At 42.6% G+C, this 121896-nt stretch overlaps 1 protein-coding gene across 2 annotated transcripts; it reads left to right on the forward strand.

The window, feature by feature from the left end:
• Positions 1-68638: 68638 nt before the first annotated feature.
• Positions 68639-121606, forward strand: rasa4 (RAS p21 protein activator 4). 2 transcript variants are annotated; one of them, XM_047021394.1, is made up of 21 exons: positions 68639-68928; positions 87418-87474; positions 88545-88658; positions 88759-88820; positions 92324-92456; positions 94734-94815; positions 95121-95255; positions 95364-95455; positions 100425-100542; positions 100716-100869; positions 101051-101115; positions 101513-101625; positions 101816-102008; positions 102286-102423; positions 102659-102803; positions 104934-105106; positions 105466-105603; positions 120364-120499; positions 120663-120783; positions 120885-120943; positions 121195-121606. In XM_047021394.1, exons 1-21 carry the CDS (start codon positions 68864-68866, stop codon positions 121320-121322), a joined length of 2421 nt encoding a protein of 806 aa, XP_046877350.1. In that variant the 5' UTR covers positions 68639-68863; the 3' UTR covers positions 121323-121606. The 2 variants fall into 2 exon arrangements, with proteins under 2 accessions (XP_046877350.1, XP_046877351.1); XM_047021395.1 differs by having other exon boundaries at positions 94734-94782; positions 105463-105603.
• Positions 121607-121896: the final 290 nt, after the last annotated feature.

A 121896-nucleotide genomic window follows, 5' to 3' on the forward strand; every position in this document is an offset into this window, starting at 1 on the left:
TGTCATTGGAGTCCAAGGCAGCCCCTTGAACCGTATGGTAAAAAGTTGTGAAATTTGGCACACTCATTAAGCACAATCCCTTCTTTATATTCACCAAGTTTCATGTCTTCCATTGGAGCACTCTAGCGCCACCAACTGGTCAAAGTTGGACTTGTGTTTACATACGTAACTTTTGAACCGTATGACCGATTTTCAAAAATGAGGTACCGTTGGATTCCCTGGATCGAGCCGAGTTCAACGCACACCATGGCGTCAATTTCCGGTTATATAGATTTTCTGCCATTTTGAATTTTGTGGAAAAACGTTTTTTTGCTTCTCCTCCCTCAATTTTTGTCAAATCTTCCCCAGAATCGGCACACATCATCATCAGACCAACCCTCACATACGTTATCAAAGGATATTTGATTTTCAAAACCGTTTGTCCGGTACAGCCAATCAAAGTTGGCAACAAAGCAACCAAACAGGAAGTTGGATCATATCTCAGCTATTCTTTAAGAAATCAACCCCAAACCTGGTGTGATGACTCGGAACCCTCTTCTGAGGCTGTCCAATGAATTTGGTGTCATGTCATTACTGGGCGTGGCCGCAGGAAGCAAAAATGTGTTTTGGCCAATAACTGTTGATTTGTTTGCCTTTATTAAGTGATTCCTTTGTTTCATGATATCTTGGGACGTCCCGTGTGTGACCCATCATCATTTGTGATAATAGCCGAATTGATGCGGCCGCCATTTTGAATTCATTGAAAAATGTTTTTTCTCTACTCCTCCTACACATGTTGTCCAATCTTCACCAAATTTCGCAGAGATTATCTTCAGACCAAGCCTCACAAAGGCCATCACATGATTGTTTGATTTTCACAACCGTTTGCCCGGTACAGGCAATCAAAATGTGCAATTAAGCCATCAAACAGGAAGTTGGGTTGTATCTCAGCAAATCTTTGATGGATTCACACCAAACTTGCTGCATGCACTCGGAACCCTGTTCTGAGGATTTCTAAAGTGTTTTATGGGTCATTTGACTGCTTGGCCACCACATTGCTGCTTGCAGTTATATTTATTATTATTATTATTACACTTCTTCTGTCATTGGAGTCTAAGGCAGCCCCTAGAACCGTATGGTAAAAAGTTGTGAAATTTGGCACACTCATTAAGCACAATCCCTTCTTTATATTCACCAAGTTTCATGTCTTCCATTGGAGCACTCTAGCGCCACCAACTGGTCAAAGTTGGACTTGTGTTTACATACGTAACTTTTGAACCGTATGACCGATTTTCAAAAATGAGGTACCGTTGGATTCCCTGGATCGAGCTGAGTTCAACGCACACCATGGCGTCAATTTCCGGTTATATAGATTTTCTGCCATTTTGAATTTTGTGGAAAAACGTTTTTTTGCTTCTCCTCCCTCAATTTTTGTCAAATCTTCCCCAGAATCGGCACACATCATCATCAGACCAACCCTCACATACGTTATCAAAGGATATTTGATTTTCAAAACCGTTTGTCCGGTACAGCCAATCAAAGTTGGCAACAAAGCAACCAAACAGGAAGTTGGATCATATCTCAGCTATTCTTTAAGAAATCAACCCCAAACCTGGTGTGATGACTCGGAACCCTCTTCTGAGGCTGTCCAATGAATTTGGTGTCATGTCATTACTGGGCGTGGCCGCAGGAAGCAAAAATGTGTTTTGGCCAATAACTGTTGATTTGTTTGCCTTTATTAAGTGATTCCTTTGTTTCATGATATCTTGGGACGTCCCGTGTGTGACCCATCATCATTTGTGATAATAGCCGAATTGATGCGGCCGCCATTTTGAATTCATTGAAAAATGTTTTTTCTCTACTCCTCCTACACATGTTGTCCAATCTTCACCAAATTTCGCAGAGATTATCTTCAGACCAAGCCTCACAAAGGCCATCACATGATTGTTTGATTTTCACAACCGTTTGCCCGGTACAGGCAATCAAAATGTGCAATTAAGCCATCAAACAGGAAGTTGGGTTGTATCTCAGCAAATCTTTGATGGATTCACACCAAACTTGCTGCATGCACTCGGAACCCTGTTCTGAGGATTTCTAAAGTGTTTTATGGGTCATTTGACTGCTTGGCCACCACATTGCTGCTTGCAGTTATATTTATTATTATTATTATTACACTTCTTCTGTCATTGGAGTCTAAGGCAGCCCCTAGAACCGTATGGTAAAAAGTTGTGAAATTTGGCACACTCATTAAGCACAATCCCTTCTTTATATTCACCAAGTTTCATGTCTTCCATTGGAGCACTCTAGCGCCACCAACTGGTCAAAGTTGGACTTGTGTTTACATACGTAACTTTTGAACCGTATGACCGATTTTCAAAAATGAGGTACCGTTGGATTCCCTGGATCGAGCCGAGTTCAACGCACACCATGGCGTCAATTTCCGGTTATATAGATTTTCTGCCATTTTGAATTTTGTGGAAAAACGTTTTTTTGCTTCTCCTCCCTCAATTTTTGTCAAATCTTCCCCAGAATCGGCACACATCATCATCAGACCAACCCTCACATACGTTATCAAAGGATATTTGATTTTCAAAACCGTTTGTCCGGTACAGCCAATCAAAGTTGGCAACAAAGCAACCAAACAGGAAGTTGGATCATATCTCAGCTATTCTTTAAGAAATCAACCCCAAACCTGGTGTGATGACTCGGAACCCTCTTCTGAGGCTGTCCAATGAATTTGGTGTCATGTCATTACTGGGCGTGGCCGCAGGAAGCAAAAATGTGTTTTGGCCAATAACTGTTGATTTGTTTGCCTTTATTAAGTGATTCCTTTGTTTCATGATATCTTGGGACGTCCCGTGTGTGACCCATCATCATTTGTGATAATAGCCGAATTGATGCGGCCGCCATTTTGAATTCATTGAAAAATGTTTTTTCTCTACTCCTCCTACACATGTTGTCCAATCTTCACCAAATTTCGCAGAGATTATCTTCAGACCAAGCCTCACAAAGGCCATCACATGATTGTTTGATTTTCACAACCGTTTGCCCGGTACAGGCAATCAAAATGTGCAATTAAGCCATCAAACAGGAAGTTGGGTTGTATCTCAGCAAATCTTTGATGGATTCACACCAAACTTGCTGCATGCACTCGGAACCCTGTTCTGAGGATTTCTAAAGTGTTTTATGGGTCATTTGACTGCTTGGCCACCACATTGCTGCTTGCAGTTATATTTATTATTATTATTATTACACTTCTTCTGTCATTGGAGTCTAAGGCAGCCCCTAGAACCGTATGGTAAAAAGTTGTGAAATTTGGCACACTCATTAAGCACAATCCCTTCTTTATATTCACCAAGTTTCATGTCTTCCATTGGAGCACTCTAGCGCCACCAACTGGTCAAAGTTGGACTTGTGTTTACATACGTAACTTTTGAACCGTATGACCGATTTTCAAAAATGAGGTACCGTTGGATTCCCTGGATCGAGCCGAGTTCAACGCACACCATGGCGTCAATTTCCGGTTATATAGATTTTCTGCCATTTTGAATTTTGTGGAAAAACGTTTTTTTGCTTCTCCTCCCTCAATTTTTGTCAAATCTTCCCCAGAATCGGCACACATCATCATCAGACCAACCCTCACATACGTTATCAAAGGATATTTGATTTTCAAAACCGTTTGTCCGGTACAGCCAATCAAAGTTGGCAACAAAGCAACCAAACAGGAAGTTGGATCATATCTCAGCTATTCTTTAAGAAATCAACCCCAAACCTGGTGTGATGACTCGGAACCCTCTTCTGAGGCTGTCCAATGAATTTGGTGTCATGTCATTACTGGGCGTGGCCGCAGGAAGCAAAAATGTGTTTTGGCCAATAACTGTTGATTTGTTTGCCTTTATTAAGTGATTCCTTTGTTTCATGATATCTTGGGACGTCCCGTGTGTGACCCATCATCATTTGTGATAATAGCCGAATTGATGCGGCCGCCATTTTGAATTCATTGAAAAATGTTTTTTCTCTACTCCTCCTACACATGTTGTCCAATCTTCACCAAATTTCGCAGAGATTATCTTCAGACCAAGCCTCACAAAGGCCATCACATGATTGTTTGATTTTCACAACCGTTTGCCCGGTACAGGCAATCAAAATGTGCAATTAAGCCATCAAACAGGAAGTTGGGTCGTATCTCAGCAAATCTTTGATGGATTCACACCAAACTTGCTGCATGCACTCGGAACCCTGTTCTGAGGATTTCTAAAGTGTTTTATGGGTCATTTGACTGCTTGGCCACCACATCGCTGCTTGCAGCTATATTTGGTGGCCAAGCCGCGAAGCGTCGAAGCCACATAAGTGATTCTACCTTTTCTTCTTATTATTATTATTATTATTACACTTCTTCTGTCATTGGAGTCTATGGCAGCCCCTAGAACCGTATGGTAAAAAGCTGTGAAATTTGGCACACTCATTAAGCACAATCCCTTCTTTATATTCACCAAGTTTCATGTCTCCCATTGGAGCACTCTAGCGCCACCAACTGGTCAAAGTTGGACTTGTGTTTACATACGTAACTTTTGAACTGTATGACCGATTTTCAAAAATGAGGTACCGTTGGATTCCCTGGATTGAGACGAGTTCAACGCACACCATGGCGTCAATTTCCGGTTATATAGATTTTCTGCCATTTTGAATTTTGTGGAAAAACGTTTTTTTGCTTCTCCTCCCTCAATTTTTGTCAAATCTTCCCCAGAATCGGCACTCATCATTATCAGACCAACCCTCACAGAAGTTATCAAAGGCTATTTGATTTTCAAAACCGTTTGTCCGGTACAGCCAATCAAATTCTGCAGAAAAGCCGCCAAACAGGAAGTGAAGCCATATCTCAGCAGTTCTTTGAAGCAGTGACACCAAAGTTGGTACGCCTACTCGGAACCTTATTCTAAGGATGTCCTCCAAAAATGGTGTCATATGACTAAAAGGGGGCGTGGCCGGAAGCATAAACGTGTTTTGGCTAATAACCGTTGAAGTGTTTAACTTAATAAAGTAATTTCTTTGTCTGTTGATGTCTTGTGAGATATCAAGCCTGGCCATTGATAACTTTTCATAATAACCGAATTGATGCGGCCGCCATTTTGGATTTCATGGAAAAGTGTAAAAACCTTTTACACGCCCCAAATGTTGTCCAATGTTTACAAAATTTGGCACAGATGATCTTCAGACCAAGCTTCACAAAGGTGTCGGGATGGATTTTACATTTTCAAAACCGTTTGTTCGGTAGAGACGATCAAAGGCGGCGGCGAAGCCGCAAAAGACACGTGAGAGCGTAACTCAGCAACCATTTGTGCGATTGTCACCAAACTTGGGTTCCATTGTTCCCACGAGGAGCAGAGGAGGCCTGCGGTGTTATACCAGAAAAAAACACTGTAAAAAATCACTACTTTGGAACGCAAACAGATATTTCAACCAAACTTGGCGTGTTGCATGAGTGCAACAGGTTGTTGTTTAATTGTTGCGCAAGTGCTATGGAGGCCTTGTCCTGCTCTGGACTGCTTGGCCCCTCCATTGCTGCTTGCAGCTATATTTAGGGGCCAAGCAGCGAAGCTGCGAGGCACCTATTGTAATTGGTAGTATTATTATTATTATTATTATTATTCTTAAACACTTCAACGGTTATTAGCCAAAACACGTTTATGCTTCCGGCCACGCCCCCTTTTAGTCACATGACACCATTTTTGGAGGACATCCTTAGAATAAGGTTCCGAGTAGGCGTACCAGCTTTGGTGTCACTGCTTCAAAGAACTGCTGAGATATGGCTTCACTTCCTGTTTGGCGGCTTTTCTGCAGAATTTGATTGGCTGTACCGGACAAACGGTTTTGAAAATCAAATATCCTTCGATAACTTTTGTGAGGCTTGGTCTGAAGATCATATCTGGTAATTGTGAAGAACATTTGACAAAATTTGTAGGAGGAGTAGGCTTTTAAAGGTTTTCGATAAAACCGGAAATAGCGGAAAATCTATATAACCGGAAATTGACGCCATGGTGTGCATTGCACTCGGCTTGATCCAGGGAGTCCAATGGTACCTCACTTTTGAAAATGGGACATACGGTTCAAAAGTTGCGTGTGTAAACACAACTCCAACTTTGACCCGTTGGTGGCGCTAGAGTGCCAAAGTATGGGACATGAAACTTTGTGACTTGAACCAGGGGACTGTCCCTAATGAGTGTACCAAATTTCACAAATTTCGACCAAGCGCTTCTAGGGGCTGCCTTAGACACCCAGTCTTAAGAATAATAATAATAATAATACTACCAATTACAATAGGTGCCTCGCAGCTTCGCTGCTTGGCCCCTAAATATAGCTGCAAGCAGCAATGGAGGGGCCAAGCAGTCCAGAGCAGGACAAGGCCTCCATAGCACTTGCGCAACAATTAAGTCACAACAACCTGTTGCACTCATGCCACACGCCAAGTTTGGTTGAAATATCTGTTTGCGTTCCAAAGTAGTGATTTTTTACAGTGTTTTTTTCTGGTATAACACCGCAGGCCTCCTCTGCTCCTCGTGGGAACAATGGAACCCAAGTTTGGTGACAATCGCACAAATGGTTGCTGAGTTACGCTCTCACGTGTCTTTTGCGGCTTCGCCGCCGCCTTTGATCGTCTCTACCGAACAAACGGTTTTGAAAATGTAAAATCCATCCCGACACCTTTGTGAAGCTTGGTCTGAAGATCATCTGTGCCAAATTTTGTAAACATTGGACAACATTTGGGGCGTGTAAAAGGTTTTTACACTTTTCCATGAAATCCAAAATGGCGGCCGCATCAATTCGGTTATTATGAAAAGTTATCAATGGCCAGGCTTGATATCTCACAAGACATCAACAGACAAAGAAATTACTTTATTAAGTTAAACACTTCAACGGTTATTAGCCAAAACACGTTTATGCTTCCGGCCACGCCCCCTTTTAGTCACATGACACAATTTTTGGAGGACATCCTTAGAATAAGGTTCCGAGTAGGCGTACCAACTTTGGTGTCACTGCTTCAAAGAACTGCTGAGATATGGCTTCACTTCCTGTTTGGCGGCTTTTCTGCAGAATTTGATTGGCTGTACCGGACAAACGGTTTTGAAAATCAAATATCCTTCGATAACTTTTGTGAGGCTTGGTCTGAAGATCATATCTGGTAATTGTGAAGAACATTTGACAAAATTTGTAGGAGGAGTAGGCTTTTAAAGGTTTTTGATAAAACCGGAAATAGCGGAAAATCTATATAACCGGAAATTGACGCCATGGTGTGCATTGCACTCGGCTTGATCCAGGGAGTCCAATGGTACCTCACTTTTGAAAATGGGACATATGGTTCAAAAGTTGCGTGTGTAAACACAACTCCAACTTTGACCCGTTGGTGGCGCTAGAGTGCCAAAGTATGGGACATGAAACTTTGTGACTTGAACCAGGGGACTGTCCCTAATGAGTGTACCAAATTTCACAAATTTCGACCAAGCGCTTCTAGGGGCTGCCTTAGACACCCAGTCTTAAGAATAATAATAATAATAATACTACCAATTACAATAGGTGCCTCGCAGCTTCGCTGCTTGGCCCCTAAATATAGCTGCAAGCAGCAATGGAGGGGCCAAGCAGTCCAAAGCAGGACAAGGTCTCCATAGCACTTGCGCAACAATTAAGTCACAACAACCTGTTGCACTCATGCAACACGCCAAGTTTGGTTGAAATATCTGTTTGCGTTCCAAAGTAGTGATTGTTTACAGTGTTTTTTTCTGGTATAACACCGCAGGCCTCCTCTGCTCCTCGTGGGAACAATGGAACCCAAGTTTGGTGACAATCGCACAAATGGTTGCTGAGTTACGCTCTCACGTGTCTTTTGCGGCTTCGCCGCCGCCTTTGATCGTCTCTACCGAACAAACGGTTTTGAAAATGTAAAATCCATCCCGACACCTTTGTGAAGCTTGGTCTGAAGATCATCTGTGCCAAATTTTGTAAACATTGGACAACATTTGGGGCGTGTAAAAGGTTTTTACACTTTTCCATGAAATCCAAAATGGCGGCCGCATCAATTCGGTTATTATGAAAAGTTATCAATGGCCAGGCTTGATATCTCACAAGACATCAACAGACAAAGAAATTACTTTATTAAGTTAAACACTTCAACGGTTATTAGCCAAAACACGTTTATGCTTCCGGCCACGCCCCCTTTTAGTCACATGACACCATTTTTGGAGGACATCCTTAGAGTAAGGTTCCGAGTAGGCGTACCAACTTTGGTGTCACTGCTTCAAAGAACTGCTGAGATATGGCTTCACTTCCTGTTTGGCGGCTTTTCTGCAGAATTTGATTGGCTGTACCGGACAAACGGTTTTGAAAATCAAATATCCTTCGATAACTTTTGTGAGGCTTGGTCTGAAGATCATATCTGGTAATTGTGAAGAACATTTGACAAAATTTGTAGGAGGAGTAGGCTTTTAAAGGTTTTTGATAAAACCGGAAATAGCGGAAAATCTATATAACCGGAAATTGACGCCATGGTGTGCATTGCACTCGGCTTGATCCAGGGAGTCCAATGGTACCTCACTTTTGAAAATGGGACATACGGTTCAAAAGTTGCGTGTGTAAACACAACTCCAACTTTGACCCGTTGGTGGCGCTAGAGTGCCAAAGTATGGGACATGAAACTTTGTGACTTGAACCAGGGGACTGTCCCTAATGAGTGTACCAAATTTCACAAATTTCGACCAAGCGCTTCTAGGGGCTGCCTTAGACACCCAGTCTTAAGAATAATAATAATAATACTACCAATTACAATAGGTGCCTCGCAGCTTCGCTGCTTGGCCCCTAAATATAGCTGCAAGCAGCAATGGAGGGGCCAAGCAGTCCAGAGCAGGACAAGGCCTCCATAGCACTTGCGCAACAATTAAGTCACAACAACCTGTTGCACTCATGCAACACGCCAAGTTTGGTTGAAATATCTGTTTGCGTTCCAAAGTAGTGATTTTTTACAGTGTTTTTTCTGGTATAACACCGCAGGCCTCCTCTGCTCCTCGTGGGAACAATGGAACCCAAGTTTGGTGACAATCGCACAAATGGTTGCTGAGTTACGCTCTCACGTGTCTTTTGCGGCTTCGCCGCCGCCTTTGATCGTCTCTACCGAACAAACGGTTTTGAAAATGTAAAATCCATCCCGACACCTTTGTGAAGCTTGGTCTGAAGATCATCTGTGCCAAATTTTGTAAACATTGGACAACATTTGGGGCGTGTAAAAGGTTTTTACACTTTTCCATGAAATCCAAAATGGCGGCCGCATCAATTCGGTTATTATGAAAAGTTATCAATGGCCAGGCTTGATATCTCACAAGACATCAACAGACAAAGAAATTACTTTATTAAGTTAAACACTTCAACGGTTATTAGCCAAAACACGTTTATGCTTCCGGCCACGCCCCCTTTTAGTCACATGACACCATTTTTGGAGGACATCCTTAGAGTAAGGTTCCGAGTAGGCGTACCAACTTTGGTGTCACTGCTTCAAAGAACTGCTGAGATATGGCTTCACTTCCTGTTTGGCGGCTTTTCTGCAGAATTTGATTGGCTGTACCGGACAAACGGTTTTGAAAATCAAATATCCTTCGATAACTTTTGTGAGGCTTGGTCTGAAGATCATATCTGGTAATTGTGAAGAACATTTGACAAAATTTGTAGGAGGAGTAGGCTTTTAAAGGTTTTTGATAAAACCGGAAATAGCGGAAAATCTATATAACCGGAAATTGACGCCATGGTGTGCATTGCACTCGGCTTGATCCAGGGAGTCCAATGGTACCTCACTTTTGAAAATGGGACATACGGTTCAAAAGTTGCGTGTGTAAACACAACTCCAACTTTGACCCGTTGGTGGCGCTAGAGTGCCAAAGTATGGGACATGAAACTTTGTGACTTGAACCAGGGGACTGTCCCTAATGAGTGTACCAAATTTCACAAATTTCGACCAAGCGCTTCTAGGGGCTGCCTTAGACACCCAGTCTTAACATTAACAAGCCGAGTGACTTTGAGAGCAGCTGTGAAGTGTGCATGTGAAGAGACATTCCTGTCATTAACCTATGTGGTACTGTGCCTTTCTATCCAGACTTGCATGGGACAAAGTGAGTACCAATTTTAATATAAGCAATTTGTTATGATATTTTTACCCTGTTGATGTCAAAAGCATTTATTCCGAATGCTTAAGAATATCTGTGAGAAGGAGAAAGCAGCTTTGTTTATTGCATTCCTGCAATGTTCATATGGGACTATTTAAAACAACACTCTCATCACAGTGTTTATGTAAAGGCAACTGAAGTAATTTATTTATAATAAATGTAGGCAATTACAAATAAAAATAAATCATATTTTTACATTTGTTTTTCTGTTTAGTATGTTTCACAATATTTCTCTTACAAATCCTTTTTGTATGAATTGATGCAGTACAAAATATATGACAAAATTATAGTAATAATATATTTTTTTTAAATAGTTACAGAACTGCTGTGATCAATTCTGAGGGAAGGGTTTGAACTTGAAAATTACGCACTTGGCTTCACCAGAGACACGCCCAAATAAACGGTACAAATGATGATAAAGAATCTCACTGGTTGAGCCAGAATTAAAATTGGCCTGTTATTCAACCCAACAGGTACACTAAGTTCCAGAAAGGAATTATGTGAACACAATTGAATTAATAGATGGATAATAGGGTTGAACATGAAAGGGATTAACAAGGTGGGGTTGGATTTGAGAAATAGAGACCAAACTGGATGTAGTTAGTAGACTGAAACGATTAAAAAATGAATGGAGTCATAAAAACTTGTCACAGTTTTTTTTTTACTTTATGTACTTAACTATGTATTTGTGGAATAATTACTGGTATATTTGACCAAGATCTACTGTGTTTCCTGGAAACATTTCTAATTTGTTCCTCTGCAGTTGAATTGGTGGACTATACTCCTAGCAGCTTAACACCTTATGGCCTTTCTGGGAAATTGACCACCAACACAGCCACACTGACACAACCAAGCTGTTACTTTGACAACTTAACCAGTTTGCTCTGCAATTCTGTTCAGTGTGAAATATGGTTGGTGCCAGCAATAAATGAAGGTATTTCTTGAAAATCTTTTTTTCCAGGGATCAATTCAGAACAGGATTGAGATTAAATTGCAATGTTGCACTAATGGACAACCCATAAATTATTTAAATATCAATTTGGAGTTAAATACCTTTAGAACAAGATTAAAGAATTTCAATTTTGTAATGTACACTTACAATGCATAATTAATTCACATTCAACACATTTCTACCATAGGAGTAAACAATTTCGATGCCGACAAGACAACTCCAGACATTGTCAGCCTGTTTCCATATTCAACAGCTTTTTCTTCCAACTCTTCCAAAAACGATTTCCTTACCTTGGTTGGTGTTAAGATGGACTTCCCTGCCCCCCCACCTCTGCAACAGGCTACTTTAAAGTTGGAGCTGAGGGAAGCTGCTCCACCACCAACTACAATGGAGAGTTACCTGTTGGTTCAGCCAGGTAACATCCCCCTTTTATCCTAGTGACTCCACCTTGGAGGGAAGTATAACCTGAAAGTATAAACTGTCACTATAAATGACAGCCTTGCAGGAAGGTGGGCATCCATGATAGTCATAATTTCAATCCTGTGTGTGGCTGTGGCCTTGCTGCTGCTATTACTTCTAGCTATGCTGATTTACGCCTGGTGAGTGTTATAGATGGACCTTTTACACTGAGTTTGTTGACTAGATTTCTGTAACGTGACCGAACGTACTACAACTGACTTGTCCTCTGTCCATACTCTTATGTCACGACAGTTGCTGTCGGCAAGAGAAGCAGACAATCCAAAATTCGGACTCCCTGAGCATCCGCAAATATGAATTCCGCCACTTTAGGGACCAGGTCAATCCAGCCTATCAGGGCGAGATGGAGGGATTCTCTCGTTTCAAGGCTGAGACTCCCACCAGTAGCCAGAACCCAGTAAACCTCACTAAGCTCAAAAGTGGCTTTTACAATGATCTAACAAAAGCTAAACCTGCCACAGAATTATAATGATATAGGGATAGTCATGTTGGGTCTGTTTCCAATGTAAGGTTGTGTCATTGAATGCGTGGGAGACAGTTTTGGTCAATGTTTATGGAATAAATACAGTACAAATGTTTCTTATGAATAAAGGCGTAGGAATCACTTCAACCATTGGGGGGTGAGGTGGGGTGAGTGGGGGCACTATACGCAAGAATTGGCATGCATGCCATAATTGGGCGGGGGGTGAGAGGGGAGGTCAATTCAAGGTAATCTCAACAATTGGGGGGAGGGGTGTCTCCCTGTCTCCCCCTGAGTATACAACTACATATGGATACTAATAATACTCATTTATACTATATCCTGTTGTGTATTTCTTTGCATATGTCATCATAGCCTTACTAAATGTTCATGGAAGGTACTGATGTAGGGCCAGTAAAAATATGTTGCTTTTCCAGGAATGCACTAAAAATATACTTGCAACTATCAGCTATGACCTAGCCTGGTCCTGACCATACCCTCGTACATTTCATTTGTACAGAGGGTCTGGGATCGCTCCATTGACAAACGTTAATTTTCTTGAAGGCAGGTCTTCTGTTGAAGTTTAAAACTATTGGATCTGCCCAGAGCCACTCTGATTTGCCATAACCAATCGCAAGCGTTCTCCTTAGCCAACTCCTTCACCACTACTGTAACGGAGCTAGCTGCCGTAACTGGAAAATCAAACTTTTCCCGAACCCCGTGGGGAGGAGGGCCACAACATCATGGCCACCAACAAAACTCAGCAAGGAATGTTCTTGCTCCGGCTTTAACCTATGGATATTCGGCAGCGTTGCCACAACCGTAGAATAGCTTCGCTCGCATCTTTCTCCGCCGTCGTTACTAAACTACTCAAACTAGTACACAACATCAACGTCATCGTTCTCAGCCACTCCCTCTGTTCGCTGATTGGACCTACAAAAAAATTGTTTCTGAAAACCGACTTCAAAGTCAAACTCCCAGACCTAGTACAGAAGCAAAATCCAAATTGAGCGGAAGTACGTAGGAGGGCAGAGCCAGGCTAGCTATGACCAGCCCTGGCAACAAACCTGAAAGGTAGGGGGAGACTGGGTATTTGCTTTAGCACCTATTCACAAAATTTTTGAGCTACAGTTCTCAAACTTTAATACAAAGTACCCACATTTGTTTACTTCAAATGGAACCAATTCAAACATCGGCAACAACATCACCCCTTGAGTTGATATCAAATACATGATATTCCTTTGATACAACCTACCCCACCTATCAGGTTGGCACTACACATGCTGGGGTATGTTTTAACAATTAGAGGAGATACAAGAACCAAAAACAGAGGACACACCATCAGTTATGCTTCAAGAAGTTTCTTGATATAAACTTGAGGCCAGGATGAGGCTGGTTGGCTCTGGACTCTTCACTGACAGGCAGATTTTATAAAGAAGGTGAACCAGTCATCTTCGTCTCATCCCATGTTTGTGGATATATTATGTCATATATTACTGCTAGTTGACTTGCAAGCTTTCTGACTTAAAACAAAGTGAGTACATACTGTAGACACAAACTTTTTTTTTTCTTCTGACAAGCATGCTAGTTGTCATTTTACACTGGTCTCCAGTGGCTAACCTGTAATAGGGTTACCTCATGTGGAGTCAGTCTGCAACACAGGTCTGCTGCCTGAGTCAAATTGTCAGCCAACACTTCCTCCTGCACCTCAGAGAAAACTTTTTCGCTGACCCTATACTGGGAAGATTACTGGAACCTCAGCTTCTGCAGTGATTTACAGTATCAGATCCCATGTGCCTTCACAACAGATCTGACTGACTCATTGTTCAGCTAGTAGTTATGTTTGAAATTATCAAGGGAAAATGCATCACATATTGTCAGAAAAAGTCTTATGATTTTATCTTCAATTGTATGATTACTAAATCGAATATAATCTTGTTATAGTTTGTGTTAGACCCGTTGTTCCCTACAAGTACAGGGTTGTAAAAATTTGTATTCCTTTTTTTGGGACATATTATAGGGGTGTTACATGATGACACTGTCATATTTGCTGGGGGCGTCTGTTTTGTGTTGTTTACCACCATGTAGAAACTTTGAAAAACTTCAGTGAGTCAGCCAGTTTGTCACCAAAGTAACCTACAGCTATGGGTCTGTGCATACAGTTCAACTTATTATTGGGTGTGCTTTGCCTTCGGCAAGGGCACAACCTTTGTTCTCTCACATATATCTTATTGGGTGTGGTTTGCCTTCGGCAAGGGCACAATCTTTGTTCTCTCACATATCTTATTATTATTTTCCCACCCCTAAGGATCAGACAATATTTGGACTACATAGACAACGGCGGTGTTAAAATGTTTGTCTTGGTCACAATTGCGTTGCTTCTATTGGGATTTACGTTCCGTTGCAAGGTTTAAGTTTGAGTTAAGTTTTTGTGGCGAAAGTGAAGCTAACGGTGGCTAACTTGCTAGCCACAGTCACTAACGTCACGAAAACACGCATGACTACCTAAACAAACGTGACTACCTGTAGTGGAACATTAGTTTAGCAGCTCGTTAACTTCTGGGAGATTTAGCTAGGCTTTACCTAAAACGGCAGACAGCTGCAGAAACACCACGAGCAAAGAAGCTAGGCTGATAACCATTTGTATTTGTGATGTGAAATGTAATGTACAATATGAGCTGATATAATTAAGTACATCTGTCGCGCCTAGCAGCATTCTCAAGTACCAGATCCTCCCAGGTCACAGACAATACGCAGAAACAGTACTTTTATGCAAAAGTGCATTTTACAATTTTAATAGGGAGCCAGATGGCTGAGCGGTGAGGGAGTCGGACTAGTATTCAAAAGGTTGCCGGATCGATTTCCCGCTGTGCCAAATGACGTTGTGTCCTTGGGTAAGGCACTTCATCCTACTTGCCTCGGGGGGAATGTCCCTGTACTTACTGTAAGTCGCTCTGGATAAGTGTCTGCTATGACTAAATGTACAAAAAGGCAGGACTGTGGCACAGAACAGCTGTATCTGGGACCCCACTAAATGCTAGGCATAGACCCCCCCCCCCCCTTTTGGCCAGCTATGCCCTAACCGGAGAGTCCCCCCCCCCCTCCCACACAGAACAATATCACCCCACAGCAAGGTAGTAAGGACCCACAGCAGAGTCACAGCAAAGTCACCACAAAGTCACAGCAAGGTCACCATAAAAAGAGGAGAGTAGTCTTGGGCAATAGCCGACCAAGGTGATCCCTGCTCCCACACCTAGCAGTCCCTTGCCCTCCTCAACAGCCTGAAGCACTAACAATTACAACTTGGTACTGGTCGGTCTGTCCTCACCGACCGGTATTAAACAATAAACCAGGCAGTCCATACAGTCAACCCCGCGCTGAATACCGTAGGCGAGGAGTGCATTCATGGGTTTCAGTCTCGTGACTTTTTTGTTGTGGCCGCCATCTTGGGGACCAATTCGAAGCCTCTCCTCGGGTCTCCTCACTGAGAATGGATGATGTCGCACACGAAAATAGCACACCTTACCACTGACGAAAAGCAACAATATTTTCATACTTTAGGTTTTGATCCTTATGTACTGACAAGTGAACTGCTTACTCCACTAAAATATAGTAAAAACCTGCCAAATTTGACGTTTGCTGACATCTATATTCACCTCGTCCACAATCCCTCTCCATGCACCGGGGAAGCCCTTAAGGCATTTAAAAGCACCGAAGCCTACTGCTACTTCTCATCAGGATGGGTTAATGATCCCAAAATGTATCATTTTGGAGATTAAGAAAATGTTCCTGATCATAGAAAGGGTCAGTGGTAGTCTTTTAATCAAGCGATATTAACATTATACAAATAGCGTTTATATCACTGAACTCAATTGCCATCAGATTCTGTTGTAATATCAGTCGGTATATATCAGTTGACATGAAATAAGAAATGCAATACAAAATGGCTGAAAGAAGTGTATTTATGTAAATGTCCAAATTGCCTCAATATTTTTTTTTGTTAATAAATCAAATATAATTCTGACTGATTGTTTTTCAAACCTAATATGGTTCAAGACATCAATCTCTAGTACCATAAACAATTTCACCTTGGTATGTCAATATATGATTGAATTCAATTGAATTGCTCCACAGTGCGCGCGCTCCAAATTCTCACAGACTGCCCTTTGACACTATGGTGACCACCTGTCCCGCTTTGCGTTGTGTCGCACAGCATTTTTACCCCTTGTTCCACACGTCGCATATTGAAAATGCTGTGCTATACAGCGCAAAGAGGAACAGGTGGTCAACCTACTGACACGCGCGAGCTTGGCGAGACGCACACACATCCTTTCTGGAAATGGTGTGCTGACCAAGCCCCACCCTCACCCTCATTTAGCATCCGATCGCAGCTCGCCGTTACGAATATAAATTCTTTTTCGGCGGCCATTGTTGTTTTCAACTGGAATTGCCTTATAGCCGTGCTGGAGGCAGCCATGTTCGGTAAGTCCTATTTTTACACATTTTAATCTAGAATCAATGATTGGGTTCGTGAAAGTACACTACTCTTGAATTATGGTGAAGGTTTGAGCACTTTAGATCGTGAGTTTGAAGTGACGGAAAACCGAACTCGAAAAGTAGCTAGCTTTTCTCTCTGTGTAATTAGTGAATCATGTAGCATCTCGGCGAATTCCTCAAAAAGGAAGAGGAGGGCAGCTTTTAGGAGAACAAGCGATTCCCCACAGACCTGTCGGCTCAGAATTTTGATTTGGGTCTAGAAAGTCTTTGTAATAAGCCTATGCGCCAGGGAGTCCGCATAGGCTCAGGCGGCAGCCATGTTTTGGTTGCGTCATGTTCACCATTTCACAGTTCGGTCGACACCAAAAATGTGTTTGTTACCAAACCTCGAGGAGGGAAGCCAGGAGATGTAGGAATTGTGCTTGCCGATTATTTTTGTGATTTGTGGAAATCTTGCAAGTGGAGTGAGACTGCGTCCCGGGGGTACATTGTTTTGACAAAGCCTCAGTGACAGACTCGGCTCGCTCACTCACTGGCAGTGTGTGAACGATATCGTAATTCACTAAATTCTAGTCCTAAAACGTCAGGGAGGGCTGCTTTTTGTAGACAGGAGTCTACTGAAGATAGCCAGTATATATGATCTATCAAAACAAGCCTATTTCATTTGTCATTTTCCTGAGAAAGCGACCTACGTTAGCCAGGCTAGTTTCACTCGGTCAGCGTATTTAAAGGTCTCTGACAGTAAGAATCACTGTTTACAGGCAAAGGGCGAGTTGGTCTTTGGTCAGATGTGTATATTGACCAGTTTACAGCTAAATACTCTTGCCAGAGCCTGGAATCGAGCCAAATGTTTGGAGTGACTTTGCATTACATTACATTACATTTACATTTATTCATTTAGCAGACGCTTTTATCCAAAGCGACTTCCAAGAGAGAGCTTTACAAAGTGCATAGGTCACTGATAATAACAACAAGATAGCCCCAAAGCATTGCAAGTAGCCAAAAACAGAAGTACACATTGTGAACAACCAAAAATAAGTGCTAAAGGGAAGAAACCATAAGAGCATGTAGTTAAGCAAATGACAATACACAACATGAATCTCTAAGTGCAAGTGTACCTGTAGGAAAGCAATAAAAATAGGATTAAATATAATACAACAGTTTAAATCAGCTACCACTAACCAACAAGAGCAACAGTCTAAGCAAGAGTCATTGTGATCCTTGAGGAAACTAGCGTTGGGTTCAACAAACCATTCCTAAGTACCGTTGTACTCCCGGAACACGTGCGTCTTGAGCCTTCTCTTGAAGGTGGAGAGACAGTCTGTGTCTCTGATGGAGGTGGGGAGTTGATTCCACCACTGGGGGGCCAGGCAGGAGAAGAGCTTGTGTTGGGACCGGGCGGTCTTGAGCGGTGGGACCACCAGGCGGTTGTCTGAAGAGGACCGTAGGTGGCGGGTGGGGGTGTAAGGCTGCAGGAGAGACTTGATGTAGTCGGGTGCAGTCCCGTTCACTGCTCGGAAGGTCAGTACCAGGGTCTTGAATCTGATGCGGGCCGTTATGGGTAGCCAGTGGAGGGAGATGAGGAGCGGGGTAACTTGGGAGCATCTGGGTAGATTGTAGACCAGGTGGCCCGCTGCATTCTGAATCCTCTGAAGAGGGCGGGTTGCGCATGCTGGGAGACCGGCGAGCAGCGAGTTGCAGTAGTCCAACTTGGAGAGGACCATTGCTTGGAAAAGCAGCTGGGTGGAGTGCTCAGACAGGTATCTCCTGATCTTCCGAATGTTGTAGAGGGCGAATCTACACGACCGGGAGACCGCAGCAATGTGGGCCGTGAGGGAGAGCTCGTCATCCATGGTAACCCCAAGGTTCCTGGCAGAGGATGAGGGGGTCACCGTCGCAGATCCCAGGGTGATTGAGAGGTCGTGGGAGATGGAGGGTTTGGCCGGGATGATGAGAGGTTCCGTTTTGGCAAGGTTCAGCTGGAGGTGGTGCTCGGTCATCCAGGCGGAGATGTCTGCGAGGCAGGCCTCAATCCTAGCTGAGATCCCCGGATCGGTCGGGGGGAACAACAGGTACTGCTGCGTGTCGTCAGCGTAGCAGTGGTAGGAGAAGCCATGGGAGGTGATGATTGGTCCAAGTGAGGTGGTGTACAGAGAGAAGAGGAGGGGGCCAAGGACGGAGCCCAGTTGCTGTTTATTCACGCCTTCACGGGATGTGATACAACTTCACGCATTTTGTGTTGGCAAACAGACATCATTCCAGAAACTTGTGAATGGCGAGTCAACCATCCAGTCCTGTGCAAATGTGTTTCTGCTCCCACATCAAGCAAGGAATGTCATAGAGGACCATGGGACCAAGGCGATGGCAGTGTTGTTTGGTGGAAAGAGTACCGATTCACTTGCCTATTTGCGCTACAACCTTTTTAGCAAGAAAATCGTTACCGCCAAATCATTTGTTGGCCCAGAACGTCTGCCTCCAACTGAGTCCGCAACCAAATACCACTGCCAAAGAGTTTACTTCCAGATCATGGTGTGGATTGTAAAGGAAGGTGACATGAACACAGTGGATTGGGGACTGGTGGACAACCTGTTCCTGCCAGTTATGACCAGTAAGACTGCTGCCCCAGAAAGCCTCCTGCAGATGATCCACTGTAATTGCACAACTGCCTGCAAAACACAACGGTGCAGTTGCAGGGCATATGGACTACCATGCATGCCTGCTTGTGGACCATGTCAAGTTGGGAATTGTGAGAATCACTATAATCAACCTCTATGGGAGGAAGAGTGTGACGACTAATGGTTAACTAAGGTTACACTCTAAGGTGTATAAATAATAAGTGTTTAAAAAATATATAAAAAACAAAAAGGCAAAAAAAAGGAAAATGCATTATAAAAATGTTTTAAAAAAATATAAAAAAATAAAAGGGGTTAGCAGTACTGAGCCTTCACGTGGCAGCCCTGTTTTGACTAATTTTACAGTACCACACAGTTCTAATGAATTTAGTCTTTTTTGGAATAAAAAAATGGTTATGAACCACAGAAACCACCAACACAAGGCAAAACAATATGAAAAAGGAGAAATATGCAATTACTTAAGGGGAATTTGACTTATTTTCCGCATATATATGCTTGTAACCAATTACTTTAATATATAATTGTACTTGCACTAATCTATCATGCAAATATGCTAATTACAATATTACATGGCCAAAACATGCATCAGGCACCAGTATTCCTGGTCTAGGAGGTAAACAAAGGAGTAATGGTAATTTTAAGGACCTGACGGCCGCCGTTTTGAAAATGGGGCCTTTCTTGGAGTCAAACTTTGGTAAACTTTTAGTATGTTTTTAAGTACATCTGATACTACTGTAAACCATTGAAACCTTTTGTTAGAATTTTTTTGGGGGTCAAGTTATATAAGCAGCTGACTATGTACATCATACACATTTTAACAACCATGTTTTTTCCCAGATATTTGTCAACAGGGGACTCATACCGGTCCATTGCTTTCCACTTCAAGGTGGGAGGTAGCACTGTGGCTGCAATAGTTAGGAGTGTGTGTAAGGCCATTTGGGACTGCCTGTCTGGGGAGTTCATGGCTTTTCCCACCGAGGCTGAGTGGAGGAAGATTGCACAGGAGTTCCAAACCATGTGAGCATTTCCTAATTGCGTGGGTGCAATGGATGGAAAGCATGTTGTTATTGAGGCACCTCCATCAAGCGGCTCCTTGTATTATAACTAAAAGAGGACATTCTCCATTGTCCTGTTGGCTGTCGTTGATGCCCATTACCGCTTCAGGGTGGTCGACATAGGTGCCTACGGCAAAAATTGCGATGGAGGAACATTAGCTGCTTCTGCCTGCGGCAGGGGACCATCAACCTCCCTGGGAATGCCCTTCTACCTGAAGCAGAGAACTTGGGACCTATTCCTCACTTTTTCCTGGCTGACGAAGCATTCCCCTTACGGAGAAATCTCCTCTGCCCCTACCCTGGGCACACTAGCGGGGAAAAGCGTGTATTTAATTACCGCCTCTCTCACGCCAGTAGAATGGTGGAGTGTACCTTCGGCATCCTAGCGGCCCAATGGAGGATATACCGGAGGGTGTTTGGTGTGTCACCACAGGTGGCCGAGTCAGTTGTAAAGGCCACCTGTGTACTTCACAACTTTCTGCGGCAGGGAGGCTCACCAGACGCACCTACTGGTCCAGCAGAACCATCTTCTGGAATGCAGAATATTGCCATGGTTGGCAGCAACAATGCCAGCAGAGAGGCCATCACTGTGAGGACCAAGTTCACTGAATACTTCTCATTTGGAGCTGGTCAAGTCCCCTGGAAGAACCGCCCCCTGCACATCCCACGTTCCCTTTAGTAAACTGTTCGAAACTGATTCAGTTGAGGTGTGGTTTTGTGAGTCATCATTTAAAGAACAAATTAATCTGGTGCAGTGTAAGTTGCAATAATGACTGCAAGTAGTAGGAAATTGTAATGAAGTAATATCACACAAGCAAGTAAAGTAAATATAATGATAGGTTTAATTTAATCAATAATAATTACAACAAATAGAATATACTACATTACTCTCCGAATTCGATGTCAAATAAGGCTTGTTGAAAGCGAAGCTTTGCCATGGCTTGCTTTCAAGGGTCAAGGCGGTCAAGTGTGGGTGCCAGACTGAGGAGGTAGTGTTAGTTTTCGGTGTATTTCTGGACCTGGGCTTGGTCTAATCGATTGAGTATTTGGGTTTGTTATGGTGTCATCTCTGGAGAGGCCTTCCTTTTCCCCTTGCCACTACAGTAGATGTAGGTCTAGGTGAAGGCTCCAGTTGAAGACTTGGTGTACCAGTCGGAGAGGGAGACGGGTTATCTGGGTTTACTTCTGACATCAGGCTACCCTCTAAATCTAGCATTAAACTTTCCTCAGTTTGATCCTGTATGAAAAATAAAATAAAACCCAACACAGCACTTATTAGAACATTAACATTTTCCAGGTTTATACATTTATTAACCCCAGCCTAATCATGTGTCCATACCGGGGCCAATTGCTGGTAAAATATGAGAGTGGCTGGTAGATTTTCGACACAAAATAATGATTTACTGTATTATTGAGTGGCTGACGAATTTATGTCTCAGTAAGTGGTTAATTCTAAAGTTAATTTCTCACCCTGGTCCATACACACACACTGATTTTCTACTGGACACATTCCTAATAGCCTACTTAATTACCTGTCCTGTCTCTGAACAAATGTTGTTTAGCATAATGGTTGCTGACTGTGACCGATCAAAATTGGAGGTGGTCTCCCTGTCATGGTTATAGGGCTCTAGGAATGCTAGTATGTCAAGGTATTTCCATTTCTTCTTGACTCCTCCCTCCGCACCACTCCTGGCCTTCTCCTGCTCTTCTCTCTTTTCCTTCCTGTATTTTTCTCTGAAACACTTCCACTTCTTACTGCATGATAGTCCTATGATAAAAATGTACCTGGCATAAGACTACTCAAAACGGAACACACGTTTCAGTTGAAATCCAAACAAGTTAGCTACCAGTCGTAATTTAGACACCCACCGCTAATGTATAAGTTGATTGTTTAAAGATTTTTCGATCTATAAAGGTTTATAACTGTATAAGTGTTTATAACTGTTTGTCACTTGTTTAATAGCTGGGGCGGAAATAGGTTGGGTTACGATATCAATGAATATTTACATTTTACATTAGCTCTATACCAGTATAGTATATAGAATTATAGAACTGTATACAGTATACAGAATATACACAGTATATGAATGAGATATTATGATGTACTTAACAGAAAAACCCAAAGACCTACCGATCTGTTGCCAGATGGACTCTTTTATTTGGATATTTGTGTATCTTTTATTACTCATGTCGTATAACTCTGAGTAGTACGAAACGGCAATTATAAGTGGTTTGACCGGTACCTTGTCCATCTTGGTCTGTTTTTGGGCCACCGGTAACTATGGTAGGAAGTTACTAGGGAAGGTACACGTGTACCCTACTCTCCTCGTCCTGATTGGGCAGCTGTAAAGGCGCTTGACGTCACCCAGCTCTTTTCTGAAAAGTTGCTTTTTTTTAAAAGGCATCTGCCTTTTTCCTTTTCCCATAGGGTTGCATGTAAAAAGGCGCTGAAGACAGTGCTTTTTTCTAAAACAAGAAGTCAAGTGTGAACACGGCCTTCAGTGCCTTTTCAGAAAAGCACTGGGTGACGTCAAGCGCCTTTCTGACGAGAATTCTGTAACCTGAACGGGAATCATACATTCTAGCGATACAGTATAATCCGTTAATTTCCATTGGTTACTTATTGACAGCTAGCTACTATGGCGATTAAAATGCAATTACTTACTTTCGCTTTGGTGTTTGAGGAGCCACAGCCTGGGAACTAAGGTATAAGGTTACTAGGGAAGGTACACACGTACCCTACTCTCCAGAGCCATAGAAAAGGAGCCTTGAGAGGCTTATACAAATGTGTGGAATGTTGGCAGTGAAACCAAATTGCGCACAATACTGAGGCAACTCAAACGCAGTGCAAGGGAAGTTCACAAAGCTCCAAGCCAGACAGCATTGCAATTGTGACCACCAACTACATACTAAGAGCTAACCAACATTGTATTTGATAGTAGCTCGCACAAACATCCTAAGACCTACTTTACTTAAGTATTAGATTCTACATGTTGTCGTAATTTCCCATCGTAGATTCAAGCAAGCAGACCTTAATTTTGGAAAACCACTGCAGACTTTGCATGCAAATTCGGCGTTAATTACGCTTGGTTTACACACGGGGGCATCTTTATACTTTCCCACTAGGCCTTCCATAGCACGAAGTTTATTTGGCAATGTCACGGCTCGGTGGCGCGTAAGCTCTCCATATATCTGGAACTGCCACCTCCCGTTGACCCATGTATTGGCCTGCACCTGTTTGAGAAGGATGAAGGGTACGGTGGTGAAAATAGTCTTCAATTAAATATTCCTTCTCAGCAGGGATATCCTAATTTGAAATCTACCATGACTTCAATTTCTTACCTATTTTTCCTCGGCTCACTAATGCTTGGAGTTCGAACAGAGAGTCTATATTTCTTGATATTGTATTGAAAACGTGTAGAAATACGAAATTACCGTAATTTTCGGACTATAAGGCGCAGCTGAATATAAGCCGCAGCAGCTAAATTGAATGATGTGCACATATATAAGCCGCAGGTGTTTCAATGTTAAATTACCATATGTAAGGGTTTGTGCATAGGGGGATTGTCGGGAAAGAGATGGCTCTTTGAGGAAGCTCCCATTTATTAACATTTCAACAAACAAGTTGCATATTTGCATTTCGTATTCAAGTGTTACCATTTAGTGCATAGTAGCTACAGAACATATACTGTGCTGTGTAAACTGTACTGTATCACATAGCGTTTCAGACACACACACTTTTGTAAAAATCCATAGATTAACCGCACTGTTATATAAGCCGCAGGGTCGAAAAATTGGGAAAAAGACGCAGCTTACAGTCCAAAAATTACGGTATGTCATATTTAAAATAGTAGCCTGGTTGACATTTTGTCTGTGATTGTAGGCCCTACAGTCTTCTTTTTCATACTTTTGATACGAAAATGTAATTAAAAACGATTAAAAACAAATCAGTTCATCAAAGAACATTCAGGGTGTCAAGGCGCTGATAACAACACAATGATGCATGTGCATAAGAGACGTAGGAGAGTCTACAACGGAGGCTTATTACTCAGAGTAAAATAATTTGTTACTATGTCATTACGTGTGTACAAGTCTGCTTTACATTATAGTCACACCATTACTCTATATGCAAGATAATGTCTAAATCGACTACTTTGTATGGTGAGCTTGTAGTGAGACGTCAAAAGTATGGTTTGGAGTCTGTTACCACCAACAGTTTAACTTGTATTTCAAAAATATAAGTTAAAAACTTTTTTATTATATAAAATATATATAATAAAAAAGTTTATAGCCTGTTCTCCTATTGTAAATGGCCTCGCGGCAGCTACACCACAGTCAACAAAAAAGCTGCAAGACACCCAATGCAACTGCCACGAGACACATGCGTACCACTATCAACAGAACAACTTCCATGTGCCAGTGGAGGCACTGTCACGTAACACTGGCATCGGTGGTACCAGAGAATGTTTAATATGGGAGAACCCTAGACATAATATGGGTAGAACCAGAGAATGTCTAAAATGGGGAGGCAAAAAAAAAAACACACTGCTGGGTGTTAATGCTAAAAAGCCTTTTAAAATGTCAATGTCGTCATACACATTGTACGACCAGAGATACTGCTTCACGGCAAGCTTCCATTTTTCTCTTGAGGCATCGACAACACAGCTGACAGGGTGTCAGGGTGTCTAGCATATGTCTCCTTGTCAAGACATATGCTAGAAGGAGTTTTGGTTTGCTAATGTTGTTGCTAATGTTGCTAATGCTCTGACACTCTGGTTCCGCTTCGGATGCCATCAAGCGGGATCTCTGGTCATAGTCAGTACTTCACTAACCAATCAGCATTCGTTAGCAGAATGCCAGCGTGTTATGGGCAACAACGACTTACCCTGTAAGAAATCGAAAGGACATAAGTATTCATTCATTCAAATTTAGACCTGTAATCCATGTTGAACATGCAAAAACTACAATCAAATCTGAGATTTCTCAAGGACAATCAGGTGAAAGAGACCAACTTAGCCGTTTAGCTCCATAGATTCCCATTCATTTTGCACTTGACCGCTATCACTCCCAGTGGAATTCTGGTGGAACTGCAAAAAAAATAGGTACAATGGGACTTAATAGTAGCCTGGTCCTAACCAGACTCTCGTACATTTCATTTGTACAGAGAGTCTGGCCTCGCTCCATTGACAAGCGTTAACTTCCTTGTAGGCGGATACTCTGTTGAATTTTAAAGCTATTGGATCTGCCCAGAGCCACTCTGATCTGCCATAACCAATTGCTAGTGTTTGCCTTAGCCAATTCCTTCACCACTACCGTAACAGAGCTGCTGCCGTAGCTGGAAAATCAAACTGTTCCCGAACCCCGTTGGGAGGAGGGCCACAACATCATGGCCACCAACAAAACTCAGCAAAACTTGTTCTTGCTCTGGCTTTAGCCGTTGGATATTCGGCAGCGTTGCCAAACGGACCGAATGGCTTTGCACGCATCTTTCTCTGCCCCCCTTTTGGAACTGCAACACAAACTAGCGCACAACATCAACGTCATCGTTCTCAGCCACTCCCTCTGTTACCTGATTGGCCGGTTAAAAATATACCTGCAAAATCTGACTTACGTACTGAATGGCCAGACAAAGTACAGAAGCAAAATCAAAATTGACCGGAAGTACGTAGGATGGCAGAGCCAGGCTAGCTTAATAGGGAGTGAACAGGCTCTCCCTAAACGGGGTCTGGGGAGAACCATCTATGGGGAGAACTGCCACTCTCGGTAAACTTCCGGGTTCTGAACTGGTTGCAGTTCCACTCTAGTTCCATATGAGGGTGCTAACGGGTGAGTGCAGAATGGAGCTATAAATCCACTTTTCTCAAGATATAATTTTTTGTCTAGTAATTTGAATGGTGAATTCGAAAGGGGAGGCAAAAAAATACACACTGCTGGGTACACACACTATTTTGTCTTAAAAGGGTCATTGATTGCAGAACCGAATTTACCTTGTCACAGTTGAATAACGACAGTTCAGTGGGTAAAATATAGTGAACCCCAAAGTCCATTGACACCTCTTTCCTATGCAAATCTTACAATTAAAATATTTTGCTGCAAAACATTTTTTGGGGGGCTCTGGTCTATACCTTTGTCTCGCCCCAAAATTTGCTGTGCGCTGCTTCCACGGAATTACAAAGAAGAGCTTTTGATATTGAAAATGGGCAACGTCATAAATGCAGTGTTCCAGCCTGTACAGGGAATGCTGACACTTTTCAGAATCTTCCAAAGGAACCAAACATTCAACGGGCTGTGATGTTGTCTATGAGAAGATCCCTGTGCAGTTCGATCAGCAATTAGGCTACACATTTGCTCAAACCATTTCACCGAGGACAGTTTTGAAAACCTGGAACAATGTAAAGCAGCATTTGCTATGAAGCTGTTGCTGAAAAGAGGTGCTGTTCTTACCTTATGTTCATCACAACCGCAAGCTGTAGAATGATGTTGTCGCTAACAGTTAAGGCCGATTTATACTACAACTCGGTTAAAGACAGACAGACAGAGTTGGACGGATTCGTTGAATTTATAGTACTCCGAAGGCTGTGGGTGCTGAAAAGAATTTACCGCCAGAAGAGTAGGTGGCGCTGCACTGCAATGCTAGCTAGGTTATCGAAAAGTCAGAGCAAATTTACAAATGAGCCGTTTCATCAATAAAATAAGCACATTTTCAGCAACTACACTGCCCATTTCTCGCATTTGAAATCAGATGATGATTTACATATACTGTTTAGCTGAAATATGAATTGTAAAACTTACAGTTGTTAGATGATTTTCTGTCGGAAGATGGGCCAAGGAAAGCACCACAATGAAAAAGAGTTGACATTGTTTATTAATCGAGCTGCTCGGATCAGATCACCACGACAGGCAAAGTGGTTGGCATCGACGGGGGACGTCCTGGATCGGTGGAAGGAATACTTCGAAGACTTCCTTAATTCCACCAACACGCTTTCCGACGTAGAGGCAGAGTCTGGGGACATCGGGGGGGGCCCTTCTATCTCTGGGGCTGAGGTTGCCGAGGTGGTTGAAAAGCTCCGCGGTGGCAGGGCCCCTGGGGTGGATGAGGTCCGCCCGGAGTTTCTTAAGGCTCTGGATGTTGTAGGGCTGTCTTGGTTGACACGACTCTGCAACATCGCATGGACATCGGGGACAGTGCCTCTGGACTGGCAGACCGGGGTGGTGGTTCCCCTCTTTAAAAAGGGGGACCGGAGGGTGTGCTCCAACTTTAGGGGGATCACACTCCTCAGCCTCCCTGGGAAAGTCTATTCAGGGGTCCTGGAGAGGAGGGTCCGTCGGATTGTCGAACCTCGGATTCAGGAGGAGCAATGTGGTTTTCGTCCTGGCCGTGGAACAGTGGACCAGCTTTATACCCTCCGCGGAGTCCTGGAGGGTACATGGGAGTTCGCCCAACCAGTCTACACATGTTTTGTGGATTTGGAAAAGGCGTTCGACCGTGTCCCTCGGGGGCTCATGTGGGGGGTGCTCCGAGAGTACGGGGTACCGGATTTCCTGATCGGGGCTGTCCGGTCCCTGTATGACTGGTGCCAGAGTTTGGTCCGCATTGCCGGTAGTAAGTCGAACTTGTTTCCGGTGAGGGTTGGACTCCGCTAGGGCTGCCCTATGTCACCGATTCTGTTCATTACCTATATGGACAGAATTTCTAGGCGCAGCCAGGGTGTTGAGGGGGTCCGGTTTGGTGACCTCAGGATCGGGTCGCTGATTTTTGCGGATGACGTGGTCCTGTTGGCTTCATCGGGCCGTGACCTTCAGCTCTCACTGGAGCGGTTCGCAACCGAATGTGAAGCGGCTGGGATGCGAATCAGCACCTCCAAATCTGAGGCCATGGTAATCGACCGGAAAAGGGTGGGGTGCCATCTCCGGGTCGGGGAGGAGATCCTGAACCAAGCGGAGGAGTTCAAGTATCTCGGGGTCTTGTTCACGAGTGAGGGAAGAATGGAGCGCAAGGTCGACAGGCGGATCGGTGCGGCGTCCGCAGTGATGAGGGCTCTGCATCGGTCCGTCGTGGTGAAGAAGGAGCTGAGTCGAAAGGCGAAGCTCTCTATTTACCAGTCGATCTACGTTCCTACCCTCACCTATGGTCACGAACCATGGGTAGTGACCGAAAGAACGAGATCGCGAATACAACTGGCCGAAATGAGCTTTCTCCGCAGGGTGTCCGGGCTCTCCCTTAGAGATAGGGTGAGAAGCTCGATCATCCGGGAGGGGCTCAGAGTAGAACCGCTGCTCCTCCGCGTCGAGAGGAGCCAGCTGAGGTGGCTCGGGCATCTGATTAGGATGCCTCCTGGACGCCTCCCTGGTGAGGTGTTCCGGGCACGTCCCACTGGGAAGAGGCCCCGGGGAAGACCCAGGACACGCTGGAGGGACTATGTCTCTCGGCTGGCCTGGGAACGCCTCGGGGTCCCCCAGGAAGAGCTGGTGGAAGTGGCCGGGGGGAGGGAAGTCTGGGCCTCCCTGCTTAGGTCGCTGCCCCCGCGACCCGATCCCCGGACAAGCGGCAGATGACGGACGGACGGACGGACATCATGTTAAACAATCCTTTGGCTTTGACAACCATGTTACTAGCTTTGGCTACGTATATGTTATTCAGCAAAATAATTGGTTGTACAGGAGTCTTTGAACTAGGTTGCTCTCCTAACAAGGGATGCTTTTGCAATACATACTGATAAGCGAGAAGGCACATGGATGGTAATCCTTCAGGACCTTGAAGTGGAACTGTCTAATAGGGAAACAATTATTCTGTTGATTGAGGTAACATGGAACATGCATAGCAAGAATCTTCGAACGCTACCCTTGAGAGCGCTGTACCATACATTAGATGCGAAAAGATGATCTTTATTGACTGGCATATCCTCATCTGTATATTTTACCTCATCATTCTCTTTAAAGGTTCCAGATAGATCATTAGGTAAAATTACTGGCCATGCAGTGGGAATTGGAACTTTCCCAAATACATTACTAGGTGGTATCCAATAAGGAGCACATCTACCTCTCCAATAAAGTGGAAGATAAGTGTAAATATTGTTATCGCAAAGCCAAATCATGAGATCAGTAGCTGGCCATGGAAAAAGTGTTCCCATGAAGATCCTCTTATCTGGACAACCCTGAGTAAAACCCACACGATGCCTGGTTTTAATACCCTCAGTAGAGGTGAGACAAGTTACAGGTGCATTCATTTGTGTAGCCTTAATAACTACTGGTTGAATATTATCATGTGCATCAAAATCTCGCTGAACCAGAAGCTTAGGAGTCAATGTTTTCCAGAGGGCATTACAGTAATCAACAGTGACTGTGCTGGGCTTGGAAAACATGAGTGTTTGAATCATTATCAACACTTCTTCATCTTCGAGTGATTTGTATTGTGCTTCAATTGATATTAAACTTTCCGTCATAGTAATAAAGTTGACCTGCTGAACATTGAATGGTTTCCTGCCTGTCGCCATCAACGGATAATATAAGCAAATCATGTCTGATTCATTTATAGGAATATGATTCTGTACTTCCACTTCAAGAATGCTAGCAGCTGTTGGAGCATTACGAAGTACACGAACATGCTGATCAGAATTAGAATTTTCAATCAGTTCTATCCCGGTCTTGGTATCATTCCATGAAACATCATTCAAATTAGTAGGGTGACCGCATAATTGACCGTGATCAACGCTAGAAGTGAGATGATGCTCCTCACGACCATGAACTTGATTCAAGTTCTCTGTGGAGTATCCCCCATCCTTTTTTTCTGGTCTCATGGTGCTCACTGCTCGGTATTATTGCCGATGTCACCACTGCTATACATCATGAAACAGAAAGAGAAAAACAACACCATATACAGACTCAAGATAATGAAATATTTATGCTGAGGCGAGAAATATTACCCATTCTTTGAGGTTCTGTCTGCTTCATTCCACAAATCCTATACTGAAACTGCTATAGGAGGTGCTTGTCGTAGTCGAGATGCATGGATCCATTGTGGTTGGCCTTTAACCTTAACAGCTGTTCTGGTCACCAAAAGAACCTGAGTCGGAGGTCCGAACCTCGGTTAATCCTGCTGAGCCAATGTTTTCAAACTGCGTACTAAAACATAATCTCCTGTCTTAAAACTATGAATACTCTGATCACCTGGAGTGGGAAGACAATCTGTGACTTGTTGATTATTTTCAGACACAAAAGACCACAAATGTTTTACATAATTTTGTTGAATCTCCTGCAACAAGGTTAAATCATTTGCCGGTGTTTTGTCCATCAGCACACCTAGAGGAAAAGGTCTAGCCATTAAAACTTCATGGGGGGCCAATGTACCTGAATTAGCCATTGCTCTGATGGATAGAAGCACCTCTGGAAGGGCGTCTATCCAAGTTGTCTGTTTAGTCTGATGTAATTTCACAAATTTTTCTTTAATGGTTCTATTTGTTCTTTCCACTTGTGCTGAGCTTTGAGGGTTATAAGGAATATGAAATGACCAATTAATCCCTAATGCAGCGGCCAATTGTTTAGTTACTCTAGATGTGAAAGGAGTGCCATTGTCAGAATCTATCCCAAAGCGAGGAATAACATGTTCCATCAAACACCTGACTACTGTTTGAGCGTTTTCTTTCCTTGTCGCAAAGGCTTCTGGCCATTTTGAAAATCGATCCACTATCACTAAAAATACGAAAATCCTCTGCACTTGGGCATGTGAGTAAAATCTATCTGTAATTGTTGGAAAGGACCTTCAGGTTTTGGCAAATGATCTCTTTTAGCTGGATTGACATGTGGATTACAACAAACACAGATTAAGCATCTCTTAACAAAATCTCAAATTTGTTGTTCTAGTCCAATTGTAATACTTATACCCTACATGAGTAACACCATGTACATAGGATATTAAGGATTCATACGCTATTTTTGGTAATGCTATTCTATCATCTATATTTTTCCATAAACCATCATTGTGCTTTACACATCGTTTCTTCTCCCAAAGTAGAACTTCAGATGGTTTTGCCTGATTCTGAAACTATATCAAATCATCAAAAGTAAACAATCTGAAATTTGGGAATTTTGGGATCAGAAATTTTAATATTCACAAAAGAATGATTCATCCATGGTGGGAAGGAAGCATTTAACGCTGCATCTTTTGCATTTTTGTCTGCTTAATTATTACCTTTAGCAATATCATAATCTGCCTTTGAATGACCCGCACATTTTACTATAGCAAGGTTAGTTGGTAGCATCATAGCATCCAATAGACCTCTTACTAAATCTGCGTGTTGTATGGGTTTTCCTGCAGTAGTTACAAAACCTCTGTTTTCCCAAATTTTACTGAAGTCATGTGCCACTGAAAATGCATATTTGGAGTCTGTATATATGGTAACTGATTTATCTTTGGCGTATAGACATGCTGTAGTCAAAGCAACTATCTCGGCAGCTTGAGCAGAAGAAACGGGTAATCTATAGGCTTTGATACAATTTCCTAAATTATCCACTATGGAATATCCTGAAAGAATAGTTTTATCATCTGGGCGCATTGCTGAACCATCACAAAATAAGACAAAATCATTATGTTCCAAAGCTGTTTGTTGCAAGTCTGTCCTTACACTGGATGTGGAGTTAATAATATCCATGCAATCATGAGGAGCTACTTCCTCTGGTTCTGTTCCATGCAATAATGTTTTTAGATGCACAGCTGGATTTGTGTGTGTGGCCGTGGAAATAGTCAAGTTTTGAGTTCCTGTCAAAATGTGTTCGTAATTACTACGTCTTTGGCTTGTCATGTATTGTGATATTTACTAAGATAATGTTTACGGTATGTGAAGTATGTAACACCATGGGATGTCCCAAAACTACAGTTTGTGCCTTCTCCACCATCAAAGCAGCGGATGCAACAGCTCTTAAACAGGGAACCATGCCCTTGACAATTAATGGCAACGTTTTACCATAATAGGCTACCGGCCTGATTTCGTTTCCATGTTCCTGTCCCAATACTGCGGATACTATTTCACCATTGTCTGCAACATAGAGATGAAAAGTTAGTTTGTAGTCAGGTAATCCCAGTGCAGGAGCAGTACACGAGATATTTGATATGACGGAAGGCATGTTTCAATTCCTCATTCTATTGAATGACTTCAGGAGAATCTTTGAGTGTGGCTTTGCGTAATTCTGTGTCATGGACGGCATACCCAGAGATCCAGTTCCTACAATAGTTCACCAGTCCTAGGAAAGACAACATCTCAGTTTTGTTCCTCGGTCGTACAATGTCCTTAATGCTGTTCACTCTTTCTTGTGACAAAAATTGACAGCCATCCTTTAAGATGTATCCCAGATAGTTAACTGATTCTTGGCAGAATTTAAGTTTAGAAAGAGAGGCCCGGTGTCCACCTGCTGCCAAGTGTTTCAGCAGAGCTATCGAATCTGAGACACATTCCATCTCATTTCTGGCCGCCACCAGAATGTCATCCACATATTGCAATAAGGTCGAGTTACAATGAAGGGATAACTGGGCCAGATGTCTATTTACCATGGCACTATAGACAGCTGTTGAGTCAACATAACCCATTGGAAGGCGTGTCCAAATATACTGTTGTTGTTGAAATGTAAATGCAAATAATGGTTGGGTATTTTTATGTATTGGAATTGAGAAATATGCCGAGGAGAGGTCCACCACTGTATACCACTTAGAGTCAGCTGGTAATGCTGTTAATTTTGAATTAATGTCAGGTACTATAGGTGAAATAGGTATGACTGCTTCATTAATCTTTCTCAAATCTTGTGTGAGGCGATACTTGTTAGTATCTGGTTTCAAAATAGGATTAGTAGGAGTGTTATTTGGGGAGTGAGCTTTACATGTAACATCTTGCTGTAATAAACTGTCAATGACAGGTTTAATCCCCTCTTCTTTTTCTTTGGATAAAGGATACTGTTTAATGTAACCTGGATATTTATGTTATAAAGATATTTATTTACTCATGTTAACCTTAGCTTCATAAAGTGGTACATCCAATAATCCCACATGGTTGGCATGTTGTGCCCATAGAATAGAAGGTACCTCACGCAAAACACATGGTGCACATAATGATATTTTAATATTGCCATCATTACAAATCTGTTGTTTCACTTCAGTTCGGAAATCTTTAATAAAGAAGTGAGTAGGTTCCACGCCATACGTCCAGATGACACAACTTTTATGAGTCTCCTCCTGATCAGGGGACTTCAATAAATATTGATTACAAGAACATAAAATGTGGTATATCCGAAAATTCTTTTCTTACTTCACACACAAAGGTCTTGATGTTACCAGAAGTAGTCTTCCTGAATAACAGAATCCCATGTGGTGAGATAAATATGTTCCATGGCACTTCCTGCAAGGTATCTGGGTCTACAAGTTTATCTGAAAAAGGAAGATCAATTTCATATTAACAATCCTAGCAGCTGCAGCGACATTACAAGAAGCTAATTTCTTAATACCGTTAATGGTAGATAGATGTTTTGATAAACTAAACTTGTTCTAAAACAGACTTAGCTATGTGGTATGTCTTAACACAACCAGAGAAAAGCTGATAAGCATTATTGAACATAAGATGGTTGCATTCAATTTACTTAATAAGTCTCTTCCCAATAATGCCATTGGAGAAGTTGCACTAACAATGAAAGAATGTTGTAATTTATAATCATCAAAATCAATCTGTAATGGAAGTGAAACAGGGTCTATCTGAAGCTTACCACTGATGCCGACGGACTGGACAGTATTTTTACTCAAAGGACAATCAATATCTGTTTTCCTTAAACAGGACATGGTGGCTCCAGTATCAACCAAAAAGGGAATTCTTTTTCCTGCAATACTCAAACTTAATTGTGGTATATGAGAGGGTTTATCTGAAATATGAAATTGTGGGGCATTAATTAAACATTTAACATTGTCCAGATCAGGCCTGGATGCAGCCTGCTTTGACTGGGGGGGCAGTGAACATTTCTGGGGGGGCATCATGATAACGGATTATATAACCATTATGTTAGCATTTTTGAGTCTGCTTAACGAGCCGAGTGTTAATCAGGCACGGAGCCATACGTTATAAACATTCGGGGCTTAACCCAAACCCATGACATATGAAACATAGTGCAAGTTCAGTCAACTGAGACCAAATGGTCGCATTCGGCATTGTTGCTGCCAATGATCGCTTCCAGCAAACTTCTCTTGAAATAGCAACGTCATGTCATGCTTGAACTCGTTATTTTGGGGGGGCTTATTACCAGTTAGCTGATGCTTATGTTAAATCACGATTTATCTGAATGCTGCCAATTGACACCTTTGTTAGAATAGCTTGTTTCTAAGGGGGTTCAGCTTGTTTCAAAGGGGGGGTTCTTAATAATTTATAGTATAGCTAAATGCATGTCAATATCACTTGAGGGAAACTCCTAAGGTGACGTAGTCATGGAGGTAGGACATATTTGCACCAGATTGCCCAATATCTTCGTTGATCTAATTCAACTGAGGATGCTAGCTATTGCATATCACCATTTCCTCTTGCAGAGGAAATGTGAAGTCAACTGTTTCATCTACCGTTCACTTTTGAATCGTTGATGAGGAACAAGTTATGCTTTTAAATCCATGCTATCTTCGTAAATACATGTATGAAAATTGAGCGGAAGTAGGTTACGTAGGAGGGCAGACCAGGCTAAGACTTTGTACCTCTATGGGGGAAATGTCACATCTTCCCTACAGTGGGGGGTGCTAACGCTTCCCTGCTCCTGCGCTTAATCACTAGGACGGTCGTGTGGTTGTGACTCCTACGGCTCGCTATCCTCCGTTTTCCCCATTCTATGCTGCTTCCATCTCTCAGCACAGGTCGCAGAGGCTTCATGCAGCGGCCGTTCGGGTAGAAGCAGCCCGATCCGCCTCCCATGTGAATGTATATCTTTAGCGCAAGCAAAACCGTACGCTTCACATTTGGCTAGGTTACTACGGATAAGACATCCCTGCGTGCTGGTCTGTTGGACGCCGATTCGCTTGTCATGCTAGTGGGGCATTGCAGACCTTGTCGTGCCGGTTGGGGAGGCAGCTCCTCTACCCGATTGTACATGGTTCTGTGTATCGCGGGTCTCTGAAATGGTGCGCGTAGGCCGTGGCTCAGAGTCACTCCACGCCATTGCTCATATGCTGCACCTTCAGGGTTTTTTGGGGGGCTTCTTAGACTGCAGACTACTAGACTACTGATTTAACTTCTTGTACTTGCTGTATTTTTATCGTTGCTTGCTTTCCTACAGGTACTCTCTTGCACTTCGAGGTTCATTTTGTTTAATTGTCTAACTTGTTTAATTAGGCCCCTACATGGTTTATGGTTCTTCCATTTGGCATTTATTTGCCTTTATCATGTATGCTTAATGTTTTGGCTACCCACATGTTTAAAGCTCTCCTTGTTCAAGATCATTGACCTTTGCTCTTTCGTAAACTCTCTTGGAACTCGCTTTGGATGACAGCGTCTGCTAAATGAACAAATGTCAAGTTAATCGGACACTACAACTAGGGGCGCTTGCACTGTCGTCATGTCGCACAGGGGTCCTTTCTGTCCTTAATGGGCTATTTTTGGAATAAGTGCTGCTAGTTCGCCGTCGCAGGTTGTAGTGTCTGTCTTGACGCAGCTGTGCGTCTTCGTCGTCAGCGTACATGTCATATCTTTCGTCCCGATGATGCTGCCGTCATCGATGCCAAAGATTGCTACGGCCTTGATGGCTCTCGATGAGCAATTTCAAATAACTGGTGGTGGTGGCAACATGTCTTGCGTAAACTGCTCCTCTGTCTGCAGGCATCGATGCCCTTGTTGCTGGCTGATCCCAGGCCTTCTGCAGCATGCCATAACATCATTCAGAGGGCATCGGTCCTCCAGCATCACAGGTTATCACATGGATACATGAGGGCGTCGGTCCTCTATAGCTATAGCTAACGCATGCTACACATCATACATTGGGGCGTTGGTCCCATGGCTATTGCACTCTCAGGACAGCGTCCTCTAGCCTAGGTTGGCTATAGCGTACATACCATTAGGCACGTGACTTCACAGGGCGTCGGTCCTCCAGCCAACAAATGCTCATATGCACTCCAGCCGGCAAAGGCTGATCACACACTCAAGGGCGTCGGCCCGCTAGCCTACATAGGCCATCTGTAAACGGGGACGTCGGTCCTCCAGCCCGCACAGGCTGTTCACATAGACTCAAGGGCGTTGGCCCTCTAGCCTACATAGGTCATGTACGCGGGGCCGTCGGTCCTCCAGCCGGCACAGGCTGTTCACGTAGACTCAAGGGCGCCGGCCCTCTAGCCGACAAAGGCTATCACCTGCATACTCGAGGGCGTCGGGCCTCAGCCGGCACAGGGTATCTCCGACAGTATGAGGGTGTCGGCCCTCGGCTCATATAGGTCATGTACGCGGGGACGTCGGTCCTCCAGCCGGCACAGGCTGTTCACATACTCAAGGGCGTCGGCCCTCTAGCTGACCAAAGCCGCCAAAGGCTTTCACCTGCATACTGAGGGCGTCGAGCCTCAGCCAGCTAAGGCAGACTCTGACATCATGAGGGGGTCGGCCCTCTAGCACATAACTCATTCATGCACTAGGGCATCGGCCCCTGGCCGGCAGGCTACAGCCTACTATCTCTTGCTTTGCTGTCCCCTGGCTTCGTTGGTATAAGACAGTTCTACGGATCTGTCCGTGCCTTGCCATCTCCTGCTGGATCCGGCCCGGGTATGTATGCCATTAGGTCATTCTGTCATACGCTCGTATTATCGTGGTCGCACCGATCGGTGCTGAGCACCCATATCGGTTTTCTAGTTGTTATGTTTGTGTTGCTTATTCCCAGCGTTTCATGGTTCCTTCTGTTGGTGAGTATGTTTTACGTTCTCTAACTTCTTACCACTCTTACTTTTGGGGATTCTTCTTCGGATGTTGGGCAGGCGCCCGTTGATCTATAATTGCCTGGGGTCTAAGCTCCAAAAATTGTAGTACATTTATCATTCTGTAATAAACATCTTTCACTCATCCCAGGTCTCTCCTAATTGAAATGAAGCATAGCGCAAATTCAGTCAGGCAAGACCGATCCCTGCACTCGGGCATACTCGATAATGTCCACTACTCACTCCTCCCGCTAAGAGCGCTCTACTTCCTCTGTTCCTATTTCGGGCTTTCATTTGGGTTCACTTCGAGTTGCGCTCCCATCTATCAATTAACGCTGTCACATGATCCCGTGCCTTTTAAATACGAGTCTCTCCCTGTGTAGTTTGTCCATGCTATCAAGTGCACGACCCTCCACCTCCCCGTTGCCAACCGGTTCCTCGTCTGCTCTTCGACTCGTTGGTCGTCGGCTGCCGCCACCGCCACCTGTGTCTGGACTCCGTGGGGGATTCTTCTTCGGATGTTGGGCAGATCTATAATTCCCCGGGGTCTAAGCTCCAAACATTGTAGTACATTATCATTCTGTAATAAACATCTTTCACTCATCCCAGGTCTCTCCTGATTGAAATCCCGGGTTTGGTGTGAGGCTGGATGTAAGATCCTCCACAGTGCGAGCGCGCGCAGCGCGCGAGCAAAATTTTTGGCGCATTCATTTGAGCGCAAAATAGTTTTTTTTAGCTCTATGTAAATTAAACCGCCGCCGTTTGTCAATGAAGGTGATGTCTTCATCATTTTGTGGCTCCAAATTCAACCACAGCAACGGTAACGTTGGTACCGAGAGACAGGGAAGTGCTTCCACTAGGACCAGCATGCTCTGCCTGCTATGGAGTAGGCTATCAGTTTAATATCCCTTGTCGCAGGGGCAGTAGTAGATGGTTTGGGGATCAGAAATCGATGCATGATAAAGGGTTTTTCTCTGTAGGTACAAACACACACGCAAAGAACAATCGAAGGCTAACGAAGGTAAAAGACTAGCTTACTGTAAACGTCTTTAACCCGTGTATCTTCTACCAAAACAAATAACGATTACAACTGAAACAGAAGTATGAAATTTCAGGGTCTAACATTAAAGGGGCGATTTACTGTTTTTTGGGGGGTATTTCACACTGTTCCTTAAGGTCTCCGAATAGGGTATGTAACATTGGTTGGGTTGAAAATGTCCCGGGTGCTGTTCTATGCCCCCTGATAGATCCTCTGAAATGTTCCCGGGAAAAAACACTGGCTTTTCTCCTTTTATGGTATGCTCATTAATATTTAGATAAGCTGCACGCTGATTGGTTGGTTTTCAACGAGTGAAGCTGGGGAGCAAAAACGCAACACGGCCAACAGCAGCACTCACTGAAATACCGAAGGTGGACACACAAAAACGCGCAAATAAATCTATTGTGTCTACACAACACTGTTTTCAACAGATTGACTACATATCATTTGAAATGATAACATTACTTGTTTCCACTTCTGTTGTCGAAGCAAACTGGATTGACTTAAGTGGGTAGAACGTTTGGCTACAGTTTAGCAACCAAACCATATCGTGATTCAACTCGGCTTCAGTTAGCTAGATATAGCTCTAGATATCTTGCTGAAAAATAACCTGACAAAGATCTGGACAAACATGCATCGTGAATTGTAGATTTACATAACACGGGTATTTATTTGATTGAAACACAGTCAGGAACATGAAACAACGTTAGCCCCATTGCCAATAAACTAGGCTAAATTATCACACATTCTACCTATGCTCTTGCGTTAGCAAGCTAAACTAGTTCAGTCTACATGCCTACAGTCTAGGTGTTAATAGTAACAGAACTACCAATGCTAACGTATCCTGTATCTAGACCTGCCTTTCTCCAGTTCTTTCAAATAGATTATCTAGACAGGCGTTAGCAACAAGCCAGACTGCTGTTCATTTTCTGGCTATTTTTTCGGAAGCTTCCCTTCTAATGCCGACTACAGCTAGTCTAGCTAGAGTCATTTGATGTGTGTAGAAACGTATTTAGCATTCTACCTATGCTATATACAGGACATGTTAGCATTGCTAATAACTGTTAGCACAACATCATACTGTCCTTACATCTTGCGGTTGCAATGAGCATACGGTCAGAACAGCACCTCTTTCCAGGTTCAGCTTCCTAGCAAATCCTGCTTGAAATTGTCCAAGGTTGTCAAAACTGTCTTGGGTGAAATGTTCAGAGCAAATGAATGATTGAGTGTCAAACTTCGGAAAACTTCAAACAGCAGCCATGCCTGTCGAATGTTTGGCTCCTTGGGAAGACTGTGAGTGTTAGCCTTCCCTGTACAGCCTGGAACACAGCATTTACGACTGTGGTCCATTTTCAATATCCTTGTTATAATTCAAAACCTTCTTCTTTATAATTCCTTATAAGTAGCCTGCACAGAGCAGCGCGCAGCTAAACTAGTATCGGAGATAGACGCTACCTCGGGCTGGTCTGAATGTAAATTTTGGCGCGTGACAAAAATACAGACCAGAGCCAAAAAGGGCGGTCCCCCGTCCTACGTCACACCGGTGGCTTTGTTGAAAAGCTAGCGTTTTACAGCCAAATTTTTCTTTTTGAGATTTGTATAGGAAAGAGGTGTCAATGGACTTTGGTATTCACTGTATGTTAATTTTACCCACCAAACTGTCGTTATTCAACTATGACAAGGTCAAATCGGTTTTGCAATCAATCGCCCCTTTAAACACCAATGCTACACTTTACTATTAGTCAAAAATCCTCCACAAAAGACCGATATACAATAACTTCCAAGAACAAGTGCGTGGCAAGAGATTAGAGGTTGATTTCACTTTTATCGGTAAACGTGGATGCGGAGCTCTAACCTACGTTACCCATTATCAACCAGACAATCACTGGGGAATCTTTTTAAAAGATTGGTAAAAAAAAAAAGAAGCATATTACTGAAAGCACTAACAGACTTTTTCATAGCTTCAACATGTAACCATATTGGCTGAAGTCAGAAGGAGCTTGGGGGGGCGTGGCAGAAATCTGGGGGTGGCGCAGCCCCCCCCTGGATCCGGCCCTGGTCCAGATCCATCAATGTACAGCGTCACTTATCCCCCATCAAGTTAGCAGGTGTATATGCTTGCTGTGTGGCCTGTGGTACCTTGATTGGCCTCTGGGGAGTAGCATTCCATGACTGGGAGGGGCCAATCCCATCTCGAGCAGGAACATCCCTATCTTCATCTTGCAGTCTTAATCTTTAAACCAATGACCTTGTCTGCGACAGTAGCGACACGTGGCTTTATTTACCTATTGAAGTTGGAACAACCTCTATTTGGGGTGGAATGTTAAAACGTACATTCCTTTGATCTTCTGAATTTTGATGGACAACTTCAACATCGTTAGTCAAGGGTAGGTCCATTTGCACTGCCTGAAATCGTGACGATTGAACAGGAAACAATCTGACTGCCTCAAGTTCCCTTATTTTCCTCATCAGTCTCACTGGACTCAATGAAAACACATCTGGTGCAGACAATTTGAGTGTATAGGCCGATCTAGGATCCAATCCATTTAATAACATACTAACAAAGAAAGTATCTTCAGTGTCGTTAATGTCTAATTAAGCGTAATCTTTCCACGTTTTTTGAAAGCGATTACCATATGCAGAAACAGTTTTGTCAGATTTACGTTTACAATTTAGTAGGCTACCTGAGTTACATCATGTTCTTGGAATGCAAGTTTCTGTAAGAATTCAGACACTTCAGCAATGTGGGCTTGTTTGTGCGCCTGCGTCAACCATGGGTGGGCACTGTCCTCATATTCAGGGCTGTAAAATTCAACAGATAAAGTTGGACACGCTTCTATTAAATCAAATCAAATCAAATTTATTTGTATAGCCCTTTTTACACGCAAGCATGTCACAGAGGGCTTCACATGCGCCCATAGAACTGCCCCTCAACCAACCTAAACCCTCAAGGAAGACAAGGAAAAACTCCCAGAAAAACTCCCACCGGGAGAAAAAATGGAAGAAACCTTGGGAGGAGCAATTCAGAGAGGGATCCCCTCCTCCAGAGACGGTTGGTAAGAGAGAGGAGCAGAACACAAGCTAAACATAGTCATACAGTGTCAATGGGTTTTGAAACACCAAAATCCATTGTTCGGCTTTATAGACGTTGGATGGGACCAGGAAACTCGCTGTTGGCCGTCATGGAGACTGGATTCCGGGTGACGACCTGGTTCAGCGTTGGCAGACCTACGACCAAGCAGGTCCTGACAGCTCAAACCCCCCACACCACAGGGAATGTGTGGGGGGGGGACAGAGAGGAGAGCAGGGATTAGAGAATGCCAGGAGCAGCTAACAGTTACAGTCAAAATAGAATGAGATCCCCACCGGTCAAGTGTGGACTAGTGCAGCAATTTAACAGAGCAAAAAGGGTATTTGATGCAGCCCCACACACCAAAACAACGACAGCCCTTCTCAGTTGGAACATGAAATCTGTTCCAGGGGAAAGAACTCTAAAGTAGGTTATACTTATACGAATAAGGATGAAAACAGCCAGTCCCCCGTTGTCTCCAACTAGTAATAAAAACTATAACAGTAACAATATACAGCAACGGAACTATAATAATAATAATACTAACAATATACAGTAACAGGTTTACTTTATTTGTAACATCTAGCTGGGCAATGTGAACATAAGCTATAATTAAAATTTAAAAGTTACATGTGATACACACATAGGCAAGCACACATCCCAGGTTTACATAGAAAGTACACACATACTTCCCTTTAACAATCATAGAATTGACTAAACAAGAACGTTTTTAATCTAGTTTTAAATGTCGAGACAGTATCAGCTTCCTTAATTGAGATGGGTAATTTGTTCCAAAGAAGAGGTGCTCTATATGAGAACGCCCTACCTCCAGCAGTTTTTTTCTTAACTTTGGGTATTACCAGATAGCCGGCATTTTGAGATCTTAGAGACCTTGCGGGGCAATAGGGGTGCAAGGAGACCGGAGAGGTACAGTGGTGCCAATCCATGCAGAGATTTGTAAGTTACATTTACATTACATTTACATTTAGTCATTTAGCAGACGCTCTTATCCAGAGCGACTTACAGTAAGTACAGGGACATTCCCCCCGAGGCAAGTAGGGTGAAGTGCCTTGCCCAAGGACACAACATCATGTGGCGCGGCGGGGAATCGATCCAGCAACCTTCTGATTACTAGCCCGACCCCCTCACCGCTCAGCCATCTGACTCTGAAGTTAGTAGTAGAACTTTGAAATCAGCTCTGGCTTGGATAGGGAGCCAGTGTAAAGAGATAAGAGTCGATGTTATATGATCAAACTTTCTAGTTTTAGATAATAGTCTAGCAGCAGCATTTTGCACCCGCTGTAAGTTTTTTAGGTAGGTAATTGGGAGGCCAGAGAACAACACATTGCAGTAGTCCAATCGGGACGTAACAAAAGCATGTATTAGTTTTTCAGCATCATCCTTTGAGAGGAATTTTCGTATTTTGGCAATATTACGTAGATGGAAAAATGCTGTTCTGGTGATTTGCTTAATATGGTACTCAAACGAAAGGTCTGGGTCCATTGTGACTCCCAGATTTTTTACCAGCTGGCTTTGAGATACTTTGACGCCGTCTAAGTCTAAGGTTAGATGGGATAAATTATTTCGGTGTTTTTTCGGACCAAAAATTTGAACCTCGGTTTTATCCGAATTAAGAAGAAGGAAATTTGCAGTCATCCAAGTTTTCAACCCGGAAACACAGGTTTCCATAGCATGTGGAAATTCTCCCGGCTTTATAGACATGTATAGCTGAGTATCATCTGCATAGCAGTGAAAATCTACCCCAAAACTTCTAATTATGTTTCCTAAAGGCAACATATAGAGTGAAAATAACAGAGGGCCTAAAACTGAACCCTGTGGTACTCCGTATTTTACAATGGAGCTCCTGGATGAGCAACCATCATAGTGGACATATTGTGATCTATCAGATAGATACGATCTGAACCACTGAAGTGAAGTACCAGAAATCCCAACATAGTTCTCCATACGTTCCAGGAGAATCTCATGATCTACAGTGTCAAAAGCTGCACTTAGGTCTAGAAGAACAAGGACAGAGCTAAAGCCCGCGTCAGAGGCTAATAATAGATCATTGACTACCTTGGCTAATGCAGTTTCAGTGCTGTGGTGAAGACGAAATCCAGACTGGAGAGGTTCATAGAGCTGATTTGAGGAGAGGTGCTCAGTGAGCTGTTTTGCCACAGCTTTTTCCAAAATTTTGGAGAGAGATGGCAAATTTGAAATGGGCCTGTAATTGCTAAGACAACCTGGATCCAGGTTTGGTTTTTTAAGAAGGGGCTTGACAATAGCTTGTTTGAAATCGTCAGGGACTTGTCCAGTTACAAGAGATTCATTAATAATACTAAGCATGGGCGGTCCAATAATATGGAGAAGTTCCCTACAAAGTTTGGCAGGGAGGGGATCGAGAAGGCAGCTAGTGGGTTTCGAGGAATCTATCAGCTTGATGAATGCTTCCATAGAAATAGGGTTAAAGTGAGTGAGAGTCTCAACATGCAGAATGCTGGGTACAGAGGGAAAATCAGTGTTGATGGCCACTCCTCCAGGACTAGTCTGTAGTTTGTCCCTTATTGCATAGATTTTTTGGTCAAAGAAATCTAAGAAATCATTGGGAGAGAGATCTGAACTAACACAGAGTGTACTTTTCTTAGTGAGTTTTGCAACAGTATCAAATAGGAACTTAGTGTTGTGTTTGTTCTTACTAATCAACTTAGAGAAATATTCTGATCTGGACCTGATGAGGACTTGCTTGTACTCTATTTGGCTGTCCTTCCAGGCCAGGCGGAAAACCTCCAATTTAGTGGTACGCCACTTACGCTCTAATTTTCTAGTGGACCTCTTGAGAGTGCGGGTTTCCTCTGAATACCATGGAGCCAGTTTCTTGTCTATTCTTTTCCTTGGTTTGAGTGGAGCAACAGAATCTAGGGATTGCTGAAGAACCAAATTCAGATCCCTTGTTTTAGCATTTAATGATTTATTCGGGACATCAAGTGCTTCTAGTGCAGCGGGTAGATTACTAGCCAGTTCCAGAGCTGTATTTGGGGTTAAGCAGCGGCTAATAGAAATAATCTGGGTGCCTCCAAGGCTCTGGCAGAGATCCATTTTAAAGGTTACCAGGCAGTGGTCTGATAATATAGGATTGTGGGTATGAACAATGACATCACTAATCTTGATTCCCCGCGTGAGAACTAAATCCAATGTATGCGAGTGAAGATGGGTAGGTTTAGAAACCACCTGAGTGAGACCTGTGGAATCCATAAGAGCAGTAAAGGCCTTACTTAGAGGATCTTTTGGGTCATCGACATGAATGTTAAAATCACCCATAATTAAGATATTGTCAGTGTATGTCACAAGATCAGCACTAAAATCAGCAAATTCCTCAAGGAAGAGGGAGTATGGGCCAGGGGGCCGGTATAGAGTAACTATACAAAACGAAGGAGGGGGGGCAACAGTAGTAGAATTAGTCCTTTTTAAAGTAGTTGGTGGTTTCATACAAATTATCTCAAATGATTTAAAGGTATTGACAGATTTTAGGCTGAGGTTGAAGCTAGCTTTATATAACATAGCAACACCACCACCTTTCTTTGAAACACGAGGGATGTGTGAATACGCAAAATCAGGAGGCGAAGCTTCATTCAGGGGGAAATATTCATCAGGTTTTAGCCAGGTTTCGGTGAGACCAATCAGGTCCAGGCTGCAGTCAGACATCAGATCATTAATCAAAACGGCCTTTGTGGATAGAGATCTGATGTTTAGGAGCCCAACATTCCAGTATGGGTTTTTGGCAGCTTTAGACGTAGATAATACTTCTGAAAAGGTGGCACTGTTATCAGGAAACTGAGTTGGAAGAGCAACGGGTGAGCAAGGCTGAATATATATTAAATTGGTATAATTCCTAATAATTGAGGGCCGGAATTTGGAAAAAGGGCGGGGGGCCGACACCGTCTCAATGGGAAAAACAACATCAGCAACCACCCTGGCTACACTACAAGCTGAGCTATCGGGGCCCCAACAGCTCACAGCATGCCTATCAACATACCTATCAGACTCTCTAAGAGACTGTAGCCCGGCTTGTTCTAGTGAGTGTCAGGTCTGCTTTAGAATAGCTTCAATATTCCTAGACAAAAGAAAAGCACCTCTCCAGCTAGGATGGAGCCCGTCACTTAATGTGTCTAACTTTACGTTTGGAATTAAGGTAGTCAAAATATAACAGGAATCTTTACCACTTGCATCAAATGCAATCAAATGCATCAAAACAGCCGTGTACCAATTTATGAATGCTTTTGAATCCGTGTACCCTTCGTTCTTCCATTTTTCCGTTTCAAAACCAAATCGGAAAAACCAAAAACAAACTTGTTTTTTGGTTTTTCTGTTTTAAAACCAGAACGGAAAAACAGGGAAAAAGAACAACAGAAATCACTAGTTCTGTAGCGGTTTTTCTGTTTCAAAACCAAAAGGGGAAACGGAAAACAGAAAATCAAGGCATTTAAATTCACTTCCAAGTTTGGTTTTCCCCATAAATGCAATGCGTGGAACTTTTTCCGCCAAAATCACCTAAGTCCTATCATATTCACGACTACATGCTGCTGAAAACGACATGTAAGCAGCTAAACTTTGGCAAATTGATATTCATTTTTTATTTTATTTTTATTGTGTCATTACATATGCATGCACTGAAGGACCGACGAATCAGCGTTAAGCATATTCCTCTTCTATTTAAAAAGGGTTTCGTAATCTAAATCCCATCCCCTACCATGCCGAATACATGGGCCATTTGAAACACATGGACCAAAATGAAAAAATGTGCATGTTTGGGGCCAGAATTGTGGCAAATGCAACCATGCCCATTAAAAATAATTTGATTATTGATGATGAGGTGTACAGGTGAGTACTATACTATGCAAAGCAAAAGTAATATTGTTTCTCTTAACAAAGGAGCAAATAGGGATGATCGACCTGATGATTCCTTACCTGTCATCACATGCTTCAGCGCTGCAGAGAATCTAACCTATTCCCCTTTCTCCTTCATGTCACTATATCTAAACTCACATTAGGCCTACCCTTTATCCACAGGGGGTGTCTGCGGACATCACTTACACACAGTACCCCTCTCCGCAATTAGTCACCCCTTTAGGCATTGGCCAGCTACCAAGCTATGCTTTTTAGCGCTCCCTATCAAGCACTGAATTAGTGAATTTGAAATGGTGTTTTGCAACTTAAATGTATCTTCAGTATGTCTGGTCTATGCATTGTACATCATTGAGTCTAATGCATTGAATGGATTTGTGTATGACTGTTGCACAAAGTGGACATGTTATATTAACATATACATTCGTTCCAGATGTGCAGTAGTCAACAATGGGATGTGGGACCAGGTGAGGGTCGACCATGGAAAGGAGTTTTACCTGTGCCTGTGAAATCCCCCGAAAAACAATGAAGCGTTCAGCCATCTTGAACTGTGCATTAAATGCGCCTGCACTTACACATTTCCACCAGAATTCCACGATCAAAATATTACAATAACGAAACAATCAAAAACTTAATTTTCCCGTTTTTCAGTTTTGGTTTTGAAACAGAAAAACCGCTACAGAACTAGTGATTTCTGTTGTTCTTTTTCCCTGTTTTTCCGTTCTGGTTTTAAAACAGAAAAACCAAAAAACAAGTTTGTTTTTCGGTTTTTCCTATTTGGTTTTGAAACGGAAAAATGAAAGAACGAAGGGTACACGGATTCTTTTGGATGTATAAACGGTTTTGGGGCGTCCTGCGCAATGCGAGAAATTTCAGATAAAGACAAAGGTCGATCTAAAATGTTATCCCCGAGGGTCAATAAAGGAGCCATAAAGGTATTGCTAAGAAGATATTCTCATACTCAGAAAATTTGCACTTGAATGACTGTAATTCATTATAATACGCCTTCAGTCCTTGGGGAACATTGCTCGAGTCTTACACATAAATAACGTGTCTTTCAACGCTTTACCAATCACGGGCGTATCTTCAACCATTAACCGAAGTTTTTATATCATTCGAACCAGCAGCGAGACTTGTTGAATGGACTTTACAGTACCGGGAGTCCTGCCCTTAAATTACCGACCTTTCTAACCAAGTATTGGAAAAAGGATTTTACGGTCCATACGTCACCATGACAACAAACAACGGCCTTTCACCGCATCATATGACCTACGCAGATACCAAATTTAACCGATTTTTTAAGCCAAGCGAATTAACCCTTGCTTACGGTCGCTGTCCTGTATCTGTCCCGTAGTTTTGCGCTTCCCAAGCAACTATTTAGGCCTTCTCATATTACAAATAATTAGCAGTCATCGAGTGAAAAAAGATAGTCTTTTAATAGCTTAATATTTTAATAGAAAATTGGAAAACTATCTCAAAGTCGTGGTTCCCGCCTTTCTCCCGTACAGAAATTACCATGTCCCCTTTAAAAATTGCCCAGGTTCGTTACTACAGTCAGCCAGTCCTCAGAGGTAAGCAGAAATTAACGCAACCATATATTAATGATAATCTGCTCACCTGTGTTCTTACCTGATGAAAATGATGTTCGCGACGCCAATTGTTAAATGATTCTCTGTCGGAGGATGGGCCAAGGAACGCACCACAATGAAATAGAGTTCACTTCGTTTATTAATCGAGCTGCTCAGATCAGGTCACTACGACAGGCAGAGTGGTTGGCATGACTGAGAAACATGTCTCTCAGATGGACATTATATGCATGAGCTGAACCATACAAGTATAGTAACCACCAAAACATGTACTTAAACGGTAGACATTCCACAACTTAAGGCACAGGAAGAACAACACAGGTTCAGTCATCACTCATCATTTATACTAATTTCTGCATGTTGCTCTTTCCAAAGGTGAAAGTGCACATTCTCCTATCTATATGTGTATTGTCCGAGACCTGCTGCGTGACCTCTTGACCACAGCAAGAGACAACCTCACACATGTATAGAAAACCCGCGTGTCAGCGGTCAAAGAGATTCTATTTGTCTTGTTGGTCACGGCAACCCCGCCCCTAACGCAGGCGGACCAATCACAGCCAAGGGTTATCCGTAAAATGACGGACTAGCAGACGGATAGTCAGTAAAATCAGGAAGTGCACGTCCACATCAGAGTCCCTGGCTGTTTATCAATCCACGTTTTTTTCCGTTCTTGTGTTCTTGCAAACTCGTTTGACGTCATGTTTCATTGCCCAAGTACGGTTCCAATCCAAAGAACACCCAAAATACCCTGACATTTTCCTGATCCGCCCCTTTTATTGAGGATGCATCGGATGGTGACTTGACCAGCGAGAACGCTTCTGATTTCCCAGAAGTCCTTGCGGACTTGTAAGACCATTCTCGCAAGGACGCTTGCAAGAACGTTCTTCAAATGAATGTACAGCGTTCTTCGGATTGACCCCTGTGTCCGTCTCCGTCAAAACGGAGTAGTATAATTCTGCCTTTATTAGCAATGCTAACGTATCCTGCCTGTATCTAGCATCGGTAGAATGTGTGATGATTTAGTCTATTGGCAATGGGGCTAACGTTATTTCATGTTCCTGACTGTGTTTCATTCAAATAAACAACTTGTGTTTTCATGTAAATCTACAATTCAAGATGCATGTTTGTCCAGATCTATTTTTCAGCAAGATAGCTAAAGCTAACTGAAGCGGAGTTGAATCACAATAGTTTGTTTGCTAAGCTGTAGTGCTAACGTTACCCACCTAAATCGATCCTGTTTGCTCTGACAACAGAAGTGGAAACAACGTGATCATTTCAATTGATATCTAGTCAATCTGTTGAAAACAGTGTTGGGTAGACACAATAGATTTATTTGTACGTTTTTATTTCAAGTCTCCCAGGGGTCTACAGTGCAAGCATTTCACTCGCATTTGCGCCTAAAAATAGGTATGTTCACAGTGCGCGAGTGACAGGCTGTTGTCAATACATGGAAGAACAACGCAATGAAGTGAAGCATACCATTGATTTCAAATGGAAAGCAAGTGACTGCACGATTTGAACATAGCATAATGACGCGCGAGCGAAGATTCGCAACCAATGGGCCAGAGCTATATAAAAAGAGAGCTACGACACTCTTTGATATCGCCGACACGTGATCACTTGGTTACACATTACGTTTAGCCATTTAGCAGACGCTCTTATCCAGAGCGAGTACAGGGACATCCTCCCCGAGGATGTCCCTGTACTGAATGATGAATTAACTCATAACACTTGGCAGCAATATTGTGAAGCTAGAAATGGCTATGCTAGCTACCATACTGTAGCTCACACCAGCTCAATTTAAGACAAGAGTTTGTTAAAGAGTTTGTTAAATAGTTGAGTTAAATAGAACAGAATATACAAGGCAACCAATTGCCTTCAATAAAACATTTTATTATGCAATATGTCCAGTGAGAGGGTCAAGTTTGTTTTTAGTGAGTGGACCTGAAATTCCTGCTGAGCGTCGACAGCTAGCTGGACGATAGGGGACCCCTTAATCTGCAATTCATTGTTGCTAGTGTGACGGTATGCAACGGACGTGGCCACGCTCCGTCACTACAAGGCGTCGTTTGCCACTCGCTGGGCTTGAACGCACAACCTCTGACTTGCCAAGCGCGACCACTACCAGCTACGCCAAAGAAAAGCTAGCTATTTGTTGACGCGGGTAGCCCATTACATACCCGAGGAGTGAGTTTCATAGGTTCCCACCCGTTACATTCACCCCTCTGAAATTCACTCCGGCGGTTAGCTAGTGCTAACCTTGTGAATACGGGTCACGGCACCAATGTGACGGTATGCAACCGACGTGGCCATGCGCCGTCACTACAAGGCGTCGTTCGCCACTCGCTGGGCTCGAACGCACGACCTCTGACTTGCTAAGCGCGACCACTACCAGCGACGCCAAAGAAAAGCTAACTATTCGTTGACGCGGGTAGCCCATTACATACCTGAAGATTGAGTTTCACAGGTTCCCAGCCGTTACACTACCTCTAATCAGATGTGTATTTAGAATCTAACAAGCTATATCTTACAATAAACTGTAAGTAAAGCTTGCTGTATAAAATTTGGATGACCAGACGTCCTCTTTTACCTGGACATGTCCTCTTTTCGAGACCTAAAAAATGCGTCCGGCAGGGATTCCAAAATTGTCTGTGATTTTGCCTTGTCGGAAATTTGTGTTTTTCTGGGTCTTTCACATACCGTCAAGGCCGATTTATACTTCTCCGACTCTGTTACGGACAGACGCACGCACGGAGTCGGACGGATTGGTTGAATTTATACTACTCCGACGGCTCTGCGTGCTGAAAGCAATTCACCGCCAGAACAGTAGATAGCCCTGTACTGCGATGCGATGCTAGTTAGGTTATCGAAAAGTCTGAGTAAATTTACAAATAAGCCGTTTCATCAATAAAATAAGCACATTTTCAGCAACATCACTGCCCATTTCTCGTCACATTTTAATTCAGATGCTGATTTACATGTAATGTTTAGCTGAAATATGAATTGTAAACAATGGCGGTCAAAGGATTCTGTTTTCTTGTTGATCACGGCAACCCCGCCCCGCCCCTGACTCAAGCAGTTCTTAATACGGACCAATCACAGCCAAGGGGTATCCGTAAAATGACGGACGGACAGTCAGGAAAATCAGGAGGTGCACGCAGAGCTCGGAGAGGGGCTCGGAGAGGGCACGGAGAGGGAGTTCCTTGACGGAGAGGGCGTTCCCTGTGTGCTTGTCCGTAAAAACGGAGAAGTAGAAGTATAAATTGGCCTTTACGCCATTTGTGTTCAGTGTTTGGAAGCAAGTTGCTGGTAAATTGATCAAATGACTGCATTACTTTAAAAATTATTTTCAAAACAGCTAACTTGATTCGTAACATTGAACATGAATGGGGTTGAACGTTGCAAAATACAATGTTTGGGACTATAGGTCGAAAATTACACGCTTACTTCTGCCTTCTTCGATTACAATGGAAGTCGATGGAAGTGTCCCAACTCTCTTTTTATATGGCTCTGGGTCTACCTAGCTTTGACTACCAAGCCTTTTAATCCGTGGCATGCCTACATAGTCCAAAATGTCCCAGTATTTTAAGAAAACTATTTATATGTTTCTTAAACTATTTGTTCTAGTTCTATCAGAGTGAAAGTTGCTTGTTGTCTAGCATTAAAGGTCACATGATATGCTGTTTTTGGATGCTTTTATATAGGCCTTAGTGGTTCCCTATTACTGTATCTGAAGTATCTTTCCCGAAATTCAGCCTTGGTGCATAATTACAGCCACTACGAGCAGTCCCTCAATGAGCTTTCCTCAAAACGCGCTGTTTTTGTGTCTGTAGCTTTCAATGCTGATGATGAGGAGAGGGCGGCAACATGCGCTAATGTTTACAACGGATGTATCGCAATGGCTCGTCGCCCCCGTTGCTGTAAGATGCCTCGAATTTATCCATTCTCATCTGATCACCCTGGTTTGCAGAGGTGCACACTCAGTCATTTCAGTGAGGAGAAAGGTGGATATCGCGACCATTACCCAACAGCAAAACGGTTATCCAAATAACAAAGAAGTGTACAACACTCGCATTAGAGCGTTTGTATTCAGACACACACTTGATGCCATCTACCTTTACATTAGCAACAGTAACTCAGCTGTTAGCTGCAGAGCTAATGTTACAGCCACATTCTAAGGGTAGCAAGCTAGGTAACCATATACAGTAAAGCAACAACATGATATAGTGTTAGTTAACTTACTTGTCCAAGGTTTGTAGCTTGACCAAGGAGATTTAGTAATGATCCAGAATTTAATTTCAGCAAGGCCAGCTTTGTATTGGCTCAAGTTGAGGAAACAGTATTGGTTGAAATATTTGGCGCAGACACACAAATTTGGGAAGTTATGTCGGCGCATTTCCAGCAAAAATAAAATTAAGATACTGGTTGTGCAGAGGCTTGGATGAAGGAACAAAAAAAATAAATGTTTTTATTTGTACATTCAATCACTGAGCAACTGTTTTGCTGCGTTCGTTTGCTAGCCATGATGTCTCTCCAGGAAAAACCGATATCGCACTTGCCTTCGCACGATCGTAGCTCACTTTTTCATGGGCGGGCCAGATTATCTGGGCGGGCAAAGCAGAGAGGGGCTCCTTGTAACGTTGCAAGGAGCAGATTTTCAAACAGAGCATTTGAACCTTCATTTTCTCAAAGGCGGAGAAGAACACCCTGGGCTTGGTAATCACCTATCAAAACTTCTGGCCACTGGGGGACCAAAGGCAGGCTAGGGGAACTCATATTAATGAGTTCATATTTAACTGTTAAGTCAGTGGCGTTGTTAGACATACAACTGTACAGGCCCCCATTCATATCCCTTCTTCCAAGCGTGTTGCGCACAATGCACTATTAGGCTATAGAAACTCCCCTTGCTTAACCCACTATATTACAGTTCAGGGACGCAAGTTTGATATCAGCTTTGGCGGGACATCTATAGTTAATGCAAGCTTTGTGTTTTCAGTTAAACTGCTTCGATTTTACAAGCGTTGAGATATTCAGTTAATTTTTTTCGGGATTATCAACCTTAATTAATGCACTGACTAATAAAGTAAATTGATAAAACTCAAACTTTAGATTTTACTGGGGCACAGCAGATTTATACTGGACACGTACCCCTGTAAAAAGGGTCCAACGACGCCCCTGTGTTAAATTATGTTTTTATAAACGAATACAATTTAAAAAAAAACACTGTGCTCCTAAATTTTTTCATTTAGGAGCACATTTACTCCTTGGTGAAAACATTAGCGTAGAGCCCTGTCTCCACCTTCAATGTTTCAGTGAGGGCTGTTGGCCGTTTCGCGTCTTTGCTCCGCAGCTTCACTCGTTGTAAACCAACCAGCTCATCTATATATTCATGAGCATACCATAAAAGGAGAAAACCTAGCGTTTCATTCTGGGGCTATTTCACTGGATGCATCAGGGCTCATAGAACAGCACCCGGGCCATTTTCAGCCCAACCAATGTTACATACCCTATTCGGAGACCTTAAGGAACAGTGTGAAATACCCAAAAAACCCTGTCAATCACCCCTTTAAAAAGCCTTTTAAAATGTCAATGACGTCATACACATCGTATGATCGACCTATAATCCATGTTGAATATGCTCACCGAAGGCGTGAGCACACCCAAATACGGAACGCAATGGAACAAAGAACATTGGGCCTCATTCTCGAACATTTTCAGAAGTTTCTTCAGAAATGTTTCTTATGGGCTTCAGAAAAACAACGTAAGAAAAATACATCCGCCAAATTCATGAACGCTTGAAAATGTGTTCCTACGCAGCAGAAGTTTTCTGAGCTGTGCTCCCCGGGAAGAGTTTTCTTAAGTTGAAAGCGCGTCTTCGTGCTCCTGAATTTGCATACATACACGCCCCGACAGCTCCTTATAAGGGCACGCAACAGCAGTGACATGTGCAGTCAGAATCGACAAAATTGGGAAAGCAACAGGAACGCACGTTATATCCAAGCGAAAAGCAATTGTGCCATATTGTATGCCTAAGGTGCACACTCGTCCCTTTAAATAGGTCGAGTGATCAGTGATAATTGGATGGCCTGGTTGAATTTATATGGTGTCCAAGTGCAAGTTAAAGGTTATATTTGTCACATACAACATCATACCAGTAAGATGAGCAGTGGAATTGTTCTCCACTGGATCTAACAGTGTGCACATTAAGCATGGTAAATTATTATAATTATTTTAATCCGAGGATGTCTGTAGAGCTGATGTGAACGCAATCACCAACGATTTCTCACAAATTCATTAACACTTCTAACACGGAGAGTTTTCTTAAATGCGATTCCCCTTGTGTTTTTTTAAGTAATCGCATTTGAGACAACTCTGGCCGATTTACGACTGCTATTTGAGTTCGGAAAGTCTTCTGAAGTTCAGAACAAATCCTAGATGAGAAAACTCATGAATCCCAATTGTTTTCCTTAATCCAATTCAGAAGAAATTCCTTCTAAATTCTTCTTAACTGCGTTCGAGAATGAGGCCCATTAACAGATTGATAGTGACTTCTGAACACTTTCTAATCCAACAATCCATTGTAACCTTTATTTGCCTTATTTGATAGGACAAACACCCCTTCGATCAAATGATAACAGAGTAAACTGGTTTTTCAAGAGTGTGTGGAAGTGCTTTGCCCCCTTCTCATGCAATGGGTAATGGAAAGTGATTTTAGCAGTAAAAACTGGTTTCCTGTTTCCAACCTGAACCATATGCACTACAATGTAAAAAATATTGATACTGAGAAACAACAATGTAATTAGTTACCTGATCATACTGTAATCTGTTTACAATCACAGGCAGTCAAGTTATTGCTGATATATTCTATTCGTGTCTCGTAGCTGCTTGAGCTTGTTATGTCCCTCTATTGTCAAAGACTGCACCTGTTTAAAAAAAAATGCTAACTTGACATTAAACTGGAACAAGAGACTTCTTCTGTTGGGCAGATACTGTTACCTGTGCTTTCTGTCAACATTAATTTCATTATTAACATTGCTAATGGAACTTAATAACTTTGTGTAAACTTCAAAACCTCTTGAAGGATCTTTTAATAGAAAATGTTTGCATAAATGTATGACCTAATCCACAAAGATGACGATGCTTATTATAAAGAAAGGATATCACTTGTGGTACATTGTGAAGCAATAGCATCAGACACAACAATGAGAAACAGATCGTTTGTTACCTATTTCTTAATTTCAAATTTGACCCAGTTTAAAGTGAAATGCCACTCAAATCCAATGTGAACTGACTGGTTACGTTTCTCTTTGATGTTTTTAAACTAGATTAAAAACGTTATTGTTTAGTCAATTCTATGACAGTTAAAAGGAAGTGTGTGTGTACTTTCTATGTAAACCTGGGGTGTGTGCTTGCCTATGTGTGTATCACATGTCACTTTTAAATTGTATTTATAGCTTATGTTCACATTGCCCATCTAGATGTTACAAATAAAGTAAACCTGTTACTGTATATTGTTACTATTATAGTTTTTATTACTAGTTGGAGACAACGGGGGACTAGTTGTTTTCATCCTTATTCATATAAGTATAACCTATTTTAGAGTTCTTTCCCCTGGAACAGATTTGATGTTCCAACCGAGGGGGGCTGTCGCTGTCTTGGTGTGTGGGGCTGCATCAAATACCCTTTTAGCTCTGTTAAATTGCTGCACTAGTCCACACTTGACCGGTGGGGATCTCATTCTATTATGACTGTAACTGTTAGCTGCTCCTGGCATTCTCTAATCCCTGCTCTCCTCTCTCTGTCCCCCCCCACACATTCCCTGTGGTGTGGGGGGTTTGAGCTGTCAGGACCTGCTTGGTCGTCGGTCTGCCAACGCTGGACCAGGTCGTCACCCGGAATCCAGTCTCCATGACGGCCAACTGCAGGTTTCCCGGTCCCATCCAACGTCTATAAAGGCGAACAATGGATTTTGGTGTTTCAAAACCCATTGACACTGTATGACTATGTTTAGCTTGTTCTGCTCCTCTCTCCTACCAACCGTCTCTGGAGGAGGGGATCCCTCTCTGAATTGCTCCTCCCAAGGTTTCTTCAATTTTTTCTCCCGTTGGGAGTTTTTATGGGAGTTTTTCGTTGTCTTCCTTGAGGGTTTAGGTTGGTTGAGGGCCAGTTCTATGGGCGCATGTGAAGCCCTCTGTGACATGCTTGCGTGTAAAAAGGGCTATACAAATATATTTGATTTGATGTTGAGAAATTATAATTCAGTGACTCAGTGTTGAAACAAAAGTGCTGTACGTCTTCAGTCACTTCTCAAGATGTAAAACAGTACTGGAACTCAGCAGGCTTGATGCAAAGTGTTTTATTGGTTCTCAGGTAACAAAGATCGCCAATAGAACGTGAGCGTGATCAGACTGAAGTTTTCTCCGGACGAATTTAACTTATATATTCTTCTCCCCATTGTATGTTAATATGGTACGATATTAGTTGGTTTCATAGACATTAGGTAATCTTACCAAGTGGGGGCCCTTGTCTCAGGGGATTCAAAACAGGTACTTTCCTACATAGACACTGCTTTAAATTAGGCTCTTTCTGACCTTGAACAGCCAGCTACATTAGGTTTCTGGGCGTAAGGCCACAAATATGTCTCATAAATTACAGCTATGCATCTTGGTCCTTTATGAAAGCATACATATGCTCCTCTCCCCCATTCATCCTTAAATTATTTAAACCTTATATTTTGGGCTTCATGTCTCCTACCATTGTTTAGGGATAACAATAATCAGCCAACAGCTTTGCATCTGGTTTCCAATAATATAGCATGTACTACAAAGGTGATCACAAGTTTCATTGAATCCATAATCATTACATCTTCATAATTACAACAGTATGGTGTTTTTTCCACAACAACAGTAGTTTTGCATTAAGATAATACTATGCTGCCATATACCATGAAATGTAATTAGCGACAGGTGACATTTCTTTCATTTATTTTGTGTAGTTGTGTCTGTGGATCCTGCCCTTTGAGGCTAGTGGCAAGGTTACAAACACGGCTACTTCAACACACTAATGCTGGGGACACACTAAACAGGTTTTTTAACCTTAAAAGATTTTTAAACTGTGAGAGACCACAAACATGAGGACAAAAAATCCTAGATTTAGCCGTTTTGCTCCTACTGTGTGTGGTGTGCCTTGATTTGACAAAGACGGCACACCCCACACAAACAGATTTCCAACCAGTGTCCCAACTGTTAACACAAGAAATCTCGCAAAATCAGTTGAGACTTAAGAAGAAGCATGGCGGACTATATGCAGGAAGAAATTGCAATGATAGCGTATGGAATTATTTTCACAGAAAATTCACGGAAAAATAAAAGGGTATGCTGTTGACAAAAATCAATTCCATTTAACTTTGTGTTGCGCCATGACTCCGTTTGTTATGCTTCTGTCAGCTTGCTTTCTGATTGGATATTGTTTCGTTTCACGTGATAAACTCTGTGTTTGTCCTCGGGGTTCCCCCCACACATCAGGATTTCTGATAGCAAATATTCAACATGTTGAATGTTTAGGATTCGCGATCGGGGCGCCTCCGACATCCTTCCGAGCAGATTCGGTCACTCTTGACACACCTCACACCAAGAGAACATCTGCTAATGTTACCTGAGCACCTGTGAAGTATGGGCTGCCATTGCCTCTTGGCCAGGTATAGTTGGTCTGTGAGTGTTTAATTTGTCATCATTTGAATAAAGTGCCCAAGGACAATATATCTTAAAATAAATTATACACTTGACATATTTTCCTTTATTATCAGGGATAAGTCACTTTGACGTAGACAAGCTGGACCCTTCACTGCAGATTCTTAAGGCCTCACCATACCCCTCAGCTTTCAAAAGGCTGTCAAGCAAAATGTACTTTGTCACCAAACTTGGGCACCCCAGTGACTTCCCCTGTGGCCCTCTGCCTGGTGTTAGGTACTTCCGAATCTGGGCAGAGGAAAACTGCAACACCACCAATTGCAATGGAATCCTGCCTCCGTCCTCCACGATCAGGTAGAATGAGTCAGACACACAGCAGTTTTCAAGAATGCACATCCTTCCTTAAAGGTTACATGACATGCTGTTCTTGGATGCTTTTATATTCTGACTGGTTGGCCACCCCTGGAGAGGAGATTCAGGCCCAAGACCGGCCCATTTTTTTTGTATACCAAACAGAGCCGGATGCAGTCTGCTTTGACTGAGGGTGCAGTGAACTTTTCTGGGGGGTATCATGATTACAGAAAGGGATCGTATCATTTTTTATATTGATACCATTTTTGAGACTGCTTAACGATCAGTGTTAATCAGGCGGAGCCAGACGTTGTAAATATTCTGGGCTTAGCACCATAGGATGTATGGGTTTGATGTGATGCAAGATAGGGACTTCCACACTTAATGCGAGCGTGCACAGAGCACAAGCAAAAAGTTTTGGCCATTATTTGAGCGCAATACAGTTTTTTGAGATAAATGTAAAATAAACAGACGTTTTTCAATTAGTAAAACCTTGTCTAGTGATGCCATCACTCCGGCCCTGCTCCCGTCCATCCTTGCTGACGCGTACCCATGCAGAGGCTGAGGTGTCAGAATGCGGAACTTGGGTAGCCTACTTTAAGAGAAGATAAGACTAACATGACAACAAACAACTGTACAACTGTATCTGCTTTTTTCTGCATGACTGCATGACAAGTGATTACTTTGTTCTTGCAAAAGTCCCTTTTGGAAATTCCTGGTCAATGTTAGCATGGAGTGAGCTGAAGTCAGGGGCGGATCTAGAGATTTTCATTCGGGGTGGCAATGGGGTGGCAGAAGGAAGTTGTTGGGTGGCCTCCTGGAGGCGAATCAAACACAAAGTAGGGGGGGGGTACGGTACTCCCTATGGTAAATGATTAGGCTAGATATTTGTAGTTTAAATTAAACTGTAACTTTAATATTATTTATTGAAATGTTCTGTAATGTACAAATAATATTTTTCCATGAGAAGATTGAGGTTCATGTTGTTTAATTGTAACTTGTTCCACTACATGCTCTTATGGTTCTTCCCTTTGGGACTGTTTTTTCACAATGTATGCTTCATGTTTTAGCTACCCGCTATGTTTGTGGATATCTTGTTGTTGTGATCAGAGACCTATGCACTTTTGTAAAGTTCTCTCTTGGAAGTTGCTTTGGATAACAGCGTCTGCTAAATGCATTTAGCATTTTGCAGCTGCCACCCCTTGCCACCACTTAGATCCGCCACTGGCTGAAGTGGCGCTGAAGATTTGAAGCCTTGAAATGCGCTAATGACGCCTGGCATAAGGCAGAATGGCCATTACGTTCAACAAAAAATATAAACTCTCACAATCTGTTAAAAACGTCCTGTGTTCATTTTCATATTTGCGTTTTGCTGAGCATTTTCCCCTGCCATTTTCAGAGTGAACTTGACACCAATTGTTAACTCAACAACAAGGTTTTCCCTCCCTCTAAGCTCAGCGTGGAGTTTTATGTTGGTCCACACCAAACACGTTTCGCTTGTCTATTTTAGATACAAAGTGAATGTATACAGACGCGATCATGCTAAAATTCACGTCAGACGTTCATTTGCTTGGGATAAAAATATTGAACTCAACATTAACATTGAACACACATGCATTAAAAAAAAACACAAACACAAAATGCGATAAGAATGTAAGAGCCGCACGAGACCAGGCAAAGAGTCGCATGCGGCCTGGGAGTGGCGGGTTGGCCATATGGAGTTAGATTAGTTTCATAATTCAAACAAACAAACGTAACACGATTCATACAAACAAACGTAACACGATTTAAACAAACGTAACACGATTCACAAATGTATTTCGTGATTCACAAATGTAACGCGATTCACAAATAAATGACCCTATTACATTCAGGTTTGCAACTTGACAAACACAATTTACAAATCCCTGCATTCATTGGTGTGAATCCCTGCATTCGTTGGTGTGGATTTTTGGAACTTTCCTGACACGCTTAGATTCACAAATGCATTTTATCTAAAAGATATCCCCTGCAGCATGACGTCTCCAATTTTAGCCAATCACCGGAGAATGTCTAATATGGGTAGACGGGCTCTGCGTTAGCCTAGGAAACACGGAAAATGACTAAACATGAATCCTGCCATTCTCAACAATAACGAATGCAGGGATTCACACCAACGAATGCAGGGATTCACACCAACGAATGCAGGGATTTGTAACTTGGTTGCAAACGAATGTAATAGGGTCATTTAATTACGTTTGTTTGTTTGAATCGTGTTACGTTTGTTTGTATGAATCGTGTTACGTTTGTTTGGATCGTGTTAAGTTTGTTTGAATCGTGTTTTGTTTGTTTGTTTGAATTATGAAACTAATCTAACTCCATATGGCCAGGCCTGATATAGGCCTTAGTGGCTCCCTATTACTGTATCTGAAGTATCTTTCCCGAAATTCAGCCTTGGTGCATAATTAACTACCAGCAGGCCCATATTGAGCTTTCCTCAAAACGCGCTGTTTCTGTGTCTGTAGCTTTAAATGCTAATGAGGAGGAGAGCGGCGGCAACATGCGCTAATGTTTACAATGGATGTATTGCAATGGCTCGTAGCCCTCGTTGCTGTAAGATGCCTCGAATTTAGCCATTCTTATCTGATCACCCTGGTTTGCAGAGATGCACACTCACAGTCATTTCAATGAGGAGAAACGCGGATATTGCGCGCGCCATAACTAATAGCAGAACGGTTATCCAAATAACAAAGAAGTGTACAACACTCGCGTTACAGCATGTGACAGCATGGCCACACACATACTTGATGCTATCTACCTTTACATTAGCAACAGTAACTCAGCTGTTAGCTGCAGAGCTAATGTTACAGCCACATTCTAAGGGTGGCAAGCTAGGTAACCCATATACAGTGAAGCAACAAAATTATATAGCGTTAGTTCACTTACTTGTCCAAGGTTTGTAGCTTGACTAAGGAGAGTTAGTTATGATCCAGAATTTAATTTCAGCAAGGCCAGCTTTGTATTATCTCAAGTTGAGGAAGTTGTTGCTGAAATGTTTGGCGCAGACATACAGAACTTTGGGAAGTTGTGTTGGCGCATTTCCAGTGAAAATAAAATTAAGATACTGTCACACCCTGATTCGTTTCACCTGTTGGTTTGTTTCCACCCCTCACCAGGTGTTCCCTATTGTCATCTGTATTTAACCTCTGTTCTCGTCTTGTGCTTCACCCATGAAGTGGGTCTACGGGCCTTGATGGAGGAGCTCCAGGCACAGAGAGAGCACCAGAGGCAGGCTACCAAGAGTCTCGCTCACCACCTGGAGAAACCCAATCGCTGTCTGGCCCGAGCCAGCCTCTCCCCCCTCCATCACCCCCCATACAAAACCAACGGGAGCCCCACTTACCTCGACCAGAACGGTCCTCAGGTGACTCCCGGTCCTGTCGTTCTTTCTTGCTCCAGTGTTCCCTTATGTTTGACCTCCAGCCATCGTCCTTTCCCACTGAACAGTCTAGAGTGGCGTATCTCATAACCCTGAGTCATTGTTTGACGCTTTCCTCTTTGGATTATCCAAGTCCATTAAGGACAGCTGGCTGCTCGAGATACACTCCCGGACTTGGTTTCGCTCATCGCACTTGCTCAGCCGCACCTGTCTCTACTGTGGCGAGGCGGGATATTTCATAGCCAGCTGTCCGTTAAAAGACCGGGCTCATCCGTAAGGACGGGGATACGGGTGAGCCAAATACAGATTCCCTTTGTCTCTACTATTCGTTTGCCTTTTCATGCTGCTCTCTTTTGGGTTCCCCCCTTGTAGCGTTGACGTGTCATCGGTGCCAACACAGTACTGGGACTTAAAGGAGGTGTTCAACAAGGCACATGCGACCTCCCTTCCACCCCATCGACCTTATGACTGCACCATCAAGCTTCATCCTGGCACAACGCCCCCCCGTGGGCGCCTTTATTCCCTGTCTGGTCCCGAGACAAAAGCCATGGAGGATTAAGTCGAGGCATCTCTCCAGGCAGAGATCATTCGTCCGTCTTCTTGTTCGGGTTGACCAACGCCCCTGCTGTCTTTCAAGCCCTCGTCAACAATGTCCTACGGGATATGTTAAACAAGTTTGTCTTTGTGTATCTGGACGACATATTGATATTCTCCCGCTCTGCCCAGGAACACGTCGGACACGTCCACCAGGTCCTCCAATGGCTGTTGGAGAATCGATTGTACGTCAAGGCAGAGAAGTGCGAGTTTCATCGTTAGACTGTGTCGTTTCTGGGCTGCGTGTTGGCTGTTGGGTGCATCCGGGTGGATCCCAGCAAGGTCGAGGCTGTCAAGGAGTGGCCCCAGCCCACCTCTCGAGTAGAGCTCCAACGGTTCCTGGGGTTTTCCAACTTTTATCGGAGGTTCATTCGAGGGTACAGCACGCTGGCGGCCCCGCTCTGCGCGCTCACTTCTATGAAGGTACCCTTTGCTTGGGATCGGGCCGCAGCCTAGGCCTTTGTTGACCTTAAATGGCACTTCACCACCGCTCCCATTCTGATCCACCCTGATCCGGCCCGTCAGTTCATCGAGGAAGTGGATGCCTCCAACAGTGGTGTGGTGGCAGTGCTGTCTCAGAGATCAGATATCGACCAGAAACTGCATCCCTGTGCAAAAACTCCAAACCAGACGCTCTCTCACAGGTTTTTGGGTCCTCTGCTAACCCCCAGGACCCCAAACCCATTCTCCCTGCTGCCTGCCTAGCCACGTCTCTCGTTTGGGGTGTCAAGAAAGAGGTCCACCATGCGCAGCTGCTGCAACCCGATCCCGGAGGCGGCCCACCTGGTCGTCTGTTTGTACCTGACCCGGCAAGAGCCAGGGTCCTGGAGTGGGGTTACTTCTCCAACCTCACCTGCCACCCTGGTACAGCTCGAAACCTGGACTTCATCCGTCTGCGTTTCTGGTGGCCCACCATGGGGGTTGATGTCCCGGCGTTTGTCTCTGCGTGTGCAGTATGTGCCCAAAACAAGACTCCACGTCACGCCCCGACAGGCCTTCTGCAACCACTTCCTGTCCCGAGGCGGCCTTGGTTTCACATCTCTCTGGACTTTGTTACTGGCCTCCCTCCATCTGACGGCAACACAGTCATATTAACTGTAGTTGATCGCTTTTCCAAGGCCGCTCATTTCATATCTCTACCCAAGTTGCCTTCTGCCAAGGAGACAGCCCAACTGATGGTTCAGCACGTCTTCCAAATCCACGGGCTTCCCAGCGATATCGTCTCGGACCGGGGACCTCAGTTCTCGTCTCAGTTCTGGAAGGCGTTCGGTTCATCAGTCAGCCTGTCCTCAGGTTACCATCCCCATTCCAACGGCCAGTCAGAGCGGGCCAACCAGGACCTGGAGACGGTGCTACGATGTCTGGTTTCGAACAACCCAACCACCTGGAGCGAGCGCCTGGTCTGGGTGGAGTATGCCCGCAACAGTCTGCCCTCCTCCTCTATGGGTCTCTCCCCTTTTGAGTGTGCCTTCGGTTATCAGCCACCGTTGTTTCCAGAGCAGGAGGAGGAAGTCGGGGTTCCATCCGCCCAGCTGTTTGTCTGGCGCTGTCGTCAGACATGGAAGGCGATATAGATATTTATATTTACATTCGATAACGATAATTAAACGATAGACCACAGATCTGTAGTAGTAGCTAGATAAGTCTCCTCCTCAACTTTTAGGCAGAGCTGTGTGAGAGAAATGGAGGGGGTCAAGTAACTTAAGCTTTTTAAAACCTTGCTTTTTATCAATAGCCTACTTAACAATACCTTGGTGCAAACTCACACTTTCTGCATGTTCTAACGAGTGATTTTGCTTCAGGTGGTTAAAAAGGTTTCATATATATATTAGTATTATAATTGGACCAAAACGCTGTTCTTATATGTCCAAAGATGTTATAAGAAATCCGCAAAACCGTTTGCGGACCTCTCGGACCTAGCAAGCGGTTGCCTTGGAGATGTTGACAACATGGCGTCTGCACCAGATTCGTCGTGTTTGATTTGGGATTTTCCTACGTGTTGTTATATTATATAAAAACACGATTATGGACTTTCGACAGATCTACCAACACCTTTGTAAGCAGAGATTTATGAAAACGTTTGTTAACCGAGACCGTAGGTTGAGGTCAACAAGAAGTCCACATTTGCAGTGTGTCGTATTACCAGACTTGGTAACCACCTGTTTGTTTACTACACCAATTTGCACCGAACATTGCTCTGCTCTTTGTCGGATTTCAAAAAGCCAAACAACTTCCAAATAACTGAACAAGACTAACCCTTTTTATCAACAATTTCTTCATTGGAAGCTGCTCCCTCGCCTTGGCTATCGCTGCCACTGTTTTCGGCAATAAGACTAATTTTCAGCGGTTAACATTAGTTACTCCTCTCGACGTGCTCAGTATATTTTAGTGAGCATAGGCTACCATTTCTCCGCAAATTCATGCTGCAACTCAGAAATAAAATGGACTGCTGTTCCTAATTATTCTCTATCGATATTATTTAAAATGAATTAATGTATGATATCTTTATCGAGGGAAGTCATTACTTCGATAGTTATTTTTATCGCCCAGCCCTAGCCAGCGGGTGTGGCTGTCCACTCGGGATCTGCCTCTCCGAGTATAGAGCTGAAACTGTCCCCCCCGCTACATTGGACCCTTTTCGGATTGCGCGGGTCATCAACCGCTCGGCTGTGTCATGGGTTCCGGCCCGGGACATCCTTGACCCTGGCCTTATTGCCGATTTCTATCGGCAGTATCCCGGTCAGCCAGGGACGCGCCCGGGTCAGCCGCCAGGTGGCGTCTTTAGGGGGGGGGGCACTGTCACACCCTGATCCGTTTCACCTGTTGGTTTGTCTTGACCCCTCACCAGGTGTTCCTATTGTCATCTGTATTTAACCTCTGTTCTGTCTGTTGCCAGATCGTCTTGTGCTTCACAGTCGTTTCCAGCATTCCAGTTTGTTTCTCGTCAGTGTTTTCTCAGTTTTGATTGCTACCTGTTTTGTCTCCCGACCACGGACCTTCCTGTCCCCAGTGTACTTCTGCCATTCGGCCCCGATACGACCTCCGACCGCTCACCGACCAACGAGCTTGCCTTTCCCCAGTGTACTTTTGCCATTCGGCCCGATACGACCTCCGACTGCCCACTGACCAACGAGCCTGCCTGCCCCAGCATACCTCTACATTGATACATTGTTGTCGACCCTTGCTTGCCCTGGACTACGAGATTGCATTGTGAATAAACCTCTTCGATCGCAAACTACCCTGCTTCCTGTCTGCATTTGGGTCCACCATCCTGCCTTGTGTCAGATACTGGTTGTGCAGAAGCTCGGATGAACGAACAAAAAAATGTGTACATCCAAACACAGAACAACTATTATGCTTAGTTCGTTTGCTAGCAATGATGTCTCCCCAGGAAAAAACGATATTGCACTTGCCTTTAAACGATCGTAGCTCAGTTTCTCATGGGCGGGCCAGATCATTTGGGTGGGCAAAGCAGAGAGAGGGGATGTAACCTTTCTCCTAGTGAAATCACAAGGAGGAGATTTTCAAACAGAGCAATTGAGCCTTCATTTTCTCAAAGGCGGAGAAGAACACCCAGGGCTTGGTTTACACCTATCAAAAATTCTAGCCACTGGGGGACCAAAGGCAGGCTAGGGGAACTCATATTAATGTTATATAACCTCCTAAAGTGAAGTTTTCGTGTCATGTGACCTCTAAAACTGCCTGTTGGTTGCAATGCAGTGTTGATTGGGTATTTTGTTGCATTCAGTGCCAGGTACATCCTCATTGATCCTGAGTCCAGTAGGGTGGTCACATAGTCCAAGTGGTCTCATCCCATCTCTCTAACATCAGGTAAGATAAATACACTTATGTATAAAGGAAAACAGTATAACTTAACATGTAGGATGCATTCACTTTTAAATTGTAGCTGATAGTTAGCATGTTTATATTACTAGAGAGCACACATGACTTGACTGTCTGAGGGCTCTTGAAATCAGACCTCAGCTTTTCAGTGCAGCAAGGAAGGACTTGGAACACAAAATGATCAGACCAAATTTTGAAATGTAGATATATTATCCTTCTAAGTTGTACAGATTTCTGTCTTGCACAGAAATATAATACATGCTGATACTACAAGTAAATGTCAAATGTTCAAACTGTCAGTCTGTGCTTGCTGCACTGAAGCTCATTCCCTGGCTACCACATTATAAAATAAGACTAACAAAGGGCAATTCATTTAGGTGCAGCTCAATCCATGTGACCACCAAGGTTTTTTTCATCTTGAAATTTTTTGGATAAAATATTAAACGTTTTTCACTCTGAGTGCATCTAATTATTGGTGGGTGCATCTAATTCCATGTAATAGTGTTCTCCTTTGAATGTGTAGTGAGGTCCTGGACCTCCATAGATAAGTGGATAGGAAAACGTTATGGGGGAATGGTGGTCATCACAGTCATCTCCTCTTGTCTACTGGCTCTCCTGCTGCTGATGTAGGGAGCTGTCATGCTGTTGGACTGGTGAGATACACACACACACACATTATTTTGAGAACCCAAGAATACATCTACACCTTTAAAGGTCACATGACATGAAAACTTTACTTTAGGAGGTTATTTTACATTAATATGAGTTCCCCTAGCCTGCTTTTAGGTGTAAACCAAGCCCTGGGTGTTCTTCTCCGCCTTTGAGAAAATGAAGGCTAAATTGCTATGTTTGAAAATCTCCTCCTTGTGACGTCGTAAGGAGCAAGGTTACCTCCCAACTCTCTGCTTTGCGCGCCCAGATCATCTGGCCCGCCCATGAGAAACTGAGCTACCACCGTGCAAGGGCGAGTGCAGTATCGTTTTTTCCTGGAGAGACATCATGGTGATCAAACAAATGAAGCATAACAGTTGCTCAGTGCTTGGATGTACAAATACAAACAAAAGTCTTTTTTTAGTTCCTTCATCCAAGCCTCTGCACAACCAGTATCTCAATTTTATTTTCGCTGGAAATGCGCCGACACAGCTTCTCAAAGTTTTGCATGTCTGCGCCAAACATTTCAGCCACCACTGTTTCCTTAGCTTGAGCCAATACAAAGTTGGCCTTGCTGACCGTCTGAAATAAAATTCTGGATCAGTACTCCTTGGTCCAGCTACAAACCTCGGACAAGTCAACTAACGCTATATCATTTTGTTGCTTACTATATGGTCACCTAGCTTGCTACCCTTAGAATCTGGCTGTAACATTAGCTCTGCAGCTAATAGCTGAGGTACTGTCGCTAATGTAAAGGTAGATGGCATCAAGTATGTGTGTGAATACACATTCTGTAACGCAGTGTTGTACGCGTCGTTGTTATGTGGATAACGTTCTGCTGGTGGTGTTATGGCGCGCGCGATATCCGCCTTTCCCCATATTGAAATTACTGAGTGTGCAGCTCTGCAAACCAGGGTTATCAGATGAGAATGGGCAAATTGGAGGCATCTTACAGCAACGGGTCTACGAGCCATTTCAATACATCCACTGTAACCGTCTCTGGAGGAGGGGATCCCTCTCTGAATTGCTCCTCCCAAGGTTTCTTACATTTTTTCTCCCGTTGGGAGTTTTTCTGGGAGTTTTTCCTTGTCTTCCTTGAGGGTTTAGGTTGGTTGAGGGGCAGTTCTATGGGCGCATGTGAAGCCCTCTGTGACATGCTTGCGTGTAAAAAGGGCTATACAAATAAATTTGATTTGATTAACATTTAAAGCTACAGACACAGAAACAGCGCATTCTGAGGAAAGCTCATTGTGGGACTACTCAAAGTGGCTATAATTCTGCACCAAGGCTGAATTTCGGGAAAGAGACTTCAGATATAGTATTAGGGGACCACTAAGGCCTATATAAAAGCATCCAACAACAGCATTTCATGTGACCTTTAAAGTGTTGGGATTTAACCCTATACCACCTGTTTTTGAGGAAGGCAATGCATGTAAATTAATCATGACCTGTCTTAATCTGGTGCACTGATATACTTGTCTCTCTGCCCTTGTCTACCGTAAGTGCTCTTTTCGAGGCAGTCATGACATCATGAGCAGTCCAGGAATATTCAAACATCTGAACCACTGAATCCATATTGTCGTCACTAGACTCATCACTTTTCTGCACACCACACATACTAGGGTAGAAACATACAGATTTTTTTGGTATTAGTCCACCATCATTTAAACACATCTACTAAACGCATATATTCTACAAAGGTCTTATATAGGACCATATGCATCTGGACATCAGTATGTATTCGTGTCTAGACTGCCATAAGTTCGATAAATCTGATTTCAAGTTTTTTTATTTTGAAGTAAGTTTAGCAAAACACACTTGTATTGTATTCAATGATAGTAGAACTAGTTAATATGAGTGTGTGAATTATTTTTTGGGGGTTGTTGTTTCACCAGCGATAATGCTAATTAATTAGTGTATTAGCCTTTGTGTCTTTCTATTAATTAATATGAGAAGAATCCTTAATTTTAAAATGTTTAAAGTTAGATTATTGCACCTCATGCTATCCCATCTGTCCCTTCATTCTTTGAATGGAGCGGATCCTTTGACTGTCCCTGTTTTCTAAGTAAGCCCTGTAATTATCAACAGAGAACTTTTGTTTTCCCATATACAAAAACGGTCATTCCTTGATTCAATCTTAAATTTATCAAATATTCAATTTATGCTCAACCCCACATACACAAATGGGCTGTCAGTGGTAGTGCACGTACTACAATTCGTGGAGGGAGGAAGAAACAAACTTCATTTCCCAAGACACCTGTTAATGAGGACGCGTCATTGGACAATCGTCCAATACGATTCTGACTGTCTGGATCAGACGGTGGTCTACCACGAAACACGCTTGCGTTTACTACAAACCTCGAACCTGGATAGAACACCGTAGACCACTGTTGGGAGATGAGTTGATGCACGGTCTACGATACAGCATTGACCAGTTCTAGTCCTGTAAAGTAACAGCTGTCAGAGGAATAATGTTGTTTCACAGCTGCTGTTAATAGAACAATCTGCGCTGATGATCAAAGAGGCTGGACAGTCATCGCCTGAACATTCGGATTTGTGACAATGGCAAAACGAAGCACTTTATTTATTCGAATTGTCGAGGGCAAAAATTTGCCTATTAAGGACATGTAAGTATTATACTCATAACTTATTCAATTCTTTCTTTTGTTCTCCATTGGCCGGTTTTCTTAAGACAGGAGTTTCCAAATTGCTAGCATCACAGCTTGAACGCACACACGCGCGCACACACGCACATAATTGGAGTAATGTACTTCCTAATTGACAAACAATTTGCCGTTGTAACTTCATTACATAACTATCTAGATTCCCTTCAGTTGAATATGGCAGGTTAAACACCCTTCATAACACATTAATTAGGGAGAAATTGTGTTTGGTCAAGGGCTTTTGACTATTTGATGTTAGAGGATTTACCCTACATCTGTTGTCATATAGATATGTGGAAATTTGAAAGATTAGATGATTACAGATTCATACAGGTTTATAAATGTGTCATTATCACAGTCACAGTCATTATTTATACTTATTTATAGCAATCAATGAAACACTATCAGAAAGAGACTGAACTAATTATGAAAAAACCCTGTCTTATTATTTTGTTTATTTAGAAAAATGTCTGGTTCAGTGGGTGTGAGTGTAGTAGTTTAGGAGTTTTTTTAGAAGTGTACAATACGTGTAATATAGGAGTGTAACAGTGCAGTTAAAAGGATACGGTGGCTGTGATTATTAGCTCTTATTCATCTCAATATTAAGCACATAAAGCTGAATTGCACCAATTCAAGCTAGACAAATTACATTACTTCAAAAATAGTAGCCTATAGTAAAGCATCCAACAACATATCCATTTAATTATGTCTAAATCAAAACAAAAAAATTGCTGTCTATAAAAATCCACCTTTTTTATTCCACTGCGTTCTATGGCATTGTTGGCACCAAAGAAGAAGAACGTGACATCTATGAGAAGTCCATTCCTCTGAGTGCCTGGATTCTACCATTCAGGGAGTTCTTTGCTTGGTTATGCGGTGACCTCCCTTGCTTTGTTGATGGAGAGACTGGCATTTCATACTAATTAATGGTGGATCTCACTGGAATTCTTTTGGAATGACACAAGACAATTTGTATGCTAACTCTGTCCTTTCGTCAATTGGAAAAAGCAAAGATTTTGCTAGGATACACAGCAACCATATCAAGTATTTACACTAAGTCTGTTTAATGCTGCACTAGCAGAATAGAAGCTGGGCAGCTTTCAACATGGTGCTGACAGCTTGTTGGTCCTTTGTCAACTAAATAGTAACAACCTGGAGTCATATTGCCACTTTCATTTGGTGTTGTAGTAATCCAATTTCTGTCAAGTGAGGTGAATTGGCCCAATTTGAATAGGCAAGAGATAGTAGGATGACAATCTGTAGAGGGGTATTACTTTTTTCCCCCCAAAAATAATTTGTTGACAGCAGCAAAAGGAGAAAATGCTTTGTTGGAGGAGACTTTATCTCATGAAAAGGGACATTGCAAAGCCTTTGGAGAAATGTCCAAAAGAGCTGCTTTGTACGGTGGCCCTGAAGTGCAAACACAACGGCAAATAGCAAAACACAACGGCAAATACGAAAACACAATGGCAAATAGTAAAACACAACGGCGAAAAGGAAAACATAACTGCAAATAGGAAAACACAACGGCAAATAGGAAAACACAACGACATTAACTTCTGACGGAAAAGGTAGGGCCTATCTAGCAGAAAACGGACCCTCCTGATTGGACAGACAGACTGTCTGTCTTTTAACAGTAAGGAGAACGCCTATTTTGAAAACATGAATCCCTCGAAGATACTTTCTCTATTTTCAAGAATGATTTTGATGCCAGGCATAGGCTACATACCACGTGATAGTTGATATGTTGTCATCTAATCACAACATCAGGATGAGTATAAGCACTTGAAGTCACGTTTGTCAAATTAGTTCTAGTTATCGGTGTTCATTGGCATACAAAGTTAGTCTTCTCTTACTAGCGTACAGTAGTTAGTGATAAGAGCTAGCAACAATGAATTGCAGATCAAGGGTTGCTATCATCTAGCTAGCTCTTAACGCTTGGCAGAAATTTCAGGTCCACGCACTAAAAACAATGACCCTCTCACTGGACATATTGTATAATAAAATGTTTTAATGAATGCAATAGGGGTTATGCGCAACATTCTTCCGGGTTCTACAAAACAGATGTAACTACTTCCGGCCGGCCGCTTTTGAGGTAAACACAGCGTAGTAAAGGCCACCTACTATAGCCGGTGTTTAAGGAGCTACCCTTAATTACAATTTCCCATGTACACAGGATTGCCAAACGGACTTCCAGAGCCCCGAGTAACCTGGGGAGTAGCCTTTTTTTGCTCGCAGACGATTAAAACAGTCAAACGAAGACTGTACCTGTAGAAGTCCAAGTGTACTCAGAGAATGCAGTGTTTGGCAATCAACTGCAACAACTACCAGTCTGAGTATTTATTTACAGGTCAATTTTGTCGGTAGCGTAATCTTATACACCTGCTAACTTTAACGTTTTTTGGCCTAGTAGTAGGCTAGTAAACGTTATTCCTTTTAGGAACGATAGGTCCTAGCTATAGAAACCAGAATAATGAAATGGATATGACACTAAATTAAAATGAGCTTCTTAAATTAATTTGCTGAATTCATATTCATTGATAACTTAGCACTAGTTGTGTAGCTATGTAGCCTACTGTAACGTTGTAGTTAATGTGTAGAGCAAGTGTTAGTGCTACCTCCTGGGAAACGGTCTAACGTTAGGCTATTATAACGTTATATGAACTCATCACTTTATTCCTGTCACACTTACCCTAATGTAGAGAGTAATACAACTTATAAAATCCTTGAACTTCCCTGTCAATATAAGTTATTTGGATCACCTAGCGCTGCAGATGTGTACAGAAGTGAGAAGCGGAAACGATTACATCTGTTTTCCGGTTCGAACCCCTATTGGTTGCCTTGCATATTCTGTTCTATTAACCAAACTCCTTTCTTGTCTTAAATTGAGCAGTTGCTGGTGTGATTGCTATCTAGATTAGATTCAACTTGCATCAAGTAGGCTACTACAAATATAAATGCTCAAGTTCAAGTCTTTTATTGTCAGGTGCACAGAACAACACAGGGTCCGACTGGGCACGGAAATTCTTAGGACAAGAAGCAAAGCAACCGGGCATAACATATAAGTACACAGAACATAACACATGTTAACGTGGTAAATTGTAAGTGGGCTAATGAATAAAACAATTTACTTCAACAGTCGAATGTTAAATGTTTAGTAGAACAATAGTCCTCAATCATTAGGCTACAGTGCGCAGCTAGCATAGCCATTTCTAGCTCTGCTTCACAATAGGGCTGCCTATTGTTATAGGTTAATCATTTAATTCATGAATGTTAATAAAGTATGAGACATATACATGATGCAACACACCAGTAATCAATTGATATTATGTGTTAGTATACCGAAAATATCAGTAAATCGAGATGGTGCTGCTGTCTGTCCCGTCGAAAACCATTCTGTTCGTGTTTTTCACCGCTTTGCACCGTCTGTCCAATCAGGAGGGTCCGTCTTCTGCTAGATAGGCCCTACCTTTTCCGTCAGAAGTTAATGTCGTTGTGTTTTCCTTTTTGCCGTTGTGTTTTTCTATTTGCCGTTGCGTTTTCCTATTTGCCGTTGCGTTTTCCTATTTGCCGTTGCGTTTTCCTATTTGCCGTTGTGTTTTCCTATTTGCCATTGTGTTTTGCTATTTGCCGTTGTGGTTTGCACTTTTGCCGTTGTGGTTTGCACTTCAGGGCCACCGTAGCTTTGCTGCCTACCTTTTGTACTGCTGTCAACTCTAAAGATTAGGCAACAGAAGGAAACAAATACAGTGTTTGTCATCCAACCTCTTACAAAAGAGTATCCTAGTTTTAAAAAAGGACATAAAACAGACACACATTCCAAAGAGGTTTCAAGGCTGTTAAAGTACGTAAAGGCAAGATATGCACTCTCCTTTTCATATAAATACAGTACAGGGAGAGAGTGATTTTACATTGCTTGTCAAATGATACATAATATTGCTCAGAGCCATGTTTCTTCTGAAGAGAAACAGACAGACTGCACAGTTATCACACACTGTTAGTGTGTTTTTGTGTGTGTACTAGGGTTGCAACAAACAATTATTTTGATAATAGACGAACATAATGATTTTTAGAATGATTAATCGACTTATCGTCAAGACATTGTCATAACTGACTGATGCAGCATTCTGCCTAATATCTCCTTTTGTATTTCATATGAATATGAAATAAAATAAAGGTGAGTGATTGAGACGTTTTATTTTGGGATATATATATTTTTTTTTAATTAATGTAATTTCCTCTCATACCTCATAGTGTTACGCTAATCAAATCAAAACAGTCCCGACGCCCATGCTAGCTTTCATCTATGCAAACCAAACTATCACTTTACTAAAATAAATAAATATTGCTGCTAGATGACTAAATGTAAATATACTCTAAAGTTGTAATTTCCGAGTGTTATTACACTAAAGTGTTATTAAATGGTCATACAGACAATAGCCTACTGTCTAACTGCTGTCTTTGGACATGTTGCTACGGTGTTAGTAGGCCTATGGGTGAAATACGAGAGGACACATACAACTAGCCTGTTTTTAGCAACTGGTGTCGCTCACAGCGGCTATCCTGGCTAGTTGTATGTGTCCTCTCATGCCAGGATGTTTCCGCTTTAAATGCTCTCATATCCACTCCCCAATGAAAGGCAAGTTCTGCCCTGCATGTATGTAACAGCATTTTTTGTTGAAAGTTTTGTTAAACTTCCCCACACTATTAGGTCGGCTTTGTTTGCACTCTGACATTTTCCTAAGCACTGTGTCGACTCCAATAGGGTCAAACTGCAGATCTCTCTCCTCAGGCCCCTCAGACTACGGTGGTACCTACCCTTTCTGTTTTGAGTTAATGTAATTTTGTTTCCCAATAAGTAGTTATACCGTTTTCGTCCGTTCTAATTAAAAATTGAATATTTCATATAATTTTCCAACTAATAATTTTCATAATTTTACAAATTTTGTTTGTTTGTTTTAATAAATACACACTACACTTACACTTCTGTTCATTTGTAAAGCACTTGGAATTTCCATTGTGTATGAATTGTGCTAGGCCTATATAAATACAATATTTTACAATTGCTGTTTCCTAGTTTCCTAAACTCTTGACACAGTTAACACAACATCCGTCTGTGTTGGCTATACAATTAACACATTTCTTGTTGCTTTGACAAAAAATGCATAGATTAAACACAAATCTTGAACTTCTTTTACATACAAGCTCAACCAAGACCAAAACAATTGATTTTTACTGCCCAATTTACCAATGCTTTCAGACTGTATGTCGGAACAGATAACATCGTGTTCAAAACCTAACTTATTGGCTAAAGCCAAAGTGAACAGCTGTTCATATTGTAAATTGAAACACAAACATATCACCTGTATTTTATTCCATTGCTACTGAGAAACAGCTGGTTATGCTGAAGTTATGCAAATACTTTAAATCACAGCTGATTCCCAACTAGGAAACACTCAGGTTTTGAGGTTCTTTCAATCACATGACCGTAAGGTATATACAGTAAGAGGACCTCTTTGGGCTAATCTTATGTGGAAAAAGAACAATACAGAGAAACACGATCAAAGAAAGAATATGTAATGCCTGAACGAGGGAGAGGAAGACAAGTACCAGGACAAGGGAGAGGATGGCAAGTATCAGGACAAGGGAGAGGAAGACAAGTACCAGGACAAGGGAGGGGAGTGGGGCAAGGGAGAGGGAGAGGAGTTAAAATGTGTGGTGGTGCTAAGAGAAGGGCCAGAGCTAGGGTAATGGCAGCTATATTGCATATTTCTTGCAGTAATGTCCTGTTGCAACTGAAGCCTTTGCTGCAGCAATTATGTTTCTGTCTTCTCTTTTTCAATACAGTAACCATACATTGTATAAAGCTACTCTGAGATGGGTCATTCTTTTTTTTCTGAATTTCTGCAACAAAATAAACTAAATGCATGCATTTACTGAACCCAACAAAACAAAAATGTAAAGAAGCTTCAAAAGAAACTGCATTGCAACACAATCTATGATCCATATACTGTGAGACCTGACACATCTACTGTATAATAGAATGCAGTTTCTGTAATTTCATCTGTTGTTTTTCAGGGTTTTTTATGACATTGTGCTATGATTGATTAAATGTTCCTGTTGAAAGCAAACGTGTTAGTGTTTTGGGAGACATGGTGTATTGTTAGTGTGTTTTTGTGTCATGAAAATTAGTGTTTGAATTTAGTTTACAATGTGTGATTTTGAGCATGAAATTAACAGTTTTGCCAATTGTGTGTGTTAGGTGTGTTGGTGCATTAAGAGTAAGAGTAACAAGTAACAAGGAAACTTGTTAGATGTATTCAAAAAATGGTCTTAGCGATTTAAAAAAACTGTTGTCAGAATATGCTAATCGTTTTTATATTAATTATTCTCATAATGTCAGTTTAACTGACAATTCCACACAAGCCTGTAAATAAAAGTACATGGAGAGAGAACTACCAGTAGCCACTATACATCATTATCTGCATCCCTTTCTGTGGCAGCAGTCATTAATGTCTCTTTGTCATCTTAATCACCATCATCCTTTGATGAAAAGCATTCTGTTGAGGGAAACTGCTACTACAAGTTGAAATAGGCACCAATTGATATTTAGACTTTGTATCATGTTGAATATGATTAAAACCATGGTGTCGTCGAGGCTACAATCACAAGCGTATAAGCAAAATATGCATTACCTGTTCGTAGTATGTTTTCATATGTAATATAACATTGAACATGCTATTTTATTAAGTCCACCACTTTTTCTCCTGTAATATTAACGGACAGTGGTGTTAAATGTTCAATATATGGACTGGCTATTGCATAAAAATAAACCCCTCAAAAAAAGTTAGGAAACGGTCGATTATTCCTCCCCTTCAATAATACCAATTGGTATTGTATTTTACATTCGTATGCAAAAGTTTAGGCACCCCTCTGAAGCTGCATGATCATTTACTGTCTTCACCAAAAAAGATCAATATAATATTGTAATATTCCTTTTCTAGTTAACACAGGGTGCTGGGGTATTTTCCAGAGAAAGATATTTGGTGTAGCAGTATTTAGTTGCGTGAAATTAAATTAAATGTGAAAAATAGGCTGTGCAAAAGTTTGGGCACCCTAATCATTTATTTGATTTGAATACCTCTGTTTACTAAATGCTGATTAACTGCAACACATAATTAGTCTGATTAACTCGTTAAGCCTTCAATTACATAGAAAGGTGCATTCAATCATAAGAAAGGGTATTTAAGTTAGCCAATTGCAAGCTGTGCTTCTCTTTGATTCTCCTCTGAACAGTGGAAAAATGGGGGCATCAAAACAGCTATTGAATGATCTAAAAACAAAGATTGCTCAGCAGTATGGTTTAGGGGAAGGCTACAAAAAGTTATCCCGGAGGTTTCAGCTATCAGTTTCAAGAAATGGAAGGCAACAGGCACAGTTCCTCTGAAGGCCAGAAGTGGCAGGCCAGGAAAAATAACAAAGAGGCAAAGGCGAAGAATGGTCAAGGACAACCCTCAGACCACCTCCAAAGACCGGCAAGGTCATCCTGCTGCAGATGGTGTCACTGTGCATTGCTTGAATATTCAGCGCACATTGCACAGAGAACAGCTGTATGGGAGAGTGATGCGGCAGAAGCCTTTTCTGCACACGCGCCACAAACAGGCTCGCTTGAGGTTTGCCAAACTACATTTGAACAAGCCAGGCTCATTTTGGAACAAAGTGCTGGGGACTGATCAAATCAAATCAAATCAAATTTATTTGTATAGCCCTTTTTACACGCAAGCATGTCACAGAGGGCTTCACATGCGCCCATAGAACTGCCCCTCAACCAACCTAAACCCTCAAGGAAGACAAGGAAAAACTCCCAGAAAAACTCCCACCGGGAGAAAAAATGGAAGAAACCTTGGGAGGAGCAATTCAGAGAGGGATCCCCTCCTCCAGAGACGGTTGGTAAGAGAGAGGAGCAGAACACAAGCTAAACATAGTCATACAGTGTCAATGGGTTTTGAAACACCAAAATCCATTGTTCGGCTTTATAGACGTTGGATGGGACCGGGAAACTCGCTGTTGGCCGTCATGGAGACTGGATTCCGGGTGACGACCTGGTTCAGCGTTGGCAGACCGACGACCAAGCAGGTCCTGACAGCTCAAACCCCCCACACCACAGGGAATGTCTGATGAGACAAAGATAGTTATTTGGTCACAACAAGAGGCGTTATGCATGGAGGCAAAAGAACACAGCATTCCTAGAAAAACACTTGCTGCCCACAGTAAAATTTGGTGGGGGGTCCATCATGCTGTGGGGCTGTGGGGCTAGTGCAGGAACTGGGAATCTAGTTAAAGTTGAGGGTCGCATGGATTCAACTCAGTACCAGCAAATTCTGGACAATAATGTTCAAGAATCTGTAACAAAGCTGCTGAAGTTACGGCAGAGTTGGGTGTTCCAGCAGGACAACGACCCGAAACATTGCTCCAAATCCACTAAGGCATTTATGCAGAGGAACAACTACAATGTTCTGGAATGGCCATCTCAGTCCCTAGACTTGAATATAATTGAAAATCTATGGGGTGACTTGAAGCGGGCTGTCCATGCTAGGCACCCATCAAACCTTACTGAACTGGAGATGTATTGTAAGGAAGAATGGTCCAAATTACCTCAATCCAGAATCCAGGCACTCATCAGAGGCTATAAGAAGCGTCTAGAGACATCCTAATCAATAGACTGAAAAAGCTTATTGGTTTCACAGATAGTGTACTGAACTGGATGAAATCATATATCATAGGAAGGAAGTTTTATGTTAGTTTAGGAGACCATAGGTCGAAGAAAAATGAGAACTGCTACAGGGTTGCTCAAGGAAGCTGCCTAGGTCCATTACTTTTTTCTCTTTATATGTTACCATTCGATGACATAATCAGAGAACATAACATGAATTTCCATAGCTATGCGGACAACACACAACTATATATATCCACTGAACCCAACGATGCAACGGCCATCAATTCCATTACCAGCTGCCTGTTGGCAATAAACAAATGGATGAATGATAACTTTCTTAAATTAAATGAAGACAAAACTGAAGTCCTACTATGTGGCCCCAAATCCAAAAGAGAGATGCTTACTAAGAATCTAGGAGGTTTAACCCCCTGTCTTAAACCAGAGGTGACAAGTCTCGGTGTAATCCTGGACTCAGATTTGAATTTCAACTCTCACATTAATCAAGTGACCAAAACTGCTTTCTTTCACCTGAGTAATATAGCGAAGGTACGACCATTCATAAACCAAAATTATGCAGAGAAGTTAATTCATGCTTTTATATCTAGCCGGCAGGACAACTGTAACGCACTTTTTGCTGGTCTTCCCAAGAAAACCACTGAAAGACTACAGCTCATTTAAAATTCTGCAGCTAGATTATTAACCAAAACTAAAAGGAGAGAACACATTAGTCCTGTCCCAGCTACTTTACACAAGCTCATTTTAATTTAGTGTCATATCCATATTATTATTCTGGTTTCTATAGCTAGGACCTATCGTTTCTAGAAGGAATTGCGTTTACTAGCCTACTACTAGGCCAAAAAAACATTAAAGTTAGCAGGTGTATAAGATTACGCTACCGACAAAATGGACCTGTAAATAAATACTGTCACACTGGTAGTTGTTGCAGTTGATGGAAGTTTATTTGGCAATCCTGTGTACATGGGAAATTGTAATTAAGGGTAGTTCCTTTAAACACCGGCTATAGTAGGTGGCCTTTACTACGCTGTGTTTACCTCAAAAGCGGCCGGCCGGAAGTAATTACATCTGTTTTGTAGAACCCGGAAGAATGTTGCGCATAACCCCTATTACGCCCCAAGAAACTATGGAACAAATTACCCATAAATATTAGGGAAGCAAATACGCTAGACATTTTTAAAAGATATCTTAAAACCTACCTTTTTACCAAAGCATTTAACATTTTTTTTTTGATCTCAGAAGGGTTTTTCGACTTTTAGTAGTTATATTATTGTTTTTATAGATTTGCTTTGGATTCCTGCAAAGATTGCGGCTTGTGTTTGACTTGCACTATCGCTAATGTGTTACATTTTATTCATTCGTGTTTATTTTGTAGTTTTTATTATTACTTTTTACTTATCTTATTATTACTTTACTTATTATTACTTATCACTTGTATTCTTTTGTTCTTATGTTTTTGCTGATTTTATGTAAAGCACCTTGAGCTGCAATTTTTGTATGAAATGTGCTATATAAATAAAGTCTAACCTTGCGTGTCCAATACAGCGGAGCGGAGCGGCGCGGAGGGTCGGCTTCCAATTAATTTTCAATGAAACCGGGCGTTGAAGCACGCGTAGGGCATGGTGGGAGCGTCAACGACCGGTTTCCTTGAAAATTAATTTGAAGCCGACGCGCCGCCCGCACCGCTGTAGTGGACACGCACGGTTACTCATCCAAACGCCCAACAATTTATAGATGAAAGTAATGGAGAGTATCAGGGGTGCCCAAACTTTTGCATACGACTGTATATGATTGGAAAGCCTGATTAGTCACCTTTACAACGAGGTACAACTTGTAAGGATTGTGCATTAGTGGAATGAGCAACACAGCTAACCGTGTGGGTAGTGGCTCAATGTTTTTGGCCAATATCCCCTGCAATATTCTTCTGTTGGTATTCACTCTCGTTTTGAGTTGCTTGGTGGATTGGATAAATGCACTCTCCCACGGGAATAAGGAAAAAACAACACATATTGGCTATTTCTACACGTTATTCATTTTACACTGTCAGGGACCTCAGTAGCGTGTGGAAGATCCATTCGCAGCCACAACAGCTTGGCACCTCCTCATGCTTGTCACCAGCCTGGTCACACACTGCTGTGGGATGGCATCCCATTCCTCAACCAGGATTTGTCACAAGTCAGCCAACATGTTTGCGTTGGTCACTTTGGCACATACAGCACGCCCAAGCTGAACCCACTTGAAGCTCAAAACGAGATAAAATACCAACAGAAGAATATTGCAGAGGATTTTGGAAAAAAATGTGGGGCAGTTACCCACATGGTTACCTGTGTTGCTCATTCCACGAATGCACGATCCTTACAAGTTGTACCTCGTTGTTAAGGTGACTAATCAGGCTTTCCGACAATATGAAATACAATACCAATTGGTATGACTGAAGGGTTGGAATAATTGGCCGAAATAACATTTCCAAACTTTTTTTGAGGAGTTTATATGCATTGACTCGGCAGCAATTGTCTCCCACGCCAATTGTATAGGCTACGCTGCTACAGCCATGTTGCATTTTTCCGGAATATGTGCTCAGATTGACCATAAACACAAAATAAACTTATATCTAAAGTGTGGTAAAGTAAGACAACGTTTTTTGTCGTCGGTTGCTATGGTGAATCCTAGTATCGGAGCTCCATAGTTGTTGGCTTTTGGTAGTATTCATGCACGCGCTAAACTCAGAGTTGCCGTACTCCAAGTTGAATTAACTAAATCATATCAGCTGTTCTGGAAACAAGTTTTCTGAAATTCCCATTTCAAAGTAGCTTAACTCAACTCCGAGTTCAGGGTTAGGATCAGAGTTTGTTGAACCCTCTACCTGGAATACCCCCCTGGTTATGGAAGGCCTAGTGGGCAAGTTTTAAGACGACCCCGTGTGTTAACTATGCGTAATTAACGCTGACTTTGCATGCACAGACGGCATTGCGCCGACTTCCATACAAAGTCGGCGTCTTTTTCGCCTCAAATATAACCGTGCCACGTGACACGTTCAAAGCACGCATCTAAAAAAACGCGTTATTTTTGAGACGTGTCTAGCAAACCACACAAAAATATATTTATTTCCTATAAAATGGGACAACAGGATGACTGGGTTGCTGCTGTAAAGAATAACTTACTCATAGTTTTTATAAAAGGTTGTTTGGAGTGCCATAACTTGTCATTGAAGGGAATTTCAAATCATGCCTAGCATCAGTGGGGATGTGTCCTGGCTTTGGTTACTGAAACGAATTTGTGCAACAGACAAGGGATCCACCTGAATAATCAATTTACTTCATTAGAGATAACCATTAGCGTTATCTCTACCATGCGTAGCCTACAAGTACATTTAGTCATTTTAGCAGACGCTCTTATCCAGAGCAACTTACAGTAAGTACAGGGATATTCCCCCCGAGGCAAGTAGGATGAAGTGCCTTGCCCAAGGACACAACGTCATTTGGCACGGGCGGGAATCGAACCAACAACCTTCTGATTAATAGCCCGACTCCCTAACGGCTCAGCCATCTGACCTCAAGTAGCTAGCTACTGTGGTGAGCCTGGCTTGTTTTTCAGTGGTTTACACAGTCTCGCTAAACAGACGATTGGAGTGTTGTGATGGGCTCAAATAAGCACGCAATGCTATGTTTTACAACCGGAGGATTTATCGGAAGACTAGAAACCGTTTTGTCAACCCTTTGCTTACCAGCACAACATCTCAGCCAATTGAGCAATTCCCAGGCATGGAATACACAAAGTTCAATCACTGGATAACATAAAAAGATGTTTCTCCAATGGCGAGCATTGTTAGATTTGGTCCAAGTTCAGACAGCTGTAATTCAGTCATATTTTGACATATCAAGGTAACACTTTGCGTGTTACTTCAGAGACATGTCACCTTAAAGCCTATTAGGTTTGAACCATCCTTCAAAAATACATTTGATTTAGTGACACAAACATATTGAGGCAATGTGGACATTTACATAAATACACCCCTTTCAGCCATTTTGTACTTGATTCAATTGCCTTAAGTAACATTTCTAAATACGTCAGTGATACATATCTGTACCAAATCTCAAGTCAATTAGACCTTTGGTTCAAGAGAAGAGGAATTTTGAAGGTTTTCCAAAATTATCACTGTACAGGAAAATCCATCATGGCGGACCTTATGGGTCTTTGAGGCCTTTTTGTTCCTCATGACAAATGAGGCATGCACACCAAGTTTCAGAAGAATTGGAGCAATGGGGTGGAAATGCCATCACTTTGAAAATTTGACTTTTGGGCGTGGCCTGTGGCGCCCCCTATGGTCCGATGTGGCCCATATTTGGTGTGGGGGTACCCACTTGGATTTAGTATCAATGTGCCAAATTAGAAAATTTATGACAAGGGACTTTTTGAGATATTGGGGCGCAAGGAGAAGAAAAATAATAAGAATACCAACAATAACAATAGGTTCCCTCCTACCGGAGGAACCTAATTAACGCCTGGTTTGGCTCAATCAGCGTCTGGTTCTCCAAAATTAAGTCTGCTTGCTTGAATCTCCGATGGGAAATTACGACTACATGTAACATCTAATATGCAAGTAAAGTAGGTCTTAGGATGCTCGTGCGAGCTACTATCAAATACAATGTTGGTTAGCTATTAGTATGAAGTTGGTGGTCACAATTGCAATGCTGTCTGGCTCGGAACTTTGTGAACGTCCCTTGCACTGCGTTTGAGTTGCCTCAGTATTGTGCGCAATTTGGTTTCACTGCCAACAGTCCACACATTTGTATAAGGCCGGCATGAGGTGTGTAGCCAACCAGTGCTTGTTTAACGCTGCTACCAACTAAGTTTGCGCATTCGCCTCTTACATTAAGGAATGTTGGCAGTGAAACCAAATTGCGCACAATACTGAGGCAACGCAATCGCAGTGCAAGGGAAGTTCACAAAGCTCCAAGCTAGACAGCATTGTGACCACCAACTTCATACTAATAGCTAACTAGCTAACCAACATTGTATTTGATAGTAGCTTGCACGAGCATCCTAAGACCTACTTTACTTACGTAGTGTATTAGATGGAACATGTTGTCTTTGCATGCAAAGTCGGCATTAATTACGCGTGGTTAACCTACGGGGGCGTCTTAATACTTGCCCACTAGGCCTTCCATACCTGGTTGTGTTGGAGCCGTAACGCGCCGCAGACGGGTCCGGTGTAAATAGGGTGTTACAGTCTTGTGCTACAGCGCCGTACTGATCAAATGACGTTATTGCAGGCCCTTAAAAGAGGTCATAGATCGAACGACTTGTCCATAACAAACATTTGTCAACCTTTTTTATTTTGTCGACAACGTCAACAAATCGTTTCAGTGTGTATATATCCCAACCTTCCCGGAAGTTACGGGTGTCTCTCGCATTTTAATAGCGGCTCCCTGACGTCCGTAAATTCTAAACAATATTCCTGAGATCATGATTTTTTTTTTTTGCGAACGAGATAGTTCAATGGTAATTTCTGGTAGACAGGCTCTGCAGAAACCGAGAGAGCGAGTGACAGACATGGTGAGAGAGTGATATAGTGTGGGTCATTGTCTCTGAATATAAGGCTAGGCTCTCGGCAAGTAAATAGTCTCTTTAGAGGATGCTGTGTGTGGGGAGAAAAAAAAGGAAACCCCTTGTCTCCTCGTCGCACTGGTGCTATCACAGTGCTGCAGGTGGTTCACACCAAATGTGTACGTGGTTAAACTGACAAACAACTGGCCTATTTGATGTAGCACCTGATCTGATCGGAGCCCCCAGTTTCTCCATCACCAAGATAACAGCACACTGAAATGAATCACCCTGCAGTTGTATTCACCACTCTGGAGCCCAGGAACTCGTTAATTGCAGTGTTATGTGTCACTAATCCTGCATCTGCCGCAGAATTCAATTCCAACCCAAACAAAACAATCTTCACTTTTAATATACCCCCCACCCCACTATCACGCAGTCTCTTTTAAGGGAGGGAACCTGTTCATTCATGGTGACTTATATAAACCATTTCCCCTCTGAAGCACTTGATAAAGTGCCCGGCTGCAGAAAAAAAAAAATGTCAATACAGTTTAGGGAACTTGATACAGTTTTGTTCATTAGTGCTGTATATCTGAGCTAGAGAAACTGTAATTGTTTGTGACAAACTCTCCATCTCATCTATGAATAGAAGACAATAGGAGAATGATCCTGTGTGCTGTGATTGTAATACACATTATCAGGATGTTTGGCCCTCTCTTGTCTCTACAGTCAATGTATCTTCAGTCTAGAACCTGACATTGTGTCCAAACTCTTGGTCCAGAGAGCCAGCTCTGCTGCTGGGGGATCAATGATTGAGGCTTGAAAGGCCAGCAGCAGACTGCTTCTCTCCTGGTCCAGTTCTGTAGCCTGCTGGTACCCAGGATAGCTCTTTTGAAGTGAGGGCCGACAAAGGCTGCAGTAGAGATACTGTTACTCATTGGGTGCCCTTTTGACATAGACCACACACACACATACACACGTCTGCTATTGAAACTGATTTAGGTACTGTATCTTATGAAAATAAGCTGATGTTTGTGCCATAGTTATAGAAAATGATTATTCTTGCCTCATGTTACATGTAGGAGGGATGCTTTGACAAACTAACCCATAAATCTTAAAGGGGCGATCGATTGCAAAACCGATTTTACCCTGTCATAGTTGAATAACGACAGTATGGTGGGTAAAATGAACATACAGTGAACCTCAAAGTCCATTGACACCTCTTTCCTATGCAAATCTCAAAATGAAAAAATGTGGCTGTAAAACGCTAGCTTTTCAACAAAGCCTCCGGAGTCCGGGGACCGCCTTTTTTGGCTCTGGTCTGTATCTTTGTCACGCCCCAAAATGTACATCCAGACCAGCCCACTCACTGGTGTTCTTGCCCGGTCCGAGGTAGTGTAGATCTCCGATGCTAGTTTAGCTGCGCGCTGCTCTGTGTTGGCTACTTCTAAGCAATTACAAAGAATAACGTTTTGAAGTATAACAAGGATATTAAAAGTGGACCACGGTCGTAAATACTGTGTTCCAGGCTGTACAGGAAAGGCTAACACTCAATCTTCCCAAGGAGCCAAACATTCGACAGGCATATCTGCTGTGAACATTTCACCCAAGACAGTTTTGACAAACTTGGACAATTTCAAGCAGGATTTGCTAAGAAGCTGAACCTGAAAAGAGGTGCTGTTCCGACCGTATGCTCATCGCAACCGCAAGCTGTACGTGCGTATGATTTTGACGCTAACAGTTATTAGCAATGCTAACATCTCCTGTATAGGTAGAATGCTAAATACATTTCTAAACACATCAACAAACTTTACTCAGCAAATGACTCTAGCTAGACTAGCTATAGGCGGCATTAGAAGGGAAGCTTCCCAAAAAATTGCCAGAAAACGAATAGCAGTCTGGCCTATTGCTAACGCCTGTCAAGATTATCTACTTGAAAGAACTGGAGAAAGGCAGGTGCTTGATACAGGATACGTTAGCATTGCTAATAACTGTTACCGACAAAATCATACTACAGCTTGCGGTTGTGATGAACATAAGGTCGGAACGCACCTCTTATCAGCAACAGCTTCATAGCAAATCCTGCCTTACATTGTCCCAGGTTTTCAAAACTGTCCTTGGTGAAATGGTTTGCACAAATGTGTTGACGGTCAAACTAAACACGGATCTTCTACGCTACGGTATAGAGAAACATCAGCCATGCCCGTCTAGTCAATGTTAGCTAGACTCTAGCTCATCTGCTTTTTATTCACGCTGATTTGCAAGGAATGCAAGAACAGCTAGATAGCGAAAAAACCTGTACTGTAGGCATGTAAACTAGTTTAGCTTGCTAACGCAAGAGCATAGGCATGTGTGATGATTTAGCCTAGTTTATTGGCAATGGGGCTAACGTTGTTTCATGTTCCTGACTGTGTTTAATTCAAACAAATAACCTGTGTTGTTATGTAAATTAACAATTCACGATGCATGTTTGTCCAGATCTTTGTCAGGTTATTTTTCCGCAAGATATCTAGAGCTAGCTAACTCAGGGCTGCCAACTTTTTCAAAAACCGTGGCGTGAGATTTGGTGCGAGGGGCGAGCTTTCACTAACCCTTACCACAAACCCCCCCCCCCCCCCCCCCCCCCCCCCCGAAGCGAGCTTTTGCTAGCTTCACTCCCCCCCACTCTCGCCATGGAGTGGGGGGAGAGGCGAGTTTACACGGCTGTTTGCGCGTCAATGTTGCTTCACTCCGTTAACTTGCGCGTCGTCCGTTACTGTTTACAACGTTAGATCGGCTACTTGTTTGGCATTGCCTTTTCAGCGTGAGATATACAAGGTGTGGCATGAGAGCGTGAGAAATGGTTGAAATGCGTGTGTCACGCGGCAAAACCGTGAGAGTTGGCAGCTCTGCTAACTGAAGCTGAGTTGAATCCCGATATAGTTTGGTTGCTAAGCTGTAACGTTCTACCCATAGACATAATAAAGAATAGACGCCGCATGGAACGCTACTGCCTACTGGCGCTGACTAGATGTGTGACCGCCATCTTGGAAAGGTCCGATCGCTCCACTCAGTGTAATCTGTTTGGTTGGGGCAATGAGCTGTCAGCGCATTTAATTAATCATACCGCACTGAATACCGAACTGATTTTCACACTTTTTTTTTTTGCAGCAAAGGTCATACATGTAGCTATGATACAGGCCACATGTTTTGGCGTATTTTAATATTCATAGTGGGCCTTTCCTTTCAACCCTTTCCTGCCGGACCATTCAAATATGGGCATTAAAATGCCCATGGTTCCCGCCTTAATATCTTTGCCGTCCAATCACCGATTTTATTTCTGAAAACGGCCAGATACTCGTGATAACTTAAGCTCAAAGTATCATTGGTTTAGGGGTTACTGGGAGGCTGCTGTGTTTACAGATTTACATCTTCGAATTGAAATCGGAGACGATATTATGAGTAAAGACAAGTTTCTTAATATGTGTTGTCAATATTGTCGATTAAAAGTCTAAACTTTTTACTTACGAAGAATTTGTTTGTGGGAGTGACGTGAGTTATTTGAGCAATGAATTATGTGTCCGGCTTGGCCGTTTTTGATAGGCAGCTTTGACAGTAGTAGCACTGTTTAGCCTTGATTTTATTATGTCTATGGTTCTACTCACCTAAGTCAATCCAGTTTGCTTCGACAACAGAAGTGGAAACAACCAATGTTATCATTTCAAATGATATCTTATCAATCTTTTGAAAAAAGTGTTGTGAACACACAATAGATTTATTTGCACGTTTTTATTTCAAGTCTCCACCTTCGGTGTTTCAGTGAGTGTTGTTGGCCGTGTTGCGTTTTTGCTCCCCACCTTCACTCGTTAAAAACCAACCAATCAGGGCGCAGCTCATCTAAATATTAATGAGCATACCATAAAAGGAGAAAAGCTAGTGTTTTATCCCCGGAAATTTTTGGGAGGATCTATCAGGGGGCATAGAACAGTACCCGGGCCATTTTCAACCCAACCAATTCGGACCCTATTCGGAGACCTAAAGGAACAGTGTGAAATACCCCAAAAACCCAGTCAATCACCCCTTTAAAAGGATTTCCGATGTAATCTGTGAAACTGGATTGAGTGTTGCATATGCTATTTGTGTCATTGAGTGTATGGTTGCAGTTTTTGTGTTCCTGATGCATTCTCTGATATCTGTAGAACTGGGAGCAGTGATCCATACTGCATCGTGAGGATTGACAATGAGGCCATCATTAGGTATGTGTGTGTCTGTGTGTGTGTTCTCACGGTCTGTTTTTGCCATTACGCTGGCTGAAGATCCCACTGCAACTCCTGCATTCTTTGAGCTAAGGCGATTATCATAAATGTAACTGATGATACATTTTAACATAATTTCCATGGAACGCCACTTATTTTCAATTAATACGCCAAATCTAAGCTGCCTTAAGCTTTATTCATATAATCATATCCATCTGGATGTGATCTAATGACAGCCAAGAGAGTCTTTATTGTATCTTAAAAGAATATTTCCTTAAAAATGAATATTTCCTTAAAAAGAAAATTGTCCAACATTAAACAATGGTCATTAGTAAAGTTCAGATTACCTGTCTGGATTTACATTTAGTCATTTAGCAGACGCTCTTATCCAGAGTGACTTACAGTAAGTACAGGGACATTCCCCCGAGGCAAGTAGGGTGAAGTGCCTTGCCCAAGGACACAACGTCATTTGGCACGGCCGGGAATCGATCCGGCAACCTTCTATTTTCTAGCCCGATTCACAGTCATTATCTCTGTCAGCATTAGTGAAATCTCTAGGCTTAGTTACTTGGTGTTCTGACAAGCTGTTGATATAGAGTGAAAAGAAAACAACGTTGCTTGTTAATGTTTAACAGTGTAACCTCTGTCTCTCTTGCTGATAGCGAGTTGGAAGTAGATGCAGGGTGTCACTAGTAAAACTGTTTTCAATATAAAATTAGTGGAAGGCTGGGTGCCGAAGCTTGAATTAGTCCAGGTAGGTTGGACCACAGCAAATAATAGTCAAACTAAAGTAATTTCTGGGAAAACAGTAGCCTTTGTTCAGGTTGTATGTTGTAAAGACATTTCTCAGAAGGTACAGGCCTTCCCCTGACTTGAGCAAGTCACAGCGTGAAGGTATTACCATTTCGTCTCTTGGCCGTTTGGGTCTTGAATCTTATGTATTGTCTCTGCCAATGTTGTTAGAGATTGATCATTCTATGTCAACAGCAAACGCTAACGCCATTCAAGAGATCCCCTTAATGATGCTATGGTGCTATGTGTCTATTGTTGCCATGACCTTTCTTTCCTAGGACGGCCACAATATGGAAGACTCTGTCTCCATTCTGGGGGGAGGAGTACAACGTCCACCTGCCCCCATCCTTCCACACTGTGTCATTCCATGTACTAGATGAAGACTCTCTCAGGTAAAAAAGAGACTACTCTTTGAATCTTTTAAAACGTAAAAAGTGTAAGAATTGGCTGTTTTATGACATTTCCAAACCCATGTCCCCTGTGTCATTCCAGTCGTGATGATGTTATTGGCAAGGTGTCGATCAGAAAAGAAGCTCTTGCTGCCAAGCCACAAGGTGAGAATGTTTCAGGTCCCCAGTGTAGTGTGAAGTCATAGATCCATGTATGTAGGAATCTAGCCAAGCCAAAAGCTTATGTACATGAAAAGGACTATGTTGACCATGATCCTGTGCTAGTTACAGCCTAAACTATGATCCTTGGCAATGTTTCAGTGGGCTTCAGCCTCACACAGAAATGTTACATTCTTTATATTTAAACCTCTACATCCATGTACCATCTGGAGGTTTGCATTGGATATTTGGATCTGAACGGTTTTGACTTCTATGGAATAGTTTTTCTAGTGACGGATTCCCTCACTCACTGGCTCACCTGCAGCGAATAGAGCAGGCCTAAACAAGATAAAAAAAAAGGTGGTTCCTCATCTGAGCTTACTCATTACCTGGTTTTTGATTCCAGGAACTGCGCAGTCCGTTGTCACAAGTGGACGTTGACACAGCTTATACTTGAGCACCCTTTTGGTGTAAACAACAAAGATATGACCGTCACATGGGTGCTTGAGGTCATTCTGGTGTTTCCCTCTTCCCTCACTCTTACTTAGAAGCTTGCTGCTACACTCCTATAGCATGCTTTAGTGCACAAGAACTACTTAACATTTTCTTTTCTTGTTTTACCGCAAAGCCAGAATTATGCATTTTGTCGTTATAGAAACATCTATTCAATCCAGGCTGCGCTTACTTGAGATTGGATGTCTGGGACGCAATATCTCATGAGCTACCTTGGTAAAGGTAGAGGAGGCTCATATGGTTAAATACGGGGGGTGGGGGGGATTGGCCACAAATGCCAGTGGTTCACGACAAGATTGGGGGGGTGGGGTGGGGGCTGAGTCACAGCACACAGTGGGGACGTCCATTATCGTGACACCGGTATGGCTGTGGGTGGTGGAATCTCACTCACAGCTGGCTCCCATGCAGGGATGGCAGTGATTTCCTGCTGTGTGCCAGTTCCCTTGCACTCACCAAGATGGGGGAGTGGGATCCCTCATTATGATCCACTCCAGCAAGGTGCCAATCATAATGGCGAGACGTGATTGTGGGTTTCTGTGCGCTGTTTGGGGTCCTCGTTTTTCATGACCGTGCTCTCTGCTTCAGAAATGCCAGACGTGATTTAGAAATGTTACAACCGCAACAACAAATATGAAAACGCTGTAAGTGGGACAAGACAAATCCTCAACACATCCACCTTTCATTGGAATAGCGGGGGCAAGGACATTACCCAGAATTGCTGAAACTAGAGAGGGTGTTCTTCAGGGAATCTATTGAATATTCATTGTTTTGATTAAGTCATGTCTTCACATGTAACCAGAGCATGGTCGTTCGCCCACTCCTCCCCATAAGCTGGCGCAAATGAGTTGCTTTGGAAAGCAAAGGCTTAGTCAAGTCAGGGACAACCTTATTCTTGAAAGCTTGGCCAAACAAAAGAGGATGAGTAGTGACCCTGCTGGACATCACAGTATTCAAAGGGAGGTGCCTTAAGAGAGGGTTTTTAGAAGATTGGTTGACCCTCCTGGGCTGTAAACCCATCATCACCCCTTTATCTGCTTCATCTCCTAAACTTCTGTTTCTGATTAAATCATTTTCATTGGGAAAGGACTTCAGAAGCTGGTCCCCATTTGGGGAGCAAGTAGCACTGCGAGGGTGTGAACGAGGGGGGTTGTGGGTTCTGCGAAAAAGAACCTTAAGAGACAATCTGTAAACTCTAATCTGAAAGGACCCTCAGAACAGGGGTGGCAGGGATAGGGAGAGAGAAAAGAGAGACATATGCACACTGAATTTCCTTTTGAAGCAGGAGAGGTCAGGGCTTAAAAGGTTAGAGACCCCTATTGTGTGTGTGTGTGTGTATACTCATGTGTAAGTGGGTGGTAGTCAGTCACTGTTTGAACATTTTTAAAGAGGAACCTTTCGCCTGTGCCCACTGGTTAATGCTGCAAATGTTTTTATTTGTATTTTTTAACACAGATGTCAACTTTATAAAGTGGCAGTATTCTCTCCTAACGCTCTATTACGCTACATCACACAGTGACATCTCGAGGTATGTTGTCTCAGAAGCATTACAAAGGCAAGCTGACTCATTGTCTCCACTCAGTTCCTTTATTCAAGAAAGACATGGTTGAGGTTGTGGTCATGGCAGGTTTGCTGTTACCTATATTCATAGTAGCATGTCCAGCTGACAAGAAAAGTAACTCAAAAAATAAATAAAGAGTACTATGAAACATGAACATCCACACACTTCTTAGATGTCTCCATCTCCTTAAGATAACATATACCTTTATTTGTCCTATGATGGGGAAATTCGGGCATTGCAGCAGCAAAGTGGACAGAAGTATACATACAATTTACAAAGTAAGTACGGATATTATAAAAAATATATAAAAAAGATAACACCAGTTGCATATGGAGACCAAATATAAATAAACAAATATAAATATACTTACAGCAACCATAAACCACCAAAGTGTAAGTTTATTTTTATTTCACCCACACAGACTGATGACCAATGCTCTTTGGGGTTTCAGATCAAATACTCATGAAAACAAATCAAATCCGACATAATTTTTTCCACCGGCTAGCCATTCAGGGTTTATTTCAGTCTCAGCCAGCAAAAAGAATGGGACTTGACCAGCCATGCCCCAGAATACCAATCAGGAAGAAAAAAAACACTCCCGCAAGTGTCTCAGAAGAGTAAACAAAGTGCTTGACAACGCTGTGGAACACTCTTGATTGTTAGTCCACAACCCTGGACGATGTACCTGAGAGTCCTAGCTGTCCTCCTTTGGCCAGCACTTGAGAGAGACATTTATATTTATATCCCCAATGTGAGTTCCCCCGATTAGGGAAAGATTACATAGAAAATGTCAATACAAGGTTGAATACCCCTTGATAACCCTTTTGCGAATTTGATCGGGTGCAGCATTCAACTCGCGTTGGATAGACTCTTTGACATGTTTTCTCTTCTCGTTTTGTCATGGCATCGAGCTGAAAATTCAATCACATTGTCAATTTGTGGATCGGGTTTAATTCAGTATTTTGGTTCAAAGGTGAAAGCTGTGACATGTTGGCATTGTGGTTCAATCCTAACCGCAGCATGTGCAATGGATGTGTTGTAGCAGCTAATACAGGGAGAGTCGGGTTAAAGCAGATTCAAGATCTACTCAAGCAGAAGCAAATGGATCGTCACAGGTATAAGATCTATTACATTAAGCCTCATAAAGCCAGAGACACAGAGAAAGGATATAACACACTAGGTTTAGGCTCTTTGTGTGTGAGAGAGATACTGGAGGGAGGGAGACATATAGAGTGTATATGTATATGTCTATAGAGTTTATGTGTTTGTGATTTATTGTGTGCATAATAACTGTCAAATTATTTTACATATTTTAAATCATTCTGAAAACACTGCACACTCAAAACGCCCTGACTTAAAAGATAAAATCAATGAATCTCCTATTGCAGTCTCCCATAGTAACATTTTCTAGCCATGTTGTATTGCTGCTGTGTTGCAGGTGTGGATGGGTGGGTGAACCTGACCGAGATCGACCCAGATGAGGAGGTACAGGGGGAGATCCACCTCCAGGTGTCAGTGCTGGGGGACGCGGACGTCCCTAGAATACTGCGTTGCCAAGTACTGGAAGCCAGGTAAGTTGTATGTGTGTGTGTGAGAGAGAGAGAGACAAAGAAAGAGACTGAGAGACGGATAGAGAGAGAGACAAAGAGACAGAGACAAATGTTAGCCCAGTCAATTGCTGGAGGCCAGGTAGGAATAACACAGATGTTATTAATACACTGTCAGGAGAGTGACTAATCGCCTGTGGGATGCATATGGATATACTTAGCAGGGAGAGTGGGCAGTCCACCTCCACCAGTATTTTACACTTAAATTAGACAAGCGTACACACTTGTGTACATGTTTGATTGTGAAAAATGTAAGCTTCTACCACACAATTTTATACTAAAGGTTACTGAAATAACATCTTTATGTATGATTAAATCAGTGAAAGGCTATTAGAGTTTTCCTCTTCATTTTGAGAACAAAGCTTATTGCTGTTTACTTGCTATTTTAATCTCATAGTAATATAGTAATATAGTTTAGTATTGGATTACCTTGCATGGATTGCCTCAAAACCCAACTTTTGTTATAAACACGTGTATATGAATGTTGTCATCAGATAGGCGTGTCATGCAAGTTCAAGGCGTAGGTGAACTGAATCATTATATCTCCATCATAAATACCTAGTGCTCCCTGGGATATGGGGGCATCCTGTGTGCAGGGTATTAGAGCCCATCTGTGGTAGCATCTGAATACACACACTCACACATATACACAGTGGGAGTGTTGATTACTTTGCCGAGCTCACCATTTAGTGCTCTCTCTTACAAGTTCAAGTCTTTTATTTGTCAGGTACACAGAACAACACAAGGTTAGACTGGGCACTGAAATTCTTAAGACAAAACAACGCAAGCACCTGGCATAACATAACATATAAGTACACGGAACACAATTTACATCAATGCTGAGCTTAAATAAGTGAAACTTCCTAAATATACAGATAGCAATAAATATCGACTATACTAACCCTAATACTAAAACTTCCTAAATTACAGATAACAATAGATAGTACACTATACTAACCCTAAATGCACAAAAAACCTGTTTCAACCCTATAACCTATTCTAACCTAAGTGGAGTACAGTGCAATAGTTTGCAGATCAGTGACTATGTCAATGACCATACAGGAGCCTGTTGGCGAGGTACAGTGAGGTACAGTAGTGCAAGTTACTGATAGAGCAACCAGTAGCTGAAAGTATAAGTGACTAGTGTGTAGAAAAACAATGTCCATATCAGTGTCCATTCAGAAGCCTGATGCCCCTTGGGTAGAAACTGTTGTCCAGTCTGCGTGTGCGCGACCGGATGCTGCGGTAACGCCTACCAGAAGGCAACGGGGTAAAAAGACTGAAGGATGGGTGGGAACAGTCTCTTAGAATCCTGCCGGCTTTCCTTAGGCAATGTGTGGGGTAGATGTCCTGTAGGTCTGGGAGCTTCCTGCCGATGATGAACTCAGCAGAAAAGACCACACTTCGTAGGGCCTTGCGGTCCCGGTCTGTGCAGCTCCCATACCACACTGTAATACAACCAGTCAGAATGCTCTCTATAGTGCATCTGTAAAAGTTAGTGAGGATGACTGAGTCCATACCAAACTTCTTCAGTCTCCTCAGGAAGAAGAGGCGCTTACGGGCCGCTTTGACCACCTTGTCCGTGTGAACAGACCAGGTGAGGTCATTGCTGATGTTCACCCCGAGGAACTTGAAGCAGCTGACCTTCTCCACTTCCGATCCATTGATGAGTAGGGGTGCATGCTCCTCCTCCTGCCGCCTCCTATAGTCCACAATCATCTCCTTGGTCTTGCTGATGTTGAAAGAGAGGTTATTGTCCTGACACCATGATGTCAAGGTGTCAACCTCCTCTTTGTAGGCTGACTCATCACTGTCAGAGATGAGGCCCACGATGGTTGTGTCGTCAGCAAACTTGACAAGGAGGTTGGAGCTGTGCGTTGCCGCACAGTCGTGGGTGAACAAGGAGAACAGGAGAGGGCTGAGCACACAGCCCTGGGGGGTGCCTGTGTTGGTGATCAGTACAGATGAGGTGCGGTCACCGATTCTCACCACCTGTGGCCTCCCCGTCAGGAAGTGGAAGATCTACTTGCAGAGGGAGGTGCTCAGTCCCAGGTCCACATGCTTGGAGACCAGTCTGGAGGGGATGATGGTACCCATGTTACATTGTGCCAAAAAAAGATTCCATCTCAACTTGAAATTAGATTTAGTTGGTGGACACACATCTGCACACTTTGAGCAGCTAGGCTAAGATCTGCGCCTTCACTGCACCTCAGTCATGTTCTCTGTGACTGTGTTCAACAGAGACCTGGCAAAGAAAGATCGGAACGGTGCCTCGGACCCCTTTGTCAGAGTACGTTACAACGGCAAAACTCATGAAAGCACAGTAAGCCTCATTCATCACTGCCCCCCTTTTTTGCCGTACAACTGCATATGCAAAACACAAGTCTGACCTTTTAAAAGAACCTTTTATATTACATGTACATGTATTCATTTAGCTGATGCTTTTATCCAAAGCGAGAGTGCATAGGTCAATGATCATAAACAACGAGATAGCCTCAAAAACATTGCGGGTAGCCAAAACATGAAGCATACATTATGAAAACAAAGTGCCAATGGGAAGAAACATAAGCATTTAGTTAAACAAGTTATTTTAAAATGACGACCCTCCCCGATTACTTGCCTGCACAGGTGATCAAGAAGTCTTGTTACCCTCGCTGGAACGAGAGTTTTGAGTTTGAGCTAGACGACACCCTTGCTGACAGCCCCCTGAGTGTGGAGGTGTGGGACTGGGACCTGGTCAGCAAGAACGACTTTCTGGGCAAGGTAAACGTATGGGACAGGCCGGTTTTCCTCTGGATTGTGTTTGGAAATTAAGGAGGCCATCAAGACCGGGCCTTGTTCCATCTTTCTGGTTCTCTTCCCCCCCGTCAGGTTCTGTTCAACATCCACAGCTTGCAGTCAGCGCAACAGGAGGAAGGCTGGTTCCGATTGGTGCCCGAAAAACCCAAACACAGCCAGCACGAGTAAGTATTCCCTTAGCTGCCAGTGGTTATGCTGCAACTCTGAGTCAATAACAACATGGGAATATGTTATCTTAAGGACAAAATCCCATCTTGATGGCGTGTGGACTGTGCATAGAGTGAGCATCCCAGATGAAACAGAAGACATCTGGTGCTGTGTTGTGGGAGGACAACGTAGAGATCGTCCGAGGAGATGGAATGTGTTTATGTTTTAAAGGGACTGATGGAGGTATGCATGTGTGAATGCGTGCTCTGTGTATGCATTGGTATTGTAGCTTACACCGTATGTGCACAAGTGTGTGTGCACGGGTGTGTGTGTTTGTGTCTACATGCATGGGTGTGTTGGAGATCCCATCATTGCCCTTTGGGCATGGTGTGTGTTTGCGTGCACACTTTGTAAGTCTGTTCCGGTGCTGACAGGAAGTACTAATCCTTTCCCAGGGCAAATCCCTGCTTTATTTCTCCCCCATACAGGATCATTTGGCCGTGTGGACTTTGGGTGGGATTAGAGAGTGAGAGAGGGAAACAGCAAGAAGGAGTGGGTCATCTGGGGCTTATGTAAAAGGGAAGAGGAGTAGTGCAGGATTTCTTTCAATATATGATACAAACAGTCTCCTCAGTATAGGACCCAGATTAGTCCCTCAAACAATGGAGGTTGGCGAAGCCTTTTAGGATACTTCATACATTTAGAAATGTAACTCTCTCGCCTTCCCTCTCAGGGCGTCGACCTTGGCCGAATCCCAATTCCCCTTACCCCTTCCCCTTACTCCTAGCCCTTAATTTACCCCTAGCCCTTGGCCCTCGAAACTGAGGGGTAGTATTGGGATTCGGCCTTAGTCCTCTGACTCACACACACAGCTAACCACCCTAAACACTCAGCTTTAGTCAGTCACACCAGCAAATATGCTAGGCCTTTGATAGTGTGGTTTGGTGCTATGATTCAAAGATTCCAACTCCAACTGTTACATTCAACTACGACACTGTTCCAGCATGTAAAATCTGATGCCGTTGGCACCCACCTCTCAATCTGTTAATCATAGTGACTGATAAAGGAGGAATGGAAAAAACTTCTGTTTGGTTGCATGCCCACCGTGAGCTCAGGTGAACCTCACTACTCTGCTTACAGTTGTATCAGCCTTATATAAAAACATCAAACCTGATCAAACCATCATTGTTCCGTCAGGGTCAGAAGTCACAGTGTTTTATTTAGAGCAAACCCTGGAAGGGAAGTCCTTGTAATTGTAAGATTAAAGGGCCGTGTCCTTTACTGCATGATCATTGTGACTTTGCCACATATCAGTGTTTACTTCCCCCCCTTGTGAGCTGCATTACTTCATCAGGCGCCTGTCAGACTTTTTATATACACACCTTCTTCCTAATTCCCTCATGTTTCCAAATGTACTAACTAGAGCTGTCAAACGATAAAAATATTTAATCGCGATTAATCGCATTAGTGTCATAGTTAACTTGCGATTAATCGCAATTAATCGCACATTTTTATCTATTCTAAATGTCCCTTGATTTCTTTTTCATCCATTTTTTTTTTCAAATTGTAATGCTCTTATCAACATGGAAAAGTGTTTCGGATTGCTTCGTGCAAATGTTTTTTTTTAATTGAAAACAACATTGCAATCGACTGGCTTTGACGAGCGGGCGGAGCATTTGCATCAGCTGTGTGCTTGGCCATCAAAATTGTATTTTACACTCCACGACGTGCTGCGATGATAGATCAGTTCACAATGACAGAACACACTGATCACTTTCGTATAGTAAATGGAACCATTTAGCAACCTTTTAAAAGTAAACTTTGCATTCAGAATCTTATTGGCATCCATTTCGGCGTCTGGCGCTGGCAATCAACTCAAAACGTAACGTTAGCCTACTACCAGAGAATGTTTAATATCCGTAAACGGGCTCTGCTCTTTAGCCGGCTCACAAGCCCAAACAAGTGTGTGGCGTGCCTGTTGTTTTGTTTCCGGTCTAGCTAGATCCGGTGCGGTATTGTAGTTTTTCTAACGTCCATGGTTGTCGCAACAGAATGTGAAAAAAACTACAAAGTTTGCTAGGTCAAAAAGAGCGTTAATCGCGCAATAAAAAAATTGACGCCGTTAATTTGGGTTTGCGTTAACGCCGTTAATAACGCGTTTAACTGACAGCACTAGTACTAACATAAGATACTGGTAAGACGCGCAAAAATGATACTGCATGTGTTATTAAAAAAATATAAAATTGTTTTACAAAATCGTTGTTTTTCCGCTTTGGTGATTGTTGTTTTAGTTGATAGTCATTATATATGGACATCTGTCTGGTGCCGCTTAGTTCCTCTCTGATTTCCATTTTTCCTAATGGAAGGAGGGTTACTTGAAATGTCAAGCACCAATCCCAAACAAAGGATTATAAAACTATCAAAAATCCCTGAAACTAACAGGATTTCCTCCATATTCACAGTCACCCATAGTTGAAATTGCATCAAATAAAATATTGTCCTGCCTGTATGACATTAGCATCCAATTATCATTTTCAGGAGGGTTTCCCTAGATGGCAATGGATTCCACCAAATGTTTTATGACTTGGTTTCAGTGGACACATTTTTATTTCTCAATTTAAGACCACATAATCCCTCTCTCCTTGCATAAGCCTCTCCTTCCTCTCTGTTTTAGCAAATTCAAGCTGTTGTTGTATTTGTTTGTGTTGTCTCCCTCATTCCCCCCCCACCCCTGCCTGCCTCCCTGCCCCAGATTGGATTTCTGACAAGCAGACAAGAAGATTTCTGCTTGTGGTGGCTAGTCATTGGGCATTTCTCCCAGGAAACAATGAGTGGAGTTGTGGTCTGATGACTCATCTTTGTGTGCCAGCCCCTCCTCAGCAGGGAGAAAGGCGTTGCAGTGTGTGCCTGTCTGTGTGGCTGATTTGAATCAGTTGTACTGAGAGCTGTTAATCTTTGGGTGGGAACGTCACCCCCACCCAAACTCCTATTTGAAGTTTTTAGTCCCCCACAGCTTATTTGTGGCTCTAACAAGATGGGGGCTGTGTGAATTTTAAAGGTTGTAAAATGCATGCTATTCACGGAAGCAACAGTTGTCAATTTAGGTCAGGGTCAGGTACAGCAACAATAAATGCAATAGATTGAAGACTGTACATTTAGTCCCAAAATTTACCAAAGTATGTAAGTTATACAGTCTTGTCTAGTCAGCCAGTCAATCAGCATATGACATGATATCATTGTTTTATCAAACTTTATTTACCCCCAAGGATGCTATCTTTACATTTTCCGAATTTAAGTTTCAAGTTTTTTATTGTCAGGTGCACAGAACAACACAAGGTCAGACTGGGCACTAAAATTCTTGGGACAAGACAACGCAAACAACATGGCATAACATAACATATAAGTAATAAGAACATAGATTACATCTATGTAATCTATGTTATTCATTCATCCCTTCGGGGATGAATAAAGTACTCTATCTATCTATCATCTATGATAAGCTAAAATACAAAAAAAATAATAATAATAAACATCCTAATATACAAAATAGTACACAATATTAACATTTAGTCATTTAGCAGACGCTCTTATCCAGAGCGACTTACAGTAAGTACAGGGACATTCCCCCCGAGGCAAGTAGGGTGAAATGCCTTGCCCAAGGACACAACATCATGTGGCACAGCGGGGAATCGATCCAGCAACCTTCAGATTACAAGCCCGACTCCCTCACCGCTCAGCCATCTGACTCTCTATATATACAATATACTGGACCTCCAATACACATAATGACCTACACCTAAACTAACCTTATACTGTATATCAAAAGTGACAGACTACATTTACATTTATTCATTTAGCAGACGCTGTAATCCAAAGCGACTTCCAAGAGAGAGCTTCACAAAGTGCATAGGTCACTGATAATAACAACAAGATAGCCCCACAGCATTGCGGGTAGTCAAAAACAAGAAGTACATATTGTGAACAACCAAAAAATAGTGCTAAAGGGAAGAAACCATAAGAGCATGTAGTTAAACAAGTTAAAATTACACAACATTAATCTCTAAGTGCAGGTGTACCTGTAGGAAAGCAATAAAAATAGGATTAACTAAAAAAAGAATACAACAGTTTAAATCAGCTACCACTAACCAACAAGAGCAACAGTCTAAGCAAGAGTCATTGTGAACCTTGAGGAAACTAGCGTTGGGTTCAGCAAACCATTCCTAAGTACCATTGTACTCCCGGAACAAGTGCGTCTTGAGCCTTCTCTTGAAGGTGGAGAGACAGTCCGTGTCTCTGATGGAGGTGGGGAGTTGATTCCACCACTGGGGTGCCAGGCAGGAGAAGAGCTTGTGCTGGGACTGGGCGGTCTTGAGAGGTGGGACCACCAGGCGGTTGTCTGGTGTCTTAAAGGACCGTAACAATGTACCTTCTCTTTAGACTAGTAAGTAAGTAAGTAAAGTTTATTTGTATAGCACTTCTCGCAGATAAAATCACAAAGTGCTTCACACCGAAATACAATATAACACTACAAATAAATACAGAACATTTAAATAGAAATAGAAACATGACAAACAACCATAAAAACCCCTCAACTAACTAAAAGCCTGCTTGAATAGCAAAGTCTTGAGTTGCTTTTTAAAAGCTTCGACAGAAGTTGCACACCGTAGGAAGGGAGGCAAGGCATTCCACAACCTAGGGGCCACTGCTCGGAATGATCGATCCCCTCTAGTTTTAATAGGGTTGATATGACAACAATTAAGGCAAGTACAAACGTAAAGAGTTGACACAGATGCGAAGTGGCAGCGGCCATGCCTACACAGGTGCCATCTTGCCACATCAATGACTGTATTGGTACTGGTTGGCTATCTCTTTTCCTGTGCCATATTTCTGTCTCAGGGTAATATTTGCTTCGTGTTTGGTCATATTCTTCTTTGTTCAGCTATTGACTTCCTCTACCTTTTCTTTTATGTCTTTTCCATCCACCAGGGGCACTCTGGGATCTCTGCGCCTGCAACTCCGCCTCCGAGATGAGACAGTTCTGCCCTCCAGTCACTACCAGCCGCTCACAGAGCTCCTATGCCAATCTGTGGGAGCCCATCTCAATGTGAGAGTCTTCAAACCTCAATGCCCCTCAAGTTGCCCGGGGTTACGTCAATCTGATGAAATTCGGTTGTACACCTGTTACCTGGGATTTGTGCCATATAGTCTGTGAGTTTTGGTTAAATAGTGTTCTCTGAACCGTATGAGACACCCTGTCCTACCCTCTGTTGTTTGCAGGGCAACTGGCCAGATTTAATAATGCTCATTGATGAGACGACCACCGCAGAGAGCCGACAAGAGGTTGCATCCAACCTTGTGAAGCTCTTCCTGGGTCAGGGATTGGCCAAGGAGTTCTTGGATGTTCTGTTCAAATTGGAACTAGATAGGACCAGTAAGAAATTCTTTAATTGTTGCATTTGGACACCTTAGTATACTGCGTTTTGAATTTACTCAGTAATATCTAGTGTGGGCCTCGCTGAGCTATTATTTGCTTTAGTCTTTAGGATTTATTTGTCTGTCTCAATTTATGTTCATGAGGTTCCTCCTTTCATGGCCTCTCATCTCTCTTCTAGGTGAACCCAATACTTTGTTTCGTAGCAACTCCTTAGCTTCTAAATCCATGGAGTCATTTTTGAAGGTAAACACTTCTTTGTGTTTTTGTACTGTGCCACATCATGTGTTTAGTATGGGGGCATTTTTTGGGGTTAGGTAGGTTTTTAGGTAGTTAGGACACTTATCAATGTATTTTCTTTAGGACAGTTCATCGTTTCATTGTTACCCTGTGGCGTTTGTTTGTTTGTATAATAAATATTACAAATTTTTTCAACCATCATGTTACTTATGTGCATACTGCCAAACACTCCTTGTTAGACCTCTGTCTTGTCCCTAGAATTAAAGGACCGTAAAAATTTACCTTCTCTTTGTGGACTGAATGCAGTCAATTATGTTATCTAGAGAACATCAACAAAACCTGTTTGTTGTGAAAACAGACGCTTCGGCTCATATCTGCCATCTTGTTTTTTCGCTTGCCCCAGGTGGCCGGCATGCAGTATCTGCACAGGCTTCTGGGCCCTCTGATCAACAGGATCTTCGAAGAGAAGAAGTATGTGGAACTGGACCCCAACAAAGTAGAGCTGAAGGAGGCTGGGTAAGAAGTAGGGATCACTGACCAGAATAAATCGTATTAACTATGATGATTCACGATTTCTCAGGGCCTATAATTTCCTGCAGTTCAAATCAAATGGCGGTCTGAACTTTCTGAAGGTCCTCCCTGGAAATTGTTCTTGCACACTATACGTGCCAGTCTTCCATTTTGTTCAGTCCATTTGTGGATACAGGTGTGCAGGTCTCCACCGGGTGCACACGGAAGCGGAGGTGATTCAGCAGAGTGCCAATCTCCTCCAATCCTATCTCTCTGACCTGCTGCATGCCATCCTCCAGTCAGCCTCCTACTGCCCTGTGGCTCTGTGCCAGGCCTTCCAGCAGCTCTACCAGCGTGTCCACAAGCGCTTCCCCGAGCCAGAGTACCGGGTCAGAATGATGCAAATGTCAATTTTAACATGTTTTAACTCTAAGGAGTTAATCTGGTCATTTCATCATGTTGTTTCCATCTCAATTAAAACCTTATCAAGGTGCTCTGTAGACTCTCCTACCCTCTTAGAATGGGCTCTGGTCCTTTTCTTTGTCCAAAATGTCCATCTTAACATCTGTTTAACTCAGTCAATGATAACAATGACAGTGAATTTTACATCTCTCGGTTCAAACCTGGTTTTTCCTTACCAAAGAGGTGTCCCTTCTCTGTCCACAGAAGGTGAAGTTCATAGCCGTTACCAGTTTCCTGTGTCTGCGCTTCATCTCTCCGGCCATCATGTCCCCCAAACTCTTCCACCTTCGCGAAAAGCACGCTGATGCCCGTACCAGTCGCACACTGCTTCTGTTGGCTAAGGTAAGGGAAATGATACAGGGTCGACTTTAGATGACTATAGATCTAATTGGTTTACTTCATACTGTAGACAGACGTCTGGCAACAATTTAAAAAAACAATAATGTTGTTTTAAAAATAATTTTCTTTCTTTCTCTAGACTAATGCAGTTAAAAATGTTACAGAAGGCAGTTTGATGTCAAACGATGTTTGGTTTAAAATGCAGTCTTAGCAGTGTGATGCTTTGGTCCTCCTTCAGGCCATTCAGACCATTGGTAACCTGGATACCCTGACCTGCTGCTGTAAAGAGCCCTGGATGGTTTCCCTGCAGCCTGCCATCCAGCAGGGCATCACCCAGCTCAAAGACTTCATCAGCAAGCTGGTCACCTGTGGTGACTCGGAAGGTGTTGGCTATGAAACCGTCCCACACAAAATCAGAAATTATGTTCCTTTTAAAAAGTGAATTGTGTTTTTAGGTTACATTTAAATTACATTTATGCATTTAGCAGACGCTTTTATCCACTTCCAAGAGAGAGTTTTACAAAAGTGCATAGGTCACTGATAATAACAACGAGCCCCAAACATTGCGGGTAGCCAAACATGCATACATTGTAAAACCAAATAAGTCCCAAAGGGAAGAACAATAAGAGCATGTAGTTACAATTAAACAGCAAGAACCTCAAAAGTGCGAGAGTGTACCAGTGGAAAAAGCAAGCAACAATAATATATTTCACAGCGAGTACAATGATTTTAAGATAGTTACAACAAACCAACAAGAGCAACAAGTCTCTCAATAAGAGTCATTGTAATCCTGGGGGAAAACTAACATCCAGCCAATAATTCTTAAGTGCCGTTGCACTACCGGAACAAGTGCGTCTTGAGCCTTTTCTTGAAGGTGGGGAGACAGTCAGTATCCCTGATGGAGGTGGGGAGTTGATTCCACCATTGGGGGGCCAGACAGGAGAAGAGCTTGTGTTGGGGCTGGGCGCTCTTGAGCAGTGGGACCACCAGACGATTGTCAGAAGAAGACCGTAGGTGGCGGGTGGGTGTGTAAGGCTGCAGGAGAGAGTCCCGTTCACCACTCGGAAGGTCAGTACCAGAGTCTTGAATTTGATACGGGCCGCGATGGGAAGCCAGTGGAGGGAGATGAGGAGTGGGGTAACATGGGAGCATCTGGGTAGATGCTCTGGGTTAGGAAGGGTGGAGAAGGTAGAGAAAAGTTTGTGAGGGTTTGAGGCAGAGTTAATTTTGTTCAGAAATAGTGGGTTTTAGCATCACTTATGTGGGCAGAGAAGGATTTGAGGAGGGAGTGATACTTATCAAGGTCCAGACCGTCTTTGGACTTGCGCCATCTCCTCTTAGCTGCCCGAAGGATGGACTGTTCTTCACAGATAACATCCGTGAGCCACGGGCAGGAGGGAGAAGATTGCGCAGGCCTGGTTGACAGGGGACAGAGAGTGTCAAGTGATGCAGTTAATGTGGATAGCAGGGTGTTAGTGGCAGTCTCTGTGGGGTGGGACATGAACTCGTCAATGGGAGGGAGGGAGGATGTTACAATGGAGGAGAAATGGGAGGGGGATAGGGAGCGGAGGTTGCGGCGGAAAGTTACGAGTGGAGGGGAAGTAGTAGGGCTTGGAGGGAGAGAGACAGAGAATTGGATGAAGGAGTGATCAGATACAGTTACATGTCAAGATGAGGTCGAGCTGCTTTCCTGCCTTGTGGGTCGCCGGTGTGTTCAGCAGCTTCAGGTCGAAGGAAGTCAGAAGAGACTTGAAGTCGACGGCCTGCGTTCCTTCGAGGTGGATGTTGAAGTCCCCAAGGAGTATCAGCAGTGTTCCATCATCCGGGAGGAAGCTGAGGAGCATGTCCAGCTCCGCCACAAAGTCAGTTAGCGGGCCTGGTGGGAGATAGAGGACAACAAAAAATGCAGTCAGTTAGCATCACATAATGGTGTTCAAATGATTTGGCAGTAACAGAAAGTGGGGTGGATGTGTATTTAATATGTGGTTGCCTGGTTGGGCGAGGTGAGTGAGAGAACGAGTGGTTGACGGAGAGAGCAGCTGGAGTTGCAGTGTTCTCTGGGCGGATCCATGTCTCTGTCAGCACAAGTGCGTGCAGAGAAGCATGGGATGCAAACGCCGGGATGAAGTCTGCTTTGTTCACAGCGACTGGCAGTTCAAGAGCTCTATAGAAAGAGAGAGGGCAGGTGGAGAAGATCTGGATAGGTAGCTAAGATTAGAAGTTGAACGTATATACTTTGTGACATATCTACGTCTACGTCTGCGAGTGCTGTAATGAGCGGGAATGCTAAAGAAACACATGCTAGCAATGAATAAGTTCTAGGTGGAATAGAAAATAAATAGGTTGATACTTATCAGAAGAGGTGATCCGCGTCGTCGGCCATCCTCGGATTTAGTTCGTTATTTAGTTATGCTGTTAATGTATTCATGTTGCATAGGATGAGATCAAACCGAGCCATACTAGCTTTAGTTCCAAGTCACCTTTTGCTAATTGTGTGAGTGTGTTTATCTCAGACCTCTTTCTCAAGGAGAGGATGAGTCTCAAATATGGCTCCATGGAGAAGGGAGGCTACCTGCTTCTCCACAGGACCAAAGATAAGAGCTTGCTGATGGCCTCACCCTTCAAGAAGTACTTCGTCACTATCAGCAAAGACATACTGTCCTACTCCAGGACACAGCACTCCAAGGTGACAGATTCCATTTGCTGGGAAAAAAACGAATTATTTTTGAAAGGCGTATTATTGTGAAACCAGGTGAAGGTATCTGTTACGTACCTGAAGCTGTGCTACTGGGTAGATTGGTTTGGCTATTGAGAGTCTAAAGAAGGAGAAGTCTGTGGCCCCTTTTGCATGTTTCATGTTTTTTTTCCCCCACTGTTCTTTCCAGACATTGAGATTTGTTTCCAGACATTCAGTGAAAGCTACAGGCGTAGATATGCCACTCACAATGCAAAAGGCACAACCCCTCCCTCGCCATCTGCTGTGATTTTAGCACGTTTCATGTCATCTGTGTCCTTTTTTTTCCTTTCTTTCCCGTTCCGTAGCAGAAGAGCTCCTTCATCTCCCTGCCCAAGATCCGAGCTGTGGAGAAGGTGGAGGAGAAAAGCTTCGGCAGTGCTAACGTCATGCAGATCATCTCCAGCGAGGATAGCAGACATATAGAGACCCTATACTTGGACTGTAAGGTCAGAGACTACCTCCCCAGGCACACTAGTCTATGGTGTCAGATTTATGTGAAAAGTCGAGAGCAAGTAGATTATTTCACACTCGCAGATATGAACTTTTCACTCACAAAATATATGAAGTACTCGCACACAAATTCAACAACCGAGAGTTGTACAGATAACTGCGAGTGAGCACCTGACACACACCTGACACGCTGGAAGATTAAATACATACTTTGGAGCTTTAGGAAGTGACAAGCCACGGGAATAAGGATAACAATGTATTTATTCAATAAAAGTGAACAGTATCCTTTCTCAGGTAGAGACTTGGCTAGGTGTTTGCTGACCTTGGTAGTGTTTAACAGTGTTCAACTCAGTTAAAAGCAGTAGGCCTACATCTTACACAGCAGAAAGAAAAATATTTATTTCAGGTCATCTGCAATTCCCAGTGTTCCATTCTAATCAGCCCTTGGCCCAGCAGCCCCTTACAAAAAAGAAGTATACTTCAAGTTTATTTTGTAAGTATACTCAGTTTAAAAAGTATACTATTATCATGTTACTTAAAGTATACTAGCAGTGTACTTATTTATATACTATTTTTGTACTAAGTAAACTGAATTAGTTTTTCCACTTTTTAGGTAATTTAGTACACTTTAAAGTACACTTATAGTGTATTTCAAGGTTTACTTTTGAATACTGTAAAGTAGCCTGTGTAGTGCACTTTCAGTTCATCAAGGATACTTCTTAAAGTACTTCAAAGTATACCTGTCACGGCCACATCCGTGCCCCCCTATTGTTTTTGGTTTTGCCCTGCCCTAGTGTTTCCCTGTCATTGTCGTCACCTGTGTCTCGTTCAGTTCTCGTTAGTGTCATTGTGTTCACCTGTGTCTTGTTTGTTTCTGTGTATTTAAGTTCCTGTTTTGTGTCCAGTCTTTGTCTTAGCATTGCCCTTTGTCCCTGCGTGTACCCTGTCTGTTTCCCGTTTCGAGTATTAAACCCTTTGTTTTTGACCATGCCTGCTGACTCTCCTGCGTTTGGGTCCTACCCCTCCACACGTCGTGACAATACCTTGGAATACTGTAAAGTAGCCTGTGTAGTGCACTTTCAGTTCATCAAGTATACTTCCTTAAAGTACTTCAAAGTACATTTTGCAATACTCTAAACCAGGGGTGAAAGTAAGCCGGTACTGGCTGGTACGGCGTACCGGTAAGAAATTACGACATACGCAGAGGCCCGTCGCGACAAGGCAAGCAAAGCAAGCAATTGCTTGGGGCGCCGAGCTGGCTTGGGGCCCCAAGACAACGACTGGTTAAGAATAAAATGCAACGACTGTTTTGACTGTTCTTGCTGTACAATCATAGAAAACGTACATCCTACTCCAGAAAAAATGGATACCATTTTCAGTTTCTAAGCATACTTAAAAGAATATCAAAAGTGAACTATTTTCAAAGCATACTTAAAAGTATATCAAAAGTGACCTATTTTCTAAGCATACTTCTAAAAAGTATATCAAAAGTGAACTAAAAGTGTACTATCCATATTTTAGTATACTTATAGTATACTTTAACATACTTATTTTTGTAAGGGATACTACAGCGGTCTATGATGCATCTGTTTTCAATCATTAAAATAAACATTCCTCACAAATACATTTTCGTTGTAGGATTTATTATGACATTAGATTACAAGTAAACAATTTGTTGGTGAAATTATCTTAACCTGTGGTTTCAAACCAGTGTACCAGTGTATCACTGCACAACTGTACTGTAGCCTAGTTTAGTAGCTAAAAAAACATCTCCACAGCTGTTTACAGTACATAGGAAGTCAAATGGCGACACATGTTCGGCACTACCATTACTTAAATCAAAAGTCTTTCAATAGGTGAAACTATCTGACTAACCTGAACTCCGTTGCCACAGCCTAAACTTTGTCAATCTGTTCATGAAAATAATTTATTTCAGCCTGGACCGTACAACGGAAATATCTTTAAATTGAATTCAACCAACGCAATCGCTACCAAGACAGTCTAGCAGTAGTTAGTAGTAGCCTACAATTTGCCGGGGCAGCTTCTCCACACATCAGGGCTATATCGCATTTTGCTTCGTTACTGATGATCGCTACCACTGACATTTTTATGAATTAGTGATTTTCCCCTAAATAAATGTCAATCTTATTTACGTTTTTGGGGGCATATTTTCAGTTAGCAGATGGTAGCCTACTATTTGAATCGCGATTCCATCTGAGATAGCTACTGATGGTAACGTTGTTGTTAAAATAAGCTAGGGGTTCTTTATTAATGAATGAATGCAATATGAGTAGGCTAACAGTGCGTTCACACTGCAGCGACACTATGCGAGCGACAACATGTTTTACATTCATTTTCTATGGAGCCAGGCAAATCGCATGTGTGGTGCATTGTGGGTAGGGAAGCGACGCGACAGAGTTGAGATTTTCTCAACTTTATGCAAATGAAGAGCGATTTTCGCTAGTGATGTCCAATCAGAGTGTTTGCTTGTTTCTCGCAACATAGCAACCATGGTGAACATTTCTAGCTTTCAAGATGGAGGAGAAACTGATTGTTTGTGTGGCTGGGTACCCAGTACTGTATGACACGTCTCTGTATTCGTACAGATATGTTAATATAAAAAATTATGCATGGCGCAAGGTTGCCGAAATTGTCGGTGCTCCTGGTGGGTATTTTGTACTTTTAAATTCAGTCTAGTCACATTACGTAACTTTGTTCTGTGGTAACTAGAGCTAGCTAATTAGCCAGGCTGGGACTCCCTAGTTGTATCGACAGATTAGCAGACACTTCGAGTAATATAATAAAACGTGTTTACACATGTCAACGTGTATGTCTATTAAACATTTTTGTATTTTGTACACAAGTTGTATTTTGATCGATGTTGCGAGTACGTAAACCCAAGTCTGCACACTTGGCCATTACAACAGTACAACAGTGACTTTAGAGAACTACATTCTACATGAATCTGTTTGAAACGCCCCCGAGCGAGGTGAACTGTGGGAAGGCGTGCGATGGCAAGCGATTTGCGTCGCTGCAGTGTGAACGTAGGGTTACGGTGCGTTCACACTGCAGCGGGGCGGGCAGAGCGGGGCGTCGGCTTCCAATTCATTTTCAATGAAACCAGGCGTTGACGCCCGCGTAGGGCATTGTGGGAAGGCGAGTGGGGAGTCGACGCTCGCGTAGGGCATTGTGGGAAGGCGAGCGGGGCGGCGAAAGTTGGATTTTCTCAACTTTATGTAAATGAGGAGCGTGAAAACGCCAGCGATGGCCAATCGGGTCATCAACATTTCTAGGTTTGACAATTTCAAGATGGAAGAGCAACTCATCGTATGTGTGTCTTCATACCCAGTATTGTATGATACGTCTATGTTCGATTACAGAGACATAAACAAAAAAAATTATGCCTGGCGCAGGGTTACTGAGGTTGTCGGCGTCCTTGGTGTGTTGTATTTTGTACTTTAATTCAGTTTCTTCATATGACGTAACTTTCTTCTGTGCTAGCTGCATAGTCTAGCTAGCTCACCCGGCACATGATTGACATTCAACGCTGAAATGCTGGCTGGCAGCCACTCGCTATCCATACAGTGAATGTGTAGTGGCAAGTCATAATCTAGCGATTGATTTGCAAAGATTTTAAGTAATATAATAAAAGGTTACACATGTCAACGTTTATGTCTGAGACATCTTTTTTTCCAGCCGGCACAAGACCCGTTACATAGAGTGCCGGTGGCATTTAATCTTTCACTCGGCCTAAAAAAAGTGTGGAAAAAGAAAACCTATTGTGTGCTGTAGATAAGATCATGTCAGATCTAGAAAGCTTATTGGATTTTTGCTTAATGTGTGTAAAAGTTGTATTTGTCTGCACATTTGCCATGACATTATACGAACTACAACAGTGATTTAAGAGAACTACAGCTCTGAATTAATCTGCCCCCGAGGGTGGTGCACCGTGGGAAGGCCAGCAGTGCAGAGCGGTAAAAAACGCTGCAGTGTAAACGCACTAGACCCCGAAGCCGCCGCCAAGCGCCGATAAGCGGCGCCATTTAAGTTTCAGCCAAAGCCAGCTAATAATTTTGTCAGCCAAATTGAGCCGCCATCTGATTTTTTGGCTGAGCCAGCTGAAATGATTTGCATCAAACAATAATTCTATCTATCACATAGAGACATACACACACGAAAAATAAATGATAAACTAAATCAATGTTGCACACCGGATTCGCCACATTATCGTGCTCGTTGCTATGATACATAGGACCAATTAAAATTGCGTGTTTTCCTATAGTGATGATCATAGACACATAGACAGTAAAAGAAAGAATGCATTTTTCTCACGCTGAGCTGAAATGGCGGAAACAACTAGAAACGGTAATTGTGTTGTTCTCACATACTTTCCTAATTTATACGTTGGATACTCAGACTTTTGTTAGATCTTCAGTTTTTGGAAGTATGAATGCCGTTTTGTCAGGACTACAATGCCGTTTGTCTTTGTGTCAGGACTAGTTATCGATATTTTTGTAGGCTACAGTACTCTTTTAGCAGTGTTTCCTCATGTTGAGATTGCGTGTGTGCGTCCTTAAGAAGTGTAAATCGTATAACCGACGTTGTCAGTTTATTAAAGCCTGTTATTGTATTAGTCTATAGTTTTTTTTAATTTAAATTAAGTGAACTGGTGATTTTCGTTGTTTGTATTCTTCCCTTGCTAGCTACAGTAAATTGCACGTCTGTTGATAGGGCGGACAGACCTGCCCCCACTGCTAAAAAAATCCTAATCCTAGAGGAAACACTGTTTAGAACTTGGAAATATTGAGATCTAGTAAATCAGTATAACATACACATCTGTAGACATGAAGTGGCAGCTTCAGCCATTTGTAGCTATTAACATTTTGGCGGCTGCAGCAGCTATTTAGGTTTTGGCTGAGCTGGCTAGCCAGCCAATAACTTTATCAGCCAGCCATTACTCTCAAAACAAATGGCTTCGGGGTCTAGAACGCTCACACTGCAGCAACGCGAATCGCTTGCCATCGCTCGCCTTCCCACAGTTCACCTTGCTGGGGGGCGTTTCAAACAGATTATGTAGAATGTAGTTCTCTAAAGTCACTGTTGTAGCCTAGTTGTTATGGCCAACTGTGCAGACTTGGGTTTACGTACCGGCAACATCGATCAAAATACAACTCGTAAACAAAATACAAAACTGCTTAATAAACATATACGTTGAATCCGTGTACCCTTCGTTCTTTAATTTTTCCGTTTCAAAACCAAATCGGAAAAAACGAAAAACAAACTTGTTTTTTGGTTTTTCTGTTTTAAAACCAGAACGGAAAAATTGGGAAAAAGACCAACAGAAATCACTAGTTCTGTAGCGGTTTTTGTGTTTCAAAACCCAAATCAAAAAACGGGAAAATTACGTTTTTGATTGTTTCGTTATTATAATATTTTGATCGTGGAATTCTGTTAGAAATGTGTACGTGCAGGCGCATCTAGTGCACAGTTCAAGATGGCTGCATGGTTCATTGTTTTTCGGGGGATTTCCTGCATGTACAGGCTCAGGTAAAACTCCTTTCCATGATCGACCCTCACCTGGTCCCACATCCCATTGTTGACTACTACACATCTGGAACGAATGTATATGTTAATATAACATGTCCAGTTGGTGCAACAGTCATACACAAATCCATTAAATGCATTAGACTCAATGATATACAATACATAGACCAGACATACTGAAGATACATTTAATTTGCAAAACACAATTTCAAATTCACTAATTTAGTGCTTGATAGGGAGCGCTAAAAAGCATGTTTTAAATTGAGCTTTGATAATGAGCATGTCTGGCTTGGTAGCTGGCCAATGCCTAAAGTGGTGCCTACTAATTGCGGAGAGGGGTACTGTGTGTAAGTGACATCCGCAGACACCCCCTGTGGATAAAGGGTAATGTGAGTTTAGATATAGTGACATGGAAAGGAAAGGGGAAGAGGTGAGACTCTGCAGCGCTGAAGCATGTGATGACAGGTAAGGAGGGCTAAAATGTTCGACAATGCAATGGGGTGAGTGATAGCTGTCAATCATCCCTATGTGCTCCTTTGTTAAGAGAAACAATTTTACTTTTGCTTTGCATACTATAGTACTCACCTGTACACCTCATCATGAATAATAACATTATTTTTAATGGGCATGGTTGCAATTGCCACAATTGTGGCTACGTGGGTGGCCCCAAACATGCACATTTTTCCATGTGTAATTTATGGCCCATGTATTCGGTGTGGTAGGGGATGTAATTTAGATTACGACACCCTTTAAATAGAACAGGAATATGCTTAACGCTGATTCGTCGGTCCTTCAGTGCATGCATATGTAATGACACAATTTAAATAACAAAAAAATGTATATACATTTGCCAAAGTTAGGCTGCTTACATGTCGTTTTCAGCAGCATGTCGTGAATACGATAGGACTTTGGCGATTTGGGCGGAAAAAGTTCCACGCATTGCATTTATGGGGAAAACCAAACTTGAAGTGAATTTATATATATAGAGGGTTTTCACCGACGCGTCATTAGACCGGAAGTCGCCATCTTGGAGGCACTCCACATCACAACAAAGCACTGGCACTGAAGTATATCCCGAACGTCGTCAAGGAAAATTGTGAATTATTGCCGTGTTTCAGGTTGTACAAATAGGACAGATCGTGAAAAACATTTGGTATATTATCAACTTGAAAAAGTTATTAAAAACCAGGGAAAGGAATGCCAGAGATTGTCAGAGGAAAGTAGGCGCTTGTGGTTGGCAAAGCTCAACCAAGATCTACGAGGGAAAAATCTGGACAACATTCGAATTTGTTGTCGGCACATTTCTTGTCAGGTATTGTGAAATGTTTATTTCAGCGGCTCAAAACAAATTTTCGATTGAAGGCTAATGATAATATTTTTAATAGTCAATACTAAAAACAATTACTGCTTTTATTGTTTTTACTGTGCTCTTATTTTACTGTAAAGCTGACATTGACATTATATAATTCATATCAAACTACTGCATGTGTATGGGTTCGGCGAGAAAACCAGGTAGTTAACAATATCGGGATATCCAACTGAAGGCAGAATCACCGGGTCGTCACGGATCCAAGTGGCGTTAGAGGGAGCTAACTGGTAGGGATCTGCACCGCCAATAAATCCTAATTTCTCAAAATATCGACCCTTTTCTTGTGGTCCAAGTCCTTCCCTATATGCCTTTGGATCTTGGACACGTTTTGATGACCATTTCGGTCGTTTAGACATGGCTACAGTTGTACCAAAGAGTATAGAATAAACGTTCTTTGGTTGTACTCCGTTCAGTTGTTTACACCGAGTGCCTCCAATATGGCCGCGCATCCGGGTTACCACCCAGAACTGACGTCGGTGAAAACCCTCCGTAGGGGTCACTAAATGGCGGACCGCGGTCCGAGTCCGGACCCAAGCAGCTTCCTATCCGGACCCGGACCTTTAGCCGATACATTATTAGCCAATGGAGTTGATTCATTTTTTTATAGCCTGTACACTATTTATTATGTCTATGGTTTTCCTACTGGATATGGTTTCTATCTTCTGTGTCCAATCCAAAGATCCAATCAGGAGCTGTAATAGCAATCACCATGACAACTCACTCACTCAACGTTGGCCGCAACATCTGTGGTACCCCCTTTCCACCAAAGTGAACCGGGAGCTAGTTCGGAGCTGGTGCTAGAGCCAGTTCGGAGCTGGTTCAAGAAAGGAGCTTACTAAGAACCGGTTTGCTTTTCCACGGGCCACCACAGAGCCACGTCATTACGTCACTGTATACGTCTCATATTTCCCAGCAACACTAGCGCGGTAGCGCCAAACACAACATCAACAATGGCGGACGTTTCGTTGCTGTTGTTGCTCATGGTTTTGCGAACCTACATCGGCATCCAAACACGGCGCATCCGACGTGTTTGTTCAATTATCCATTTGTATAGACCACTTATCACCCTATGTCACACAACTGTCAAGCAGTCTCAACTGCGCATGTCGGTTGTAAAAGACGAACTTCTCCCCGGTCTATTACACTTGGAGTGTCAATCAGGTCATCACATGTCTCTGGCCACTGGATTGCAGGGCTTGATATTAACTTTTTGAGCCTTTGGACAAATACATTTACGTTTCACTTGTCTATGCACAAAATTCACTTGACCCTGATACCCTTAAATAGCCTGACCAAGTGATCGGCCAAAACTAGCCGGGCTAACGGAGGTTGCTTTCTCAGACAAATGACGAATTAAACAGGCTTGGTTAAAGAAAACCGAGATGCTGGCTATCTTCATCAGGCTCGTATCTACATTAGGCAGTCCTCCCTGACGTTTCTGGTGTAAAATTGAGTGAATCACAACATTGTGCACACTGCCAGTGAGCGAGTCTGACTGAGGCTAACGTCAAAACAGTGTAACGGGGACGCAGTCTCACTCAGATTGCCAGTTTGAACAAATCAGAAAAACAATCGGACCAGCTGGCTAAAGGCAGAATTCCCATATCTCTTGAAAGCTGTCCTTCTCGACTTTTAAAATGTAAAATTGACTGTAAAACTGTAAAATTATGAACTTAGTGACATGACGAAGACATGGTTGCCGCTCGACTATGCGGTCTGTACCGGGCGACATTCTCACTCAAATTTCAAGACTTTCGTGACCCAATGGGGGTTATCAATGGGTAATCGCTTTCTCTTTTAAAGGCTGTCCTCCTCGACCTTTTTGGTCTTTTTAAATCTAACTATTTGTATTATCCGTGTGGTCCTTTTGCCATAAAAATGCTATCCTTTCCCGGTTTTCTGCAGCCACATAGCGCGCGCATTCCGAATGTTTACATTACAATCGAGAATAATAAAAGTCGGAGCAAATTTACAAATGAGCAGTTTCATCAATAGAATAAGCACATTTTCAGCAACTACACTGCCCCCTTCTCGATACATTTTCATTCAGATTCTGATTTACAAGTACCGTTTAGCTGAAATATGAATTGTAAAAACTTGAGCAATGGCGGCCAAAGCGTTTTGTTGGTCACGGACACCCCGCCTCAAGTGGTTCTTTATTGGTTCGTAAACTAGACCAGCTCCGAAGTGGTGCTCGTTGCGAACCACGTACGAACCACGTACAAACCACTTTTCCGGTTCCCAGTCTGTTGAAAGAGAAAGAACTGGTTCGCGATTAGGCACCGGCTCCGAACCGGCACCCAAAATGCGTTGGTGGAAAAGGGGTATGGGTCACGTAGGTTGTGTTTGTCATTCGCAACAACGCAAGCTAATCAATTTGCTAATGGTAGCTAGCCTACCTGTTCTTCCTTAGCAAAAATAATGGCGTGACAAAACCCAGCGAAAAGTAGATTCTGAAAAATCGCTAATTTCAGACAGAATGGACTGACAAGAACGCATTTGTGTTGCCGGTGGGGAGCACTTAACCGATGTGTTTAATCTGCAATGAGATGGTTGCCCTTGTCAAAAGTGGTACAGCTTACGTGAAACGTCACTATGACACGAAGAATAGACACTGAACAAAACTACCCCCCGAACTCTGGTCTATGGGAGAAAGATGCCCAGGGGCACGGGCACTGTGCCTAAACCTACTATTGGAGAAAGATGCCTAGGGGCACGGGCACTGTGCCTAAACCTAAGTCAATTTTGAATGGTAGTCAATGGGAGAGGTAAGGGCAAGAAAAATAAACCATGGTCCGTTCCGGACCCTCGACTGAATGGAAATTTGGTGAGTGGACCTTTTGAGTTTCTAAGTGAGTACCCCTGCTCTATCGTATCGACAGATTAGCAGAGACTGAGGAATAGAGTAAAACGTTTTTTACACATGTCAACGTGTATGTCTATTAAACAGTTTTGTATTTTGTATACAAGTTGTATTTTGATCAATGTTGCAACTACGTAAACCCAAGTCTGCACACTTGGCCATGACAACTACAACAGTGACTTTAGAGAACTACATTCTACATTAATCTGTTTGAAACGCCCCCGGGCGTGGTGAACTGTGGGAAGGCAAACGATGGCAAGCGATTCGCGTCGCTGCAGAGGACACGCATTGTCAACTCAATCGCGTTGCGTCGCTACCCACAATGCACCACGCAAGCAATTCGCCTGGCTCCATAGAAAATGAATGGAAAACATGTTGTCGCTCGCATCGCGTCGCTGCAGTGTAAACGCACCGTAAATGCCTGAAAATATCACGAGAAGGGAAAAACTTACAATGACGTTTAAATCAAAGAGATTAGGTCAATTTTTACACCGGTCTACCAAATGTATTCGTTTTGATTCAACCGAGGTTGCTGATCACCATTCCCTCTTGCAGGGGAAATGAGAAGACAACTATTTCATACTACTCTTCACTCTTAGTATTTTTAGTTGTAAATGAGCAGAAAAATATATAGTTTTAAATCTATGTAGTCTTTATAAATAATAAGTAGGCTATACAATTTTATATTAAATATACAGAAATATCATTTGTAAAATGTAATTTAAAACAGACCCCTGCAACCAACGCACGCAAGGACACCCTACAATTTCCCCAGAAATGGTACCCTCTCTAGTTATAATAGTAACATATTTATAGGCTTATTTCATTTAGCTTGCTTTGCCAAGCTAAAACAACGATGGAGCCAGATATTCAAGTTCACAGTTTCTTTAATCCGACACAATACCCCATGACATGTCCCATGACATGAAAACGTCACTTTAGGAGATTATTTAACATGAATATGAGTTCCCCTAGCCTGCCTTTGGCCCCCCAGTGGCTAGAAATTCCAATAGGTGTAAACCAAGCCCAGGGTATTCTTCTCTGCCTTTGAGAAAATGAGAGCTCAAACCATAGACATGGCTCAAACGATAGATATATACATAAACATGTGTTTATATATATATCTATGGCTCAAACGCTTGTTTTTGAAAATGCCCCTATTGTGACGTCACAATAGGAAAGATTACCTTTCTTTTCTCTGCTTTGCCCGCACAGAGAATTTGGCCCACCAATGAAAAAATTTGCTACCACCAATGAAAACATTTGCTACGACCGTGCGAGCGCGACATTGGCACGTCTTGAGGAAAGCTCGTTGTGGGACTGCTCATTGTGGCTGTAATTCTGCACCAAGGCTGAATTTCGGGAAAGAGACTTCAGATATAGTATTAGGGGACCACTAAGGCCTATATAAAAGCATCCAAAAACAGCATGTCATGGGATCTTTAAGCAGTCATACTAAAAACACGAATCAAAAAGAACAATGTATATTTGGTGAATCTGAGTCATATGTGGAATATGTTCCATCTAGAATAGGCCCATATTTCTAAAAACCAAGTGAAAGGAATACTATTCAGTACTAATAGCATTTTTCATGAAGTTCACATGATGTATCTGCATCTTGATCAGACTTGTACCCCGTTCTGCCAGTTTTCTAACTCCATTGCAATGCCTTAGCTGCTCACATGTTCGCGACTGGTTGTTGGCACGTAAACGCACGTAAACGGCATTACGTGCGGACAGCTCTGATAAATCTTTCAGGCTGTTTCCGGAAGATGCGATTTGCACTAAAAAGTTAACACATAACTTGAACCATAATCAGGTAGGGGTGGGCGATATGGACAAAATCTTCTATCACAGTATGAGTAATTTTGTATCATGGTTACGATATATATGACGGTATAGTAATTGTTCTGTAAATATGTAAAACAATATGTTACTGGCTATTATTTAAAGGCAACGACAGTACAAGCGTTCCGATTGGCTGATGCGCAGTCATGCAATCCGCGTGGTGACCTACTCACAGCTCAATACAGATCCAGAATGCCCTCCGACGAAAATTTCAAAATGAACGAAAGCGAAGTCTGAGTTTTACTATCCATATCTAACTTCGGTTTCGGCGTATCAACCTCGTTAAAGCTCGGTCGATACGTTAAAGCCTCATTTTGATATTTCCCAGCATGACCTCACTCTCAGCTAGTAAGTAGTTAACCTTCACTAGTCATCCTAGATCAAGAATGCTAGCAACGCCACCAGTGTAATTTTAAAACAATAATTTTACAGAGCCATAAAAACGAGACATAAAACTTGAACAACAAATCGAATTGGTTACCTGCAGAATGGGTCATCAAATGTATAATTAATTTGCATCGGCATGAATGTGGTTCGCTTAGACAAAATACACTCCACATCGAAAATTCCGTCAGACCAACGCAAATGTGCTTCACGGTCAAACGAAAATAGCAAATCAAATAAAAGTTAAACTACAATTCTAAATATCAAGAATGCGATTTATATGATGGCTTATATACAATACAAAAACTAGAAAAGAAAAAAATATATATACCTCGGTTGAAACAGTATAGCCAAATCTCTCCCGGTAGACACATTTCTACCGTTGCACGGTATATACCGTCATACCGCCCAGCCCTATACTCAGGCCAGGTACAGTGTAATGTAGTAAGTACAAAAAAACACACATCTAGGATAAGTCAAGAAAGCAGGATCCTGGAATTTGATTGAGTGCGCATATTGTTATCTTTTTATTTTCTTCACTGCAGTGAAATAACCGGCGCTCGACGCTTCTAATGATTAACACAACAATCACACACCTTAAAGCGTGAAAAGGTCTTTGAAGCCGAATATCTGGCAGAGCTTCAACATTCAGATACGGGAATCTTCTTCAACTATTTTCAGATTTTAATGTATGACACATCATTTGAAAGCTTACAATCTGCAAGCTAGTTACAATCTGTAAAAACGGAGAAATTAGTTGTCCGACAACCGCCCATTTTTATTGGAGCGTGTCACATATGTTGCTAGTGAAAAACAATATCTGCGCTTGTGAAATAATCACTCGCCCTTGACTTTTGACATAAATTTGACGCCATACTAGTCCATGTGCCACACACACACATAGCTTACACGCACACAAATTCACGTCAAATAGCGTAGGCCTAGCATATTTTTTCAGAACTGCCGGACAGTTAGGTAGTAGGCCTAGACGCAGTGTTGGGAAGGATACTTTCAAAACATATTTTGTTACAGAATTTCTTGCCCAAAAATGTATTTTGTAACGTGTTGCGTTACTCAATCTGAGTAACGTATTGTGAATACTTGGATTACTTCCATATTGAATGGCATTTTGTGTTGGAATATGGCCATCAAATCCAGCTAGATTTATCCGACTCCGATACGGATAGACAAACGGATTTGGACGGATTCGATTACTCTTTTGACTTTATAGTACTCCTTAGGCTGTAAGTAAGTAAGTAAGACTTTATTTCTATAGCACATTTCATACAGGAATTGCAGCTCAAGGTGCTTTACATAAAATCAACAAAAACAAGAATACAAGTGATAAAAGTAATAGATCTAAAACATATAACAAACCAGACTAGCCGCACTCTATCTGCGGTCTCTCGAATCCGTCTTGGATCCGAGCTGCCTCGTGCAGTTTCCAAACATATAACAACCCAGACAAGCCGCACTCTGTCTGCGGTCTCTCGAATCCGTCTTGGATCCGAGCTGCCTCGTGCAATTTCCAAACATATAACAACCCAGACAAGCCACTCTCTGTCTGCGGTCTCTCAAATCCGTTTTAGACCCGAGCTGCCACTTGCAGTTTCCAAACATATAACAACCCAGACAAGCCGCACTCTATCTGCGGTCTCTCGAATCCGTCTTAGACCCGAGCTGCCACTTGCAGTTTCCAAACATATAACAACCCAGACAAGCCCCACTCTATCTGCGGTCTCTCGAATCCGTCTTAGACTCGAGCTGCCACTTGCAGTTTCCAAACACATAACAACCCAGACAAGCCGCACTCTATCTGCGGTCTCTCGAATCCGTCTTAGATCCGAGCTGCACTTGCAGTTTCCACACATATAACAAATGTGTTGAGTTGTGGGTGCTGAAAACAATTCACCGCCAGAACAGTGGGTGGAGCAATGTTTTTGAACCTTAGAGAAGCCTGCCCCATGACGTCTTTGTGTGTGGTAGTCTTCGATTGTTTATTTACCCCCTCCCGACTTTTCCTCACATGTCTCTGTATGCCCTCAAAGATGGGTTGTAGAGGTTCTCATACCTCCGGACCATCTTCTTTGATTGTGTTTGGGGTTGAGAAATGGCGGTATTGTGATTGAAACAAGAACAGTCAGATGGCTGAGCGGTGAGAGAGTCGGGTTAGTAATCAAAAGGTTGCCGGATCGATACCCCACCGTGCCAAATTACGTTGTGTCCTTGGGCTAGGCACTTCACCCTACTTGCCTTAGGGGGAATGTCCCTGTACTTACTGTAAGTCTCTCTGGATAAGAGCGTCTGCTAAATGTAAATGTAAATGTGATGGCCATGCATTGGTTTAGCCAATAGCATTGCAGAAGGAAAGAATGAGAGGCAATGACATGGAAGCGATAGATAGTTGTGTTCACACAGTTTAGAAACCACCAGATAGAAGTTCTGGGAAATGCATGGAGTTGCCTTAATTTATTTATAGAGTGAATAAACTCGTGAAACAGATAAGTATCGTAATGTAATGCATTGATTTCAACAATGTAACTGTATTCGAAATACCAACTATTTAAATTGTAAGTGTAATGGAATACAGTTACTCATAATTTGTATTCTGAATACGTAACGCCGGTAAATGTATTCCGTTACTTCCCAACACTGAGTAGACGACATATGTTGATTGTTTAAGTGTCGTAATCAATCTGAGTTTAAACTCCGGCCAGCGCCCCTGATCTAATCTCTGTTTCACTATAGAGTGTGAACGAATTGAATCAGTGGCTGTCGGCTCTCAGGAAAGCCTGCAGCCACAATACTGACACTATGAGCTGCTACCACCCAGGGATCTACAAAGGGGATCGTTGGAGCTGCTGCCACCAGAAGGACAAAGCAGGTACTGCAGGACTCATGGACAACAGCTTTCCTCTCGTTGGAACCACATTTTACATTGTTATTAATCAGCTTCGCCCATGATTGTCTTATAGATTGTAAATAATTTGGGGTATTTGTTGGTCTATGGTGATAAGGAATCTGTACTTGCCTGTTTTTCCATCCAGACCAAGGGTGTGACAAAACCAAGCATGGGGTGACATTGCAGGAGTGGTACGACCCCCTTGATCCAGATCTGGAATCCCAGCTCATCTACCGACACCTCATTGGAGTCAGGCAGGCAATGAGGTGACTCACATATTACCGACTGTGGAACAAAACAAGTTGAAATGTTGATGAGACTTTCATGTCATTTTGCTTATTCTGTGTATGTATTGACTTTTGTGCAGGGACAAACACCTGGAGATGAAGCTACAGAATGATGATGGTGATTGTAAAACTGTGGAGGGTAGGGGAATATTATGTTTGTTTTTGCCAATTACTTTATGTAAATTATGTATTGATTGATGTTCATCTCACTTGGTTACTCAATGAATTACAGCCGCCTTAATATTTTATTTATATTCCATATGCTTGTAAATCAGAAGATGGATGTCAGGAATACTGGAAATAGATTGGTTGTCTCAAAGTTGTCTGGAAGTGAACTGTTACACCTCAGACCACATCTTGGTCTGATTGTACAATTCCCTTCTCTTTCAGGTGACAAGAAACTGGACGGGGTCTCAAGGTTTTTCCATGTCCTCCAAGACTTGCAGGATTCTCACACTGCTGTAGAGGAGGAGGAGAAGTCCAAGAATAAAAACCTTCTCCTGGAACTACAGACATAACACAAACACTGTACAGCACTGCTTCATCTAAGTGTCTTCATGATGTATCGGAAGATGAGTCACTGTTTAGGACAGGCTTAAAAAAACTTTGCCGGGCTACCAGCAGCATTCCTTTAAGAGAGAACCTAGCAGGAAAGGTTCTTTGGATCAATCTGTGTTGTTGACACCACATCTAGCTTTCCTCCATCTTATCCTACCATAAGCTAGATGTTGTCATGCAGGGACGTGCACAGGCTATGGCTAAGGTTGCCCGGGCAACTGCCCTTTTGCCCTCCTCGAGTCAAAGTGCCCCTCCGAGGAAAATAAATAAATAATAGTGAATTTAAACAGCTGCAGAATTTCATGTAGACCTAGATAAAAAAAATCGCCACCTGAAACATTTCATAAAGCAGCTTTATTCACTTCCAATCGATAAGCCTATGGGCAACGAGAGTGGAAGTCACAAGGGGGAGGGGGTATGCCTCCTACTCTGTTTACTACGGTGGCCCTGAAGTGCAAATCACACCCCCTAATATGAGTACATCCCCCAAATGAAAACACTCCCCCTCAATACGAGTCAACTCCCCCCAAATCG

This window comes from Hypomesus transpacificus, chromosome 6 (assembly GCF_021917145.1).
Source record: "Hypomesus transpacificus isolate Combined female chromosome 6, fHypTra1, whole genome shotgun sequence".
In the NCBI taxonomy this organism is placed as follows: domain Eukaryota; kingdom Metazoa; phylum Chordata; class Actinopteri; order Osmeriformes; family Osmeridae; genus Hypomesus; species Hypomesus transpacificus.

Bases quoted from the DNA above. Each gene is read 5' to 3' on its own strand.
- rasa4 (XM_047021394.1), top strand. From the start codon at position 68,864: ATGGCAAAACGAAGCACTTTATTTATTCGAATTGTCGAGGGCAAAAAT. The intron at 101,116-101,512 runs GTAAACACTTCT...CGCTTGCCCCAG, and splicing joins CCATGGAGTCATTTTTGAAG to GTGGCCGGCATGCAGTATCT. The intron at 120,784-120,884 runs GTGACTCACATA...ACTTTTGTGCAG, and splicing joins GGAGTCAGGCAGGCAATGAG to GGACAAACACCTGGAGATGA.